General features: G+C 35.5%; 3 protein-coding genes and 1 long non-coding RNA gene across 9 annotated transcripts; 3 read left to right on the plus strand and 1 right to left on the minus strand.

The window, feature by feature from the left end:
• Positions 1-523: 523 nt before the first annotated feature.
• LOC127835946 (uncharacterized) lies at positions 524-2,483 on the minus strand. The gene is made up of 2 exons (XM_052362366.1): positions 1,664-2,483; positions 524-1,461 (listed from the first exon to the last, which is right to left on the minus strand). The coding sequence occupies exons 1-2, from the start codon at positions 2,481-2,483 to the stop codon at positions 524-526; spliced, it is 1,758 nt and encodes a 585-aa protein (XP_052218326.1).
• A 1,981-nt stretch (positions 2,484-4,464) lies between these two features.
• LOC127836082 (uncharacterized) lies at positions 4,465-102,186 on the plus strand. 5 transcript variants are annotated; one of them, XM_052362510.1, is made up of 26 exons: positions 4,465-4,599; positions 39,781-39,989; positions 40,855-40,959; positions 43,493-43,632; positions 46,551-46,651; positions 48,224-48,318; positions 49,666-49,809; positions 52,994-53,077; positions 55,332-55,626; positions 56,874-57,008; positions 59,225-59,442; positions 60,456-60,547; positions 61,440-63,177; positions 64,220-64,327; positions 66,580-66,835; positions 70,345-70,569; positions 71,650-72,423; positions 73,077-74,108; positions 74,531-74,676; positions 82,154-82,355; positions 83,890-84,029; positions 84,345-85,011; positions 85,242-85,374; positions 92,654-92,768; positions 98,551-98,623; positions 101,270-102,186. In XM_052362510.1, coding segments are annotated over exons 2-26 (7,215 nt in total). In that variant the 5' UTR covers positions 4,465-4,599; positions 39,781-39,794; the 3' UTR covers positions 101,272-102,186. The 5 variants fall into 5 exon arrangements, with proteins under 5 accessions (XP_052218470.1, XP_052218466.1, XP_052218469.1 ...); XM_052362506.1 differs by lacking the exons at positions 4,465-4,599; positions 98,551-98,623 and adding exons at positions 18,439-18,959; positions 97,338-97,410; XM_052362509.1 differs by lacking the exons at positions 4,465-4,599; positions 98,551-98,623 and adding exons at positions 18,439-18,959; positions 97,338-97,410 and having other exon boundaries at positions 92,678-92,768.
• Positions 102,187-110,520: 8,334 nt separating this feature from the next.
• On the plus strand, positions 110,521-117,308 carry LOC127836115 (uncharacterized). The gene is made up of 5 exons (XR_008028600.1): positions 110,521-111,980; positions 112,127-112,231; positions 112,701-112,749; positions 115,096-115,133; positions 115,474-117,308. It is a non-coding gene; the product is annotated as an uncharacterized LOC127836115 (long non-coding RNA).
• Positions 117,309-126,468: 9,160 nt separating this feature from the next.
• Positions 126,469-132,670, plus strand: LOC127836093 (uncharacterized). Of its 2 annotated transcripts, none has more exons than XM_052362548.1 (2): positions 126,469-126,546; positions 130,078-132,670. In XM_052362548.1, exon 2 carries the CDS (start codon positions 130,657-130,659, stop codon positions 132,127-132,129), a length of 1,473 nt encoding a protein of 490 aa, XP_052218508.1. In that variant the 5' UTR covers positions 126,469-126,546; positions 130,078-130,656; the 3' UTR covers positions 132,130-132,670. The 2 variants fall into 2 exon arrangements, with proteins under 2 accessions (XP_052218508.1, XP_052218507.1); XM_052362547.1 differs by lacking the exon at positions 126,469-126,546 and adding an exon at positions 129,094-129,359.
• The last annotated feature ends 11,509 nt before the right edge of the window (positions 132,671-144,179 follow it).

Raw genomic sequence — 144,179 nt, forward strand, 5'->3', positions numbered from 1 at the left:
AAATATTGTTGGCTTTATGTCAAAACCATTGAGAACCGCCTATCAACAAGTGTTTCGGCCCTTTAATCACAGGACACTCTCCAGGCGGCGGGCCCGCAGTGTTGATCAGACACTACGTGTTGGTGGTAGGCTTCCAGCTCCTCTCCTCTCTCTTCATCCACAACCAACTGGATGCCCTTTCTGCTGCTATGCTCAGTTTGCCCACTGCTCTCTTCCTGTCTGTACCTTTGATGCCAAAGGCACTGAACATTCTCCACAGCGACTGTGCTGGGAATCCTCTAGTGCCGATTTCAACAGGGTAGAGCCACACTCGCCATCCTTTCTCTCTGCACTGTTCTTGCAGGTATGTATACTTGGCCTTTTTCCGTTCGAAGGCCTCTTCACAACGAGATTCCCAAGGGACTGTCAGTTCAACCATGATCAGACACTTATCTTTAGTGGACCACAACACAATGTCAGGCCTTAATGTTGTCTGGATAATGTTCGGGAACACTAGCTTTTGCTTCAGGTCAACAAACATTTCCTACTGATCAGATTCATCTAATACAGAACTGGTAGGCTGCAGTTTTTTAGGCGCGTTATGTCCTTTCTTCACGAACTGAATCATTTGGGGTTTCTGTCTGGGCCTCTTCTTGGTCCTCTCGCGCTCCAACTTGTCAGCGAGTTCCTGAAGAACACTGTCGTGTCTCCACCTGTAGCGTCCTTGGGTGAGGGCTGTGGTACACGATGACAGAATATGTTCCATGGTTTCTGTCTTGTCACACAATTGGCACTTGGGGTGGTCCTGTAGACCCCATCTGTGCAGGTTTGAGGGTGACGGTAGCAGGTCATAGACTGATCTGAGCAGGAACGCTATTCTCAGTGGTTCGTAGCTCCATATATCAGCCCAGGTCAGTTTTCTTTTTGTCGTTGTCCACTTCGTCCACGCACCTTGGGCACCCAAAGCCACAGCTTTCGCTCTTCTGTCTTCTTCTTCTGCTGCTCTGACTTCATCTTGCACCATTCTCCTCCTTTCCATGTTTCCAGCAGAGCTCCATAATGTTATCTTGGAGCTGCCTAGCCCCTGTCTGCCTACAGCTGTGATGCCGACATTGTCTTTTTGCTGGAGTCTTTTCTCGGCCTGTTCGACTGCTTGGCTTGCTGACCACTTTCTCCCTGTCCTAGTTTCAATCCCAGCATTTCGGATTAAACTGTCCTGCGATTGCTTGAGCGTCACTACCAGTCGTGTCTTTGCAACTTTGAACTCCTCCACTAGTGATGATAGCGGGAGATGTAGCTGTTTCGATCGCCCATACAATCCGATGCTGGTAAAGCTTGGTGGTATTCCCAGCCATCGGCGCAGGTGTCTGCTGATCTTTCTCTCCAAGCATTCGACAGAGGATGTAGGTATTTCATATAGCATAAGGGGCCACATCAGTCTGGGGAGAAGTGCATTCTGGAAGAGCCATGCCTTGAACTTTCCTGGTAAAGCGGATTTGTCAATTTATTTCAGCCCTTCCTGGAGCTGTGATCTGATGCGCTCTACGTTTGCTTTGTCACTAAGGCTCGAATCAAACCACTTGTCCAGGCACTTTATGGGACTGTCCATAATTTGATGGTATGTCTTCCCCTTTGACTTGTAGGGTGAACCGTTTTGTGAATGATCCGCGCTTGATTATCAGACTTCTGGACTTCTTGGGTTTGAAATTCATTCTAGCCCAGGTGGCTGCCTCCTCCAATACCTTCAGTACCCATCTTGCTTGTATGTGTGTCTGTGTTGTCACTGTCAGGTCGTCCATGAAGCCTCTGTTTGTTGGCAGGTGTAACCCTGTAGATGTCTTAGGCCCGCGGGTTTCTTTGTTTGCAGGGTTGATTATGAGGTTCATGCCCATCACAAACAGGACAACTGAGATGGTACACCCGGTCACTATTCCCTTCTCCAGTCTCTGCCAAGCTGTCATCTTCTCGCCAACAATGAAGCGCAGTTTCATTCCACTCAAGTACGCATTGATCATCCCTTGGACGTGTTCAGGGATATGGTAGTACTGGAGGGCTGATTCGATTAGCTTATGTGGAATAGATCCGTAAGCGTTTGCAAGGTCTAGCCATACTACAGTCAGGTCTGATTTGTTCACCTTTGCTTCTCTAATGAGCTGGCTGATTGCACTGGTATGCTCCACACACTCTGAGAAGCCTGGCACTCCACCCTTCTGAACTGTCGTATCAATGTACCCATGTGTGGTAAGGTAGGTTGTCAGTCTTCTGGCTAAGATGGCGAAGAATATCTTGCCTTCCACGTTTAGCAAAGATATTGTTCTGAACTGGATGTTGTGTTTGGAGTTCTTCTCCTTTGGAGTAAATATACCTTCGGCATGTAGCCACTCATCAGGTATTATCCCCTTCCTCCAGATTACCTTAAGTAGGTTCCATAGTCTACGCAGCAGGAGAGGGCACATCTTGTAGACCTTGTATGGTATCTTGTTTGGTCCTGGGGCTGATCCCATTCTCGCTTTCCTCACAACTTCTTTCACCTCTAAGAGCGAGGGCTCTTTACATTCCAGTGGGGATGTTGGGGATGCCACAGGTTCTAGTCTTGGGCAATCCCCGAGTGGTATTAACCTGTCTGGATCTGAGTGAATGTTAAATGTTTTATTGCATTGTTAACTTCCACAATAGATATAGGTCGGTCAAGTTCTGGAAATGCAGAATTTTCTAAGTCAAAATCATTATTTGAACAGAAATCTTCTGTTTCAGTATTGCAAAAATCAGACATATTGTTACTAAGGTTTTCAAAAAACTTTGTAAATTATTCTAAAGATATTTTATTTTCAATTACGTTAGTTTTCGATTTGAAAAATCGCCAGAATTCCCTTGGCTTGTGTTTTCTGAAATTTTCAATCTCCAACATTTTTTTTCTATAACAACAGGCTTTCTTCTTACGAGTTAAATCCTAATAATGCCTTTTACTTGTACATAGGCGTTCTCTATTAGATCTGTTTTACAAGAATTAAAAGTACGTAGAGCTTCGTGATATAAATTTCGTGCAGAAGTGCACTCGTTGTCAAACCATTCTGCATTCTTTATACAACTATTCACATTGAAACTAGGGTTTGTTTTTATAAAAACATGTTTTGGAAAATAACGGATCAGCAATACTGCGAATTGTTTCAGTAAATCTATTCAACACGTTATTAATTGACGTTCTTCATGAAGGATCTATATTTTGTACAATGGTATTAAATACAGGTAACATCGAAATAATTTGTGAGCGAAATTGCCCACGTAATGCATCGTCCCATTAATACTTGACATCGGTGAATGACTGGTAATCGGACGGGACATTATTACATAATATTGAAAAATGTAACGGGGCTTGATAGCTGAATTCGTTAAAATTATGCACAATAAAATCAGATATACTTAAAAAGCTGTATTCGTTTGTTAGCAAATAATCAATTACAGACGAACCATTATTAGAATAAAAAGTATGTTTACAGCTATTTCCAATTCTACCATTAACAATACGTAAACATGTGGATTTGCAAAGGTCTAATAAGTTTACACCGTGGCTATTTAATGTACTACTGAGGCCCTCACAGAGGTGTTATCTGAACAGTAATCAGCGTCATCATATACAGTATTAATTCTATCTTGTATAATATAAACAAACTTATTACCAACTCTGATATTTAGGTCGCCAGTAACAAATATTTTACCAAATTCAGAATAATATGTTTTCTAAAATTTCAAAGAGATCTACATTAAATGTATTATAAACTGGGGAATCATGTCGAATATATCAGACAATCGTAACAACAAACATAATTATTCAATGGGCGTAAATAAATGATAAAATCAGCGCAACATTGAAAGCACATATTATTAACAAGAGGTTTCTTTTCTCTATATATATATTTAATTGACGAAAGCGTTGTTCAAAACGATAACAAATATCAACACGCCATTTGCATTTCCAAGAGCAAAATTCACGTTTAATAAAAAGCATACTTGTTGTGTACGGGTCATGTCAATAAAAAAGTGTATTCAGATTTGAAAAATGTAAGTGAAAACATTTCACATATAACAAAACACAACAACAACACAATTACGCATCGTGAACCATTTTGAATGTATAAATAAGATTTATTTTACAATTTTATTATTGTATTATTACTCAAATCGTTTATATTGCTGAAATAACGTGTCCATGAAGCAACAATAATGTATTAAAAATACTTAAATCGTTTTGAGTTATTTTCTATATTTTCGAGAGGTTCTTTCATCGAGTGGATATGTCAGTACTATAACCATATAATAAGCTGTGACTAAACCGGGAAATGTACTCAGCTCTTTAACTTAATCACTAAACTTCACACCTGTACAATCTACTTTAATTAAGTTAATGTATCAATCAGTTTATTCTCTTTAATATCGTTATTACTTGTGGTCGGTTTGACTTGTCGCCCGATTTACAGTTCGGTACTGCTTTTGAACAAAACCGGAAACAAGACTTCAAATGTTTGTTTATGTCCAAACATGTCAAGTATCGAAGCGGATCAAGCTATTTAAGTAGAAAAATGATCTGACAGCTGTCTGCTTTGATTGCAAACGTTTAAAAAGGTTTGAAAATATTGCACCTTGCAATTCATCATACAAATAAACATACGATTTAGTAACCATCTATTGATTTTTCCATTATTTTCCTTTGCAGATTGCACACAATCACGAATGTAATGTTACAATTTTTACCTTTAAATTACGGAAAGTCAGGGCTCGAATTTAACTATTCTTTCTACTAGCAAAACATTGCGAGCAGCTTAAATACCAGCTCGCAAAATCAAAAACATTCTCGCAAATTTTGCTCGAAACATGAATAAAATCAAGTTTGGACATTAGTTTAGTACTATTAAAACTAAATAAAATATGACATCAACAACAAGTTTTGGTGTAATATATGAAGTTCTTTTTCCCACTTTTTCACTGTTTTTGTGGAAGAATTTAATTTCCGTTTTTTTCTCTCAACTCAACGGTTAACTTTGCTTTATATTTCGTATTGTTATTTCAATCTGTGGGCAAAAAGAAACTAGTTATTTTTCGCTTCGACGACAGGACTGTTCAGGTTTTTTGTCTTTTATAGTGAACATGTGTGGATAATCGACGGTTTCATTATCTTTGTACCAATACCATCCGCATATATATACTATAAGTATGCCAGTCTACATACAATGTGCGAGCTTCCGCATATGGGTATTCGGACGTTCCATTAATTGACATGCGGTTTAGCATTTACAACGTCGAGCGCATTTAGCAATATAACTCTTTTTTTCACTATTTCTACACTCGCAAAAAAAATCTAGTGGCTTAAAACTTAACTCGCAATCTGTATTTTTCACTCGCATTTTGCAAGTGTGCGAGTGTTTATTTCGAGCCCTGAAAGTGACCGATTTCTTTCCTTTTATAATGAAGCATACCATTTTCGAAGTGTGCATGTAATGTTAGTCCTGCTATGACTACTATTACTGACACTGTATAGCAACAAAATGAGTAAGCCATGCAATAGTTGTTAGGGTGTCAGAATTAACTATTTTGAACTTGCATCACAGTTGTTGTGCTTGATTTTTGCTATTTTTATTGCTGCCATTTTCACTTTGTAAGCCTATGGGCAATTTATATGGAAATGACATGAAATGTATTTATACATGCCCGCTCTCATTTGAAAAATGACCGGCTTACAGATCTAAGGATATTTTTTTGATCCCCGGCTTGACCTATTTGCAATAGTTCAACTCTCAGCTTTATAACCCAAAAGGTTGATGAGAGTTTAATGCGCTGTCTATTGTCCAAAGGTGCAACATTTGATCACCAAAGCAAGGGCTAAGGAACACTGAAGCTGCAAAAACGTATACAAATTTTCCTGTCAAAACCACAAACAAATGCAAATGGTACCATTTGAGCAAGAAATAATTGCTTTTTATTTGCTTTGTTTTTCTTTTAATACGCTCTCTATCAACCATATTGAAAAACTACCACAATATTGCAGACTTAAGTGTTGCTATCGCTTATTCTCATCTTGATTTATGATCATAAACCTTTATGATGTAGTAGACAGGGCCCTCAATCTGTCAAATCCACGGCCGAAATTCGGCCGCATTCCCCCCTGAAAAGTATACTTTTTTCCCCTTTGTGGGGGAAAAATTTCCCCTTAAAAAAAACAACAAAACATTATTTTGATAGATGTCTCATGATTATTATATCTCAATTCTTTTTTAAGTTTATCTTGTCAAACATACTTAATTATGAAATAAGCAATGAATATAGTGCAAACATGTACAAATGTAATAATAAGATAGTAAGTAAAATCCCCCAAAAAGGGAAAACACCGCGAAAATTCCCCCTGCTATGGGTCGCGACCTGCTTCCCCTAAAATGGATTGAGGGCCCTGGTAGATAACGATTTTCGAATATTTACACTGTTCCAAATTTCAATATAATATTGTCAACAAGAATATAGTGATGAAACATTTTGTTGTGGTTTTTGAAGGATCATGCAAATGATGACCTTAGGTTGTAATTCAGGTAAATTTAATGTATTTTTGACGTTTATTAATCTCTTTCCTTAATTTGTCACAAAAGATGTCTGATAAGGGATGCGCACTGATCAGATGCGGAGAACTGCGATGGTGCTTGTGCATTAGGCTCCCAGAGCCGTCACAGCTAAAATCAACAAAGGCTGTTGGAGTCCGTTTATAAAGACTTCGTCTTGACCACATAAATTCTGTGGAGTTTGCTCATAGCCATTCTCCCCCTTTTTCTGATTTAAGACGCATAGATGTGAGTTACATCAGGAGTGTGTGCACATAGTTATGGTTCACCAGCTATAACAGGAAAAGTGTGGTTTTACAATATATAATAAAACTAAAATAAATAGAAGATATTTGTTAGCTTTTGCAAAAATTCTCTTAAATATTTTCTCTGTTAAGTGAGAAAATAAATGTGGAAATTGTTCAATTTATATAACAGAGGCAGATTATGAAGGTCTATTCGCGATATTTTTTTTGACAATCATGCAGTTTTCCTTTAAATAAAACTGACACCAGTCAGCTCTTTAATATCCCAAATCAGTTATTTGATAATTCTTCCCCAAAAATCAATAGGCTGATGTCTCTTCCTAAGGAGAAAAGAAAAAACCCTGACTGATGAAATATTTTATGTTATACTAAGAAGGCAAACGCATTTTCTTTTTATGTAATGCTTTTGATTGTTTTTTTCATATTAGTTACTTTTAAGACACTTTATGACCATACTGTTTCCCCATGTTCAAAGTCAATAACCATGGCGTTGATTTCAAACGTAGTTTGTAGGGGCTGCCACTGACCCTTCCACTAGGGTGATGACTAGAATGGTGCGAGCCCTCTTGACCTGAGCAGAATCAAAGCACACATTTATATTTACCAATTTTTTTTGTCCAACCATTTATAGAGAATGGGTCACGCCCTTTGAATTGGGAAAAATCGCACCATTTTTTATCAAAATTGGGACTTTGAGGTTCATCCATAAGAGCCGGATAGGGAATTTAAGTGCTTGTTGCATTTAAACATATTTCTTGAAACCTTCATTTCAGAATTTTAGGCAGTCATTTGTGAATACAAATAAACGAAATGAATGGGGCAAATTTAAATTTATTCTCCAGATCCACTGTTTGCTGTATGAAAATGACTTGGACTGTAACCTTAAAAGTCACGTTGACAAAATTATAAGATGAATTAATTGAAATTTATCCTTAAAATGTAAAACTGTGGCAGATGTTAGATGGAAGAGTGTTTTATCCAGGATTATATAATGATAGTTATCAGGGCTTGACATAAACGTTTAAATCACCATGTCCAGGCTCACTAGAGCCCTTTGCCGCCCTTTATTTCACTTGTTCTGACCAAATAGTTACATGTTGTGACCTTATAATTGAACTTAGTATTCTTTGTAATTTAAAGTAATTTTACAACATGTAGAAGCATAGCATGACTTGAAGAGTTATATGTTGTACGTAAATCTATATCGGTATAATTAACACACCCCAACCATGCAACTTTCAATTAACTTTATCATAGATCACAATAATGATGAATTTGCTATAAGATTATTGATATTGATGATTGATAGTTCAACAGCCAATTTATGCACATATGAACAGCCAATGCATACACATAACAAAGATATTCATTTATTAAAAAACAAAAGTATCAAGAACTTCAAAATAATTGTCAACTGCTTACAATGTATAAAATCAAAGCGCTGAAGGCACTGAAGTTGTACGCTTTTGCATAATCTTAGAAGCAACTCAGTTTACAAAATTATGTTATACCGGTAGCTTTTTGTATCGCAAGTTTGAAATGAACACAACCCATTCAAATTTATAAAGAGTGTGTCTTAAAGCACAGGTCGAGATGTGGGTGCATTGTTTATCCTCATATTTATGTTACAAAGATTTAGACAAAATAACAACAATACATGTATGTCTCTTTTTTTTTCGCAATTGGTTGGTGCACTGGCAACCATCTTTAGAATTTTGGTTGCGTTGCTAAAGAATAACAAGCATAGAATCATTTACATGTTGTGTTATGTGTATCTAATACTTTATTTATTTTCTTTAAATTATTGAGCAACAATTTTGCCAACATAACAGACTTTTAATGCATCATGTCTTGTGAGCCGGAATTGAATCCTAGGCCTAATAGATCCACAGTCGCCACTTTGTATTCTATGTTTAATTGGATTGAGTTGTTTGAAGCTTTGAAAAAGCTAGTTGCCCTGGTTTTTAGCCCGACGTTGCAGACGACAGCAATAATTTCGCGCTGTTTCTTAAAACACGTTTTTTTTTATTGCATACATGTATAGAGAATGGTTATTATCTCGCGGCTGTAAAAAAAGGGTGTAAATCAGTTTAAATACACGATGAAATATACATGCACTGAAATTTAATTGGCTCCGCATCAAATTGTTAACGGGTATTGTTTTTCACAACTTACTCAGTGCTTTCCACGGGAATTTTTTAGACACCCCAGAGCCGTCATCAGTGGATGGGGGAGGGGTAGGGAGATGAGCCCCCTCTGTACGTTATATATGATATTATTAGGGTCAGTTATGACTCTTAAAGAAAAAAACTATAAAGTCATGGATAACGACATTTATTTCATTGCTGAACACTTTTTCTCACACACTAAAGATAAGCATCATCCCAACTCGATTGATTCCCCAATGCATCTCTATCAGTCCAACTCGTATCAATTACTGCATACTTACTGCTTTTCCGGTCGCTTTTCATTGCCAGATTATCCATTGTATTCCATTTTTAAAAGTAAGCTCAAGAATTTCATAAACATAAACATTCGCCTTTTTTGTTAAGTAGCAAATAAAATTTTGGCATATGTGACTTTTTAAAGATGTTATGAAATAATGTCCAATCGGGACGGGCTTTTCCAACTGAACACACGTATGTCGCCTGACTAGCTGTTAAATCAATACACCCACACTTTTCACGTGAAGTTGAACATGTCTGCATAGTTTCTGTGCGCTTTTTACTGAGACAAAGAAAGAGCAGAAATACACAAAGCACTGTTTATTTGAAGCTAGAATTTGTTTATGTCGCGTAAACATTAAAATTCAGAGGTGTGTTTCCAATTACAAATTTATTTATGCCAATTTGAGAATTCGACAAAACATTTTAGTGGTATGTAATGATTTCAAAACTTAAATTTGTTAAAATTCTTAATGAGTCAAATAAATAATTTAACTGTATTTTGCATGCAATGCACAATTTCCATGTGAATTATACCCGGTTGCCATCACCAGTCTTCTTAATAACTTGGCGTGATTTTATTGCTAAAGTGCTAACCTAGGGACCAACTGTGGTAGGTGACAACCACAACAAACTGTCACAAAACCACACACTTATGGCATGTACGTCATTGTTTTTTTTACCACATTTATATAGCGCCCTTTTCATACAGTATGTGTGTTCAGAGTTGCTACACATTTTTCCCCCGATCACTGGGTCATGAGTTGTCCGTTAACATATTGGCAGAGTATGCAGCCACGGCAAATTGGCTTATTTCCCTCACAGGTACCCATTTATACACCTGAGGAGAAAATGTGGGATAAATATCTTGCTCAGGAATATTCCAGTGGTCAGGGCGGGATTTGAACTAAGGACCTTGAGATCGCTTAGCCAGCGTCCTACCATAAAACCAATGTTCCCACTCATTCGTCATCTGCATAATTTTACTGCATGTAATGCAGGCCTACGAGTGCTGTCGCTCATGCAAAGCGTGGGCTCTCATTGGCCAATATCGATTGTACAATACAACGACGCAATGCCTAGCGTAGTTAACAGCAGACTGACTTGCAAAACTTGCTCTTAACATTAGTTGTACGCTAGCGTGTACAACTATAAAACTAATTTGTAAATAAAATGTGAGAATGACATTGTTAAATAAAATATAAAAGGAAACTAACTGCAAAATTTTTATGAATTGAACTATGCAATTGATCTCCCTTGTTAACAAGGCATAACAGTGTTTTAAGTATCGGAATACTTTGTGCTTTATCATTTCAATGCAAAATTCAGCGTTATAGATAATTTTTGACCCATGGGGGTAAATACCTCCACTTTTTAAAGCATGGGGGTTAATGTTAAAATTTTGCCTTGCTTGAAGGGTAATTTGCTAAAAGTAAAACAAGAATATAGCTGCGGTACAGACACACTACTTTAATCATGTTAAACACAATAAACCATTAACTATTTGTATTCCTTCAAAGTAGTAGGTTTCTTAAAGTGTTTTTTTGTTTTTTAACTGCGTTGGTTTATAGGCTTCCACCACCGTGAGCCACGAAAAACTTTTTAGCCAACTTTCAACAGTTGTTTTATTAGCGTTTAAGTGTGTCCTTTTTTATTTGAAAACAGAGAAAATTAAATCATTCAGTATTGGCAGTACAATCTTTTTACGTTATATAACTGTTTCCGTATAAAAAGAATAGATTTTGTTTTGGCTTCGAAGAAGCCATGCTGACCTCTTCATGTAATTTAATAAACACATAAGCACTTGACTGTCTGTTAAAAAAATAAATTCTAAATTTACCAAATTTACCAGGCGTCTAGATGATACATACCGACTGGCTCAGGCTAACTATTTCTTCAATCCAGCGCACAAATCTGCTCTAATTTTTACGATAACCAGTCTCATACATGTATTTAAGCGAAAGACAATCAACTGTTTATATTTTTTGTTCATGTTGTACGCAGAGAATTGACATCTCACATTCTTGGCGCTGGCTACATTCTCCAAAATTTCAATTAAAAACGGCTTTAAAAAACACCCGTTTTGGTCTTAGTGACTGGCTACTTTGAAAATATTACTGGCTACTCAATTTTTACATCTTTTTATGGAGAACACTGCTGTAATGGTACTATTAATAATTAACTACCATTTATCTGCTCTTCTTTTTGATGATTGGATATTGATCAATCATGGTGCAGATTAAAAATAGTTGTATTCATAATATTGAAACAATCCAATAAAAATCAAATCAAATAAAAGTTATAAAATAAGTAGTCCGTAGTGAAGCTAATGAGAAAAAAATTGCGAATTATTTTTCCAACAAGTTTCAACATTTCACCACTAAGTATTGAATAAAAGTACATACAGAGAATCTTTATCTGTTTTATTTTTATTAAAATATTTTGGTATTTTTAGCTTGACTGTTCTTCACTAAATATATAGTCTGAGATATACTTGTCACCCAAATGTTGGCATCCTTGTCCATGTAATGCTTTTGTTTCAGCAATTATTTTGTGTCCAAAATTGGGAAAAGTACAGGCGCCAGCCCAATTGGGAGAAATATGAGCAAAAACGGCAGGCCTTGAAGAATTTTTCCAGAGCCACTCACACTGTTGGGCGAGTAAGCCTGACAATCCACTCGCCCTTAACTTTAAACTACTCGCCCTGCATTAAAAAAAATAAATATAATCTATATTTATAATTATGATCAACCAGAACCTTTTTAACCTACGTAACATAGTGACACTAAACTGCAAACAAATTAACTACATTATCTGATGGATTTTATTTGCTTTCCTTACATTTTCTGCACCTGTTTCCTTTTCTCAATACTTTCCGCTTCTCGTTTGGATGACCTTTCTTTCTGTTCCCTGTCTCCACCACCTTGCAGATATTTTAAAATAGAACCCTTTTTCTTGCTGAGTTTAAATATTTCATACGAACTTTTACTAAAGACACGCTTGATTGACAAATGGTTACAATGTGTTAACTTTTAGCTAAGGCTTCTGATCGCGAATTATTCTGTTTATTAATAATTATTGTTTCTGTTTATTTTAAATTAAATATAAGAAGTATTAAAATTAACCAGTTATGTATTATTTTTTTATTGATATTTACATTAAAATGAAATTTTATTCTTCACGGAATGACCAATATATTAAACTGTTTTTTTTTTTCAATTTTAATCGATAAGCTAAGAGCACTGACACCTAAAAAAAGAGCGCAGCCAATTTCGAGAAATATTTTTACTGTGCCTGTGACGTCATTTTTCATTGTCAAAACAAAGTGCAGTTTCTTTGTGTACTAAACCTAGTTTTTGTTCTTTCGAAAAATTGTTCGCAATTTGTATCGATGTGGCAGGAGTTGTGGAACTGAATTTTTATTTCTCAACTTGAAAAACAGCACTCACCCGGTCGGTAGAGTATTTAACAAACTTTACTCGCCCGACCGTCAACTTCACTCACATATGCGAGCGGTCTAGTGGATTCTTCAAGGCCTGAACGGCTGAAATGAGGAAAATTCGTGTCATGAATTTTGCATATTGGGAAATTGGTGTATTAGATTTTTTGCTGCCAAATACTTTAAAATTGATAACTTGGTGTTGTCAAGTTGTCAATATTATATTAACTTAGGTTCAAACCATAGAGCGTCATAGGGAAACTTACTAAATATAATTTATAATTTTTATGCCTCCCATCAAAGAAGAGGGGGTATATTGTTTTGCACATGTTGGTCAGTCTGTCGGTCCCTCCACTGAATGGTTTCCGGATGATAACTCAAGAATGCTTACGCCTAGGATCATGAAACTTCATAGGAACATTGATCATGACTCGCAGATGACCCTATTGATTTTCAGGTCACTAGGTCAAAGGTCAAGGTCACGGTGATGTGAACCAGTAAAATGGTTTCCGGATGATAACTCAAGAACGCTTACGCCTAGGATCATGAAACTTCATAGGAACATTGATCATGACTCGCAGATGACCCTATTGATTTTCAGGTCACTAGGTCAAAGGTCAAGGTCACGGTGATTTGAACCAGTAAAATGGTTTCCGGATGATAACTCAAGAACGCTTACGCCTAGGATCATGAAACTTCATAGGAACATTGATCATGACTCGCAGATGACCCCTATTGATTTTCAGGTCACAAGGTCAATGGTCAAGGTCAGGGTGACTCCACACAGAAAAATGGTTTTCGGATGATAACTCATGAATGCTTACGCCTAGGATCATGAAACTTCATAGGTACATTGATCATGACTCATAGATGACCCTATTGATTTTCAGGTCACTAGGTCAAAGGTCAAGGTCACGGTGACTCGAACCAGTAAAATGGTTTCTGGATGATAACTCAAGAACGCTTACGCCTAGGATCATGAAACTTCATAGGTACATTGATCATGACTCGCAGATGACCCCTATTGATTTTCAGGTCACTAGGTCAAGGTCAGGGTGATTTGACACAGTAAAATGGTTTCCGTATGATAACTCAAGAAAGCTTATGCCTAGGAACATGAAATTTCATAGGTACATTGATCATGACTCATAGATGACCCCTATAGATTTTCAGGTCACTAGGTCAAAGGTCAAGGTCACGGTGACTCGACACAGTAAAATGGTTTCTGGATGATAACTCAAGAAAGCTTACGCCTAGGATCATGAAACTTCATAGGTACATTGATCATGACTCGCAGATGACCAATATTGATTTTCAGGTCACTAGGTCAAAGGTAAAGGTCACATTGACAAAAACGTATTCACACAATGACTGCCACTACAACTGACAGCCCATATGAGGGGCATGAATGTTTTACAAACACCTCTTGTTTTTTGTTTTTTTTAACCTTCGATTGGGAATTTTTTTTACAGCAATTGGGAAATTTTTAGTTTTTTACTTAATTGGGAAAGTGCTGTTTTCCCGTACTTTACAAAGAAGAAAAAATGCTGGGTTAAGGTAAACATGCAACATCATTTCACTGTTTTTACCCCCTGTATTCAAATGAAATTGAGCACATGTTTTTGGAGTTCATGTGTAAGGTGAGTTAGGTGACTATGATCACTGACCAAGCATCATTATTCTTACCTGCATTATGCATTATGCCCTTTTTATGCCCCTGGATGGAAAGATCGGGGGGTATATTGTTTTTGGCCTGTCTGTCATTGTACATGTATGTGTGTGTGTGTCCCAAAACTTTAACCTTCTTCATAACTTTTGCAATATTGAACGTGGAAACTTGATATTTGGCATGCATGTGTATCTTATAGAGCTGCACATTTGGAATGGTGAAAGGTCAAGGTCATCCTTCAAGGTCAAAGGTAAGAAAAATAAATCAAAAACTTTAACCAAAACTTTAACCTTCTTCATACCTTTTGCAATATTGAACGTAGCAACTTGATATTTGGCATGCATGTGTATCTCATGGAGCTGCACATTTTGAGTGGTGAAAGGTCAAAGTCATCCTTCAAGGTCAAAGGTCAAAAAAATAATCAAAGCGGCGTATTAGGGAGCATTGTGTTTCTGACAAACACATTTCTTGTTTGGGAAAGATCTGGTTAACGCTTGAGTGCAACTACTCAATACCTTATTTACCGGTACTACAGATATTGAAATAATACATAATATATGTGTGTGTAGGGTCTATATGAATATTCACTTACAAAGACCTTTGATGGGAGGTCATGGGTTCGATCCCCACTGTTGGAGCGTTCTTTATAAGATCTCCCCCACATTCTATCATGCAACAAGTACATATCAACATAACTACCGGGTATATACATACAACATAATTCAATTGAAACTTCACATGTGTTTTTATAATCCTCATGTGATCGTAGGTAACATTTTACTTTGCCACTTTCTAATGTTACAAAAACAGTTATAATTATAACACATGAATTGAAAACATCTTATGTCACATAATGCACACAATCCGTGGCGGATATAGCAGAGATTTTCAGAATTAGTCATGAACAGATCAAACTGTCATGGTCTGCAGAATACTATTAACAATATTTATCCAAATCTTCTTAGTGGATTTAAGATTACGTAAAATCTATCGATTACCACACCTCACTGTTATTCTATATTCGTTTGACTTTCCCGAGTCCAAAAACTGATTTTGTTTAATCAGCACTGAGCCTAATGCTGCTCTAATTAAGCGGAATTATCCTGTTGTTATATACTGGTCAACAACCAAAACAAACTGTTGGTTTAAATCATTGAGCCCCTTACCGGATTAACACAAAATAAATAATACAATTCCAAATATTGTGGCCTTTTTGTTGTTCAATGATTACTTGGTACTGGCTTAAAATAAAAAGCAGCTACTTTTTGTGGAGTGATGGAATATATTTATTTTATTTCTTGTTAAACACATGGTTTGGTTGAATTTTCATGCATGATGCTAATTAGCCTCACTTCAAAGTGTCAATTGATTGTGTATATGAAGTTTTTACTGTGAATGGAGTTTTCTTTGGAGAAAATTAACTTTTTAAAAATTATGTTCTTAGAGTGAGAATATATATAAGAAGAATACTTAAAAAATGCATATTAATTTTATTTTATAGAGTTGCTAAATTTTGTGTGAACTGAACAATTGTGGAATATGTTATTCATGAAAATATTTCGGAAATAGAAAATTTAGTTTATCTTTGATACCTGCTAATATGGTTGTGTTGTGTTGATTGTGGCAAGGTTTCTTCATTATGTACGGAAATGTGTTATTCTTTCATTAATAATGTGTCTTGTTGTTAAAACAAATAACAAAGTCTACACTGCAAGTAATTTGGTAATAAATTAAAGATTTTTAGTTTAAATAGTGTACAACATTAACGTAAGGCCATTAATTTAGAACAAAATTTGATGAAGATGACACAAATTTGAGCATCAAAATTTTGCTGAATTGCATGTTCATACATAATCTTCAGTTTCTAGCTTGAAATGTCCTAAACATTGATTTAGGATTTACAGAGGTCTTAACTTATCAAAGACTTTTATAGCCCTCTTCATGTTTGAAGCATTATTCAGCTTTGAACAAAAGTTATTGAAATGTAAACAAAGCTTTTATAGTATCAGGTGTATGGCGATGCACGGAAAATACAAAATGGCTCTTTGTTGGTGTGGTCTGTAACAAACTTGAGTAATCAGTGGAAAGAATGCAAAAAGCGGGCCATTTGATGAACAAAAAATAGTGCCAGGATGTTATTGTAGCACTGGATATGTTTTGGATTTACAACTCTTTTATTGAGTCATGTGTTTTATAAATTATGTTGAACAAAAAATAGTGAATATGTAAATGGTTTGGTAATTGACAGCACATCTGTGTCTGACATTGTTTCCTGATATAAAATAAATGGATTTTTCAAGGAAGACAATCATAGTTATTTCAAATATCAGTGTTTTTTTTCACCATTTATGGAATGGGGCCGGGTACCTTTGAATTGGGAAAATTCGCGGCCATTTGACTAAAATTGGGAAATTAGTGTTGTTGTTTTGCTAACAAATGCTTCAAAATTGAGGATACAAGTATAGCCAGTATAATATTTACTAAGGTTGATCTTGTATGGATGTGAGATGAACAAAATATTGAGATTTAAAAAAAAATCTGTTTTTTGGGGAAACCTTCCATTGGGAATTTTTAGCTCCAATTTGGGAAATATAAGATATTTTTTTCCATTGGGAATAGGTCTGGTTACTGGACCCGAATTTTGAATGAAAAAAAAACATGAATAGCATGAGGTTTTCTGAAGACAGATAAACTTCTTCTATTATTCAAGCAAAAAAAAAGCAACAACATCAACAAAACAAATCAAATTATCAACTTTAGCAGTGTTGAATTTTCTCCAACATTTTTTTTTAAATAATATCAGCACTTTATACAAATACATTAAATTTTGCATTATTTCATTTAAATAGCAAGTAATCAAACTTTTCAGGTATCTTGATTGCAATAATTAATGGTAAAATATCATTGAAAAATTTCATTGAGCCCTACAAATTATTAATCAGTGCAATTTAGTGTGCTGTGCAAACTAATTAGTTACTGAATATTTACATAAAGGAAAATTAAATAGCTCAAAATCTTAATCTTTGCCTAGGTTGAACCTTTCCTTTTGAAAACAAATGTTTGCAGAAGCAGGAAAATGGTCAGCCATTAATAGCCGTTAATGCAGGTTAATTGGTTTTGATATGTTTAGCTAGCTAATTTTGTTGTATTAACAAAACCTGAGGTCCAAATTTTCAGTTTGATGTGGTTTGAAATTGATCAAGGCCTCAAAGCAAAAATTTTGATATTTAGCCGATTTGTTAGGATATTAGTGGCTGCAATGCTGTAAAAGGACCTTTAGATTTGTTTGGCACTTTAAGTAAATGTTTTAAATATGATAACAGTGTAACTAAATACTGAATAGTTGTGATTAAACAATAGCATTCAGTTCACAAGTATGTGAAAACTACTGTTTTATTATCCACGGGAAGGTTTTATACTTAACTATGACATATGATATCAGTTGTACAATGTACAGTGAATATAATGTTTCTAATGCCCTTTCTTAATTAATGTAACAGCGCTTATAACAAGCCATTGTTGCATGCCATTTGTTTTTGATTTTTAATTCGTTATTGATTGTTCACTTCAGTGTTCTTTTAATATATATCAGCTTTTCAGTCCAAGTTTCTATTAACCATATGGCAGTGGGTAAATATTGTTTCATGTGAGATAAATTATCCCAGGGAAAATTAATGATTACGCTCCAATGAACAGGGATGATTTACAAACTGTTATATAATGGTAGTTTGCGGATATGGGTTCAACACAAAGAATTGATATGATAATCATTGGCCTTGTTGTTGTAATGGACTTGGAAACCAATTGTGTGATGTCTTTATGGGGTTTTAGTTCAAGTTTAATGAAAAGCTTTAAAGAAAGGAGGCAGTAATGCATCAGCGATTATGTGTTTAAAAATTCAGGAATCTTCAAATATAAATGTTTCTTTGTAGAAAAAGGTCCAGATGAAAAGATATTTTTGGTTCAGAATGACAAATTATTGTTACATTATATCGTGAACTGCATGTATTGATTTAAAAGGACATGTATTCTACAGGAAATTTTGCTGCTCATTTATTGAGTGAATGATAATAATGGCCGAAATGATCAGCATTTTGAAGGAGATTTAAAGGAAATAGAGACATAATATGTTTTGCAAGAAAAAAAACTAATAATATCCTTTGTTGAAATGATGCACAAAATTCCACTTTATGAATTGTATACATGCTATTTGAATATCATTGAATCTGACAAACTTTTTCTAAAAGTGCTGCAAACGTATATTTTATGTCTGATGTCTACACATTATCTCTGAATAAGAAAGACAACAGCTGAATATAGTGTGTGTAAAACATTATGGTGTTTTGAACTGCAAGAACAAGATCGCATCCATATTTGGATAGCTAGCAATGTCGGAATTCATGGACTTTGATGTCTTGAGCGGCAATGAATTCCTTGCCAAGGAACTTAAAGCATATTCTTCTAATCCTGATTTGCTGTTTTTCACCAGTTTCGGATTGGACGATATGCGAGCTAGGTCTCAACCAGTCGCGGGATTTATCGTCCCGTATAAATGTTACGAGCTTAGAAAATTGGAGAAATGTAAGTATGGCAACACTTTTTTGCAAAGTTCTGCACCTTTTGGGAAAAACTGTCTTTAGAAATGGTATATTGGATAACTTGTGTGATGGGCGGTTATGACATGGAAACCAAATTGAGTGAGAAAATAGGTGTTCAATTGATTTATTTATGACAATTCTGTCACTTAGTATAGCAATTTAGCTTATTTAGCTTTTTTAAAGATAATCCAAGGGCAATAACTCTACAAAACAAAACAAAATTAAAAGGCTTGTGGCTCAGTTATTGCCCGGGTAAAAATATTATGGTTACAATCATTTAAGCTAATGCATACATTGTGTCATCCCTGATTAGCCTGTGTAGTAGGCACAGTCTTATCAGGTACAGCACTTGCTTACACTCGATTTTCGTTTAAAAGAGGCTTCCTTGAAAGGAAAAGTAATCAATAAAAGCGGAAATTGTTGTCCCTATTAGCCTGTGCAACATGCACAGGCTAATCTGGGATGATACTTTACACACAAGCATGAAGTCCAGTTTTCTCAGAATTAGCTCATTTCATGAAGTTTGGTGAAAATCTACAACTGGCTGTCTTTCCCCCATAAGAAGCCAAGTGAGAATGGCCTTTTGCAACCAGCATAAAACCAGAACAGCCTGCAAGTAACTCGCAGTGAGACTGTTCAGGTTTAATGCTGGTTGCTGCTCATCAGAAACTTAAGTTTGAAAACGAAGCCTTTAAAACTTGAATTTAGTAAGAAAGGTATTTAATTAAATTCACTTTCTAAGGGACAACACATGTGTCAAAATAGGTATCTAATTGGTAAAGGGTTAATGAGTGTATATGAACTTATTTTACAGTCTGTCCAGGGGGATTAATATTTAAATATATACCTATTCATTTTTATGTCCCCCACCACTATAGTGGGGGACATATTGTTTGTGCCCTGTCTGTTGGTTTGTGTGTTTGTGTGTTTGTTTGCCCCAACTTTAACATTTGCAATAACTTTTGCAATATTCAAGATAGCAACTTGATATTTGGCATGCATGTGTATCTCATGGAGCTGCACAATTTGAGTGGTGAAAGATCAACTGGTCAAAGGTCAAATATATGGGTCAAAATCACTCATTTAATGAATACTTTTGCAATATTGAAGATAGCAACTTGATATTTGGCATGCATGTGTATCTCATGGAGCTGCACATTTTGAGTGGTGAAAGGTCAAGGTCATCCTTCAAGGTCAAAGGTCAAATATATAGCTTCAAAGCGGCGCAAAAGGGGACATAGTGTTTCTGACAAACACATATCTTGTTTAATGGTGATTTTGTGGTAGGAGGTTAGTGAGTTTTATCGGTAATTGCTATTTTCATCTTATTTTGTCTACCACTATTTTCTTGTTTTTTTACACGATTTTGTTGATGAAGCATTGCAAAGAGTGTCAAATAAAGACTTGGAACCATATTTGTCATATGTCCATGCAGTGTTCATTTTGAAATTGATTTTGAATGCTTTCATGTTAAATGTTTAAATGCTATCATTTTTGTTTTATAAATACATGTGAAAAAGTTATACATTTTATAATAAATATAAGATTTGTATGTGCACACAACTAAACAATTTTTGTGTGAAAATTATTATTTATTTATTAATTTTTGCAAATTGGCGATATTATTACAAATAGCCATTGAAAATAATATTCATCTGCAGTTTAACAATACTTCAATAGTATTAACTAATAATACAACATTTGCTTTTGTGTTTTGTAGGGAACTTGTTAGTGTGTGAAATTGGTAAGGGATAAGAAGGCAGATAGTTCTCTCACTGGTTTTAATTAATAATGTTATTATTTTGTTATTTCTATAACATTGTTTGAATGCAATATACAACGGAGTTGCAGATTTTGTATATCAGGGTTTCATTAATAAACAAGCACTCTTTCTTTATGTATTTGAAATAATTTTATTTTTGCATTTTGATGTAATGTAATACAAATAGTATTATATTAATGACATTCCCAAAAGTATTCTTAGTCCACAGGACATTTGGTCCTGTGGACTTAAAAAACTTGCAGGACTGGACTGGGATTCATAGGACCAAAACATCATGTCACCGAGTCAAATTTATTGAAGATGGTTCGACACTTTTGGGAATGTCTGTATTGTTCTTCTGCTTAAATGCATGGTTTTTTAAAATGCATGAAAATACTGTAAAAAAATTTATTGCAGGTTTGCAAAGTTGGTTTAAATCTTTTAATAAAGTCAAGTTAAACAGTGGAGAATTCTTTTAATTAAAATGATGTTTGATATGTGTATTAATAATTTGTCATAGCTTTAACTTGTTGATTTTATTACAGAAGCCATTTTAGCACATCAAAATAGTAAATCATTTATTATGCCCCCCTTCAAAGAATAGGTGGCACATGTATATTGTTTTGCTGGATGTCGGTCGGTCTGACTCTGTCCATCGGTCTGTCGGTAGACCAGTTCGTTTGTTGAAATTGGGGTCAATAGGTCAAAGGTCAAGGTTACTGTCACAATAAGTGTCAAAATCATTTCCGATCAATAAGTTATCAACCAATTGACCGATTGGCTTGACACTTAACAAATGCATTGACCTTGGACGTTAGATGACGCCGATTGAAATTGGAGTCAGGAGGTCAAAGGTCAAGGTAATTGCCACAATAAGTGTGAAAATAGTTTCCGATCAATAACTCGTCAACAAATAGACTGATTGGTTTGATACTTCTCATGTCTATCAGCCTTGATCAGTAGATGACCTCTATAGAAATTGGGGTCACTAGGTCGAAGGTCATGGTCACTTGTCACAATAAGTGTGAAAATTGTTTCTGATCAATAACTCATCAACGAATCAACCGATTGGCTTGATACTTCCCATGTGCATTGACCTTGGACAGTAGATGACCCCTATTGCAATTGGGGTCACTAGGTTAAAGGTCAAGGTCACTGTCAAAATAAGTGCGAAAATTGTTTCCGATCAATAAATCGTCAACAAATTGACAAATTAACCTGATACTTCACATGTGCATTGGCCTTAAACAGTAGATGACCCCTTTTGAAATTGCGTTCACTATATATAGTTCAAAGCGCTGTTTTGGGGGCATATGTCTCCGGCCGCGGAACTCTTGTTTGTAATTGAATTTGTAAAATTTTGTTACACAATTACAGTGTATATGAGAGTTTGTATCTTGGAAAACTGGGCTTATAATGAATGTGCATAAAGTATATTGTCCCAGATAAGCTTCTGCACAAGCTAATCATGGATGACACTTTCTGTTTTTATAAAATTTTCTGTTTAAAGGAGTTATAAACAAAAAAAAACAACTTCTAGGTGAAAAGTGTCGTACTGCACTGGCTAATGGGTACAATACTTAATGCACATGCATTTTCCTCCGTTGTCCGAGAGACTGACTGATGTATTATTGTGCCCCTGAAGGAGGGCATATAGTGATCGCACTGTTCATCTGTCTGTCCGTCCGTCTGTCCGTCCAGGGTTTTTTCAGCACTGTCTGCACCTCCGGAAAATGGAGGCACTCCCAAAGCAAACGGACACGATCCCAAACCGAAATTATTAAAAAAAAATCCCAATTTCCAAAAAAAAAAAAATTTTTTTTTTTAAAGAATGAAGTGTCTTATAACTTGTGTGACTAACCAGTGTTTTGTTTTGGTAAAAAATATCTGCTATAAGGTTTTGACTGTACAGTTCTTATCTCAGAGTGTTACTGTAACTGAAAAAAAAAAAAACTGCAGGTCTTCAATAAACGTTGAACATGCCCAATATTGCATCTGTTTATATAAAGAAGACAAAATAACAAATAAAAGCAAATTTATTTGTTAAACCACTGAATTCTTTAAGCATGATAAATTCACATTTTTTTCCCAAATGAGCCGTTTCATCGAAGCAAAAATTCCCAAAATGGCCAATTTTGTCGATAAAAATTTCCCAATTTGGTCAGACTCCTTTTCCCAAAATAGGCAGAAAAAACCCTGCTGTCACACTTTGCTTTTAGGTTTTGAAAAATGCTTATAACTTCTATGTCCCTTGAGATATAACCTTCATATTTGGTATGCATGTGTATATGGACAAGGCCTTTCCATACGCACAACAATTTTGACCCCTGTGACCTTGACCTTGAACTTAGGGTCCGCGTTTATGTGTCGCAATCTGTGTTTAGGTTTTGAAAAATGCTCATGACTTCTATCAAAGCGTTTATAGGGGGCATATGTAATCCTATGGTGACAGCTCTTGTTTATTTTAAAATTTCTCTACATTGTCAATAGTTATTTTATGATATCCGTATTTTAGTTTCATTACAGTTTAGCAAGAGGGGACTGTAAGTTTAAACTATCTGTCTGTTTACAGTCTTTTTGTTCCGCATCTTGGCTTCTCTACGATTTCCCAATTTCAAGTAAAAATAATGTATGTAAACAAACTGCAGCTTTTGTTAAGCAATAATACTTGTCTTTATAATTTTATCAAGTATTTGATTTTTAAATAACATGGCACAAATGACCCTCGTTCTCGGAAAACTTGGCTGCACGCAGTGTGTACAGGCTTATCAGGGATGACACTTCCCCATAGACCTGATTTTTGTTTAGAAGAAACTTCTTTGTCCACACAGGCTAGTCTTGTGGGCCACTTATCGCTCATGAATTAAACCCAGAACAAGACTTAAATGGTTAAAAAAATGTTTTGACCAAAAATCATGTTTGCCTCAAAGGTCATACTTATTGAGATCGTAAGTCAAAATGCTGCATTGCATTGATTTCAAAGCTCTTGTGTCTAAGGTAAATGACTATGTGGGGTCGAACAAATCTGTCAGTGATAGCTGTTGTTTACCCAAAGGGAAATGCAATTTTCCTATGAATTTGGGAACAATGTTATAATCATACATTTATATCTAGTAATGATTTTTATTCTGCTTTTGCTAAAGAATCTTACAAAAACCTATTCACTGGAGGCAATAATACTTTTCTTTAAATCCAAGTGTATTCTATTGAACAGGTTATTTAGAGTCTAATAAGGTTTCAATGAGGCTTTTGAGTCCACATTTGTACAAGACGATTGTTCCATGTGGATGTCATTTACCCAAAGACCTTTTATAATGAGGCTTTGAGGACACTTAATTTACCTACAGGACAATGGAAGAATGGAATATATTCAGCCAAGATTTATAAGCTGTAGATACTTACAACAGTTGAGCCGTACACTTTTGGAGCTATTAGATCCATACAAGAGTCTCTTTAACCCTTTGCATGCTGGGATATTTGTCGTCTGCTAAATTAGTGTCTGCTGAATTTCTAAAATTATCATTTTCTTCATTTTTCGAAGACCACTATAAGACTACACTGTAACTCCAATATAACGCGGATGACGGGGTCCAAGCCACGCATCAGCATTATATAAACGGACAGCGTTATAAGTTTGAGCTTATTTATTTAAGGGGCTATAAAAACAGGTAAAGTATAGCCTATAATATAGGTCCTTTGTATCGTCATGCTGTGTTGTCATCCGCAAATATATGCATGTAAACCGAATCGAACGATAACAGTATAACTACCGCTTTTCTAATATGCACATTTATCCGACAATCCAATATAATTACATCACTAACGAAAAAATAATGTTTAACATTTATGACAAGAAATATGTTTACGAACTTCGTAAACAAATTCATATGCCTACGCCATTTTTCAGAAAAATTAGTACAGTGCATTATGGGACACAGCTTTCATTGGACGAGCGAATTTAAATTTAGATTGAATGCAATACGATACATGTACAAAGAAATGTTTAATTGCGTCATACGCAGCATGTAAAAAACGTGCTTTCCATGGACTTTCTGAAAACGGGCAAAAATTTAAGTGCATCTCTGTTAACTATTACACTGCGTTAGCATGTAAATAAATTGTCCGGATTTTAAAATTTACTTTTCGTATACGTACTGAAACATTAAACACACACAAAGATATTTTTATTTATCAAGCATGTGTAGCATATAATAAACAATAACACACTTACACAGCCATAGTTTATACAATGAAATACAATACACGATTAATACAAAACATAAACAGGTAATCGTTTTAAATAACTTTAATTTGATAATTATTCCGCTTGCACTTGCCTTATTGAAATTAGCGCATCGAACCGCTCTGATAGGGAATACAGGGAATAAACACCAACTCGCGAGTTTTCACACCTTTATTGACATTACACAACAGATTAACACCAATTAGCTGTCGAGTGTTGTTTAACCTCTAATCAATTAAAATCAGTTAAACGGACGGATAAAGCAATCATTGCTGTGATCGCCGGCTTCTTTGAATTTATGAAAATACATGAAGTTGCATAACATGGATTTGAATCAGAAATGGAAGGTTGGAGAAAAAACGGGATCCAAGGACCCCCCGCGTTATATTGGACACAGCGTTATAACGGACCGCACTATATTGGAGTTACAGTGTAGTAAACAGTTTGGATCATGATCAGATGCCAAGTTTTGTGGCATCTGATCTTGATCCAAACTGTTTGCAAAGGCCTTTAAAATTCGGTTCCTTCCAGCGCTAAAAGGGTTCACCCTTTACTACTTAGATACGTATTTTGACGCATTTGTGGTCCCTTAGAAAGTAATATTTAATTTTTAGACACTTTTTACTAGATTCAAGTGTTTAAGGCTTCATCTACAAAACTTAGAAACTGATGGACAGCAAACAGTATAAAACCTGAACAGACTGCGAGTTACTCGCAGGCGTCTCTGGTTTTATGCTGTTTGCACATAGCCATTGTCACTTTGCTTCTAAGTGGGAAAGGGTTAAGTCTAATTAAGGGCTTATTTCCTTTAATCAAATTACTAGGAATTTTTATGCGCCCCTTCGAAGAAGAGAGGTTATATTGTTTTGCACATGTCGGTCGGTCGGTCCGTCCGTCCGTCCACCGAATGGTTTCCGGATGATGACTCAAGAACCCTTACGCCTAGGATCATGAAACTTAATTCATAGGTACATTGATCATAACTCGCAGATGACCCCTATTGATTTTCAGGTCACTAGGTCAAAGGTCAAGGTCACGGTGACTCAACACAGAAAAATGGTTTCCGGATGATAACTCAAGAACACTTACGCCTAGGATCATGAAACTTCATAGGTACATTGATCATGACTCGCAGATGACTTAGTGATTTTCAGGTCACTATGTCAAGATCACGGTGACTCGAAACAGTAAAATGGTTTCTGGATGATAACTCAAGAACGCTTACGCCTAGGATCATACAACTTCATAGGTACATTGATCATGACTCGCAGATGACCACTATTGATTTTCAGGTCACTAGGTCAAAGGTCAAGGTCACAGTGACTCAAACCAGTAAAATGGTTTCCGGATGATAACTCAAGAACACTTACACCTGGGTTCATGAAACTTTATAGGTATATTGATCATGACTGGCAGATGACCCCTATTGATTTTCAGGTCACAAGGTCAAGGTCACGGTCACGGTGACTCGAACCACTAAAATGGTTTTCGGATGATAACTTAAGAATGCTTTAATAATGCCTAGGATCATGAAACTTCATCGGTACATTGATCATGACTCGCAGATGACCCCTATTGATTTTCAGGTCACTATGTCAAGGTCACGGTGACTGGAAACAGTAAAATGGTTTCTGGATGATAACTCAAGAATGCTTACGCCTAGGATCATACAACTTCATAGGTATATTGATCATGACTGGCAGATGACCCCTATTGATTTTCAGGTCACTAGGTCAAAGGTCAAGGTCACAGTGACTCGAAACAGTAAAATGCTTTCCTGATGATAACTCAAGAATAATTAGGCCTAGGATCATGAAACTTCATAGGTACATTGTCACAGTGACAAACGTATTCACACAATGGCTGCCATTACAACTGACAGCCCATATGGGGGGCATGTATGTTTTACAAACATCCCTCGTTCATAATTAATCTTCTGAGGTTTAGTTTGAAAAAATAATCAATTTTGACTACATTGTTCAAAATTCATCACTTCTGAATCTCCCTGCTTGTATGTTTTAGCAAAGTTGTCCCAACTAATTGTCAAGCATGACATGCACTAGGTGACTAAACCTTATTATTTTGGTTTGCAAATAATTTATTTTAAAAAAGCTTTCTTTTTCTTATTTTTGAACAAATGAAGAAATCTCCTCACCCCCAGATCCTAATGGTAATGATGATATGCCTGCGCAATATTTATCCCAAATTTTAATATTTACAGGTATCTGCATTTGCACTATGTCATCTATACTCCCCAAATTAATTGTTTTATGCATTTGGGAAAATTACGAATATAAACATTCTAAAAATGAGGGAGTTTGTTTTGTGAATATTAACTTTTATTTATACTGTAGGCATTTGATATCAAATGTTATTGTAGAATTATTAACCAAACATTTTTATTGCCCATGTTCTCATGTTTTTATTGAAGACATAATTTGTTGAATTTAACCATTTAAACTCCATCTGAACTATCTAAGGACATTTGCAATTTAAAAGATTCATCTGGGATTTAATTATTTAAAATCTAAAACTTTAATGAGCAGTAGCTAATTGCGGCTGATTATCTAATACTGCCAGTAAAATATCTTACAATGGATCGTTGGGGGCATGAAAAGACTTGTTAGTGCGGACTTTGTGCAATGAAACAATGGCAGCTTTGAAAGTCTGCCAACCGTGGTCAAAGATTTTGTAAATATATCTAAATTAAACAAATAAATGACAAACTGATTTACAATATCTACTTGAAGTGCTTTACTACGTAAAATATTTACCTACAGATTAGAGGAAAAGGTTTTGAAACCTTTAACGTGAGGAAATATTGTAGTGATTTATTTGTTGCTTATGGTATTTGGAGGATTTCTGTGCTCAACCAACACTTTTGTGAGCTTTCCAATTTATTTTATGTGCAAAGAACACTTTGACATTGTAAATCTTTGCTATTTAGAATGTAGATAAAAATTACTGCAAAAATGCATTTGAAGTTTTTATTAAGAGCATTACATTTTGTTGTTAAGTTAAAAACTTCAAATTAGTTGAACATATTCTTTTTAATATTAATGAATTGGGTATTTAATATTAAACAATTCATTTTTGAATGAGGAAAATCATGATAAAAAAAATAAAGAGAATATTTAGCATTTTTTGTGTACTGTTATTATAATTTTTCTTTGCTCCTTATTAACATGAAAGATTTAATGTTTACCTGAACGTGTATTATTATTTGTTAGATCTCTGGCTTATTGGATTAATTGTTATGTGAATAATAGCATTGAAGTGGTATCATTGAGTCATTTTTATATCTTTAAAATACTCCGTCATGTCTGTAGCTGCAAAACCATAGAAAATATCTGTCAAGACATTTAAACAGCTTTGACGATCAGTTTTGTGAATTTTGTGTGCGGTCTTTTGGATGAAATGAAAATCAATGAAAGACTTATAATGCAACTAGTAGTGTTCTGGTTTGTTTGGCTTACCATCCGACACTGCTGATGGTTATGTGATGTGGAACATAATGCAGCGCAGTATTGGTGTTTGTTTGCCTCGGATGTAAGATACAGTCACTGCAAGGATGTATTTGGTTATGAAAAGTAAGATTTATGTTGTAAACATATGAGTCTCATTTTTGGGATAACTGGATTTAATGCAATTTTTCGAAGCAATTTTGTGTGTGTCTAATTGGGAAATGTACAGGTACCAGCCCAATGGGCAATAATGTACGCGAAAAAAAATGAAATTGGGCAAATTTGTGTTGTTAAGTCTTCATAGTTTAAAATTGGTGTATTTGATTTTTTTTCTCAGCTGTTTTCGGAGAAAACCCGAGGTATTGTCATAGCCAGCTCGTCGTGTCTGCCGTCCTTGTCAAGGTTTGTAAAGGTTTTTAACATTGGCTCTAAAATTAAAGTCCTTCCACCTACAACTTTGAAACTTCATATGTAGATGCACCTCGATGAGTTCTACACGCCACACCCATTTTTGGGTCACTAGGTCAAAGGTCAAGGTCACTGTGACCTCTTAAACAAAAAAGAAAAAAATTCTGACAAGCTTTTGCAGCCGAGCGTGGCAATCATTATGCGGTGCTCTTGCTTTGCTCCCAAATACTTGAAAATTGTTTTTCATATGTCTGTCCGTTATGTCGGTCCATCCACCAAATGGTTTTCGGATGATAACTCAAGAACGCTTAGGCCTAGGATCATGAAACTTCATAGGTACATTGATCATGACTGGCACATGATTTTCAGGTCACTAGGTTAAAGGTCAAGGTCACAGTGACAAAAAACGGATTCACATAATGGCTGCCACTACAACTGACAGCCCATTTGGAGGCATGCGTGTTTTACAAACAGCCCTTGTTAAAAATAGAAAAACTGTTTCTGCTTAATTACTTGTGCTTGGAGTTTAGATTACATGAAGAACTAGGGACTGTGGCCAAACGAGTCAAGGTCAACAGGGGACAAAAATATTTATAAATTGCACTCGTCCTGCAGGACAAGTGCATTAAAATTTTCACTCGTCCTGCAAACACATGCACTTGTCCTTCAAATATGTGTGAAAGAAAGATTGCAAAGGACTGATATGACTAACAATGTTTCCTATATCACTGCTAAAATGCTGCTTACTTAGTTATTCATGCCAGCTGATCACAGAAGAAATGTTAACTTACTTTATTTATGAGGAACACAAAATAAATAAATGAAGACAAATTTGTTTTTTTCCTTTTTCTAATGCTTGCGTGCTTTCCATTTTGGATGGTTGAACATCGCTCCTGCCCCCTTTAAAGAACGCTCGTATGTCAGACATTTTTCAGATGAAATTCAGACTGGTTTAAAACCATACTTCGCAGTAAAATAATTCTTTAAAAAAATCAATACTTACAGTGAATGAAGTCAGATGGTTCCCTGTCAACATGGACGCGCAAAGTTTACACCAAAAAGCCAATATTTACTCGGGACACAGTATCGCATAACAACGCGCACCTGCTGTATGAAATTTACAATAACGATTTCCGGTTCATTCGCGTTCTACTTTCGGAATAGATATGCTTTAAGAAATGATTTTATTTAATGAAAAAGAGTTACTGGTCAGAAAATACATATTTTAACATCAGTTTTTTTTCACTCGTCCTGTAGGACGAGAGCTTTAGGGAAATTCACTCGTCCTTTCAAGATTTAACTCGTCAATACGAGCGGACGAGTGGAATTTTTGTCCCCTGGTCAAGGCCACTGTACTATAAATAGAAAACTGTAAACTGTAAACAATTGCTTTCTAGTCAATTACTTAAGAAAGAAAAGCCCTATCTTGATGAAAATCTGGGTATAGCCAGCTTGCATGGAAAAGTTGCTTGAGATTGCATATGGTGCGTTGTCATGGTAACTGAAACTTAAAAAAGAAACAGCTCTTACTCACTATAACTAATATTTGGATGGAATTATCGCTGTAAATATTTCTGTAGATAGCTTACGTGAAGATCTTGCAAGTGTATTGCATTTTGGGCCTGTAAGGTCAAGGTCAATGTTACTGTTAATACAAATAGAAAAATGTTTTTGGGTGTGGATGGAGGTTTTTCTCTGAAATTTCGTGTGAAGATTTCTTATATGCAGACCCGGCATGGGAATTTATTTGGTGCCAGTCGGTTAAAGTCAAGTCCAAGGTCACAGTTACTTAAAATAGAAAAAAAGTTTCTGCGTAATAAATTGAGTATGGATGGAGATGTTATGCTGAAATTTTGTGTTAATGTAGCTTAGTTTAATAATTAGCTTTGGGATTCCGTATTGGGATTTCCTCTCAATTGTTTGATTTTTCATGGGGTATAATGAATCTCTCTTGTGGAAGTCATATATTGGTGCAGGTTTGAAGGTCACCAACATGAAAACGTGGAAGAAGGACAAAAAGGGTGACAAATGTCATAAGTATCTGTGTAGTCTAGGCCATTGAGTCTAGGTCAGGTTAAGTATCTGTGTAGTCTAGGCCATTGAGTCTAGGTCAGGTTAAGTATCTGTGTAGTCTTGGCCATTGAGTCTAGGTCAGGTTAAGTATCTGTGTAGTCTTGGCCATTGAGTCTAGGTCAGGTTAAGTATCTGTGTAGTCTTGGCCATTGAGTCTAGGTCAGGTTAAGTATCTGTGTAGTCTTGGCCATTAAGTCTAGGTCAGATTAAGTATCTTTGTAGTCTAGGCCATTGAGTGTAGGTCAGGTTAAGTATCTGTGTAGTCTTGGCCATTGAGTCTAGGTAAGTCTAAGTATCTGTGTAGTCTAGGCCATTGAGTCTAGGTCAGGTTAAGTATCTGTGTAGTCTTGGCCATTGAGTCTAGGTCAGGTTAAGTATCTGTGTAGTCTAGGCCATTGAGTCTAGGTCAGGTTAAGTATCTGTGTAGTCTAGGTCATTAAGTCTAGGTCAGGTTAAGTATCTGTGTAGTCTAGGTCATTGAGTCTAGGTCAGGTTAAGTATCTGTGTAGTCTAGGTCATTGAGTCTAGGTAAGGTTAAGTGTCTGTGTAGTCTAGGCCATTGAGTGTAGGTCAGGTTAAGTATCTGTGTAGTCTAGGCCATTGAGTCTAGGTCAGGTTAAGTATCTGTGTAGTCTAGGTCATTGAGTCTAGGTCAGGTTAAGTATCTGTGTAGTCTAGGTCATTGAGTCTAGGTAAGGTTAAGTGTCTGTGTAGTCTAGGCCATTGAGTCTAGGTCAGGTTAAGTATCTGTGTAGTCTAGGTCATTGAGTTTAGGTAAGGTTAAGTACCTGTGTAGTCTAGGCCATTGAGTCTAGGTCAGGTTAAGTATCTGTGCAGTCTAGGTTATTGAGTCTAGGTCTAGGTAAGGTTAAGTATCTGTAGTCTATGCCATTGAGTCTAGGTCAGAGTAAGTATCTGTGTAGTCTAGGCCATTGAGTCTAGGTAAGGTTAAGTATCTGTGTAGTCTTGGCCATTGAGTCTAGGTCAGGTTAAGTATCTGTGTAGTCTAGGCCATTGAGTCTAGGTCAGGTTAAGTATCTGTGTAGTCTAGGCCATTGAGTCTAGGTCAGGTTAAGTATCTGTGTAGTCTTGGCCATTGAGTCTAGGTCACTGTTAAGTAGATGTGTAGTCTAGGTCATTAAGTGTAGGTCAGGTTAAGTATCTGTGTAGTCTAGGCCATTGAGTGTAGGTCAGGTTAAGTATCTGTGTAGTCTTGGCCATTGAGTCTAGGTCAGGTTAAGTATCTGTGTACTCTTGGCCATTGAGTCGAGGTCTAGGCAGGCTAAGTAGCTGTGTAGTCTAGGTCATTGAGTTTAGGTCAGGTAAAGTATCTGTGTAGTCTTGGCCATTGAGTCTAGGTAAGGCTAAGTATCTGTGTAGTCTAGGCCATTGAGTTTAGGTCAGGTTAAGTATCTGTGTAGTCTAGGCCATTAAGTCTAGGTCAGGTTAAGTATCTGTGTAGTCTTGGCCATTGAGTCTAGGTCAGGTTAAGTATCTGTGTAGTCTAGGCCATTGAGTGTAGGTCAGGTTAAGTATCTGTGTAGTCTTGGCCATTGAGTGTAGGTCAGGTTAAGTATCTGTGTAGTCTAGGCCATTGAGTCTAGGTCAGGTTAAGTATCTGTGTAGTCTAGGCCATTGAGTTTAGGTCAGGTTAAGTATCTGTGTAGTCTAGGCCATTGAGTCTAGGTCAGGTTAAGTATCTGTGTAGTCTAGGCCATTGAGTCTAGGCATGTTAAGTATCTGTGTAGTCTAGGCCATTGAGTCTAGGTAAGGCTAAGTATCTGTGTAGTCTAGGCCATTGAGTCTAGGCATGTTAAGTATCTGTGTAGTCTAGGCCATTGAGTCTAGGTAAGGTTAAGTATCTGTGTAGTCTTTGCCATTGAGTCTAGATCAGGTTAAGTATCTGTGTAGTCTTGGCCATTGAGTCTAGGTCAGGTTAAGTATCTGTGTAGTCTTGGCCATTGAGTCTAGGTAAGGCTAAGTATCTGTGTAGTCTAGGCCATTGAGTCTAGGTCAGGTTAAGTATCTGTGTAGTCTAGGCCATTGAGTGTAGGTCAGGTTAAGTATCTGTGTAGTCTTGGCCATTGAGTCTAGGTAAGGCTAAGTATCTGTGTAGTCTTGGCCATTGAGTCTAGGTAAGTCTAAGTATCTTTGTAGTCTTTGCCATTGAGTGTAGGTCAGGTTAAGTATCTGTGTAGTCTTGGCCATTGAGTCTAGGTCAGGTTAAGTATCTGTGTAGTCTAGGCCATTGAGTCTAGGTCAGGTTAAGTATCTGTGTAGTCTAGGCCATTGAGTTTAGGTCAGGTTAAGTATCTGTGTAGTCTAGGCCATTGAGTCTAGGTAAGGCTAAGTATCTGTGTAGTCTAGGCCATTGAGTCTAGGCATGTTAAGTATCTGTGTAGTCTAGTCCATTGAGTCTAGGTAAGGCTAAGTATCTGTGTAGTCTAGGCCATTGAGTCTAGGTCAGGTTAAGTATCTGTGTAGTCTTTGCCATTGAGTCTAGATCAGGTTAAGTATCTGTGTAGTCTTGGCCATTGAGTCTAGGTCAGGTTAAGTATCTGTGTAGTCTAGGCCATTGAGTCTAGGCATGTTAAGTATCTGTGTAGTCTAGGCCATTGAGTCTAGGTAAGGCTAAGTATCTGTGTAGTCTAGGCCATTGAGTCTAGGCATGTTAAGTATCTGTGTAGTCTAGGCCATTGAGTCTAGGTAAGGTTAAGTATCTGTGTAGTCTTTGCCATTGAGTCTAGATCAGGTTAAGTATCTGTGTAGTCTTGGCCATTGAGTCTAGGTCAGGTTAAGTATCTGTGTAGTCTAGGCCATTGAGTCTAGGTCAGGTTAAGTATCTGTGTAGTCTTGGCCATTAAGTCTAGGTCAGGTTAAGTATCTGTGTAGTCTTTGCCATTGAGTCTAGATCAGGTTAAGTATCTGTGTAGTCTTGGCCATTGAGTCTAGGTCAGGTTAAGTATCTGTGTAGTCTAGGTCATTGAGTCTAGGTCTAGGCAGGCTAAGTATCTGTGTAGTCTAGGTCATTGAGTTTAGGTCAGGTTAAATATATGTGTAGTCTTGGCCATTGAGTCTAGGTCAGGTTAAGTATCTGTGTAGTCTAGGCCATTGAATCTAGGCAGGTTAAGTATCTGTGTAGTCTAGGCCATTGAATCTAGGCAGGCTAAGTAGCTGTGTAGTCTAGGCCATTGAATCTAGGCAGGTTAAGTATCTGTGTAGTCTTGACCATTGAGTCTAGGTCAGGTTAAGTATCTGTGTAGTCTATGCCATTGAGTCTAGGTCAGGTTAATTATCTGTGTAATCTATACCATTGAGTGTAGATTAGGTTAAGTACCTGCGTAGTCTAGCTCATTCAGTCTAGGTCAGGTTAAGTGTCTGTGTAGTCTGGGCCATTGAATCTAGGCAGGTTAAGTATCTGTGTAGTCTTGGCCATTGAGTCTAGGTCTAGGCAGGTTACGTATCTGCGTAGTCTAGGTCATTGAGTTTAGGTAAGGTTAAGTATCTGTGTAGTCTTGGCCATTGGGTCTAGGTCAGGTTTAGTATCTGTGTAGTCTAGGTCATTGGGTCTAGGTCTAGGTAACGTAAGTATCTGTGTAGTCTAGGCCATTGAGTCTAGGTAAGGCTAAGTATCTGTGTAGTCTAGGCCATTGAGTCTAGGTCAGGTTAAGTATCTTTGTAGTCTTGGCCATTGAGTCTAGGTCAGGTTAAGTATCTGTGTAGTCTAGGCCATTGAGTCTAGGTCAGGTTAAGTATCTGTGTAGTCTTGGCCATTAAGTCTAGGTCAGGTTTAGTATCTGTGTAGTCTAGGCCATTGAGTCTAGGTCAGGTTAAGTATCTGTGTACTCTTGGCCATTGAGTGTAGGTCAGGTTAAGTATCTGTGTAGTCTTGGCCATTGAGTCTAGGTAAGTCTAAGTATCTGTGTAGTCTAGGCCATTGAGTCTAGGTCAGGTTAAGTATCTGTGTAGTCTAGGCCATTGAGTCTAGGTCAGGTTAAGTATCTGTGTAGTCTTGGCCATTGAGTCTAGGTCAGGTTAAGTATCTGTGTAGTCTAGGCCATTGAGTCTAGGCATGTTAAGTATCTGTGTAGTCTTGGCCATTGAGTCTAGGTAAGGCTAAGTATCTGTGTCGTCTAGGCCATTGAGTCTAGGTCAGGTTAAGTATCTTTGTAGTCTAGGCCATTGAGTGTAGGTCAGGTTAAGTATCTGTGTAGTCTTGGCCATTGAGTCTAGGTCAGGTTAAGTATCTGTGTAGTCTAGGCCATTGAGTCTAGGTCAGGTTAAGTATCTTTGTAGTCTAGGCCATTGAGTCTAGGTCAGGTTAAGTATCTGTGTAGTCTTGGCCATTGAGTCTAGGTCAGGTTAAGTATCTGTGTAGTCTTGGCCATTGAGTGTAGGTCAGATTAAGTATCTGTGTGGTTAAGGTCATTTAATCTAGGTCAGGATGGATATATTTGCAATCCAGGTTAAATTTACGTGTGAATATTCAGGAAGTCTTACTTTATACATCAAATATTCCAAAATTCATCCAGATGTTAATCAGGTTAAATTAGGAAGTAGGTCTGCATAAAGATATTTTTATAAAACATCCATCATGACTTGAATATCAAAAGGCCACCTAGCCAGTCATGGTGTCAATAAAGAAACAATCAACCAGTCTTACATTGTTTGAACACTAACCATTGTTTTAGATCAAATGTTAGAAATCAAAGGTAAAGTGTGGCTGCTGAAAATGGTTGAATAATCAGTTGTACATTCGCCTGGTCTGATGGTCTGACATAGTTTTGTATAGGTTAGTCAAAACATGAAGAAAACAAATCGAAGTTCTTGTGTTTATCAAAAATAGTCTTGGCCATGTATGAAATGTAATGCAGCATTCCACAGCATGTTGAACAACAATTGAGACTGTGCAGCTTTTTTCACCATTTTGAGAATCATTGGGACCAGATCGCTTTGGATTAGGAAAAAGCGCTGCATTTTACTCAATTTGGAAATTTGTGATTTTTATGTTTTGCTAACGCATGCTTCGAAATTCAGAATAAAAGTATAATAAATATTATATTTACTAAGGTTAAACTTATAGAGCTAGATGTTGAGATCTAAAAAAAACACATTTTTTTAAACCTTCAATTGGGAATTTGAGAATTGGGCCAAATAACTGTCAAATACCAAATAGCCAGACTTTGAAAATAACAACACTGCTTTGTTGTGTTAGAAATCTGATGGAATAACCTGTATAGAATTAGTTTGTGTTCGGTCAAAAATCAAACACTGTGTTAGGTCAGAAATCAAACACTGCATTAGGTCAGAAATCAAACACTGTGTCAGGTCAGAAATCAAACACTGTGTTAGGTCAGAAATCAAACACTGTGTTAGGTCAAAAATAAAACACTGTGTCAGGTCAGAAATCAAACACTGTGCTAGGTCAGACATCAAACATGGTGTTAGGTCAGAAATCAAACACGGTGTTAGGTCAGAAATCACACACGGTGTTAGGTCAGAAATTAACACTGTGCTAGAAATCAAACAAATCTGGTTAACTTACCAAGCAATCCAGTCTTAAAGACAATCTTCTCGACCAAATATGGTTTAATAATCAAGAAGTTTAGGAAATTAAGGAATTACACCAGTCTTTTATAATATGTTGAGCAGCAACAAAGTTTGTAGGACATGACAAAAGGTAATGAAGAGTCTAAATAAAGTTGAATTGAAACAGTCAATCAATTTTTTGTCTCTGTCAGATTCAATTTTTACAGCGTCCAAAAATATTGAATAACCAGCATTCTATGAACATGCTTACACAAGAATTATGCTTAAATAATGGCTTAACTCTGTCTATCTTGCGCATTAAAGTAGAATTACATACATGAAGTGATGGCATTACTTGAAGTTTGAAATCATCAGTTTATTGATTTATAATAATAACTTGATCGTGAACATAGGCCAGAATAAAATGGCCTTTTGTTAATTCATTGATAACTGGTTTATGGATATGAAACTTGTTATCTTTGTTATTGTAAATTAACAGTGCATGTAAACACATTGTTGTTTCAAACTGTATTAATCCTTAACTTGTAAATTAACAATGAAATTATCAAAATTGTGTAAATATTTTGTTTTTTCTCCATGCCAAAAGGCTGTAACTAAAAGTCTTTGATAGGTGAAGGATATCAGAAATATTGGTTCAATAGTGGGCTCTTGCATCAAATGTCAGCGGTTTATAGTGTCTCAGTAAAGCATTTTGATATCAAAATGCACAAATAAATAGTTTATGGGTACTTGTGAACAAGAACAATCACTGATCACCTCTTATCAAGTATTTGCTTTATTCATGCCCAAAATGTATTTGGGATTTGTTTTATAACACTCTTTATGTCTTAAAGCAGTTATAAGGCTCTGTGGAAACATGGGTGCAGGCTATACTTGATATAGATCATGTGTGCATATATGTTATAGATATTTCTTATCCTGGGTGGATGTATGAAATATTTGATTTAGGCTGGATATATGGATATTTTAGTAAAAGTTTAAATGAAATTTTTGTCTGGAAGGTGTATATTTCATCTGTGTAAAGGAATTAGTGAGTGAAACAAAAATACATACCTTTAAAGTTACACATACAAATATTTGAAAAATGAAATGAATAATCAGAAAATGAAATTGAAGTTTTACTTCCAGCAAAATGCAAGACTATTAGCTACAACCTTACATTAGGAAAAGACTGTAGTTTATATTATAAACAATGAATACAAAGTGACATATGTAATATTTCTGGTTACAAATGGATCCCAGTGATAACAATTTCGAGAATTTCCTGCCAGATGCTCACTACAAGCGTGGCCTCAGAATGGCGTACGATTTACAGCTGGAAAAGCGTCTGAGTATCGTGTGTCGTCCACATTTTCAGGGCGTACTCATGATATATGGTAATTTCAGTGAAGAGATTGGGCAAAGCATCTATGTTTTTTTTGAAGAGCTTGTGTTTAAATTGTGACACCTTAACAGAGATGGGTGAATTTTCAGTTGTAATTACTCGGTAATTATTTAACGTCATGTCATAGCTGCATGTCCCATATTAGGAAACCCATTCTGATTTTGGAGTAAAGAATTCACTCTGACTCTTGAATTAAATAACTTTTGTTTTTTGAAATTTTGCTAATGTTGGCAAAAGATAATGGTAGGAAAGCACCAAATGGTGTCTGCTTAGCGATCAGAAGGTCTTGGGTTCGATCCTTACTCTGGTAGCTTTTCAAGTTCTGTTGAGGTCACAGTGATGTAGTGGCATCATATATGCTGTCCGCCTTAAGGCGATCGGGAGGTCATGGGCTCGATCCCCACTGAAGGAACGTTCTTTAGATTTCCCCCATAGACACCAAGTACTTGTTTTAATCCAAGGAAACGGACTCAACAGTGTTTGAAATGAAGCCTTTAAAACTTGAATCTTGAAGAAAGGGCTTTTATTAAATTTACTTACTAAGTGACTACAAACATGTCAAAATATGTATCTAAGTTGTAAAGGCTTAAGACCCGTTTTCGTAGATCAAGGCTCATTCATATCAGTTTGAGCGTCTTATCGGTGTTTAACAGAGATCTCTGTGCCCTTTCATGAATGATTGACATTGTAAACTCGATTGTTGAAAACTATTGGATTTCACAGCATGGTTCATTAATAATTGACCTATACCAAAGTTTATTAAACCAATAGATGTTAATATGTTATCTTGCTTTAATGTAGCATTATTATTTCAACTCAGCGATGTTAGGGCAAAGTGTTTATATACTTTGCGTTGTTTAAATATTAAAGTAGTGCTTTGTAACCTTTATCAACCAGCATACAAATTCAGTGTAAATTTATTTGCTCATATATAATTGCCATGATCAGGGTTTGTGTTTTTTCTGTCTGGCAAATGTTATGATTGGTAACCTTGAGAAATGAAGCATAGAAGCCAAACATAACACTCAATTATTAGTCATTGCCTTTTGGGCAGATGTAAGATTTTTTTAGATGCTGGATTTTTTTAATAAAATGTCCATGTTGTAGGTGAGTTTGTGGTGAAGTCTAAAGGCTTCTGATTGCAGATTGCAGAGCCTTTCTAAATGAACCAAACTTTATCATACAACTGCAAGTGAATTTTGAAGGGATTTATTGTAGCCACTCTATTGTTCATTCTGTTATCCACATTTGTCAAGTGATTAGAAATTCAAGCTTCAAAAATGTCATCATCATGAAATGTAGATGTGCAATACTTTGTTCTTCCTCATCCTCCCTCGCATACCTGAGTTTTTTGCCCCTGAACATAGCTGACAAAGCAGTTTTGGGATACCAGTCCAGGGCATTTTTTTATCTTCTTTAGAAAGGGCCTTACATATACCCCTTCCCCATAGAGAATTTTAAGGCTCTTTTCCCAAAGAGAATTTTCTTTAAAATAATGCAACTTTCCCCAAATTTCAAGCTGACTTTGATAGAAATTTTCCCCTTTTTAAGTTTTGTCGATATTTTTTTTGCCAAATTAGAAGGACAGACGCTTCCCCACAAATCAAGAATTAAAGACCTGCAGTCATGTTTGAATCGAAGCTATAGCTGGACACTGACCCACTATTTACTATATATTCATGTACTGTAGAACCATTTATGTTCGTTGGAATTAAATATTGGGGTTTTCAAAACAATGACTTTTTCGTGGACATAAAATTTTAATTCTTGGATTTTTTATTTTCGAATTAAAAATGAGGAATTATCATAGTTAATTTTCCGATGTGTTTGTTTTCAATACGTTGATCGGTTAAACCAGGATCAACAAACATGTCCCACAAATAACAATGATTTTTACAGAAGTTTGTGTCCCATTTTCAGTGGACCGTAACAGGATGCGTATACGCAAGGGTGGCCTGCGGCTGAGTCCCAACGAGGAGGCTCAGATTGTGCGAGAGGAGACTGAGAAGCGGCGCAGGCTGCGCATCCAGCAGGTCCGTGAGCAGAGCAAGGAGAACGCAGCCAAGATACGGCACGCCGTGAAACAGGAGAAACACAAACAGCTCATGAGACTGGCAACAGATATCAAGGTAGGAATATACTCGTAGCTGCTCATGAGACTGGCCACAGATATCAAGGTAGGAATATACTTGTAGCTGTGATATTATTATATATGAACCCTGCTCTGTGAAAAAAGAGGGTTTTATGCATGTGGATAAAGTGTCCTCCCAGACTAGCCTGTGCAATCTGCACATGCTTATCAGGGACGATACTTTCCGCTTCTTTGATATTTTTTCGTTTAAAGAAAGTCTCTTAGCAAAAATGCAGTTAAGGTGCAAAGTGTTGTCCCTGATTAGCAATAGCGGATGGCTCATGCTTATCTGGGATGACCCTTTACACACATGCATTATACCCCCTTTTCACAGAGCACAGCCCCATTTATATATATGTGAGCCTCACATATATATGTGGGAAAACGGGAAAAAATTGCATGCGCATAAGTATAGTCCCAGATAAGCCTGTGCGGTTTTTAAGATGTCTTCTTTGCCCCCCAAACACTTTAAATTTGAGCCTCATTCTGCGAAAAAGGGTTTAATGCATTTTTGTAAATTGTCATCCCAGATTTGCTTTTGCTGTAAAAAAATATTAAAGGGACCTTTTCACGTTTTTGTAAAATGACAAAATTGGAAAAAATGTTTCAGATTTGCAAATTTTTGTTTTAGTTGTGTTTCTTTGCAAGGAAACAGTAACACTTAAAATTAACCATGCTGTAAAATATCCATTATATGCATCTTCTGACGATTAAAAAACTTGAAAAACGATTGTATAATTTTGAAACTTCTGTTTTTATTGTTATATTTTGTGACAGTACAAGGATTGCTTATATGAATAATAAAGTACTTTTACTTTTCACACACTTTTGAATGCTTTCCTCTCATCTTTCTGACATTTCAGGATCAGCTGGAGGCAGAGAAGGCTGAGCGGGTGCGCCATCTAGAGCAGCAGTATGACAACAGCCTGCGCAACATCGGCGTGGGTCACAAGTCTGCTGGTCAGCAGGTAATACAAGAGAAACGTAACTGGCTGTTTTGACAAGATTGGATTCTCAATAAGTAATACAAGGGAAACATAACTGACTGTTTTGACAATATTGGATTCTCAATAAGTAATACAAGGGAAACATAACTGACTGTTTTGACAAGATTGGATTCTCAATAAGTAATACAAGGGAAACATAACTGACTGTTTTGACAAGATTGGATTCTCAATAAGTAATACAAGGGAAACATAACTGACTGTTTTTGACAAGATTGGATTCTCAATAAGTAATACAAGGGAAACATAACTGACTGTTTTGACAAGATTGGATTCTCAATAAGTAATACAAGGGAAACATAACTGACTGTTTTGACAAGATTGGATTCTCAATAAGTAATACAAGGGAAACATAACTGACTGTTTTTGACAAGATTGGATTCTCAATAAGTAATACAAGGGAAACATAACTTACTTTTTTTGACAAGATTTGATTTTCAATAAGTAATACAAGGGAAAGGTAACTGATAGTTTTAAAGATTTGATTTTTAATAAGTAATATAAACAAAATGTACCTGAATGTTTTGACAAGATTGGATTCTGAATAAGTAATACAAGGGAAACTTAACTGACTGTTTGTCAACATTGAAGTTACACTGAGGCTGATTCCTGTATTTGTAACCTAGTTCCTAGACTAAATAGTCAGTGGCGTGATTCCCCCACCTGTTGGCAGTTTTCCTACTTTTAAATGCCAAGATTGCTTCACAGACCAATCTTATCTGTGATTTTTCTGTTACCTCATGTTAACCATGTGTGACACCTTGATTAAAGGTCAACACACTTTTTAGAAAGTTAAATTTTATTAAAGACCTTTCTTACTATATTTAAATTTAAATGGCTTCATTTTCAACCCTTATAACTGATGAGCAGCAAACAGCATATACCTAGCAGAACTGCATAAAAATCTTGCAAATCTGTAAGCACGCATGAACTTTTGCATGAACACTCAGTTTGATATGCACTTTTGATAGAAATCTTTAACCACTAAAAAATTCACAATGGTGGCCATTTTCAAGAGTTATTGACAGGCTGTTCTGGATTAATGCTGTTTGCACAGAGCCATTTTCACTTTGCTTCTGAGTGGGAAAGGGATAAGGCAAAAGGTAAAAAATGTGAATGGTTCAGTTTGTAAAATAATTATGCCCCCCTTCGAAGAAGAGGGGGTATATTGCTTTGCTCATGTCGGTAGGTCGGTCCGTCCGTCCGTCCACCAGGTGGTTGTCAGACGATAACTCAAGAACGCTTGGGCCTAGGATCATGAAACTTCATAGGCACATTGATCATGACTTGCAGATGACCCCTATTGATTTTGAGGTCACTAGGTCAAAGGTCAAGGTCACGGTGACCCGAAATAGTAAAATGGTTTCCGGATGATAACTCAAGAACGCATAAGCCTAGGATCATGAAACTTCATGGGTAGATTGATCATGACTCGCAGATGACCCCTATTGATTTTGAGGTCACTAGGTCAAAGGTCAAGGTCACGGTGACCCGAAATAGTAAAATGATTTTCGGATGATAATTCAAGAACGCATATGCCTAGGATCATGAAACTTTATAGGTAGATTGATCATGACTTGCAGATGACCCCTATTGATTTTTAGGTCACTAGGTCAAAGGTCAAGGTCACGGTGACCCGAAATAGTAAAATGATTTTCGGATGATAACTCAAAAACGCATATGCCTAGGATCATGAAACTTCATAGTTAGATTGATCATGACTCTCATATGACCCCTATTGATTTTGAGGTCACAAGGTCAAAGGTCAAGGTCACGGTGACCCGAAATAGTAAAATGATTTTCGGATGATAACTCAAGAACGCTTTTGCATAGGATCATGACACTTCATAGGTACATTGATCGTGACTTGCAGATGACCCCTATTGATTTTCAGGTCACTAGGTCAAAGGTCAAGGTCACAGTGACAGAAGTCGTATTCACACAATGGCTGCCAGTACAACGGACAGCCCATATGGGGGGCATGCATGTTTTACAATAGCCCTTGTTACAAGCCTTATTTCAAGGCCTCAACATGTTGCTGACCGGCATGTAGTATCATTGGTCTTTACTTTGCAGATTTGTTGTGAAGCCTGTAAGGGGTAGTTGTTTTCTTTCTTTAGGGAAAAGGGCCTTGCCTGCAGTTTTGGGGGAAAATGCATTGAAACAAATGGGAAATGGGTAGAACTTGTCGGAGGTACACTTGAAACTTGGGGAAATCACATCATTTTAAGGACATTCTCTCTTGGAAAGGCACATACACATATAAGGCAACTAGTAAAGAATGAAAAAACCTGCATTTTACAATGGCCTGACTTATGTAGCCTGACTTGGCCAAAAGAAGGCTTTGTTACAGCAGGAATCAGTTGGTTTTCAAGTGACAAGGTTAGTTCAGATGGAAGAGCATCCAACTTCAATAGATATTCTCTCTAGGGATGGGACCTATACATAGAAGGCCACTGCTTAAAAATGGAACTAAAAACTTGCACGGATTTTTCAGCCTGACTATGCTGAAGAAAAGGCTCTGGTACAACAGGAGGAGAACCTGCGGGCGGAGGCTCGAGGTAGGGCTGCGGCAGAGCACCACCGACAGGAGGCCGCGCAGAGGAACTTTGAGGCACAGAAACACGTCATAGCTAGGTAAGTCACACCTCTGTACCTGTGTTTGAATCCCACTCCCTGCGCATGTGAATCGTTTGGCTGTAAAGGTACAGGATAAGCTCAGGTGATAGAGGGCTGGACAACAAATCTGAGGATCACAGGTTTGATTCCTGACCCTTCCATATAACTTTTGTGGGGATTGGTTACGAACTCCTTTCTACGCCAGTATTCCCTTAGCTGTGATCAGAGACATCATGTATGTGTACTGAGTACTGGTAAATCAGCTTATACAGGGAAAGTGTGAGTTGGTTAACTGACCGCAGTGATATGACTGCATTACTTTTGAACGCTGCAAAAAACAGCAAAAGAAACAAACAAACAGTACAGGAGGCGTTTCTTCTTGGTACTTTAAATTTAGGGTTTTTTCTAGCCATTTTGGGAGAAAGAAGTCTGGTCAAATTTTGATTTTTTAAATCAATAAAATGGCAAATTTGGAAACAATTTATGGACAATTATTGACCTATCTGGCCTTTTCCTGGCCTTTTTGGGGAAAAAAACTATAAATTATAGTCATATACATGTACTTTGTTACATGTTTAGGAAATTAAATTGAGATGTCAGATCATAAGAACCTTTTTTATTTGTTTGGAAAATTGTTGTTTTGTTTTTTACAATGTCGGTTTGGGATTGGGTCTGTTTTACGGCCTTTTTTACATAGCTGAAAACCCCTGAAATTCCACCCACGGCACAAGACTACATCAAATTTCAAAATCTTTTTGAGGAAACTAGCATTTCTTAAATTGAAGCTACAATTTAAATTTGTTACAAGCTTTTGTTATCTTGTAAGTGATTTAGAAAAGAGTATTGGAAACCGTCTGAGTTGTAGATTAATGAAGCTTCAGGGGCAGAAGAACCTCATAAACGTCTAAATATACATATAGGTAATTGTAATTACATGTATATAGCAATGTCATGGTAAGGTATTAAAACAAATATAATATGTCAGTGTCCGACAAATCCATTGCCCGGAGGCCAGGGGCTACCAAAATTTTTCATCGGGCTTCTGAAATTTTCCAGCTGACGCCCGCCGGGCTACTATAAATCTATAAGAGCGGTAGCCACGTTTATTGACAGACATACGTAGAATAAACACGCTGACCATGTGTTTGTACACGGTGTACTGCTTATAATCCGATAACAAAGTGCAATCAATTATCTAATCAGTCACCGATCACTTGCGGTAATGTCGATTGTAAACAGTAACAGTGTATTTTAATCATCCAATCAGAATCAACATTTGTCGTCTGCTAATAATATAATGAGAGCCGGTTGGATAGTTGGCGCACATGATGCAACATCATTTCGCAATTTGGAATTCTTTGTTAACCACAACAATGAGTAATAGCGACGTATTTGATGTTGTTAAATATCCAATGACGCTGAACATTAAATAAATTAAAACAATAGCGGATTCTTCAAAAGGGTAACGAAACCGAAAATTAATATTAATTACAACGTTGTGAACGCGGTTAACATCTGCTAAGTTTGCATTGTCAATTAATGATTGGATTAAAGGAGCGACTGTTAATTGATAATCCCATATACCGGTATGCCCGATTTATTATTTAAAACCAAATTATGGGTGGGTAATATAGACGATAAGAGTCATAAACACAAACGTTTGACATTTTCGAAAGTGTTAAATGAATTTCGGCATATGGTTCTATTTTAAGATATGATGAAATAAGCTCCCAATCAGGACCGTTGTATTGCAACATGCGTAAATCACCCGACACGGTTTGAACGCGTCTTACAGCTATTTTAGGGTACAAATTCTACATTAAATAAATGAATTTCTTTGTCCAGATAAAAAGGGCACGAAAATTGGCGTGGGTGTATTTATTTGTAAATACAAATTTCATAGCGGGTACAACATTGAGATCATTTAATTTCCATTAAAAGTTTCGTTGTGAATTTTAACTAAAGTACCGGGGTATCTCACAAATTATTTTGCATTGACATTTCCTCTTAATAAAATACAATTTAAACACGCTATATCGTTACCGTTACGCTGTATCAGTTCCTTCATTATTGAAACAATTATTGTATTGTATACTGACTGCATACAAGTGTCATAACATACGGATGCAATACGTCAATTCGGACAGTACTTCGTGTCGAACACAAGTAAATAAATGATTTAATACTCTAGATTTCTTGAAACTTGGTATTTGTTGTGGAAAAGGGCAATTGCATTGATTGACACCATACGAGTCAATAGTATTGATCATCTAAACGCTTTATTTATGTTTCCGACTTTAGGTACTGTCCGAATTTAAGTACGCATGCATGTGCACATACATGTAATATCAACATGTAGTATATGATTTTCTTTTGTACATTACATTTAAATACACGGTGCCTTTACTGTAACATTAATTTATGATATTGACTGTGTACATCAGACTACTTGCTGTATTATGTATAAGTATATGTATGTATACATATAATGTATATGTAAATGAAGAAATAAAATAAAGATGAAAACTTGCCTCTTATCATTTTGTAGGTAAATTTTATGGGCTACCAACTTTTTTTATTGGTAGCCCAGTGGGCTGCCTGAAAAATGAGAAATTTTTCGAACACTGAATATGTTATGTTAACGAAAAATGATGGTTGCAGAAAAGATGATATTCATGATTAATGAATTTTTAAATCCAGAAAATATTATTGGTATATAACAAAAGGGAAGGAATACCAATGTAAAAATTGTGACACTATTGCTGATAAAAATACTTCTGAGGAAGATGAAATTGATGATTGTGTTGAAGTTGATGAATATATTCATGATGACAATGCTGCTGGTGATGATGATAATGATGTTTATGGGGATTATGATAAGGATTTATAAAAACTACCAGTCATGTACTTAATGAAGTTTATGCTGTGTTTTTCAGGCAGGAGGCCCTGGCAATAGAGAAGGCCCGGGCGTCCCAGATTGCTGCCATGCCTGCCCCTCCCCCTGACCCAGTGGCCAATGTCATCTTGCCCAAACCTAGTGAGTATTTATTAAACAATATATGTATCCTGGAAAAAACCAACTTTTTGGAAAAAACCACTAATCTGCTGGTACCAATAAACATTACCCATAAGAAATCCTTTCAAAATCACACACCGTATCAACAGTTATTATTATACCCCCACAAACTTCTAACAGCATGGTGTCCGCTCTCTAATTCAAGTAGTTTACATCCGATCTTCACCAAATTTGGTCAGAGGTTTTATGGAGATGATCTCAAGGCCAAGTTAGAACATGGGCCTTTCTGGGTCAAAAACTAGGTCAAGGGGTCACTTAGTGCGTTTCAAAAATTGAGCATGGTGTCCGCTGTTTTTTGTGAAGACTACATGCAAAATATTATGTGTCAATGCAGCATGTGGGGGTATTCGTCACGTCTGTGACAAAGTTTAAAGGAAGCTATCATTGATTGATTTAATGGACCAGCTTTGTTTGTACCGGGTGATTAGTGGGATTTTCTAAACTCATGCTTTTCCGGCATCAGTCTATTAAGGGATTACTATTAGATGTTATTGTTTAACCACACAACTTTAGTGAATATGATGAAAAGCATGTATAATGTGTTTTGTTACTAGAACTTGCCCCTGGAGTCAAAATTGGCCTAGCCCTTGGTACACATTTTTTACAATGACGTATATGGGTAAAAACTTGACCTTAATGCCCATGACTTTCATTTTTAGTGTAGCAAAATTTATAAGTCTATTACACTACAAATTAAGTAAAAAATATTCACATCGGGTCAGCAGTGGCCTTGCCCTGGGGCTATCCAGTTTTATATTGACATATAAAGATAATTTTTGCCCCCAGATAGAATGATCAGGGGGTATATTGTTTTTGGCCTGTCTGTCTGTCTGTCATTGTATGTGTTTGTCTGTCCCAAAACTTTAACCTTAAAAATGAAAACTCTTGGGTCTATGTTCTTTAAACTTCTCATGTGCATGCATCTCATTGAGATCTACAATCAAATATGGTTTGAGGCCACTATGTCAAAGGTCAAGGTCACTGTGACCTTAACATTCAAACAGTATGCTTTTATGCAGTGAAAAAGTTAAGTCGGGGGCATTTGTGTTGTGTGGATACATTTCTTGTTTTTAATTTCTAACCAAAAAGTCAATATCTTTGATGTTTGAATGGTAGCATCATCTATTTGTCCTCTACAAAGTTTGTTTAAACCAGGCCCCTGGAATGGAAATTAATTTTTTCCAAATGACTGACTAGAATTCCAAATTGAAAGTTTCCAAAAAAAAGATAAAAAAAATTGGTAAATAAAAATCAACATTTAGTTAATTTCCCTTCCCAGCTATTTAGGTTAAATCTTTATAATTATAATATTGATAACACTTACTATCAATTTTAAAGTATTTGTTAGCAAAACACTTACACAGAAAACACTGACTCACAATTTTGAAGTATTTGTTAGCAAAAAAAAAAAGCACTACACAAATTTCCTAATTTGAGTAAAAACTACATGATTGTTCTCAATTTTTCCCAATTTTTCCCGGTCCCATTCCATAAATGTTAAAAAAAAACCCAACTTCTCTTGTTCTCTTGTAGAGCCAGTTAAGGTGACAGATATGCACACATTTTCCACCAGCCATTACCATCTGCAGAACGAACATGCAGTGGACAGGGCGGAGCCAAATGAACAGGTTTGGGTGATAATTGAACTGCATTCTGTGAAAATGGGGCTTAATGCATGTGCTTAAATTGTTGTCCCAGATTAGCCTGTGCAGTCCACACATGCTAATCAGGGACCACACTTTTGGCCCAAACATATGTTTTGCAAAGAAGAGACTTCATTAAATTGAACAAATACAAGCAGAAAGAGTAGTACCTGAATACCCTGTGCAATGACACGTGCTAATCAGGTATGACACTTTACACACAAGCATAAAGCACAGTTCAGGTATGACACTTTACACACAAGCATAAAGCCCAGTTTTTATTGAGCAAGGCTCAATTAATTGATTGAGAGTTTGTAGTGTTTTTACAGTTCACCAACATTTACCTCATTTGACCTTGATGCATAAATATATTAAATTATTGTAAATATGAATATATATATATTTGTGTACTGGAATAGGTTTTAAAAGATACAATAATATCCCAATATTAAAAGTCCCTGTTGCTGTATTTTATGCTGTGAAACCTGAGCTAAAACATAAGCTGTTTCATAGGACACAATTTAAGTGTGTAATGTATGCTTATAGAGTTCGTAAGTGTCTGGTAAATATTGAGAGATTTCTTACTTTAACCCTTTTCCACTTAGATAATTGTATGCATTTGTAGTCTCTTAGAAAGTGATATTTAATTAAATAACTTTCTTACTAAATTTAAGTTGTAATTGCTTCATTTCAAACCCATAGATACTTATGAGCAGCAAACAGCATATAAAACCTGAACAGACTGTGGGTTACTCGCAGGCTGTTCTGGTTTTATGCTGGTTGCAAAAGCCATTTTCACTTTGCTTCTGATGGGGTAAAGAGTTACAGTGGTATATCAACGGTATTTCCCAAAAGTAGAGACAAAAAATGCGAACAATACATTTTACCTGCTTTAAACACGTATTTAAATCTATGTAGAATAAACCAAATAATGTAAATAAATGGTCATATGAAGCTTAAGTTTTTACGACCTTTGTATTTTCTTATGAAAAATCATTTATTGGTTGGATAAAAAAAAATACATGTTACCTCTTTAAATATGGACATTCATGTAACCTCTTTAAATATTGACATTCATGTAACCTCTTTAAATATGGACATTTATCTAAAGTAAATACTCTTAGTTTTTGTGACTAAAAAAAAATTACCAATAGGTTTTTTGGTCCAAAATTAGTTAATTGTTTGACACTTTAGTTTACAATGCTATTTTACCAGAATTCTGCCCTGTTGCGCTTATTTGGCGACACTTTGATCATGTGTCTTTACAACTGTAAACCTTGGCAAGCAAACGCCTTAGGGCAATGGACCATAACATTGAGTGTACATTTACAGCAGAGCAGTGCCCGCGAAGCCGCTGAGATGGAACAAGAACGGATCCGAGAGCGAGCGCTGGAACTAAAGAGACTGCGGCAGGATCAACTGGAGCGCGCCAGACTGCGCCACAATGCAGCGTTGGAGAAAGAGCTACTGAAACATGTAAGACCAACTGCAACTGGTTGACCCCCACTCTGTGAAAATGGGGCTTAATGCTTTTGTGTTAAGTGTCGTCCCAGATTTACCTTAAAAATAGGCCTAGGAAGTTTATATATGGAAATAAGGAGCATTATTATGTTATGTTTAATTATCAGGGACAGCACTTTCCACCTAAACTGGATTTTCACTGAAAAGAGATTTCCTGTAAACACAAACATACCATGGAAGCGGAAAGTGTTGACCATGATTTGCATATGCAGACTGCACAGGCTAGTCTGGGACTGCACAGGCTAGTCTGGGACTGCACAGGCTAGTATTGGTTGACACTTTACGTAAGTGCATTAAGTCAAGTTGTCCGGGAAAGGGGCTCAAATAAGAAATAGTTAAACGCACAGAGGGCCTTATTTCATTATAGTGACCAATCTTTGAGCCCGGAAATATTGAACTAATCCATAGCCACATCCACTTTATCTGGTCTTGATAGTATTTTATAGTATTTTATCACTCCACTAAAAGATTCTTCAGAAATTAAGCATTCTAATAGACCTTGGAAGTTTATATCCCAAATATAGGAGCATAGTTATTTGACGTATAATATAACATAGTGCAGTCATTGTTATGAGCTGTTTGGTCAAACAGCCCCTGAATCATTCTTCACCAAAATTGTCAATCAATTACTGGACATGAGGTATTGTAATCTCTAAATTATAACTGGCCTGAATGCAATTTTACAGACCAGACAAAAGTATTTACTGAGCCATAATTTTTCACTTGCCAGTTTTCTGGATTTTTTTCTGAACCTTTTGATGTTTTACCGTAATTTTGCTTTTTCCAAGGTCTGGCTGGCTTCTGGGCTTGAGTTGTCTGCTATCACTTGGCAGAAATAAAATATTAGAATAACTGAAAATTTAAGCAAGCTTTGTTAAATTTAAAAAAACTTACCAGTGCTGGGTTTACTGTTTTGTACTAATTTTGACCACATAATAAATATTCCTGCAAGTTATTCGTCCTTGTTTGAAATTGAATTATGTAAGCTCTTTTTAAAGCATGTTTAGCCTAAGTCAAAGATGTAAACTTATACTGTATCATGCAAGCCTGAATTCAAACATGTAAGCCCAAATTGTAACTTACAAGCTCAATGGTTACATGCAATCCCAAATTGTAACATGCAATTCCAAATTGTAACATGCAATTCCAAATTGTAACATGCAGTCCTAAATTGTAACATGCAAGCTCGATTGAAACATTTAGGCACAATTTGAAACATGTAAGCCCTAGTTAACACATGAAAGATGGCACAGACAAATTATAGGTATAATCTGTTAAGTAAGACCTTTTTACAACTTATTCCAATACAAAAATAACTGAACCTTGCTACATCTTAAGACATGCAGAGTTGGGGTTTGTTTGTAACTGTAACACTTGGTTTAGATTGAGAGCCAGTTGAATAACTGTCAAACAAAAAAGATCATTAAATATAAAAGCAACAGAACCTAAAATGTTATAAATATCATAAATAATGCAGAATCATTATGTGATCCCACGGAAAAAATACCAAGGACATTAAAATGCATGTGAATGTACTAACTTTTTTAATTGGAGCAAAACCATCTTAATTTCAGGGCAATCATCAAACATTTACTTAGTTTTTGCTCTTAAGGTCTTATATGCCCTTACTTAACCTATAAACGGTTCTTTGCCAAATTACTGCATGGAAACTTGCCAGGAAGTAAATTAGGGTGACAGAACTTTTTGTAACGTGATCTTGTCAGCAGGTGTTTTCAAGTGTGCTGTTTGCTGTTATTTTTGTTCAGAGTCATTTTAGGGTCATGGCTTTTTTATGATACCGATTGTTTAATCTGCGAAAAATAACAGATATGTTTTGGCAAACAGCTGGTTGAAAGAAGTTGTGAAATAGTATTACACTGATTATACCCCCTGCTAAGAATAGAAAAGGGGTAACTCTATTTACCATGGACATCGGTCTGTTATATAGTCTGTATACTTACAAATAAACTTGTCAGACTTTTCAACAAACAACATTCAAACAAATATTTGTACTTTCATGTGTTAAAAATTGCTGATATTATGCCATTGCTTGAATTGATAATTTCTTTAGCATGCTTTTTACAACTACAACATATAACTACATGAGAGAAAACAATGTTTATTGAGTAAAGCATAAGGAAACACAAATGCATATTAAATGTTTTTCCTCTTTATGCCAATGATTTGTTTGAACATATATGAGGAACATGTTTTCAAACAGCGTGAATATTTTGGCCTTGTGATAATCACCACTGTGTATTATTAGGTTATAGTATTGAGATAGATGTTCCCAGAGATTAGTTGGCATTCAGCATATAAAATGTGTAAGACAAAAATTATTTTAATATGAGAGTACTAAAGATGTCAATGTTGTTGTTTTTTAGAATTATTAAGTGTGCTTTATCCATGGAATTTATGTGCACTTTCATAAAATATAATTTGCATGGTATGAAATTATTATGTTTGGTTGAACAATAAATGATGTACAGTATATATGGTTAGTGTTGAACAAGAGAGACATTAATCTTGCAAATGTTACTTTGGTAAGCTCATCTGAATGTTCAAACAGAAAGACATAAATAGCTTTGTATTCAATGAATATCTATATTATTGATAATATCCCACCATTTTAATATTTTTATCACTTTCTACCTTTAATAAAAGGGCAAACAAGCAGTTAGCACAGTGCATGCTTATAATTCAATGAAGAAGTAAACTTGAACAATATTGAACAATATGTGCAATTGAAGTGTGTGAATACATGTATATTTATTTGTTACTTTTAGTGCGAATTTCTTCAATTGTTATGGAATTTAAGAGATTTCACAACAAAATTAACAAATAAAACTACCTCTGTAGTTACAAATGTATAGACAAAAGAGTTAAGGCACTGTACTGTGTATTTCATCTCTAAGGTGATACAAAAAGAATGATAATAGTGTTTTAGGGTAGTTTTGCTGTTTGCTGCTCATGTATTTAGGATTTGGAAATGAATCCTTTAAAATATGATTCTATTCAGAAAGATCTTCAATTTTATATGATTTTGTAATGGACTACACATGTGTCAAAGTGCATATCTAAGTGGTAAATGGTCAAGAAGGAACACACTTTAATAGCCGTGTTTTTTCTCTGTTTCCAGGACTATGACAATATCCTCCATGATCTGAGTGACCTTCAGCGTTCAGACAGAGAGCGAAGACTGAAAATTGTGCACAATATACCAGTAAGTGACGCAATATGCCTGTAAGTACGGCAGTATACCAGTAAGTAGCTCAATATACCAGTCAGTAGCTCAATATACCAGTCAGTAGCTCAATATACCAGTCAGTAGCTCAATATACCAGTCAGTAGCTCAATATACCAGTAAGTAGCTCAATATACCAGTAAGTAAGGCAATATACCAGTAAGTAGCTCAATATACCAGTAAGTAGCTCAATATACCAGTAAGTAAGGCAATATACCAGTAAGTAGGGCAATATACCAGTAAGTAGCTCAATATACCAGTAAGAAGCTCAATATACCAGTAAGTAAGGCAATATACCAGTAAGTAGCTCAATATACCAGTTAGTAGCTCAATATACCAGTAAGTAGATCAATATACCAGTGAGTAGCTCAATATACCAGTAAGTAGCTCAATATACCAGTAAGTAACTCAATATACCAGTAAGTAGCTCAATATACCAGTAAGTAGCTCAATATACCAGTAAGTAGCTCAATATACCAGTTAGTAACTCAATATACCAGTAAGTAGCTCAAGATACCAGTAAGTAGCTCAAGATACCAGTCAGTAGCTCAATATACCAGTAAGTAGCTCAATATACCAGTAAGTAGCTCAATATACCAGTAAGTAGCTCAATATACCAGTTAGTAACTCAATATTCCAGTAAGTAGCTCAAGATACCAGTAAGTAACTCAATATACCAGTAAGTAGCTCAATATACCAGTAAGTAACTCAATATACCAGTAAGTAGCTCAATATACCAGTAAGTAACTCAATATACCAGTAAGTAGCTCAATATACCAGTAAGTAGCTCAAGATACCAGTCAGTAGCTCAATATACCAGTAAGTAGCTCAAAATACCAGTAAGTAACTCAATATACCAGTAAGTAACTCAATATACCAGTAAGTAACTCAATATACCAGTAAGTAGCTCAATATACCAGTAAGTAGCTCAATATACCAGTAAGTAGCTCAATATACCAGTAAGTAGCTCAATATACCAGTTAGTAACTCAATATACCAGTAAGTAGCTCAAGATACCAGTAAGTAGCTCAAGATACCAGTAATTAGCTCAATATACCAGTAAGTAGCTCAATATACCAGTAAGTAGCTCAATATACCAGTAAGTAGCTCAATATACCAGTAAGTAGCTCAATATACCAGTCAGTAGCTCAATATACCAGTAAGTAGCTCAATATACCAGTAAGTAACTCAATATACCAGTAAGTAGCTCAATATACCAGTAAGTAGCTCAATATACCAGTAAGTAGCTCAATATACCAGTTAGTAACTCAATATACCAGTAAGTAGCTCAAGATACCAGTAAGTAGCTCAATATACCAGTAAGTAGCTCAATATACAAGTCAGTAGCTCAATATACCAGTAAGTAGCTCAATATACCAATAAGTAACTCAATATACCAGTAAGTTGCTCAATATACCAGTAAGTAACTCAATATACCAGTAAGTAGCTCAATATACCAGTAAGTAGCTCAAGATACAGGTAAGTAGCTCAAGATACCAGTAAGTAGCTCAAGATACCAGTAAGTAACTCAATATACCAGTAAGTAACTCAATATACCAGTAAGTAACTCAATATACCAGTAAGTAGCTCAATATACCAGTAAGTTGCTCAATATACCAGTAAGTAGCTCAATATACCAGTAAGTAGCTCAATATAACAGTAAGTAGCTCAGTATACCAGTAAGTAGCTCAATATACCAGTAAGTAGCTCAATATACCAGTAAGTAGCTCAATATACCAGTAAGTAGCTCAATATACCAGTAGGTAGCTCAATATACCAGTAAGTAGGGCAATATACCAGTAAGTAGACCAGTAAGTAACCCAATATACCAGTAAGTAAGGCAATATACCAGTAAGTAGTATAATATACCAGTAAGTAGGGCAATATACCAGTAAGTACATGTAGCTGTATTATGGGCCTTTGACTTAACAATTTACTCTAAAATAGCTGCTGTGCAGCTTCGAAGTGCAGTAGGCGATATTGTGTTTCGCAAACACAGTTCTTGTTTGTATATATTTTACAGCCTGTACATTGTGGATTGGAAAATTGCATGATAAACCATAAAAATGGGAAATAGTAAAGAGTTTTGGAAAAAAAAGAGTACTTTTTGCAATAGAGAAACAGACTGAAAGAAGACTGTAATTTTTGGGCATACAATTCATTGTTATGAATCAATAAATACAAAATCCATAAAACTCAAGGATATCAACAATGTTTATTTATTGCACTGTAGAAACAAGTGTTTGAGCCGCCCCACATACGTATGGAGGACCGGGAGGAGAGGCAGCGCAACCTGGAGGAGCAGTTTGAAGACATGTACATGGCCGGTACCCGGCGCCTAGGAGACGTGAGCATGGCTCTCGAGTCAGGACCTTTGATTCCAAGTCAGGAGAACTCACTGGATGTAACGGGCCAGGACGGGATGGGAAACGGCGAGACTAGGACGCCGATAAGGGAGCCGACTCTGCCTGGAATGCCCTCTGTGCTGCAGGACATGACCAATGTGCCAAAACAACGGAAACAGCCAGGTAAGGGAGAATGTTACATTTTAATATTCCATTATTTTCAAGTCGGTCATTTTGAATATTATGCTTTTTCCAAAATACATTTTTATCTTCAGTATTTTTATGCCCCTAATTGGGCAGTAAAATGGCTTATTTGTGACATAAGCAGAAGTTTTAGACAAAAAGGAAATTTGGTTCATTTGTGCCTTATGGACACTTGCCTTGTTATAGAAGACTGTTACTTGGAAAATATCACCATTTTCAAGTAATTTATATGTTTTGAAGTGCTTTTTGCAACATTTAAGGGTAAGTTTTTTTTTAGTTTTGAAATATGTGTATTTATTTAGCCTAACATATATGCCCCTGGATCGAATGATCGGGGGTATATTCTTTCTGGCCTGTCTGTCTGTCTGTCATTCTGTGAAAAACTTTAACCTTGGTTAAAGTTTTTGAATATTTAATAACTTTTGCAATATTGAAGATAGCAACTGGATATAAGTCATGCATGTGTATCTCATGGAGCTGCACATTTTGAGTGGTGAAAGGTCAAGGTCATTCTTCAAGGTCAAAGGTCAAATATATGGCTTCAAAGCGGCGTCAAAACTTTAACCTTGGTCATAACTTTTGACATATTGAAGATAGCAACTTTATATTTGGCATGTATGTGTATGTCATGGAGCTGCACATTTTGAGTGGTGAAAGGTCAAGGTCATCCTTCAAGGTCAAATGTCAAATTTATGGCTTCAATGCAGCGCAATAGCGGGCATTGTGTTTCTGACAAACACATCTCTTGTTAAAATTGAAATTAAAATAGTTTTTGCATTACAATTATTTATCTTCAAAAAGTCAACTATTGAACATTATGTTCCAATGATTTAAACAATTACAAATAATGAATTTTATTTCTTAACTAAGATGTTGTACTCTTATCCTATGATATGCTTATTTTTATTATTAACATTATTTCCAAATAACATGTTGTATTCTTCTCCTATGAAATACTCATAACATATCCTTGTACATATGTCTTCTTTTTTGTTCACAGAGAAGGTGCTTCGTAGCTTAGTCTTATTGAAAAGCTCTTGTGTCTCTTGGTAAGAATCAGTACATGGCGTCTTTTTGAATATCTAAAGAACGCTCCTGGGGGAGGTGGGAGAGAGCCCAGCATACCTGACCTTGACCCTAAGCATTATTTCCAAATAACATGTTGTATTCTTCTTGGAAATACTCATAACATATCCTTTAACATATTTTTTCTTTTTTGTTCACAGAGAAGGTGCTGCGTAGCCTCATGGATCGTATCAAGTCGCAGCGGGAGGAGTGGGTGAACACCCGCGCCCTGGGTGAGGTGGGAGAGAGTCCGGTGTACCCGACCTTGAACCAGGCTGGGGACAATCAGTCACCTGGTGAGTGGTGCTCTACTTCAATTAGTTTAAACCTTCTTATTTTAGCTGATTACATTGTAAGCCTAAGTCTTATTGAACCACCCTCAAGTCTGTTTTCTTGGTTAGAATCAGTACTTGGTTGTATTTAAGGAGATTTAAAGCTTTCCCCACAAGAAGCAAATACAAAATGGCTTTTGCAACCAGCACAGAACCAGAACAGCATGTAAGTAACTTGCAGTCTGGTCAGGTTAAATGCTGTTTGCTGCTCATCAATAACGAAGGGTTGGAAATGAAGCCTTTGAAACTTAAATTTAGTGAGAAAGGTATTTAATTAAATGTAACTTTTTAAGGGACTACAAATGCATGAAAATACATATCTAAGTGGTAAAGGGGTAAAGAATGCTTCCACGGTGCATTCAGGGCAACAGATAATATTTTGGGTCAATTCGTTTTCACTGCTAGCTTTTTGTAACAATTTGTTTTTTCCCCTCAAAACTATTTGTCAATTAGTTTTTTTACAATTTGATCAAAACGTTTATGTATTTCTGGAACAGATTAGCCCTTCATATTTGGATATTAATAATTCTCAGCATTTCTTATTCAAATAAAGTCATTATATATTCACACAGACAATGGTTGTTTGTAAATATTAGTACTAATTGTATATTGACAAATGAATGATGGAGTCATTTTGTTTAAACCAGTTTCAACACTCCTGCCTTGCAGTCTCAGATCATACTCACATTGCCAAACCCTCTCAATCGATGACAAGCCAGTGGAAATCATGATGTTTTTAGTTTTTGAGACACGGAATCGCAGCGGTGTTTTGAGCCGAATATTTCAGAATAAGTCACTTGCGCTATTAAACGCGATTGTATACTCTTAATGTCTTTTTCCGACGGTTTGGGTCTCGTAACGAATTGTAAAATATTGGGCGCGCATGCCGTTTATGAAAGTTTCTTAACCCGACCGCGTTTAACAGAGAACCTTTTCCCGAACTTATTTTGGAAGAAGTAACTTTTTACATTGACACCGGCCCAAAACGGTGTTTATATGAACTAACTGAAAATATTACGGCTGCACTAAAGGTTATAATACACTAATTATAATTAAACGCGGTATGGCGGAAATCGGAACAAATAAAACAACGAAGAATCAATATCAATTCGTTTTCCATTTTCATGATCGTTTTCTGTACGATTGATTTTTAATTTCAATTCGTTTTCTGTCAAAAACAAATCGTAAAAACGATAAAACAAACCTTATCTGTCGCCCTGGCATTGAGTCCTTGACTTCCCAGTCATGAGGTGGACACCATATTTTCTAGGCATTTCATTGGTGTATGAACTGTTGGGGAAATGATGCCTTATAGTTAATCTGCCTTAACATCCATAGCTGATATATTTCATCACCTTCAACATTTTATCATTGACATTGATCCAACTAGGACAGCATTTAGCAATTGAAAAAGTAAAGGCTATGATGTGAATTTTTGCACAAAACAATGAAGTCATTGGCAAATTGTTCCGACATGAACATTTAGCATGGTCATGGATTTATACAAATAAATTTGCATACATAGTGGATTCAATAGGAAATTGAAAGTCGGTCATGTGAGCAGATTATCCAATCAGAGTGGTTTTTTACCTTTAAATGAAAGAAGATGTAATTTAGGAGTGTGAAGTCCACTGCTTCCAGCCAATTTCTTCCCTTCAAGTGTAAAGATAAATTGCAAATAGTTCTTAACATAGTTCTTAAATTTGTTAAATAGAGCGCTATATTGTTAAATATTTTTTAAACTAAAGACTTCAGGTAAACCCTGTATGGTATTTTTTACCTGTTGTGTTATCAAAATCACACACTTGTTATGACTTTGACTTCTGTATGATGCCATATATTCTCTAATAAGTGCTTTACATGTTTAACAAATTATGGATTTTTCAGATCCTATAATCTATGCTACAAAAGAAAATTAATACAAACACAAAAAATATAAAACAGTTGATTGATAAATATAAAACTTGTTTCTGAAGTTCCTTTTTTTAAAGCAAGTGACCAATCCCCAATAGACCACAGCTGACTACTAAAATCCCACTGTATTTAAACAGGAGAATGTTTTGAGGCTGTCATTTAAAACCCAGAATCTTTGCAAACCGGGTTTAATGTTTAATAGTTCACGGCTTGTTTTGAGCTGATTTCTAAAATGGAAACAATGACAACTTTCCTGTATGTTGCAGCTATTAATGGGGATGGTGACTTTCACCCCTTGTTGCCTGAAGAGTCCCCAGAGAAGCAGCGAAGAGTTCATTCCCCTGTTGCTACAGACAACGGAGGCAGTAGGAAAATTGCACCTTCAAAAGGAGAGCAGACAAGGGAGAGAATCACAGCCATGCGTCCAGATGGATTCTCAGACACACTCTGGGCTACCAATCAGCGACAGCAAACAAATGTGCAGGTAGAAATATCGTAAATGTACATTAATGCAACGTACAGCTAGCTATTGCTTTGATACTGCTTGGTCAATCTTCATCAAGCTCACCTTAAGCTTTTAATCCTTAATTCACTCAATTCTTCAACTGTCATATAAAATGAGCCTTGCTATGTGAAAACAGGGGTTAATGCATGCTGGGCAATTTGTCGTCTGCTAAAATGTCGTCTGCTGAATTTGTAAAATAAGCATTTTCTTCATTTTTTTTTCAAAGAATACTATCAGAATAGCAAACAGTTTGGATCCAGATGAGACGCCACATTTTGTGGCGTCTCATCTGGATCCAAACTGTTTGGAAAGGCCTTCACAATTCAGTTCCAGCACTGAAATGGTTAATGCATGTGGGCAGAATGTTGTTTCAGATAAGTCTGTGCAGTCGGCACAGGCTAATCAGGGTCAATACTTTCCATCTAGACTAGATTTTTCATCTTTTAGAAAGCAAATGCTTTTAATAAAAAAAAGAGAAAGCAGAAAGTGTCGACCCTAATTAGCCTGTTTTTCCAGAGTAAGGCCTGAATAATTCTCCAGGAACAATTTACTAGTGTGATATTCTATGTGATTTACTAGTGTGATATTCTCTGTGATTTACTGTGTGATATTCTGTGTGATTCTCATTGTGATCGTTTGGGTGATATGCTGTCAGATATTGTGTGTGATATTCTTTAAGTTATTTTGTGTAATATTCTGTGTGAAATTTGTAAGTTATTCGGTAAGATATTCTTTATGATATTTTGTGTGATTGTCATTAGGATATTTTGTATGATAGTCTGTGAGATATTTTGTGCGAAATTCTGTGTTATATTCTCTCAGTTATTCTGTAAGTCATTCTATTTGATATCCTTTATGATATTTTGTGTAATTCTCATTGTGATATTTTGGATGATAGTCTGTGCGATTTTTTGTGTGAAATTCTGTGGGATATTCTCTCAGTCATTCTGTGTGATATTCTGTGATATTCTGTGTAACGTATTGTATTTCAGTTTTATCCTGAGCCCACTCAGATGCCCAGCATGCCCTCTCAGCTGCAGCAGATAGAGTATGCAGAGATATGCAAGCAGCAGGAGATTATCTTGTTGGTGGATTTGTTGCCTTCATTCAGATGAAAATACTTACTCAGTCACTCACTCACTGACTCACTCACTCAAAAACTGAAGATACTTGGATGAATATTCGTATTATACTGATGATGTGTGATCTTCCGTTCTTCACCATCAGGCTACTTAGTATTATAAATTTTCACAAAGTAAATAAGATGGGATCATGAAACTTTGTATACACCTTGTTATATCACTTGGTATACACCTTGTTATATCACTTGGTATTCACCTTGTTATGTCACTTGGTATTCACCTTGTTATATCACTTGGTATACACCTTATTTTATCACTTGGTATTCACCTTGTTATATCACTTGGTATTCACCTTGTTAAATCACTTGGAATACACATTGTTATCTCACTTGGTATACACCTTGTTATATCACTTGGTATTCACCATGTTATATCACTTGGTATACACCTTGTTATATCACTTGGTATTCACCTTGTTATATCACTTCGTATTCACCTTGTTATATCACTGTTCTTTATACCCATCCTCTCCATCCTTTCAACTGTCTGTCTGTTGAAAAATTTGAAGACGAAATGTTTGGTTTGTTAAGATTGCCAGAATAAAATACACCAGCCTGGTTGTGCTCAAATGGGTCTTAATCCAGATGCTGCCAGCATCTGCAGTCTGGTAAAAAGAAACAGTGTCTGCCCATGAGAAAACCATAAAACCTTTATAGTGATTTGGGTAGCTCCTTTTGGCTCCGTGTCTGCATACGGCATAAGAACCATTTTTGCATGATGCGATTGTAAATGTTTATTGTTATATTTATTTCTCAGAGAAAAAGATCAAGTTGGAACTTCACAAGACCCGTTTTCGTATGAAGTTACTCATATATATTATTATGCTTTTTTCAGAGAGCAGAAGCGCCAGTTGGAACTTCAGCTCCAGAAGTTGACCTATGAGCAGCAGAAGCTGCAGCTTGCCAACCAGGCAGGTACCCAGCAGACACCACCACCACCATCATCATACGCTGTATCGGCACCAGGGTCCGTTGCCATGACGATGCCAACATTGTCGTCTGCTGCTATGCAAATGCCTGCACCAGGGTCTTACGCTACATCAATGCCAACAACTGCACCAGTTTCCATGGCTGCACCTGTCTCTGAGACTCGCATGCCCACAGCTCCCGCATTTGAACCCCAGACTTCACAACCGTATGTTCAGACTTTTCAGCCCTGGCAAGGTGCTCAGCCGATTGGTTTTGAATCGTTGCAGAATGGACACATGCCAGTGTCCGGATATTTTCCCATGATGTCTATGCCCCAGCCACACTCTTTCCCGCAGCAGGCGTCACAATTTCAGGGTCACCATGGTGTTGCCATGCAACCTGGCCTGCATCAGAACTTGAATGGGAGTTTGTCATCCTCTGGTATGTCACAGAATCCGATGCACTCCATACCTCCCACTGCCACTACAGGCAGTGCTCCAATAAACACTTCTCAAGGTCAAGGGGTCAATTCTTATCTGGGTCAAGGTCAAATACGGTCTGCATACCAACCACCATCAGCGGTACTGACAACTGACCAGCTTGCCACTTCTTCCAGTCAGATGTACCCTGTCTCTGCTCAAAATGGCTACCACTATGGGGCACCAGTTGCCACAACAACGAGTTCATTTGCCCCAGTTTCCACGGCAACTTCTCTTCAAGGTCACACTGCAGTGTCACCAGGTCACATTCCACCGAGTTCTCTAACAAATGCGGGGATGAGTGAGCAGATGAGAAAAGTGAAGGAATACCAAGAGTACTTGCTAGCTAGACACGAGCAAAGTAAAAAGGTCCTTGATGAAACGAAAGCAGAAATTAAACGCAGACGCGATAACTTGCTCGAGAGGTATCCAAACTTGGATTTGACAAGACTGGAAGGCCTAGGAGCAAAGTACTTGGAGAACGGAGACATTCCACAACAAACATCAGTGGCTCATACAAAAGGGCAAACAGGAAAAGATCCAGCAGTCCCAGTTCCTGTACCAAGGGGCTTTGGCCAAGGTCAAGGTCAAACATCGGTTGCCTCCCTCTTGGCTTCATTGGCCGCACATCCATACTATGCTGCAACACTATCACAACCTGATCACGATACTTCTGGCAGACCCTCTTCTATGATGACGGCAACTGTTGGCACTGTCCAGATAAAGGGAGGAATTCCGGCTGGTCTGGATCTCAATTCGGAAACAAACCTCAGGAAAAACAAGTTTGAGTCCATCCGAAAGTCATTGCCTTTCGAAGGTGACGAGTCGTTGGTTCAAAATGAATCGTTCCCTGATAGAGTTTATGATGCTTACACCCAGAGGAATCTTGACATGACTGACACTACGGACAGCACAGAGAGTGACGTATCATCATTGACGGAAAAGGGAAGCCCAGCGCTGAAACTGGCCCCTAAACCGGCCCCGCGGAATACGGAAGCGAGTCGGAAACGTTCCCACGACAAAGCTGAGCGATCAAGTGCGACTACTGAAGAGTCGGATATTAACACTTCAACTAGTTTCACGTCTGGGAGTGAGGGGGACGTGTCGATGTTGCGACAGGACGAACTTCATAAACAACTGGAAGATATACAGCGCCAGAAAGAGGAAATCATTCGGAGACATCAGGTAGGGATTTTGCTGTGTTTGCTAAAATATAAAAATCGGTTCTGGTTTTCGGCCCCATTCCGAATGGAAAAAAGTATATATTTTTCCCCAAAAAAGTATATATTTTTTACCAAATAGGACCTTAAAATTTTCAAAAAAAAAAACAAATGTTTTTTTAGATTTCAACACATTTTATTCATTACCCATCCAGCCATATAAGTTCAACCTTAGTACAAATAATACTGAAAACACTTCTATTCTCAATTTAAAGCATTTTTTAGCAAAACAGCAACAACATTAATTTCCCAATTTTAGTAAAAACGCCTCTAATTTTCCCAATTAAAATGGACCCGGCCCCATTCCCAAAATGGTGAAAAAAATCACTGATATATATTATCATAAAATCTATTTTGGATTCTGTTGTATAGATAATAAAAACAGCAATAATTGTTTCATTAAAAGGAAAACCACAAGTTCTTACGATATTAAATATTTACAAAAATAGTTAATCAATAGAAAAAATACTTGCATTCTTGTTAATGGTACCATTGTTTTCATTTTTGACGAGCGTTATTTAAATAGTGAACTGCAGATTCAGTTTACTGTACCCTTTCCCACTGCGATGTTCAATGTGAAAGTGGCTATATGCAACCTGCATAAAACCAGACCCGCCTGGGGTACTTGCAGTCTGGTCAGGTTATATGCCGATCAAAATCATATGATTGGATATGAAGGTTATAAAACTTGAATCCAGTAAGAAAGGTCTTAAATTTATTTGATTTTCTAATGGACTGCAAGTTCGTCAAAGCGCATATTATAGCAGTAAAGGGTTAAGCAATTTGTGTATGGATTTTGTAACCAGTCCAGGGGTGGTATTCCAGAAGCATCTTAAGTTAAATTTTATTTTGTAACCAGTCCAGTGCATGTCATGAAGACTTGTTCACTGTTTGGTTGATTTTGTAACCAGTCCAGTGCATGTCATGAAGACTTGTTCACTGTTTGGTTGATTTTGTAACCAGTCCAGTGCATGTCATGAAGACTTGTTCACTGTTTTGTTTTACAGCAAGGACAGCAGAGTCTACGGAGTAAGGAAGAAGACTTGAAGGCTAAGCTGGCCTCCCTTGCTCCCGAGGAGTTGGCAAGGCAGTTGAGAGATACTGCCAAACAACAGGTACGGAGCCTGAGTTGGGCCTCATTCTGGGAGAACCGGGCTTAATGCATGTGTGTAAAGTGTCATCCCAGATTAGCCTGTGCAGTCCGTGCAGGCTTATCAGGGATGTCACTTTCCGCTTTTATGTTTTTTTCATTTAAAGGAAGTATCTCCTTAGAGAAAATCCATTTAAAGTGAAACGTGTGGTCCCTCATTAGCCTGTGCACACTGCACAGAATAAACTGAGACTACTCTTTAGGAACATGCATTAAGCCCGGTTTTCCCAGAACATGAATAAATTATTATCATCCCTACTAAACTCCCTATGTTCAGTATTTCCAATGACTATAAACTGAACCCTTGAGGTTGATTTAATTAGCTTGCATTCCTGGTTTCTGAAGGAATGTCAAGACAGGTGAGGGACACTGCAAAAACACAGCAGGCTCTGTGAAACCTGTCTGACATATACTTGAACCGCGTTTTGGGAAAACAGGGTGTAATGCATGTGTTGTACAAGATTAGCATGTGCAGTCCAGTGGAATTTCGTTGTTATTGAAAAGCCTGTGTGGACTGCATGAATGAAACATGCATGAAACACTTTTTGTTCCAGAGCTAAGAACAATCAAAAAGGCTGACAAAAATGTGGGCTCTGTAAGACTCTGCCTAGGACATAATAGGAAAGGTTCAGAGGGAGCAAGCTTGCTCTACAATGGGCACATGTTGCAATAGTTGTTACTTGGCATTTCATATGTATAAATGTAATCTATTATACTTTATAGAGAGGACCTTCAGTGACATTAATTTTGTTTTGTTGTCCCCTACAGGTGAAACCAGAGGTGACCTATGGTTTGTGCTCTGTGTCTGTCTGTCTGTCAGTTTGTCTGTCTGTCAGCCTGTCTGTAATGCCGTCACACTTTTCTGGATCCTGCGATAACTTTAAAAGTTCGTCATATTTTTTCATGAAACATGGACAGATGGCAATATGAAGATTATGCACAACAATACATATTGTTCGTATGTCAAGAATTCTGGTTGCTATGGCAACAATTTTTTTTACTGACAATGGGGAAACCAGTAGGGGACCATATTGCTTGGTAATCTCTTGTTATTTATTTAATACTATTTATAACTGTAACTCTTTCCCACTCAGAAGCAAAGCAAAAATAGCCATGTGCAAAACAGCATAAAACCAGAACAGCCTGCAAGTAACTCGCCGTCTTGTCATGTTTTATGCTGTTTGCTGCTCAACAGTATCTTAGGGTTCGAAATGAGGCCTTAAAAACTTGAATCTGGTTAAAAAGGTCTTTACTAAGTGGTAAAAGGTTAATTGTTCAAGCGTGCATCTAGCTTATTATATTAATTTTCTGCTTTACTTATGTTTGCAAAATACCATGTACATCAATAGGACTATGATTTTCTTTTTGTAAGATATTGCCAGTATGTACCAGACAGACCTATTAAAGCTATGGCTCCTTTTAATATGATTTACATGCTAATTTAAAAAAAAAACTATAATATATCAGTATATGTAGTAACATTTTTTTGTTTTGCTAGCTCATTTGGTTTATTGTTCGACTATAAATCCAAGTGTGCTGGTAACATTGCCTTTGTGGGATTATTCATGAAAATAACTAATATATTTTTTCAAAGGCTAATTTGTCCACACATCTGCTTTAAGAAGGGCAGTTGTCAGTTACTGGTACTAAGAATTGGTAAACCATCTTACACAGGATATCAGTGAGAAGGTCAACAGGCCACCATGATACAACCAAAATAACTGTCGAATCTTATAAAAAACTTACAAAATAAACAAATATGAGTCGGCCTTTGATAAACAGGCTTAATGCATGTGTGTAAAGTGTCATCCCATTTTAGCCTGTGATGTCTGCACAGGCTTATCAGGGACAACACTTTACGCCTAAACTGGATTTTTGTAAAGCAGTGACTGCCTTGAAATAGAAACAACAAAAAATAACAGCAGAAATTGTTGTCCCTGATTAGCCTGTGGGGCCTGCACCGCTTATCTGGGACAACACTTCATGCTTATGCATTAAGCCCCGTTTTCCCAGAAAAAGGCTCATATCTTTTTACTGGGCAACTGCAAGACATGTACCGAACCAGTCTATGCCAGCCATTTTACCTTAATACTGGCACTAAGTACTGTAAATCCAGCTCACCCAGGAAAAGTGTGAGGCGGTTAACGGACCACCATGATAGACCAACATAAAATACTGCACAATATTCCTAATAAGCAAATACTATCTTTTCCCCAGCAATTGCAAGACATGTACCCAACCAATCTACGCCAGCCGTTCAACCTGTCTACGATCATGGAGGTGGAGACCCCATCTTCCAGCGCCCGACCATCAGACGGCCATTCCAGTGACCCCAACGACCTCTCCCAGTACTCAATGCAATCCCAGAAGTCACAGCGCTCGCTGGATTACTCGCAGTCGAAGAGTTCCGAGAGGATTCCAGAGGAGCCTGACATGGAGAATGTTCACACACAGATGGAGGCTCTGAGGAAAGGTTGGGATTTTTGAATGCCCCGGATCAAATGTGTCGTGTTCTGAGAAAACTGGGTTTAATTCATGTGTGTAAAGTGTCGTTCTATATCAGCCTGTGCAGTCCGCACAGGCTAATAAGGGACGACACTTTCTGCTTTAATGGTATTTTTAGTTTCAAGGAAGTCCCTCCTTACCGATAATCAAGTTTAGGCGGAAAGTGTCATCCCTGATTAGCCTGTGCGGACTTCACATGCTAATCTGGGACTTTACGCACATGAATTAAGCCCAGTTTTATTAGAACAAGACACACATGATCAGGGGTATATTGTTTTTTGCCTGTCTATCTGTCTGTCTGTCATTGTATGTGTCTGTCTGTCTGTCATTGTACGTTTCTCAAAACATTAACCTTGGTCATAACTTTTGCAATATGATGATAGCAACTTGATATTTGATATGCATGTGTATCTCATGGAGTTGCACATTTTGAGTGGTGAATGGTCAAGATCAACCTTTAAGGTCAAAGGTAAAAAAAAAATGTGTCTGACAAACACATCTCTTGTTATTTTTTTATTTTATTAAATGTGAAATTAAATACAATTGTAAATGAAGAAGCCATATTTTAAGTGCTACTTAGAAAAAAAGCAAGTTTAAATGTATTAATGTGAGCATTGTTCTGAGAAATTGGGGCTAAATGCAAGTGAGTATAGTGTTTCCTAGATTAGCCTGTGCAGTGTGCACAGGCTAATTAGGGACAACACTTCATGCCTTAACTGGATATTTGCTAAGAAGAGACTTCCCTCAAAGGAAATAGTCCATAAAGCAGAAATTTATGTCCCTGATTAGCCCGTGCAGACTGCACAGGCTAATCTGGGACAACACTTTTAGGCACATGCAGTTTTTCCAGTTTGCAGCACATATTGAAAGTATAAATAAATAAGGGAGCCATATACAATGAGCTCTTTGGGAAAAAACTTAGTGTAAATGCATTAATATAAGAATCTTTGGCCTAAAAAATAAGTTTAAATGTTTAAGTTAAAGGAATACAGTTTCATTGAGGAATTTCTGAGTGTTTTTCCAATCCCTGTATTTACTTACTTATTTGTTTACTTCATTCTAAAAAGGAAGGATTATAGGTGTTACAAATATAAGTATTTGCTATTGATTATTATTTCCATTCTAAACTTAAGTTTCACTTTATTTGACAAAATTGCAAGTAAATATTGCATTTTACTGAAAAGAGTTGAATGATGCAATGTTTTAATAATATTAATAATATTTATTATAACATTTTCCAAAATTTCCGGGTTTACAATTCAATTTTTCCAAATTAAAAAGCCATAGACTTTAAATTAAGAATGAAAAAAAAAGTCACTGGTATATGAATAAATTTGGCAGTAAAATAGGCAGTACATTTATCATAGCAACAATATTGATAAGTGTTTTAGCTTTAACTGGTCTCAGGTCTTGCAAGAAGGCTTAATTAATTTGCAATTAGAGAGCATATAAATAAAATTGTATGTACCTATAATCAAGAAATCTATTGTAATCTGAATCGATGGAATTTTATTGTCAATTTTCAAGCCTTATTTAATCTGTGTTTTAAGGGTTTAAAAGCAAATATTAAAAAAATTGTTGCTCTCTGCTACGTTTATATATTTTTTAATATAAATAATTATAGTTGTTTTCACTATACATGTGCCAAATTCATATAATTGCTAACTATTATACATTTATCGTGTAATATTATTACAAGTTGGAAGAGTAATGTCTTTTTGATAATAAATCATTCAACATCAGTTGCTTATGAATGAAATGGATCTCCAATAAATGTTTACAGTCACTTGAAGACATTAATATTGATCAACCTGAACAATAGTGTATTGGTTGGGAGTTATATTCCATTGAAAACAGACATCATTTAAGCCATTGTTTGGGTGTAATCTCATCGCTTTGCCCTAGCATGTTGTAAACTGTGACAGTATATTGCAAGTTATGATTTGTTTGCCAAGTTGGGGTCAGTATGAATTATGCAACAATAGGCCATTGATATTTGATAATGAAACTGTCAGTTGATCAATGAAAGATAATATGTTCAATTATAAATAACCAGTACACCAAATAAAAATTATCATTTATTGAAAAGGCTTACTTGTGGTTGTTATGGAATTTAGAGGATATGCATTATTTGGTACCAAACTAATTTTCAGGCATTTTCATGTAAACAAAAAAATCAGTATGCAAGTTTTGTGATTAAATAATTTGTGACTTAATTGGGTTAACATTAATGACTGAGTAAGTTTATTGAGGATTGGTAAAGAAGTTAAAAGAGCCTGATATTAATTTACAGGAAATGTTTTTTTACTATTGTAAAAGTAATTGAATATCAATAAGTGTGAATGAGCTCTTTATGAGCCTCTTCAGGAATGGTCAAATCAGAATTTTTTCCTTACTTGTCAGTTTGTATAAATGAAGTTTGCCATTTTGTTAGTACATTAATTGTATAGAAAATTATAGCACAAATTTCACGTGCCCATACAATAGCATTGAGACAAGACAGACTTCAACTGTAGTTGCTACACATGTCCTGGATAATTTATTGAGTTTACATTTTTAGTGTTTTGTAAAGTGTGTCACCATATTTTTGCATACTCATAAGTGAAGCTGTTTGAAGTAATATCTGTGCCATGAAGAAGTCTTTATTCAAACATTCATCATTGTCTTTATGACTGCATACTGTTGTAATGTTTGACGTGTTGACCTAAATTGTAAAAAACAAATTTTTGCCTCCCGCTGTGAAACTGGGCTAAATGTATGTGCGTATTGTTTCATCTCAGATTAGCCTGCCCAGACTGCACATGCTGATATGACACAACGCTTTACTCACAGGCTTAACTCTTTCAGTGCGGGAACCGAATTTTGAAGGCCTTTGCAAACAGTTTGGATCCAGATGAGACGCCACAGAACGTGGCGTCTTATCAGGATCCAAACTGTTTGCTATTCTGATAATATTCTTTGAAAAAAAATCGAAGAAAATGCTAATTTAAAAAAATTCAGGAGACAACATTTTAGCAGACGACAAATTTCCCAGCATGCAAAGGGTTAAGCCTGTGAGTAAAGCGTTGTTTCATATCAGCCTGTGCAATTAATTTTTGCCTCCCTCTGTGAAACTGGGCTAAATGTATGTGCGTATCATTTCATCTCAGACTAGCCTACGCAGACTGCACATGCTCATATGACATAACGCTTTACTCACAGGCTTAAGCCCGGTTTTGCCAGAGCGCTGCTCATTAATAAATTTAATTTCTTGTGAATTAATTCTACGTTAGTCAGAGAATGATAAGGATTACTGGGACAAAAATATTGAGTATTGACTAAAAATGTTATAAACATGATTTATTTAATATAATTCTCTTAATCCCTTTGAATTAATTCTAGGAAAGTCAGAGAAAGTAACAAATAGCTGTTTTAATGTTTGATGTATCGAACACAAATCTTAAAAAAAAGATTTATTTACTTTTGAATTAATTCCAGGGAAGTCAGAGCACGTTGCAGATTACAGTGGTCGAAATATCGAGGACGTGTTGGAGCGTGCCAAGCGCTTTGAGAGTGAAGTCTTGGAGAAGTTACGTAAGCAGACGAACGCAGTCCTGTTTGACAACGGATTTGACGACTCTTTGGAGTTCAGTGTGAGCAAGAAAGAGACGTCAAACCAGTCTCTGTCCACTGGAACCCTGACGGATGATTCTCTGTCTACTGGTAGGTGAACTGAACAAGGGCTTATTCTAGTTTAATACAAAAATTATATAAGTTCAATTGTGTCAAAAGCCTTATTATTATTGAAACATATTAAGTCCGTTTCCTGGGTAGAACCAGAACTTGGTGTCTTTGGTTGAGATCTAAATAACGTTCCCACTTACAGTGAGGTTCGAACCAGTGATCTCTTGATTGCTAGGCGGACACCATATCCACTATGACACTTGAAATGATATTAAGGGCGTATTCTTGTCAATGGAGGAATTGGGCTGTGTTTTAATTGCTTTTATATGTTTGATTTAATGAAATTATTTCAATTATTTAGATCAAATTGTTTACACATCAATTTTTAAGCATCCAGCATCTAGAAAAAGAGAAAAGCCCTTTTACAGTTTCCTGGTGTTTCACAAAACATTTTTTTTATTTAAATTGAAAAATCTTGTATTAATTTTAGACAGCTTGAAATTGATTGTACGAAAGACCGATCTTTTTAAAATACTTGTACACTTAACATTGTTTTACGGAGCTTCATGTAGGTTATACTTTCCATAGTGTTTTGTTCAGACAAACTTGTATTCTTTATAAACTCTTTTTTTATGTTAAATTGAATATAAACTATTTTTAAACTTTTCAAAATATTTAAAATGAGCAAGTAAGTTTGCAATTAAATCATTTATATAGCAATAAATGATCTTTTAAGAGCAAATGTACATTTAAATTATTATCTTATATTTCAAAAAAAATAGATAAAACCAGGAACAACATTATCTTATATTTCAGAACCATTAGATGAAGCCAGTCAGAGCATTACATTATGTTTCAGGACTATTAGATAAAACCAGTCAGAGCATTCTCTTATATTTTGCGACCATTAGATGAAACCAGTCAGAACAGTATCTCATATTTCAAGACAATGACATTAAACCAGTCAGAGTATTATCTTATATTTCAGGACCATCAGATGAAACCAGTCAGAGCATTATCTTGTATTTAAGGACCATTAGATGAAACCAGTCAGAACATTATCCTATGTTTCAGGATCATTAGATGAAACCAGTCAGAGTATATATACTTATATTTCAGGACCATTAGATGAAACCAGTCTGAGTAGGCAGACAGACACCAAATCAGCCAACGGGAGTTTCCAGAATTCTAAATCCTGGGCAGCTGAACTCTCCCAGTTCAAAATACCAGCATCCGACCAATCAGAATTACCCTTCAAAGTCATTCCTTCAAAAGTGCCCCAAGCCTCTACGGATGACCAAAACACGATGTTCACAACCAACCGGTTCAAGATTTACTCCGCCATCAATCAATCCGGTTCAGGAGCCTCGCTTTCAGAGTCGAGCTTAATGGACGAGTCGGGGAGCATGAATGCCAACGACATGATGGTCCACTTAAAGACGCTGCAAGACCAGATTCGACGGAGCGAGGAGGAACGCGTGATGCTCACTCGAAAATTGGCAGAACAGCAGAAGAACTCAGAAAATCAGTCAAAAAGTTTGTCACAGTACTCTGGGGAAAGTAGCCACGAGGTGTCGCGGCCATTTATGAATGGGCCCAGCAAGAATGATGGCAACAAGAGTGATTTGTCCCAGTATTCTTTAACAGATAAATCAGCTGACGTTTCCTTTTCCGGTAACTACCAATCAGAAACAAGCAAAGACAGGTTTGAATCACCCGTCCAATCTGGAACAACCTGTAGGGAGCTCCCAGTAAGGCGTTCTCCGATTGGTCACACTGCTACGGAGGCTCCCAAAGTTTTGACCAATCAGAGGGGGGTTCAGGACCAGACTGGGACAGAGTTCTCATTCATGATGTCCAGCAGTAAGCAGCAGCGATCTACATCCACTCCTGGTGAGTTTTGACTGAACAAAAAAAAGCGATTGTGAGATTTAGGGAAAGTTTCAAACAAAGAAACAATCTACCGTAATGCTATTCACGGAGGAATTTTCTGTTTATTTTTTTCTTGATTTAGGATTTTTATTCTATATAAGTCAAGATAGCAAGTTTTTGTTGATCCATTTACATATGACACATGCCAATAAATATTGATATTCTGATGTAGATGATTTGTGAAATATTTATTAAGTGATAAAACTATAATTATTAAATGTACGTCTTAAGTGATGTTCCAGATTAGCCTCTGCAGTCTGCACAGGCTTATCAGGGACAATACTTTCTGCTTTTATGATATATTTTTGTTTTATAAAAGTCTTTTATTAGAAAAAATCTAGTTTAGGCAGAAAGTGTCATCCCTGATTAGCCTGTGCGGACTAAACAGGCTTATCTAGGACAACACTTTTTCCACATGCATTAAACCCCCCTTTTCTCAGAGTACAGCCCAAATGTTTCCTCACTTTTTGTGTTGACTGGTCCTGAAGGAAGCGAAAAGCAATAAGGTGGAGCAGTATTCTAATATGCTCTTTCCCTTTTTCATGTACTGAACATTGCAAAGACTTCCAGCATTGTTACATTTGAGACAGTTATTGTCTTTTTTTATTCTTCAGGTGACGACAGGAGGAAATCTGCAATGAATGGAACAAATCGATCAGAACTTCCATCAGAAATCACCGTAGGAGACAAGACAGACGGATCTTCTGTTAATCCGCAAAGCAGAAACTTTGATACCAATTCGGCAACAGGTTCCCGCTCTTTCCACATGATTGGCGAGGACTCTTTTTCGAATCGTAGAAGTTTTGAGACCATGCTGCCCGATGGCCATGACAATAGTGCTAACGGAGAACTGTCCCAGCATTCATTGAGTGCCGAGGAAAACATACGGGAGATCAAAAAGGAATTCGATAGACTCGACAAAGCTTCTCAGAAAATTAAGACATTCGCAGTTTCCAAGGATGGGGAATTGATATCAGAAAACAGCGATTCAGACAAGTCTCACTCCGTTGAACATTTGCAAGAGACTGACCTGACCAACTATACGCTTTCCACTCAGGATAACACTGATAAGTTCACCAAAAGTGAAGACTTTCAAAGTAAACTGAGTGTCTATACTCTTCCGGAAAGTTCTGCGGAATCACGTCTTTCTCAGGTGTCTGATTTTTCGCATAAAAGTTCAGGGAAAAGCGACTCCTGGGGTTCGAACCCAAAGTCTTCCTCCTTCACAACGGTCACTTCAGATACTTCTCTGAATGGGACTGGGTTGTCGACTCTTAGCCAGTATACTTTGGGCGACTCAAAAGCAGGTGACACACAGAAACCGGGTGTGGAGAATGAAAACTATATGCAGGAAAAGTTTGCTAGTTTAGACAATCTCATTAGTGAGTCCAAAAACCTCATAGCGCGTCATAAACAGATTATTGACAAGGGTAAAAGCCTAGAGGAGGTGAAGCCCAAATTTCCTGTTTCTGCACCACCGCCGTTACCAAAACAACCAGCCCCCTGGGAGAGCCTTGGAAAACCCCTTACTGGTGGAGAAAGTGGGTCAAAACAGATTCAGAATAAAGAAACTACTCTACCTACAATAAAAGAGTCAAAGCCGGAAAAGAAGACTTCATCTGCGCCAACCAAGTTTGATCTTCATGGTAATGTTCATCATGGTGTTTCTGTTTGTTATCAATTCTGTTAGTTTATTATAATGTTTTTTTAATGATTTATTTCTCATTTGAAAATCATATGTTTTGTTACTATTAGGCAATTGATTCCCAATTTATACTTATAAAAATAAATATATTCTGTTTTCATATTTTCTAGTGAAAATCTTCAAGAAAAACATGAATAATGCAAATAAGTGCTCTGTTTAATTTTAATACCATTCTAATATTGGTTTTAAGGGGATAATCTTTAGTTACATATAAACAATTCGCTTTTACCGGTACATGTTAACTTTTGCTTTATAAGAATACATATGATTAAATCATGTATTGTGTGGTATATTTTTATTTTCTTAAGGGTCTTTAACAAACTGCTATCTAGGCAATCATTTTAAAATGAAATAAATTTCTAGGTCCAAAACCATTTTACAAGAGTGCCAAATCTGCAGAGGAAAGTTCAAGGTCGTTGTCCATGTATACCAGTCAGGCTGGTTCCATTTCAACTCCGGAAACAAGCAAAAACCAGTCTAACAATGTTGATGTGAACAGCCTTGAATATGTAAGTAACGTGTGTTTGTTGATGATCTTGATGTAAATTTAAACCAGTTTACGGTTTTTAGTTTTACTGCATCAAAAGATTTTGGCTTATTAAGACACTCTAGCATCCACGTCTGAGCAGAACAAGTATTTTAAGTCTTTGGCATTTTTTTTTTCAACAAATTTTCATTTGAAATTTGCCCCATTCCTATTTACAAAAAGTATTTGTCCCAAATGACTGCCTTACATTTGATTTTTTATTCCCCCGGATCGAATGATTGGGGGCATATTGTTTTTGGCCTGTCTTTCTGTCATTCTGTCCCAAAACTTTAACCTTGGTTGAAGTTTTCAATAACTTTGCAATGTTGAAGATAGCAACTTGATATTTGGCATGCATGTGTATCTCATGAAGCTGCACATTTTGAGTGGTGAAAGGTCAAGGTCATACTTCAAGGTCAAAAGTTAAAAAAAATACAATCCAAGGGAAGTAATAAGCTTTAAAGGGAGATCATTTCTAAACCTGCCAAATGATATATTGAAATTATATTTCAAAGCGGCGCAATAGGTGGCATTGTGTTTCTGACAAACACATCTCTTGTTTAATTATATAAATCCAAATGATGATTAAGTTTATCTCCATATGAAGCTCATAATAAATGCATATATTTGTATTTCCGAAAATGTTGAGGAAAAAATGCTTTTGGAAAGATCATTTGAAAACTTCCTCAGTGGGGATTGAACACAGAAAATATGGGCAGTGATCTGTGAAAAGGGCTTTAATGCATGTGCGTAAACTGTCATCCCAGATTAGCCCGTACAGTCCGCACAGGCTAATCAGGGACCACACTTTCTGCTTTTTATGCCCCCCTTCGAAGTAGAGGGGGTATATTGCTTTGCTCATGTCGGTATGTCGGTCGGTCTGTCTGTCCGTCCACCAGGTGGTTGTCAGATGATAACTCAAGAACGCTTGGGCCTAGGATCATGAAACTTCATAGGTACATTGATCATGACTCGCAGATGACCCCTATTGATTTTGAAGTCACTAGATCAAAGGTCAAGGTCACGGTGACTCGAAATAGTAAAATGGTTTTTGAATGATAACTCAAGAATGCATACAGGGCAAACTCTGAACAATATTACTGAAGCAACTGGTCTGTAATCCTAAATCTATAATTATCATTCCAATGAAACATCATCCTTTAAGTAAAATACAGTGGATCAGTAAAAATATTATCAGAATATGAGATTTTTTGTATATTTTGTATATTAAATATTGTGTTAATGTTTAATTTTGTTGATTAATATAAATATAAGCAGGACAGGGGAGGTAATACACTATTATATCTTTCTTATATACAGGGGAAACAAATGCAATAAGTTTAAATTTCATGTTTTATAAATAGAGGAAATTTGTTCATGTCAGTGTGAGATCATTTGTTTTGTTTTTTTTAAACATCATGTAATAAATTTCCACACCCCACATTGAACCCCCTCTCACCCCCACAGCCCTACCCCCCCCACCCCCACCTCCTCTACCCCCAGCCCCCCCCCCCCCATTTTTTTTTAACATCTTATAAATAACCCCACCCCTCATTATACCCCCCCCTCTCACTCCCCGCCTACCCCCCCTACCCTCCACCCCCCCAATTTTTTTTTAAACATCTAATAAATTACCCCACCCCATATTTTTACCACCCTCTCACCCCTACCCCCCCCCCCACCCCCACCTCCCAATTTTTTTAAAAACATCTTATAAATTACCACACCCCACATTATATCCCCTCTACACCCCCCTACCCCCCCCAACCCCCTAACCACCCCCACCCCCCACCCCCCTACCCCCCCCCACCCCCACACCCACCCCACCCCCACCCCCCTCAATTTTTTTTTATAAACATCTAATAAATTACCCACCCCCACATTATTACCCCCCTCTCACCCCCCTTTATTTTTATTTTTAAACATCTAATAATAACCACACACCCCACATTATTACCCCCTCTCACCCCCCACCCCCCCCTACCCCCCCCCATTTTTTTTTTAAACATCTTATAAATTACCACACCCCACATTATACCCCCCTCTCACTCCCCCTTGATCATGACTGGCAGATGACCCCTATTGATTTTCAGGTCACTAGGTCAAAGGTCAAGGTCACAGTGACTCGAAATAGTACAATGGTTTCCGGATGATAACTTACATTAGGTCAAAGGTCAAGGTCACAGTGACAAAAAACGTATTCACACAGTGGCTGCCACTACAACTGACAGCCCATATGGGGGGCATGCATGTTTTATTGAAATTTGAGCTAAATTCAGTTTTCTGAATAGTAATATTAATTGACCCATACCTAGCAGAAGGATACAAAATTACATTGCTTTATTAAAATCGTTTGGAAAGCTATCAAATAAAGACAAATTAAAGCATTTTTAACCAGGTTTTCCGAAGGAAAAAACTGGTTATTAGATTGGCGAATGCGGGCGGGCTGGCTGGCGGGCGGGCGGAACAAGCTTGTTCGGGCCATGACTATGTCGTTCATTGTCAGATTTTAAAATCATTTGGCACCTTTGTTCACCATCATTGGACGGTGTGTCGCGCGAAATAATTACGTCGATATCTCCAAGGTCAAGGTCACACTTTGAGTTCAAAGGTCAAAAATGGCCATAAATGAGCTTGTCCTGGCCATAACTATGTCATTCATTGTGAGATTTTAAAATCATTTGGCACATTTGTTCACCATCATGGGACGGTGTGTCGCACGAAAGAATCACGTCAATATCTCCAATGTCAAGGTCGCCACGACTAAAAATAGATTTTTTTAAAAATAAACTTACAAAGGGGGTTAATTTTGTTTGTTCATTTCAAAAGTTCAGTTTGAGTTTTCTCCCTTTATCAGATTTTTTTTCACAATGAAAACCTGGTTTTGTGACAATTTTGTCCCTTGTTGTACATGTATACAGGCCTGGAGGTACAATATCCTCTTTAAATTTATTACAGGAACATTACAAATTTTGTTCATCCCATTTACATGTCAATTCAAAAATGTGTACAGCTGAATGAATGATTTGTTATTTAAAGTTGCCAGTTGATGGTAATATTGTTTGTAGCATTTTCAAGACATTGTACAGTAGACTCTGCCATTATACCGGAACTCTCCCGATTCCCAACAGTCGGGCCAGTCCCGTATTTTCTCCTTCTATTTTTTTGTTAAAAATGTTGAATAAACCGAACTCTATTAAAACCGGAAACGGAACGGATATCTCCGTGCTCCGTGAATTTGGTCATTTTCAATGTAAAATACATTGAGTACACCGGACGGTCCAAATTCTCAAGATGCCCGAGGCGTGAAAATTAAAATACCTAGCAGCACAGCGCGTTGCTTTGTCACACATTTTGCTCGCTCAATTATCGATAATCAGATTAAACATACCATAAAGGTGTCAAGTCGTTACCGCGCTAAAGAAGTCTGATTAAATAATTTAAAACAAACTGTGAATGTCTATAATAGACGTGCGGTAACACCAAAAAGTGATTGACTCAATCGTTTTATTAAGCTTAAGTTTTATTAAGATGATAAACAATTTAATTACAAAATTAATGCATGCCGTTGCGACGATCACTTTCTTGTGATCTTTTCGGGTAGTTTTAAAGATCCTATAGCCATGTTTTTAAAGCTTAAATGGTTTTTTGTTTGTCAGATAAAACTGTGAGAAATATGACCGTTAAATATCCATCCATCTGTCTACATATTCATTCATTCAGTGAACTCGAACACGACTCACACGCCTATATGACAAATGTCACGTACATACATGTATAAAGCACCACGCTCACTTTGGGATTAATCAAAACAAGTCGGTATGGAATGTTTTTTGCTTTTAATCGAATAAAAACACATTTTTTTAAGAATGCTTTAAAAATAAACATTACATGAGTACAGTTATCACATGGTACATGTAAATGTATATGGTTTGTTTTATTCTTATATGATTTTGTACACAATGCATACAATGTATATTTCGGCAATATGCATACTCTTGGTAAACCGGAACTCTCTGAAAACCGGACGATCAGGCCGGTCCCAAGACCGTCCGGTTTACAGAGAGGCTACTGTTATGGTAAGATAAAGAAGCCTAAATGCTGGTCTGACAGTAATGAGCCGGAAAGATAAGACAACTTGGAGTTGAATCTGATTCCTCACAGTTGTTTCCATCTCATGTCTTACATCTCCAATGCTATGTTAGTTAGAGCCTTACAACTATGAAACACGGAAACAAGTCCAACCCAAGTAAACTGACAAGATGAGTTTAAAATAATTTGAATGTACCGGTACTATTTCAGAAAGAAAAAAAGCTTTTTGAAAAATATGGCAGGTTACGAAACAAGAATGAGTGTTCTGAACAAGTAATTACCGAAAGTCATATTATAAAACATTTTCACAGATTTTGGTTTGAATTTGTTTACTTAACACAAAACTTAAAATGGGACTTGAACACAAAACTGTAGAAAGCTATTATTGAACGGAAGTGCAGTGTATATGAACCATATCTCTTGCTTCCATATTTTAAGAGTCATTGCCCATTGTTTTAAAACTGAACTTAAATAAGCAATGCTCTGGAGGTGGGTATTTAAGGCAGAACAAGAACAGTTCTTGTCTAATCTTTGGAATTTGCTCTTCAACCAATTGCTGTTGGTTTTAAAATAAATTTGCATTATGTTGAAGTGATCATTTGCTTTTCAAATTATTGTTGGTGTTAAAAAACAGCAAATACCAAAGTATTGAAACAAAAATAAATTGTCCCAAAAAATAACTGAGCAGTGAAAGTGTACAAGAATGTGTATGTCTCATTGGATTTCTTGATTTGATTTTGTTAAGTAAGTGTTGAGTGTGAAACTGTGCTATCTGCTCAACAGTTCTGTACGAGATGCATAGTTTGTACACTGACTTCTTATCATGTATTGTTTAAGGTAGCCGGCTGTGACTATTGTGTCATATGTGATGAAATTGATACATTTTATCCCCCATATCCTCCTTTATCTTTTGTTTGAAGTTCAGATAATTATCAAAGAAAGGCAATTTGAAAGCCATTTTAAAAGCTACTTTGTTCAGTGATTTGAAACAACGTGCTTTTTATAAGCCTATTCAGACTCTGATGTTGTTTTATGATCAATGTGTCCTTAAAATGTGGTTGAACAATAACACAAGTTTTTATTGACTACTAGAATGTATTCCTTTTTTTGAGACAATCAATCAATTCTCAAAATGAAACTTTTACTTAAGACTACTTTTGGTAAAATGCACACACCTTGAAACATGCATTAACTTAATACTGAAAGTAAACAAAACCAAAATAAAAAGGTTTTGTGACTGTAAAGGAGGTTGAACAAATAACAGAAGAGAAATAACAAATTGGCCTTTCTCTATCACAAACAGCTTTAGTCGTGCATGTGAGCATGAAATTGCAGATGAAGTTAGTTTTATAGATAAAATCTGTAAACCTGTTAATAATAGGGATTTCTTTGAGGTCCGCAGAAGTGTCATACCATTGTAATAATATACTGGCTTTCTTCTGGGCTTGTGGGCATAGTCTGATAATTAAATTACTGGTGTAATGGAAACGCCAACAACACTATTATTACTATGCTACATGCCCAGTTAATGTGGTGACTATTTTCTTAAGTGTCTACAGAGTGATTTTCTTTAAGGATAAATTGTATTTGATCACTGGTTTTTAAGGGCAAATGAAACATCACTGAAGTTATTTATTTATGAAACGCTAGATGCCCATAGCACTGTTTGGTTTGACACATTTTCACAGGGGTCAGACAGGGTACAGATAGGGGGCATTAACAACTTGTAACAGCATCTATTTATTATGCCCCCCCCCCCCCCCTTTGAAGAAGAGGGGGTATATTGCTTTGCACATGTCGGTCTGTCGGTTGGTTTGTTGGTCGGTCCGTCCACCAGGTGGTTTCCGGATGATAACTCAAGAACGCTTGGGCCTAGGATCATGAAACTTCATAGGTACATTGATCATGACTTTCAGATGACCCCTATTGATTTTGAGGTCAAAGGTCAAGGTCACGGTGACCCGAAATAGTAAAACGGTTTCCGGATGATAACTCGAGAACGCTAAGGCCTAGGATCATGAAACTTGATAGGTAGATTGATCATGGCTCACAGATGACCCCTATTGATTTTCAGGTCACTAGGTCAAAGGTCAAGGTCACAGTTACCCGAAATAGTAAAATGGTTTCCGGATGATTATTCAAAAACGCTTAGGCCTAGGATCATGAAACTTGATAGGTAGATTGATCATGACTCACAGATGACCTCTATTGATTTTCAGGTCACTAGGTCAAAGGTCAAGGTCACAGTGACCCGAAATAGTAAAATGGTTTCTGGACGATAACTCAAGAAAGCTTATGCCTAGGATCATGAAACTTCGTAGTTAGATTGATAATGGCTGGCAGATGACCCCTATTGATTTTCAGGTCACTAGGTCAAAGGTCAAGGTCATGGTGACCCAAAATAGTAAAATGGTTTCCGGATGAGAACTCAAGAACGCTTATGCCTAGGATCATGAAACTTCATAGGTTCATTGATCATGACTCGCAGATGACCCCTATTGATTTTCAGGTCACTAGGTCAAAGGCCAAGGTCACGGTGACCCGAAATAGTAAAATGGTTTCCGGATGATAACTCAAGAACGCATATGCCTAGGATCATGAAACTTTATAGGTAGATTGATCATGACTTGCAGTTGACCCCTATTGATTTTCAGGTCACTATATCAAAGGTCAAGGTCGTGGTGACCTGAAATAGTAAAATGGTTTCCGGATGATAACTCAAGAACGCTAATGGCTACGATCATGAAACTTCATAGGTACATTGGTCATGACTTGCAGATGACCCTTATTGATTTTGAGGTCACTAGGTCAAAGGTCAAGGTCATGGTGACCAGAAATAGTAAAATGGTTTCCGGATGATAACTCAAGAACGCTTATGCCTCGGATCATGAAACTTCATAGGTACATTGATCATGACTCGCAGATGACTCCTATCAATTTTGAGGTCACTAGGTGAAAGGTCAAGTTCACGGTGACCCGAAATAGTTAAATGGTTTCCGGATGATAACTCAAGAACGCTTATGGCTAGGATCATGAAACTTCATAGGTACATTGATCATGACTGGCAGATGACCCCTATTGATTTTCAGGTCACTAGGTCAAAGGTCAAGGTTACAGTGACAAAAAACATATTCACACAATGGCTGTCACTACAACGGAGAGCCCATATGGGGGGCATGCATGTTTTACAAACAGCCCTTGTTTGTTATATTTTTCATTTCAAGGAAGTCTTCTTAGCAAAAATCCAGTTTAAGGGGAAAGCATCGTCCCTGATTAGCTTGTGCTGTATCACAAATTTTTAACAGCACTAGGCAATATGTAATTTAAAAATGATGTTGAATATTCTCTTTGTTGGGGATGATTTACAGCTGGTTGAAAACAGTGCAGGGATTACGGACGAGACAATTCCAGACTTGAGTACGATGACCTTGGGCTCGGAACTGTCAATCACCGAGGCGTTCAGTAAGACGGGGGATATGAACGAGAGCAGTGACTCCCTCAACTCTTTCGAGAAACACGAGATGTCGGAGGCAGAGTCATCCCATAATTATGATGACGATGGCCTCAGAGGTAGATGATATCTTGTTTTCTTTTTAAAATCGTGAGTGCATAGCATTTGAATAACCGTTGCCCAAGTTTGTTCTTTCAATAATGATTGTATAAAGGACATTGGAGTTTTCATAGAATAGCTAGGGGCCAAGCAGAAATGTGAGAGTCTGTATGGTCGTGTGAGTCTGCTTTTTCATATCCCTGCAAAATAATGCTATAATAGCATGGCAATTGGTTTGTAATGGGCCAAATATTTATCTTGCAAAACTGTTCATATTCTAGCAAAAGTTTGTTTGACCAGCATTTTTATTGGTTTTTCACTACACAATTTTTTATTTAATTCAAGACAATGAACCCAATCAAAGCTGACTTAACCAAACATTTACCAGTATTTTGTTAAGTGGACTTGGACTTGAAATGTACAGACAACAATACTGAAACATGGTGTCATATAAATGCATGATGCATTTTTTCTCACTTGATAATTATAAAAGTACATGTATGTATTACATAGAAGCGTAAATGTGCGGCACTTTATGAAAACAGGGTTTAATGCATAAATTATGTGTGTAAAGTGTCCTTGATTTGGTTGTGCAGTCTAAACAGGCTAATCTGGGACAACACTTTCCACTAAGTTTGGATTTTGGATTAGAAGATACTTAAAACAAAAAAAATCCATACAAGCAGGGAATAATCTAGAATTTACTATCTATGGGTCCCTAAATTCGCAGATTTGAGACCAATGAGTCCCAGGCCAAAATTAATGAGTCCACCTTGAAAAAGAATGGGTCCCAAATTTTGCAAGATACCAAGTAGTGAAGAAAATATGTCTAAATCACACTAGCTCAATAACTATACTTGCATTAAACTTTTAATTATCTCAAAAACTTGTTGAAACCAAAAAAACAAATTCAGAGTTATTACTATCTTGTTTGCCTTCACATAGGCTATAACATTATCTGTTACATGAATGTAACCTGTTATAACATTTCAACTTGATTCAAATCGATGATAATATTATTGTTAACATCCGAATTGCGAGCTTGATAATATTATTGTTTACGTCCGAATTGCGAGCCGCTGTCCTACCGTTATTAAAGTTTAGATTTGTTTGTTTTGGATTTAGCTTCAACACCTTATTTCGGAGGCATTTTTTTCTGTAATATTTATGACTAAGTTACACAAAGTTAAAGCAGGTTTTCATCCAGGTACTCTAGAAAATATCATGACACATTCTATTTAAAAGGTCGATTCTAATTAGTTCGTATTATACAGCAGCGGCTTGACTAGAGCCAATCAAAAGACATGTTGTAGTCTTCAAGCCTCATTCGGTTAAACTCAGCGTTCATTGCTACACTCTTGACTCGTACACAAGATGGTTCGTACTTATCGTGATTCGCATAAACGTTAACGGATACAGTTCAGCAGTGCGTCCGAGTGGACGCGGATATTTTAAAACGATGTGCCTATTTCCATATTTGTGCGTCATAGATACAAGCAAATGTATTTTTTTCTTAAAGAAGATATTACATCAGCATGCATCATATTTTTTTAGTGGATTCTTCGAGAGCAGACAACCTTCAACAGATTATAGAGGCCAGGAAACACAACTTTATGGTTCAAAGTGAACGGAGAGCAGCGGCTGCTAAAGAACGTGCACTGGGACAGCGTGTATCCAAGGACAACGACCACCAGGTATTCTCTTTGCCCAAAATTACAGCCTTTTTCCCAAAAATCTTATCAAAATTTCCCCCCAAAAGATGCCAAACTTTGCCAATAAACTAAATGAATGGTTTATTGAGTTTATTATACAGTGATATATGTCCATAGCACTTAATAAGTTCAAATATGTAATTCAACATGAACTTATAAATCATTAGAGTACTGCAATTTATAATGTTATATTATTATAATTCATGTTTCATTTTCCCTGATTTGATTGTTCATCTATTTTTCCAAATCCAAAAGACACTGGCAGTAAGATATAAAGCACAAATAAAATCACTTCAGCTGTTCCGAGCTGTTCCTGTGAGCATTGTCGCCGAGCCTACCCTGTCGATGGCAGTCAGCTCCAGCAAGGCGGAAAGAGGGAGATCTCCAACAAAGAGTCCCAGACGAGAAAAGCCGGCTGGTTCTAGTGACCGCAAAAGTATATTGGAGGCTAAAGAAAAAGAAGAAAAAGATCATAAACTGGCAACCACAGCTACGGCAGCGACATCAGTGTCTTCAAAGTCGCTGAATAGAGCTCTGCAGCCAAGAGGTTCTGAAAGTCCCCGACCAAAAGACAGCGGGACAGATCCCAGCGAGTCAGGCTCTCGGGCCAAGGATCATGGGAAATTCGGATTCGGAAGTTCGTCGAAACTTTCCCTCCGAGAGTCATCACCATCTCCGAACTCATCATCAGAGGAACGAGCCCATCATGGGAGACTTTTTGGTGAGATTCAGCAGTTTGGCGGGTCTGCTGGCCTTGCTGCAAGGCAGTCACCCTCGCCCTCACCACCGACAGCTAGAAAAACTCCGCCTAAAGTCATGCCTAAACCAGTGCGGAAGAAGTCAGACGAAGCTCCACCAGTTTCGAAACCCATTTCCCAATCCAGCGCAGGTGCCTCGGGCCTTTCTAAGACTTTGTCATCATGGAAGAAGAGTAGAGCTGTGTCAGCTCCTCCTGTTTCCAGATGTGAGTTTGCTGGCCTGGCCTGTTGGTATTCGTTATCTTTTTGGGCCAACTATCATTTCCGTGTGACGTCTCCCAAACCCCAATCTTAAAAATGTTTAAAAATAAATAAAATATTTAGTGCTTTTTTAAACTTTCATTTCATGTTTCATCAGCTAAGTATTAGTGAAATTAAAACTACTTTTGTATGACAACTTGGACATATCTAAAAGAATTTTTATCTTTCATCGTAGTGCTTGACTCCAGTCAACAGCACGAAACCCTCAAAAACTCAATCAAAGTACTCCCAGAGGAGGCTCCAGTACCCCTGACTGAAGAGGAACGCAGGAAGAAAGCTGAGGACGAACTCTACGAGAAGAACATCAGGTAGGTGAAAGAGACGTGGCTTGATTGGCTGATTGGTATATGACGCTGGCTACGCTGTTGGCTTGATTGGCTGATTGGTTTATAAAGCTCCCTACACAGGTAACGGCATGTTCGCACCAGTTTGCGGTGATTTGTATGTGTAAGTGAATTGTCGAAACCCATATACTTATTCAGCTTTGCTATGCTTTATCAACAACCGTGGGCTCTTGTCTAGAATGACTACTATCCCATAATTCATTGTAAAATAATTTATATATGTCTGCATTAAAGTTTCATGTTTTTGAAAAAAAGACTTTCATAGGCACATACATTCTTGGATTTCTTATTTAGAAAAAAAATGTGTTTGTCATTTTCCAAAGTGTTTTTTTTTTAATTAAATTCAGGAATCACAAAATCACCAAAAGTTAACCCATTTATGCCTAGTGGACTCTCCCATCCTTTTAAATTGGATCAATTTATTTCTAAAATTAGGGATGTCAAGTATATTTAGTTCTATATTTAGAATATTTCTTACAGAAATTCCTTTAAGCAAACAGCGCAGACTCTGATGAGATGCCGCATCATGCAGCGTCTCGTCTGGGTCTAGGCTCTTTGCCAAGGCCTTTCTTCTAGAAGTTAGGCATTGATGGGTTAAATTTACATCAAATGATAGGGATTTTACAGTATTTCTCAGGCATTTAAATGTCCATGTTTCAATATAATATCAGGAGGGAAATTTAAGAAATGAGACAGTATTTAAGGTTTAGGTGAGGTCAGTGTTAGCTGTTTTGTATTAATACTGTCAACAGGGCAATTAAAGTTTTATTAACTTCTGTTTATTCTCTCACCCTGTTTATGGAAGGGACATTATAAAATACTATTATGTACAATGGGTTTTGACAAAGTTTTTACCATTGCTTGCATGGCGCTATTTTTTTTAAATTCCAATGACAGATTGCCTACCAGTAATACAATTCTTCTGTTGAGCACTAAAAAGGCCATAGTTAATAGCTTATACATTTTGCAGAGAGTGGTCAATAAGCCTCATTGGCTTTTAATGGAATTATTATTGATTAGTTTTTGTCTTTTTTTTTTATATTCCATTTGATAAAAGCCAGAAAATAATACTTTTTTTGTTTCATTAAAAAATTGTTTATACTCTGTGTAGCAAGTACAAACATTGTATACATATATTATATATTTTTCAATGTAATTTGTAAAAAACACACAATTATTTCTATAACGAAATGTTTTTCTTGATAATGTTATTATTCATAAGTTCGGGAAACGTAAAAAATTGATTACTGATAAAGAGTTTTTGAATGAGCAAATTGCATTACTTTTAATGATTAACATGGTAATGGTGTTTGGTGTTAATTGTCAACACCTGATAATTGTGTGTTTGAAAAATGGAAAAAAATATTTTGTTCATGTATTTTTTAATATACAAATAGTTATGTCACAAATAAAATGTTCAAAATTATCTTGCAACAAAAATATGTTTTAATATACACACATGATTTACTGATATGTATTTAAAGTATAATTACTTTTTAATAATGAAATAAGTTATGCTCACATAAAATGTATAAGGCTTCCACCAATAGTTTATTTCTATTTGTGACAAAACTCATTTATTGTTAGCAACTCATCAAAAGCATAAAAAATTCATTTTAACTGGTTGAATTTCTTTTAAAAATTGTATTAAATAATACATGTATGTTAACGTATAACTAGTTTATTTAAGTTACAAATACGGTTAATCTAATGTATTTGAATGCTTTTGTTGAGTTGCTGTGTTGTTTTCCTGCATATTCATTCATGGCCAATAAGGTACTCGGGAAAAGTGTAGCATGTACGCAAGTGGAGTGTAACCCATTAAACTGTCTCACACAATCTCACACGTGGCTGCATGTGCTGTTTGTTTTGTACTCTCACCCTTTCTCACACCAATCACACGCTGCTTTAACCAAGTAAAAAGGTGGTACGCCTGATGTTGTTGTTGTTATACATGTTGTTTTGTGATGTATACCTATGAAAAGAAGTAAACAATTAATGACAATTCAAAAAAATTTGTTTGGAAAATGATAATTCTTTGGAATTGTATTTAATAATGGTTTCGAAGTCAGTCTGAAATTAAAATTCAATATTTAATTTTTTGTATTCTTTAAAATGCCATTTTAGTACTAAATCAATTATAATTTATGTTTACATTCTTTAAAAGTATCAATGTTTGTTCTTATTTTAAATGTTAAAGAATTTGCAAAGCATTTACCTAGACATGTAATACGTTTCGAACACCATTTTTATAACTTTCATTGTTTGTTTGTGAACTTAATTGATCAAAGTGCATTAAGATATAAAATACCAATTCCTTTATATTATGTTATAGGTTAAAATGTTGATATAATTGTGGATATTATTATATAAAGTATTATAATATATTTTATAACAAATTTTACATTTAACAGGGCTTACCCCATCAGAAGCAAAGTAAAAATGTCTATGTGCAAACAGCATAAAACCAGAACAGCCTGCAAGTAACTCGTAGTCTGTTGAGGTTTTTATGCTGTTTGCTACTCATCAGTATCTAAGGGTTGGACATGAGGCCTTTATATCTTGAATATAATAAGAAATGTTGTTAAATATGTTTTTACTTTCTAAGGGACTACATTTGGGTCAAAATACATATCTAAGTGGTAAAGGGTTTAATGAAATGCATGAGAAAAATGTGTGAAAAATATGATATTTCACAATAGAGACTGGTGTGCCTAAGATATTGTAATCAACCCTTTCCCATTTAGATACGTATGTTGACACATTTGTAGTCCCTTGGGAAGTTAAATTTAAATAAAGAACTTTCTTTCTACATTCAAGTTTAAAGGCGTTGTTTCCATACCTTAGGTACTGATGAGCAGCAAACAGCATAAAACCTGAACAGAACTGTGAGTTACTCGCAGGCTGTTTTGGTTTTATGCTGTTTTTACATTTTAACTTAGCTTCTAAGTGGGAAAGGGTTAATTAAGGTGTGGGCCTGCATAAAACTGGGTGTCTAACCAGGAATATACTTGTGCATTAATAATGACTATTCTCAATATACAATTACACTAAAGCACTTCATGATATTCTTCCCATCTAAAATATGTACAATTATATTGTGAATATATTCTTCTCATAATTGGTTTTATTACTACGTTATCTTTAGAAATATATAATATGTACATGGTAGTGAATATTGCTGTCATAACAAAAGCACACACGCTATTGTTATCACCATATGTCCAGCTGCCATGCAGTGTCATGAGTTGTGTCGTCATATTTGAGCTGGTTATCACACTAGAGGCCCCATTTTTCATCAAATTTTTATTAAACTTTGTCAGATTGTTTATAGTTACAATATTCCAAACATAACAAATGAATTCCTGCAACCAAAAAGTAGGTCACCATGTCAAAGTTAGAAAACCTTGTTACCAAAAATGTATGACCCAATTTTTATGAAACTTGATAAGAATGTTCATATTGACAATATGTAGACAGAGTTGAAATCCTGATAACGTTTGGCCAATAACAAGGACAAGAGGTCAAATCTTTGAAGAATCTTGTTATTGCACTAAAGGCTACATAAATTAATCCCCTTCAATGAATTTTTTTCTGAATGTTTATTTTGACAATATCTAGGACAAGTATAAATCTGGATAATGTTCATTGAAAAACTAGCTCACTTGGTCAAATTTTAGATAAACATTGTTCCTTCTCCAAAAGCCAAATTTATTACTCAATACTGATGAAACTTTGTCACAATGTTCAAATGGCCAATATCAAGGCCAAGGTTGAATCTGGGTCAAGGGTCAAACACCAGGTCCCTTGGTCACTAGGTCACTTTGGCACCAGGTCTCTTTGGCACCAGGTCACTTGGTCACCAAGTCTCTTGGTCAACTCTTGAACATTGGTGTACCTTAAACTCAGACGCATGCATTAGGGCCATGACGGCTCTTTTAACCTTTCCCACAAAGAAACTTTTTTTGACACATTTTTAGTCCCTTAAAAAGTCGCAATTAATTAAATACTGTTCTTACTGAATTCAAGTTTTAAACGCTTCATTTCCAACCCTTATTTACTGATAAGCAGCAAACAGCATACAACCTGAACAGACTGCGAGTTACTCAATATACAATTATCAACTAATAACAACATATTAGAAATATAACCAAATGATAACATCATGAACAGATAAATATTACTCCGACTTCATCTGGAAAAATTTATATATTTTATAACAGACCTAAACAAGTCACAGAATCATTTATATATATGTTCCTTAGATTGAATAATTGCCTTCTGGTTTGTTCCAGTAAGAATATAGAAATTGTTAGAGCCACACAAATCCTATCATCATCTTGCATCTGTTATAAGAGAAATAGCAATAGGCATTTTGCAATTTAGATAGCCTCTGCTACCAAAGTGGATATAGTGAATTATTATGCCCCTTTTCGAAGAAGAGGGGGTATATTGCTTTGCTCATGTTGGTTGGTCCGTCCGTCCGTCCACCAGGTGGTTTCCGGATGATAACTCAAGAACGCTTGGGGCTAGGATCATGAAACTTCATAGGTACATTGATCATGACTCCCAGATGACCCCTATTGATTTTTAGGTCACTAGGTCAAAGGTCAAGGTCACAGGTGAAGGTCACAGTTACTGGAAATAGGCATTTTAAGGATTTAGCATGGTTCAAACAAGGGAAACAACTACCGTTTATGCATGTTCTTTTTATTACAGCATTGCCTCCCTTTAATTCATTTAAAATCTCATTTTACAGCAGAGATTCCAAATTTGACCTGTAAATGAGCCCCATATTTACTGCCAGTGCTAGGTTACCTTTTCCCATTTGATCATTCTTAAGTATTGGTATTGTAATGCTGCTGCTACTGCTGCTGCTACTGCTGCTGCTACAACTACTACTACAACTACTTCTACTACATTACTACTACTACTACTACTACTACTACTACTACTACTACTACGTACCACCACCACCACCACCAGCACCACCACCACAGTGACAAAAAACGTATTCACACAATGGCTGCTACTACAACTTATAGCCCATATAGGGGGGCATGCATGTTTTACAAACAGCCCTTGTTTTGAATTCTGATGCTAGTCAAAATGTGTTAGTTAGCTTTAAAGCAGAGCCTATGCAGTATTAATGCCTGTCTGTGATTTATTGTTTAGAGTATATCACAACTACTTTTGGTTGATAACACTTGAATAAATCAGATTGCATTATTTTAAGAAATTCCAAATCGCATATCATTTATGAAATTGCTAGTTGCAATGTTCATGAATAACACTCTCAAATCTGTTCCATCTGTTATTATTTAAAGAGTTCCTTCTGTAAAGATTAATTGGTACAAAACACTGTTTTTTAATAAAAGAAACCGGTCATATTAAAATTTCTTTTCAAAACAGGGTACTGTTTTGTAAAGATTTAGGTTTAGTTATTTCTTCATGCACATTTAATATAATTTTTTTATAATAAATCATTATGAAAACATTTTTATAAAAAACACTCCTGAAATGCAAGTTTGCATATACTTTGATATATGCATAAATTAAATTTCCTCACATAAACATGTACAATATAATATAAACAAATTAATATATAATGCATACAAATTTTAAATGGAAAATGTGATATCCAAAGCTGTATGATTTCATGTTCATGGCTTTCAGGGGTGCAATTATTTAGTTTTAAGGCAAATATATGCATCCAACTGGACAACAGCATTTTGTAGTGTTGTTTAAGTTGAAAAATCCTTGCATTTATTGATTTAGATAACAATTTTTAGTAAAATTGGGCCACTGGCTATATAATTCTAAGCGTTCATAAATTTCTTATTAATATTTGAGGGATATGTTACCTTGATCATTTTGTAAAAGAATCTTCCTATACAATGATGTGAAACCTCAAAAAATCTGAAAATGCATATACCCGTTTTGAAGGAAAATGAGTTTTTTTGCCTTGCGCCTGTTCTTTTGATTTTTTGTTCAGCAAGGCAAAAGTAAAGGTCAGAAGAGCTTGTAACATGAAATTTGTCTTAGCGCAAGGTATCTTAATAAGGCTTTGATCTACAATCATCTAAATGGGAATGCTCATTATGTCATACAAAATTGGCGACATGAAAAATGTTTCCACACAATATGTACAGTTTACTTTGAACTATTATTATCCAACATAGTATGCGGGTAACTTTAGGTGAACTTTAGAAAGATAAATTAATCCTTTTTGATGTTAATCTGACAGAGGTCAAGGTTACAGAGGCCTGTATCAGTAAATAGCTTAAACACAAGATTTATAGACTACTTAAACCTAGGTTCATTTAAATAAGTATGCTGATTAGCAAAGTTTACCCTTTGCATGCTGGGAAATTTGTCGTCTGCTAAAATGTTGTCTGCTGAATTTCTAAAATTAGCATTTTCTTCGATTTTTTTTTCAAAGAATACTATCAGAATAGCAAACAGTTTGGATCCTGATGAGACGCCACGTTCTGTGGCGTCTCATCTGGATCCAAACTGTTTGCAAAGGCCTTTAAAATTCGGTTCCCGCACTGAAAGGGTTAAAATGCCTATGTGTAAACAGCATAAAACAAGAACAGCCTGCGAGTATCTCATAGTCTGTTCAGGTTTTACTCTGTTGGGTGCTCATCAGTATCTAAGATTTGCAGATGAAGCCTTTAAAACTTGAATGTAGTAAGGAAGGTCAAATTTTTTTTTTTAAAGAACGATATACATATGCGTGAAAATAGGTATCTAAGTGGTAAATGGTTCACCTAGGTTCATTTAAGTAAGTATGCTGGTTAGGAAGGAAAATGCCTATAGATTTGCCAAACAAAATATAAAAGGTCAACGTCACTAGGCATGCAATATAAAAGTAATCTCTGTAGAACTGCACAGTTTGATGACTTTACAGCAAGTCTGTGGGCATACATGTTTCACAAACACCTTGTTAAGTCTATATGATTAAAACATAATAATGTCTGACCAATTACAGACTTCTTAACATTCATTTTGCCACCCATGTATTGCTGCTGTGTATCCCATGTTTATGTTTTCGACATATCAGCCTATAATTATTATGAGGATGCAGCATGGAAATATTGTCTGACTTAAAAACTTTCAAACATATAATATGGTTCCATCCTCAAGCCTCAAAATGTATAGTGATATATAACCTCCACTTGCTGGTATTTTCCACATGCTCGACACTTATCCTGTTTTGTTGGCTTTGTTTGAATTGTAGGAATTACAATCCGCGCTTGTTTAGGTTGCAACACAAGCTCGACACAACTGACGAACAAGACACGTCAAACAACTCTGTCACATCATCATCTGACAGGACAAGGGATTCAAAGAAGGTATCTCTTGCTTGATTGAGTCTTTGTTTGGCTTGACCTTGTAATTACTCTGTGAGCCTAAGTAGAATGTGTTATTATTATTATGTCCTGGCATGCTGTAAAAAATACAGTAGTATATTACTATTATAATAATTATTATTAAGGGTATTATTAAGTAAATAATTTAATTGATTCCATCTTCAAACAAATGTTTAAAAAAATGTGTTTTTGTTTTCATAAGTTAAACATATCATGTATTGAAATATACAATTAATTTATTGAAATCATACAGAAAGAGAAATGCCATGGGTTTCTTTGCTCTTTTAATTGATTGTTAATTAATTTTTTGTTATACATAGGGGCGTCTTTCTTCAAGTCTGCCCTCAATCTCTGAAGACTCAATGTTCGAATAATACAACTGTAAATAGCATGGTTTTCTGTGCATGCTTTTTTGTTGCCATTTAATGCTCGAAGTTCATTATTTAGGATATCTTGAAGACAACTCTTTCTGCATAATTTTATTTTGAATTGTTGGCCAAATGATGGACAGTGGTGTGGTAGAGAGGTGATAAAATCTTGCTAGTCTGTTGTCTGGTTTTGTATTTACTTGAAATACTGTTTAATAATGTTACATATAGTAAATACATACAGAAATGTATTTAATACATCAAAATATTGTCCACAACTGAGGCTGGAAATGTTCATGGTATTTGCATAAAAATGCAGTGTTTAGAATACAATATTTTTGTCTTCATGTTCCTGCCTTACTTTCTGTTAACAATTTGCAAGCATGCTAAGCACAATAATTTTGTACCAGATTGTTATGTCCCCCTTTGAAGAAGAGGGGGTATATTGTTTTGCACATGTCGGTCGGTCCGTCCACCAGATGGTTTCCGGATGATTTCTCAAGAACGCTTAGGCCTAGGATCATGAAACTTCATAGGTACATTGATCATGACTGGCAGATGATCCCTATCGATTTTCATGTCACTAGGTCAAAGGTCAAGGTCACAGTGACTCGAAACAGTAAAATGGTTTCAGGATGGTACCTCAAGAATGCTTACGCCTAGGATCATGAAACTTCATAGGTACATTGATCATGACTCGCAGATGACCCCTATTGATGTTCAGGTCACTAGGTCAAAGGTGAAGGTCACAGTGACTAGAAATAGTAAAATGGTTTCCAGATGATAACTCAAGAATGCTTAGGCATAGGACCACGAAACTTCATAGGTACATTGATCATGACTGGCAGATGACCCCTATCGATTTTCATGACACTAGGTCAAAGGTCAAGGTCACAGTGACTCCAAACAGTAAAATGGTTTCAGGATGATAACTCAAGAATGCTTACGCCTAGGATCATGAAACTTCATAGGTACATTGATAATGACTGGCAGATGACCCCTATTGATTTCTTGGTCACTAGGTCAAAGGTCAAGGTCACAGTGACTAGAAATAGTAAAATGATTTTCGGATGATGACTCAAGAATGCTTAAGCCTAGGATCATAAAACTTCATAAGTACATTGATCATGACTGGCAGATGAACCCTATCGATTTTCAGGTCACTAGGTCAAAGGTCAAGGTCACAGTAACAAAAAACGTATTCACTCAATGGCTTCCACTACAACTGACAGCCCATAAGGGGGGCATGCATGTTTTACAAGCAGCCCTTGTTTTTAGCTTGAATATCCACCGAATAGTCTGAACTAAACTACTCACCCAAATGTTGGCATGAAAATAATGCTCAGGTTAAGTTACAACATCGCCATTTCATCTCCATCTCAATTCCACTGTTTCTTCTTCAGGTATAGATTTGATGCTTTATACATGTGTTTTTATGCTCCCCCAAAATTTATTTTGGGGGGAGCATATAGTTGCCGCTTTGTCCGTCCGATGTCCTTCCGTCCGTCTGTCCATGCAAAATTTTTGTCCGGGCTATTTCTCAGCAACTTATGACAGGAATTCAATGAAACTTTATGGAAAGCTTCACTACAAAGAGGAGATGTGCATGTAATCAGCGGGTTCTAGTCGGATGATTTTTCACAGAGTTATGGCCCTTTGAAATTTTCTATATACTGTACATTTAGTGCAATGCTTGTCCGGGCTATTTCTCAGCAGCTAATGACTGAAATTCAATGAAACTTTATGGGAAGCTTCACGACCAACAGGAGATGTGCATATTATCAGCGGGTTCTGATCGGATGATTTTTTACAGAGTTATGGCCCTTTGAAATTTTCTATATAATTTTTTGTCCCCCCCAACAACTGAGCCCTCAAGACGTTTCCTTTTATCTGAATATATAGTGCAATATTTTGACAAAACAAAAACATTGGGGAGCATCACCCGTCTCCGACTGTTTCTTGTTGGTCATTGTGTGTGGTCACTGACCAAGTTCCATAACTCTGACATGCAATTTGGCAGAACTATGCTTACATTTTGTACTGAGGATTTTGGTAAAGATAACTGCAACATCTTCATAGCACTCTTTGGCAGGTTTTCAATATAAACTTTATGCATGTGATGTGGTCATTGTTTGAAGACATTGACAAGTTTGATGACGATGACTCTTTTTTGTGATGAAGCATAATTTTTACCCTTTTTAGTACTTGCAAATTTGGTTATGGTAAACGTGCAACATCTCCATACCCCTGTTTCTACTAAAACTATGTGGTTGAGCTTATTGTTAGGTCCCTGACCAAATTCCTTATATCTGACCTGCAATTTAGCAGAATTATGCTCCTTTTTAGCTCGGCTGTTTTCGGAGAAAACCCGAGGTATTGTCATAGCCAGCTCGTCTCTGACGTCCGCCGTCCGCGTCGTGCTAAAACCTTAACATTTTGTTAAGGTTTTGAACATTGGCTATGAAATCAAAATGCTTCAACCTACAACTTTGAAACTTCATATGTAGCTGAACCTTGATGAGTTCTACATGCCACACCCATTTTTGGGTCACTATGTCAAAGGTCAAGGTCACTGTGACCTCTTAAAAAAACAAAAACAATCTTACAAGCTTTCATTTAACCAAAACTGCACCCGCAGCCGAGCGTGTACCCGTTATGCGGTCTCTTGTTATAACATTCTGGTTACATTTTGCTCCTAAATTCCTTTTATCTCTATATTTACTACACATTATCGAAAAAAAAAAAAGAGACCAAAACCATTGTCTACCTCATGCTCCTTTTTGTACACAAAAAATTACGGTAGGTTAAGGTTTGCTTGCAAGATGAAATTAATTTTATGTATAATAAAGTGTGAATGCAACAAGTAAATATCTTCATTAAGACTTCAGATATTCAATTGAAACTAAGCACATGTTTGGGATCATTGTACTATCAACAACTAAGGCCCATAACTGGGAGATGCAATAGCAGAATTACGCCCCTTATTGTAATGTTTGTAGTTTAAAAATTCAGGTAAGCTTTTGCTTGCAACAACTGTTGTCATGGCTGACATGCACACCTACCATGGGGTCGCATTTGTGATCTGTCAGGTCAAGGTGAAGGTCACTGTTACTTAAAATAGTTAAAAAGTTCGTGCTCAATATTTTCAGTAAGGTTGGAGATATTTTGGTGAAATGGTTTGAAGGTAGCTTTCATGCAGACCTAGGCTTGGACTGCATTTTGGGCCAGTTGTGTCAAAGTTGTTCCACTTAAAATAGAATAGGTTTTCCACTAAAAAAACTAAAGTTTTGGGGTTTTGATGGAGGTATTGTGCTTTTTTGGGGGGGGAGGGGGTTTCGGTAGCTAAAATGCAGACATTTCCAAATTTAACTGAACTAATTTGTTAAGTGCTTAATAGTTGAAAATCATGTTTCTTGCTCGCTATGATTATATTCTTGTTTTTAATCATAAATGTCAAGCTTTAAGCTTGTATACCCTAAATAACTACTGTAACAGTTATTAATCTTTAAATATCGGTATGAATTTATGATTTACGGATTTCAGGACAGAACATCCCTATTACTATCAAAGCTTAAGAATAGTCAAGTGTGCTGTCATGGGACAACGCTTGTTATTATGCAATGTTTCTGTATAAGTAACTGCATGTGGACACTAATTTTCATGTTTCATTGTTGATTTTCAACAGGTTAATTGATGCACAAATATTGATGGTTAATTGTGAAGCTTTTCTAAATATATGCCAAATGCCAGTAATAAGAATATATGGTGCCACCAAGCCATGTTAAAAAGCACAAGTAATACTGGTAATAAGTAAAGGTACTAATTTGTTGACAGTTGAGAGCATTATTTGCTGTTCAAGTGATTTAGATTATGATCCAACGCTTGTCTAAAAAAAACATTTAGGTGACATAATACTCTATTCCTAACATGCAATAAACCAGATAACAAGCATAAATGTCATGTTGAATTTACCATATGTCTGACAAGATTTTAGCTTAAAAGGATAATATGTTGGATGTTTCACAGAGTCTGCAAGATGATTTTCAAAATGTTGACATTTTCTGGTCTTCATTCTGAGTATCATGTGTTTTGTCCAACAATATGTTGAACTTAAGATATTTACATTTTCAGAGGTATGTGTTTTGTTTAGCAGACAGTTAACATGAAATGTTGCCATTTTCAGCCGAGTCTAATACCAGTGAAGAAAAAGTAGTATGCTCAGTTTGCGTATGCAGACTAAGATCTGTAAACAGATGGTTCCTATGTTTGACCTGTTAACAATGTTGTCAATGTCAGTGTAATTTTGATGTTTTGTTGTCAGTGAATCACCTTTTACAAATACTTGGGCCTTGCTCAGTGAAAAAGGGGTTTGATGCATGTGCGTAAAGTGCCATCCCAGATTAGCCTGTGCAGTTTGCACAGGCTTATTAGGGATGACACTTTCCGCTTTTATGATATTTTTTGTTTCAAGAAAGTCTCTTATTAGCAAAAATCCTGTCTAAAATATTTACAGTCTGCATAGGATTATCAGGGCTACACTTTCCGACATGCATTCAAACGCCTTTTCACAAAGAGCGGCTCATTTGTATCTTAGCTATGGGAATTTGCAGGCAATTTGATTAAAGCCAGTTTCAAATCAAAGTGAAAACCGCTCAGGAAAATTGCTTAGATACAGTGTTTGTGAAAGGCAGCTCTCTCTGAACTTCCTGTGTCTGTTTCCTTCGTCTGTTATGACTGCCTCCCAGAAATCACCTGGTCTGTGTACTTCTCATTGGTCCTTCTCCTTTGTCTTGTGTCCTGTCACGTAAGATAATGCAAAGACTAACATCATGTCTTGAAGTGATACAAGGTGTTCACATCCTCGCTTCATGTGACTGATAGTGTGTCATGTTGTTTCATATAATCTAATACTTGACATTATATCACTTCAGATAATCAAAACGTTTGACACCCTCTACTTCATATTTTACAAAATGTGCCATAAGTGGTCATATTCTGTTGATAAGTCATGGGTTGGATTTGATCAGCTTAGGTCCAAATATTATAAGATTGATTGAAATAACTTTTGCCAAAAATAGCTTTTGATTTATTGAAATAACTTTTGCCTGAAAAAGCAATGGATTGGTTGGAATAACTTGTGCCAAAATTATAATTGGGGTGATAAGCATTATTGTGCGCAGTTGTGATTGGTTTGATTTGAATAACAAGTGCCCCAATATGAGGGTTTATTGATGTGTTCTGTTGTAAATGGCCATGGATAAAATTTAATCTGAAGATCATGGATGAAAGCTTGTTTAATTGCAGAGCTTTTCATGTCCTCTTCTATGTTAAAGTACAGTTCTTTAAAAACAATTGCAAATTTTGTTTCTATGGCAATATGGTTGAACATTTCATAGGAGACAGATGGAGAGCATCATATAAGAATGTCCCAATTTTCATCTCAAAATAAACGCCTCATGGCCTTAATATGTAAGTATGCTCACGTGGTTTTCCAAATGTACTACATATTGGTCAAGGGGTGTGTTCCGAAATATATTTATCTGTAAGATTTGCAAAATATGGTTCAGCTTTCACTTTATTCTAGATCCCATGGTAAAATCACATTTTTGCAGTCATTTTTCATCTTTTAAGCACCATAATGGTGTTTTCATGTATCACATATTTGTCATTTTCTAACCTGTAAATTGTTTCTTACTGTATGATGTGAATAATTGTCAGCCTTTATTGTTGCAAACATCATTAACCTTTCATATATGACCATTTTGTACCTTTGGTGCAAAAATTTTTAACACTGTAAATTCAATGGACATGCATAATTTATTTTATGGTTTATTTGCTGAAATATGTGCCCTTAGATTTGGTTTTGATTTTTATGAAATGAGGTACAAACTATTTTGAGATGATAAATTCACTGCTATAACTTTTTTTAAATCTATCATTCTATCAATTTAACGGACACTTCATCACATGAGGTCCCATTAAAATAATGTAAAATCATTTTCATTGTTTTGTGCATGTGGCCTGAATCAAGTTTGTGATGTTTGTTATACAATACTGTGTATATATACCAGTTTGCAGTGCAGTGTTGGTGGTTGTATGTGAATATTTTCTCTGGATAACGTGTGCTTGCCCTTATATAGTGAACATCCTGCCAGGGGACCGTTTCAATTAGCAACTTACTTTTAATGCCATGACTCCAAGTGTGACAGACTGTTAACAGACTGTTAGTACACTATCATAATTATTTAAATTAAAATGTCAAAATACATAATGTTTCTTGTTGTTAATGTTATCTCATTTATATATGTATAGTAGCAGCAGTGCCTGTAAAATTGGCTTACATTATAAAAAGAAATAATATACTGCCTTTCTAGCAATTTTCAAATGTAAATATATTTTGATTTTAAGAAAGTGTTTCAATTTCATAACAGATACTAGCCTCTTTTGATAACAAATTACATATTTTTGAATATTTCTAATTTTGTCATTATAATTATCAACCTAATTTTTACATAAATTATTCAAACTTGAAGTTTATTTCTATGCCATATATTTGTTTGTGCATAGATTAAGGTATTCATTCAAAAAAGTATTCATAAGTAAATTTGTATAGAAACAAAATGAAGTTGTATTTCAATATGACTTTAGAAACGAAGGAAATTGCATAGAAAACGGGTGAGAATTTTAAAGTGGTATTTGTACATTAGTCTCTCATTAAGTGTTATATTTTCTTTGCTTTAAATCATGTATAAAAAGATTCAACTCTCATTCTTTCATTCACTGCCTTCACCAAATCATGAACTGTAATATGTTTCATTTATTTAAAAAAATGTTACAATTTTGTCAGTGTGTTTGCTTATAACATATATAGGATAAATCATATCTAATATATTTGTAGAAATTATAGAATTTATAGTATCATTTGATCTGTTGATTTTTATGCCCCCGATAGGGTGGCATATAGCAGTTGAACTGTCCGTCAGTGTGTCAGTATGTGTGTATGTCAGTCTGTCCGTCCGTCCGAAAAAAACTTTAACGTTGGCCATAACTTTGTCAAAATTTAACATAGCAACTTGATATTTGGCATGCATGTGCATCTCATGGAGCTGCACATTTTGAGTGGTGAAGGTCAAGGTCATCCTTCAAGGTATCCTTCAAGGTCAAATGTCAAATATATGGCGTCTGTCTGTCCAAAAACTTTAACATTGGCCATAACTTTTTCAATATTGAAAATAGCAACTTGATATTTGGCATGCATGTGTATCTCTCGAAGCTGCACATTTTGAGTGGTGGGAGTTTAAGGTCATCCTTCAAGGTCAAAGGTAAAAAAAAAAAGAATTCAAAGCGGCGTTCTCATAAAGCTGCAAATTTTTAGTGGTGGAAGTTCAAGTATAAGGTCATCCTTGAAGGTCAAAGGTAAAAAAATAAATAAAAAATATTTATTTTTTTCAAAGCGGCGTTCTCATGAAGCTGCACATTTTGAGTGGTGGAAGTTCAAGGTCAAGGTCATCCTTCAAGGTCAAAGGTCAAAAAATAAATAAAATATAAGAATTATATTTCAAAGGGGCGCAATAGGGGGAATTGTGTTTCTGGCGAACACATCTCTTGTTTTAAATATATTAAACGTAACTGCTACTTTTAAGAACATAATATAATTAAGCAAGTTACTTACTCATAAATTTATTGAACTATTATTACTGTAGCTTAAAGGACATATTTTTGTTTTAATGGAATTAACAGTTTTAAAGTTTTCCCTTTCATAGTATATATAGGTTTTTTTAGCTGATTTTTCAATGACTTTCAAATAAATAAAACGAAGAAACCTGTTTTGTAAGATAAATAATGCTATTTCTAAATATTTTTTTCTTTTGCTGCTTAACAATTACCAACAGCAATTGCAACTTTATCTTGAAAAAATATTATCTATCAGTGTTGAATGAATTAAATAGTTTTCTTGGTCCTTGTACATTTTGTTTGCTCAAAAAACCTTGTTATCAGTAATTTTCACAGTGATGTAAATATGATAAACATTGATTGCTTGAACATTGACTATAGTAAGAAAACATTTATATTCAATTTTTGCATTTATTAATTATGTTGTTGTTTTGTTTCCAGGAATCCCCAGATAACCTGAGAAAGCAACGACGCTAAACTTTCAGGGCGACCTTGTGGGTGAAAAAAATGTCAGCCTGCAAATGAAACAAGTTTCGGCCTGCACATGAAACAAGTTTTGGCCTGCAAATAGAATGTTTGAGCCTGTGACTACAACAAGTTTCTCCAGATTACTTATACCTATATTGCTACTGTTAGTTTTGATATTATTTAGTTTGAGGATTTTCACTATGGGTAGATTCTGCAATGGAATTAGGCTTAATACAAAGTAGATAGCAAACTTAAGTTATTTCACTAAAGAAATGCAAACACATGTTTACATATTAAAAAGAATGTTAACTGGTGTTAAAACTTTGAAATGGTGATGGTTCTAAAAGCATCTAATAACTGTCATTCAAAACATATAAATGCAGAATATGGTGTGAAATAAGCCAATCGAATTTGCGAGGAATTGGTTAATTTAAGATGTTTATACAGCTCTGTATATATGTTTTTTATTTAAAAAATGTTTCACAAAGCCTAAACATGTACCTTACTTTTATTTTATTTCATACTTCACATAGTACATTATTATTTGTACTGGAAATTGATGTATAAGGTAATTTTAATGTTTAGTTACATACATATTCTTAACGTTATGGAATGGTTTATATTATATAGATTTAAGTTTTGTTGTCATTTTATATGATACATTCTTCACTAAAACTATTTTGTTTTTCACAATAATTATACACTATAAATATTTGTTTGTAAAATACATGGTTGCCAGAGCTCCAGATAAGGGTCGTATTTTCGTAATTACGAATTATTTTCAAGTCCGTTACGTATTTATTTTAAAATCTTGTTGTACCATTAAGAATTACAAAATCAAGTTACGAATATTATTTTTACATCAGTTCATATCGATTTTTATTGAGATCTTTTCGGTGCTTATATAGAATGGTTATCGGGTTTGTTTAACAAAGCGCATTTTTTCCAATAAAAGCGGCGTGTACAGTCTATATGTCAAAAAACAATTGCGGCGCCCAGAGAGCATTCTAAAAAAATGCAAAGCGTTCAAAAACACGCTTTTAACATATTGTACGCAAAGTGAGCCGAAGTTGAATGTTAAGAAAGACATTATAGAAAAGATCTTATACGATGTTGTATCTTTAATAGCCAACACAGTTGGAAAAGCTAAAAAAACGCGACAAGACGGGTCCAAATTTAAACAAAAAAAAACATTGAATGAGTGGAAGGGACATTTCCCGTGGCTAATCGTTAAAAAGATTGAAGGGAAGACCCGTTTAATTGTGAAATATGTAAAATTTCATCGAAGTTATGCAATCTAAGCACAATTTGGGCATATGAAGGAATTTGAAAAATAAAATTGTATAATACTGAATAGACACTGTTGAACTCGTATAAATAAAATTGCTAGTATGTTTATTTTGATTTTTTTGCATGAAAATAACCATTATTATTTATTTTTAGGTCATTTAGAAAAGTTAAGAATTATTTTCCAAACCTTAGTAGTAACGTTAAGAATAAAATTTCAGAGTTAAGAATTCTTTTTGAAAATCTGGTAGTAACGTAAAGAATTTCACAAAACCTTATCTGGAGCTCTGGTTGCTTTGAAATGCAAACACCTTGTACAAAAGATGTCATTGTTTAAAGATGTTTTCAAGCCTTCTTGATTGTTTGGAAGATAATATTTATGTTTTGATTGTGATGTAGGAAAACCATGTATCTGATGCTCAAATTGTGTATGTGTATTCTAATATCAACTGCTTTGATATGTGGAGTGTTTAATACTTCTCATATTTCAAATCCGTCCAACATATTTGGGATTCTCTGATATTGTTGTAATTACAATATATTATTTATTTGTTTAAATGTAAATTGTCAGAGAATTATTCTATAAGGATAGTGTTAGGATGACATATTTGTATATCTTATATTGGTGCACATGTGGTTTCAACTTGTTATGTTGAAATTATTTACTCACATAAATATAAATGAGGAAAAAATTATTTAAAATAAAGTGAAATATCCATCCATTATTTGTTTTAAGATTCATTATTCTTTTCGAGATTTATAGAAAAAACAGAATATTAATTTCTAAATGGGGAATCAAAAGTTCTTGGTGTTTTAGGGTATGGCGATTAGACTTAAAAAATGTTGTTCTTTTGTCTTGCTAGACAGCTATGATTTATTAATTATTAGGGATGTATTCTTTATCTTTCTATAAAAAAAATCCATAGTTTTTGTAATAGAGTGATTACCTTTGTTTGTTTTGACAGTTCTGTATATTTTGTCCATTGTGTAATCGCCCAAAAGGGACATTTTTTAAATTATGCATAAATATATTTAAACGGAAGTAATCAATGAATTATATGATAATGAAAAAAAATCAACATTTTTACAAATGAAATAAGCAATATTAATGTACTCTTTCATTATAAATAGCAATTCTTCTTCATGCAAACCATTTGAACAATCATTTTAAGAACATGCAGATTTTGTTCAATATTGTTCAGTTTTTCAGTGCTGCACTTTTCATTGTGTTGAAGGCAATATTGTTGGCTAGGTAGGAGACCTGCACCATACCAAGTTTACGCAGCCTTCAAAGCAATTATATAAACAAGTCTAATTCAAAGGTTTGAATCCAATTATATTGTAAGATATATGTATTTACGATGTACGTATTTACAAATGTAAATTTATTATTTGTAAAAGAAACAGTTGATCACACCTTCCAAAAGGTGTGTCAACCAAGTTCTTATATTTCACTTAGTTTTTATTGAAGGGATGTCTAAATTAGATGTTAGAAAGTTTTGGTTATATTGTCTTGTGCTATAGCTGACTTACGAATTGTTTATTCTTCATATATTTATTGTAGTGTACATAGTCTAGAATATGTGTGAGTTTCTTGTGGATATAAGCACTATTTATAACAAGAAATAAAACATGTTTCAACCATACCTGGGAGCTTCCTTTTAATATTTTCATTTCATTTCCACCATGGTCAACATACTGAGTGATACATGTAAAACTATCGTATCTAATATGTGCATAACTTTATTCAATGTTTTTAATGGTTTATTATATGGAAATATATATGATTTACATAATTCGCCGTTTAAAACAATGAACAATAACAATGCAAATTATCTACAATGTTTTATTGTGAAATGACGGCGTTTTTGTGTATATCTAACTACCTTTTTTCAGTTAAAACCTTTAAAATGAAAATAAACGGCGGAAAAATCATGGAAAAAGAGGTATTCTTTGTTGTTGTTTTTTTTAATTTATTCATTTGGGATGATAGAAAATATTTTAACTCTAGGCAGCGCCACTTGAAAAAAGAGTAATTTATTCGTGATTGACTTTATCGATAATTTACTAAAACATGTGACAAGTGCATGTTTTTATTTATTTCGTACCCACGACTTAGTCATTGTTTCCACTACCTCAAAAATCGCAAGAAGGAGTAAGGAAGTAATGGTCACGATTAAGTAAGTCGTGGGAACAAGTAAGTAAGTCTGGGTTCGACAAAGGTAAGTTGTTGGAACGACAAAGGTAAGTTGTGGGAACGACAAAGGTAAGTTGTGGGAAAGACTAGTGAACTCGTGGGAACTTCAATACTTACTCGTAGAAACGATTAAATAACTTGATGGAACGAGATAACGAACTCGTTGTAACGACATAATGTACTAATCAAAATATATGTTACAAAAAGCGTGCATACAAACGACAGGCACAAGGAAGCAAACATAATTATGGACAATATAAATCAGACATATTCGCGTTTTAATGCTTCTCAGTCTTAGCGTATTCTGATTAATTGATTGTGTACTTACCACGAGGGTAAGTAATCATCCCACGAGAAACTTAGTTGTTCACGAGAGTAAGTTTTGTCGTTACCAAGAGTAACCTATGTTGTTACCACGAGTTTCTAAGTAGTTTCCACGACTTCCTTATCCTTTTAATAAGTAGATGATCTCATTATCGTTATCAAAAACGTCTATGAAACGAGTTAATGGGAAGCGTACTACATTGTTGTGGGAACGAGTTAACAAAAGCATGCACATGCAACATCTTTGCAGCCGTACTTGGTTTATACATGATCATGTGTTATATAGACGCTTAAACACTATTTAACGTTGACATTGGGTATGTAACACCAGACAGTAGTCTGCTGCTAAGTTTGATAAAATCATGCCCCTTGAGAATAAATCTTGCCACACCGCAGGGTCACATTTTACGTACTGTATTTATATTAAAATAACTTGTACAAGATGACCTCTGCAATGACAAGGTTCAGATATGAAATATTTGTTAGTGGTCCTCTACGAAGTAATACATGTCCCTGGGATCAACACTGGTCACATCAAAATGGCAGTGTTTTTTTTTTTAAACTTTCTGAGCCACATGTTATATATTTAGTATGTAACATCGCGATGAAGTCATCTAAAACGGGCAAATCATGCTTTTTGGTTCCAAACTTGCTGAAATCGGAAGCACATGATTAATAATTAAACACGCAAACGCGTGTTTTTAATTAATTAATATTACGCATGTGAGTTATTTAGACCCATCTTTGTTACCCTCTTGTTTAGAATTGTTTCTCTAAAAGTTGCAGGATACAAATGTATATACTATGATGATTACGTAAATGGCATTATCCTTACTTACCAAGAGGGAAAAGGGTACTGGTAGTACGCAGTTTTGAATTAAACACATTTTGGTTCCACACTAAGTGAATATTTGCCTGTACACAATAGATGTTTTTGGGATAAATGTTACAATCGCATAAGACATTGAGATTCTGCCAACTGTCTAAATCGTTATTGAAATATTCCTCGTAAGCGAAATGAATGAAATCACGGATTTCACATAATAATGGATGTTACCTTTATATGTATGCAATATTTCGTTAAATGTGAGCGTTAAATAAAAAAAAAACTAAGAAATAAATGTAGGATGAACTAAAGTGACATTTGAGGAGATGTGAAATCTCTTGCTACTGAAACTGGGATTATCAGAGAGCGTGTCGGCAACATATCAAGGTTTGTCTTGAATAATGCCCATATTTTAATTGTCTGACATTGACCTTTGCACCGGGACACTGATATCAAATACGACTCATCGTCCCATGAACTTGTTAGGTTTAAACATTTTTTATTCAAACAAATGAACCAAAAATCATCGAAAAATAGCGCAAAAGATGGACACATTCTTTACATGTATAAATAGCCGAAAAGATGCCGAAATATTGTCATCGTATACATTTGACAGTATTTAGATGGTAGCTTATGGATTATATGGCACAATCTTCCGTGAATAGTCAATCAGCAGTTAATTTAATGCGCTCATACCGTGTGAATAATATCGACTCTAAATACCAGCATATAATTAAACTTGCTGTATTAAGTTCAATAGACGGTTTCTAATAATTGAAACGGTTATCGTAGAATAATGATAACATTTATAAACATAATTTAGCTCAGTAGGGTATTGCACTTATCCAGCTCAAGCTTTGTCGTGTTTTTAACATAGTTTAGTAGTAGAGATGGAGAAAGAATAGTAGAAGTTATTTATGGCATGCTTTTTTCTTGAAGAATTATAAATTTACAGTCCGAACGATAATTTTTATGATCAGCCTTGACCTTTTATTGTGATGTTGACCTTATTGTTTCAATTTCAATATTGATAATGTGTCTTATAAAAGTTGTATTACATAAACATACGTCCCCATGACAGTAGTTTCTGACGTTTATGTTTGAAATGAATGTGTGTGATTCGATAAAATAAAAAATAAAAACAAAACCAGAAGGTAGTCATTTCGGCGTCATAAAGAGCTATTAATAAATCTAATGAATACTTTTCTTCATGAAACAGCCCGCACAATTAACCTAGGTGTGTAAATCAAGTCTGAGAACGATAGACCTGTAACTAACTTCCGTGTTATAAAAACAACTTGAAACATATAGACTGAATACATGCACTCGCTACTTCCTGATTATTTGAACTGACCTTTGTCGATGTTTATGATGATGATAATATTAACAATAATACTGATACTACTACTACTACTACTACTACTACTACTACTACTACTACTACTACTACTACTACTACTACTACTACTACTACTACTACTGCTGCTACTGCTACTGCTACTGCTACTACTACAACTACTACTACTACTACTACTACTACTACTACTACTACTACTACTATTACTACTACTACTACTAGTCTACTACTTCTACTACTACTACTGCTACTACTACTACCACAACTACTACTTCTACTAATACTTCTTTTCCTACTACTACTACTTCTACTACTACTACTACTACTACTACTACTACTACTACTACTACTACTACTACTACTACTGCGGCTGCTGCTGCTGCTGCTGCTACTACTACTACTACTACTACTACTACTACTACTACTACTACTACTACTACTACTACTACTACTACTACTACTACTACTACTACTACACTACTACTACTACTACTACTACTACTACTACTACTACTACTACTACTACTACTACTACTTCTAATACTACTACTACTACTTCTACTACTACTACTACTACTACTACTACTACTACTACTACTACTACTACTACTACTACTACTACTACTACTACTACTATTACTACTACTACTACAACTACTTCTACTACTACTACTGGATATTATTAGTATACACTTTTAGCGTCGATATGCCCCTTTTAGATAGAAATCTTTGAAACAAACGTTTTGAACGCCTACGTAGAAACCAACTATGTATATATATATATATTATATTTTCTTCCTATAAGGTATTTAGTGATCAACAAGACCAACATAATACTGTCTGTCAAATCCGATAATGGCGTATGCGAGATTTGTTTTGCAAGGAATCATCGAATTGCTGATCATTACTGCACTCTATCCAAACGATGGTAGTATTTAGAACTATTAATACAATTATAAATGGGGATGTTTTGAAATTTGATTTAATGAAGCGCTCTATTATTCGATTACATATTATGTGTTAAAAATCACACACGTGATACAAAACTAATTTATTGATGTATGGGTAATTTATTAACAATATTGGGGTTTCTTATAAATTTAATTACAGGAATTTGCTACGAGGAAATAGCAAGTATTTACGGCACAAATGTGGATCTCGTCTTTGAATTCAACATGACTAGACGTCTTAATATTAATTTTACAAATACGATATACATTGGATATTGTATGGTATTCTATGAAGTTCCTCGTTGCTCATCTGCCGATCCTGCAGTATTTCGGCTCTCTGTGAATATTAGCAGCATTATTGTGCTGACTCTCAGAATACTATTTTTCAATGAGTCGATGACAGGAAATTACAGCTGTTACGATCGTTACAATGCTCAAGAACAAACTATCATCATGAGCACTCCTGGTACGTATTGTTTTGTTTACATAGTATTTGGTAGATTAATTACGAATAATGATGTCATACAGGTAACAGGCAGTTGGCAACAAGCTGTTTGTTTACATTTTTGCTTAAAATAAAAATTAATCGAACAATTGTCCGGAATAGAGATATAAAAATACCTCAAACATATGTAAAGCAATTATCCGGACAAACTGCATTTATACAATTAAATCATTTTTGTCAATGCTTTCATATGTATGAATAAATCCCAAATATCACGTATTAAATCAATGCAAATAATTGCATAAATGGCTGCTACATTAATTGCTTACATTAAAACCAATGTTTTTTGCATAGCCATTGATCTATCATTTGGCATTTAGATCTGGGTAACCTAGTCATGTAGATCACAAATAAGCCACCACAAACTGAAAGAACATCAAACGAAAATCATAGAGTTCCTATGCCATTTGCTTTTGTTTTTATCTGTTATTTTGTTGTTGAATATTATTTGATCACTTTATATTTATTTATATTGTGTTTCTCTTCATTTAAGTGATCGATGATAACATGTTAAGTATACGAGTTGGCATACTGTTACCAAAAATAAAATGCTACCAATATATGCCGTAAAATGAATCATTCATGTAAAACTGTTTCAAAAATGTATAATCTGTTGTTACTTATATATTAGTGTCAGACTTAGTCTTACTCATATGAGGTATAAACATGGTAATTAAATCGTGTGTATTTACGTAGGTGCAAGATATATTTACGATCGCATATTTTGAAATATAAAACGCGAATGTATGCGTACGTAATCAGGAAGTGTTCCTGGTTTTGAATCGATCGATTGCGTTGTGCAGTGTAATGCTGTTGTCGTTGCATTGGTTTTTAAAACAAACCTTCCGCCTTTCAAATACATAACAGCAAGCGCAATATTCCCTAGTCAAATGCACATCGATGTCTTCATTTTCAAATAATATATAGCAGTTTATCATAAATGTATTTTAGTGAACCTGACATCAGTGTTAATGACTCCAAACGCCCAAACGTTTTAAAAAAACAACGAACACTCCATTTACACGTGCATCACATCGACCACCAAACCAGGTGCAGCGATACATTGGTTTGAGGAAGTACGCAACATCAGCGACATGTCGATTTCTACATATGACTCTTATATTTCGACAAGTGTCCTTTGATACCTACCAATGGTCAAACGTGAAGCGAACGTTTGCTGCGTTACAATTTACAAGTACCGAGAACACGACATATCTATTACGAAGTCAACAAAAGTCTTTGTACAATGTAGGTCACCTTTAATTGGTTTAACCGGTATTTATTAAGATAACTAGGGCATGATACATAAATTACATATGAAAACGTGTATGAATTCTTCTCCATCGATGCAGTACGTTAGCACTTTAAACCAGTAAAAGCGATTACCAATTGGTAGTGAATCATACAGCGTGTGCACATTAAAGTGTGAATGGAGTGATAACACATTTAGAAATATGATAGGTAGAGCAGGAAGAGGGTAAGACTTTAATTGGATAGACTGAATGTGCCCCGAAAATTATTATTTTTATTTTTAAATGGGTATTGCTGTTTGTTTTATTACAGTTTGGAGTATATTGTATATGAAGTATTTGTTATATTGAATTTAACACATGTTGTTCTCTTTTGCGTATACACTTAGAATGAATTTATACATGTTATTCAGGAAGATAATAGAACCTTTAACTTACATTTTTTTTATATTTTTTATTTATTTTCGAGCATTTGCTATGGTTTCATCAAAGGATGTGACGAACCATGGTAACTACATTTCTGTTCCCGTTTCCACTCCAACTGTGTCTATTAACGACGTAAATGTATCCGGTACAATCACAGTGCTAGAGGGGGAAATGGTGCGATTTATATGCTTCTCTGATGGGTTTCCTACGCCTTCGTATAACTGGAATTTTAAAGGGCACATTACAGACGGTCAGATACTGGAATTAAAAATCAAACGAACAGAAAATGGAAATGCACTGAGGTGCTCAGTATCTAATGTATTGTTGACGATAAATGGAAGCAGAACTGCCACGTCATATACGCATTGGGTGGAACTAATTCTACAAGTATTGTGTAAGGCAGTGTAAAGTTATGCGTACACATATTATCGATAAGAATCTTTTTTTTGTTTTTGTTTTAAGACATATGTCTTACGACTTGACAAAAATGGAAAGGAAAACACTACGTGTCAATGATACATGGTTTGTTAATATAATTTATCATTCCGTTTATATTAATAGAAAATATACTTTTAATAATGCACTGCTATCAAACACCATTCAAATTATACTTAGAATGAATAATACAGCATTGAAGTACATGTGTCTCAACAGTTCTGGTTGTGTTTACAGATAAACCCGACAAATCCGCAGTTCTCATCAAAACCTGCAACAATACCAGTGTTCCTCTGAATGGGTCTCTGACATTGAGTGACGGAGAAAGCTTTGAATTGTCATGTACTGCACATGGGTATCCTACGCCTTCTGTTCGTTGGATTCCGCGATTTGACGGCTTTGAACATTTGAACATATACTCAGATCGTATCATGTTTCCTACAAACAAAGAGGGACCTATGCCTGTGTTGCCGATAACGCCATGAACATTACTGCTACTGGTAAAATAGTTGGGCGGAATAATGTAACGGTCCTCTTGGATATTAGAGGTATACGTAACTCCACAACTCTGACATAAGACACATTTCTCAAACGGCTTATACGATTTGTGCAAAGTGATTTTAATATTAATATTAATGAGACAACACAATTATATTACGAATAGAAGCATTACTTAAAAAGTTTAGCAGCAATGATGTATCGTCACTACGTTTATATGTAAAGTAGAGTTTTGTTTTATACAAACATCCAAAATAGTTGGAGGGGAATTTTTCTAAGACCAAATGAATCCGCATCATTCAAGTATTATACAGTAAGATTGTACTATTCAATAGCTCCTCCGAATCCTCCTGAACAGGCTCATGTTATAGCTGACTCATTGACCGAAAATTTCGTAACAATCGAGTGGGTACCAAGTGAAAACGGTGATGTCTCTGAGACATTCACTCTGCTTTGGAAAGAGGACAATATACCTTACTGGAATGCAATTACAATCCATTCGCTTACAACGCGTTTTAATTTGCAAGGCTTGGCACCAGGAAAGAAGTACAAAGTAAAATTAACGGCTGAAAATATTGCTGGAAAATCAAACGGAACCGACATAGTCAGCTTTCAAACGGACACTTCTGGTGCGTGCTTTTATCATGAAATATGTTTATTAGATAACTGTGACTTATTTGCTATATTGCTTTTTACAGTAAGTTCATGGTTCTTTAAACCGCTTGAGTCTAGTATTTTTGTCTGATATATCAATTATTATTTTTTGTCATTCAAGCGCAAGTTGCTTCTATTGTTGGAGGAGCCGTTGGCGGTTGTTCCGGACTTGTGATTGTGTGTGCGCTGACTTTCGTTATCTACCGAAAATACCTTATGTGGAGAAGTAAATAAACCAAATATGTATTTTCATAGGAAATATATAGTTACCAAAAATATTTATGCTAGTTCAAAGTTGCCTTAATTCGATAAGATTGATTGTTGTAAGAGAAGGGAAGAACGTTGGTGAACTTTCTTCAAGAATGGTTTTGTCATACTAACGATTACTGTAGCTTGAATCTGGACATTATTTATATACAGCATAACACTATATCTAAGATGATACATGCCCATACTACTACAGACAACTAACAAAATAAGAGTTATTAAACTATTAAACAACATCGCAAAAAGTAGTTTCGAATCTTAGCACACTATAGTAAAATACAGTTATCATTTCAATTGAAATGTAAAATATTTCCATTAATTATGCGTCAAATATCTAAGTTAACCTTCCGAGTCGATACTTATGACCTCGTGTATTTGATGCGTTTTTCTCTTTGAATTTTGAAATATAGTGTTGATATTTTTTACAGAGAAAAGGCCTTTGCAAAGTAATGAATACGAGGATATAATTAAAACAAGGTAGGCAGGCACATATATTGCCATTTACATTTATTAGTATTTATTGCAATATGATGAACTATATTACAAGCGGCAATTCTTTCGACATCTTAAAGCTCTCGGCTACAGATTTGCGTACATTAAGACATCGTAATTTTATGTTTTAATTTAAACAATAAAGTGTTTTGAAAAAGTTAACAAATGCAAATATAAAGGAACAAATCATTTCGAATTGCATTCGTCGGGATTTAAATCCGTATTCTGTGTGAGAGAAATCGTCCACACTAAACAATCGTATTCTATCGCTATGTTATAGGGGTATTCCATTACGACCCGATTTCCCACGATTTGTCCCGATTTCCAATATTTTGAGGTCGGGGACATTCGTAACTCAATCGGCGAAGGTCTTAACTCATTCGTAACTAGTCGCGTGCGAGTCGTGAGCTCCCAAAAAATCGCGGCCAGTTTTTAAACGTGTTTAAAATTTGACCAAGACCTCCAAGACTGAATTTAATCGCAGTTGACTCGTAACAGTGTCGTAGTGCGTTCTTGGGCGTCGTAATGGAATCTTAGATAATTCGTGACTCAATCGTGGAATCGGTGATCACGTGATCTGTCTACGAATCATTTACGACTTTGTCAAGACTCTCAAGAGTTCACCCTGATTGAGTTGCGAGCCCGCTAAGATTCTCGCGATTTAGTTACGAAACAGTTACTATTTTGAAAAGAATGATAAAGAAATAATATTTTCCATCATGTTTTGTTGTCGAATAACCCACAGTAAGGAGTATAGATGCGTATGAATTAAATCACGAATGCGGAGCACGAGTGCTTTGATAACACGAATCTATACTCCTTACTGTGGGTTATTCGACAACAAGCCATCATAGAAAAATATTATTTCTATTCTTACAAGATTCTGATTGATTTGCTTCAAGCTTTTGGACGTGAACTATATTTTCAATACTCCGCCCTTCTTAGTAGATCTACATGGTTCACTATTTAGTGACGTCATTGAATTGTACAAACATTTGACGTCGTTTTCATTCATAAATATTTTGCATATTACGTCACTTTCATTGAGAACAACACACATAGAAACTAAATGACGTCACATGTGTTAATTCTTTTGAAAAGCTGACATGCTATAAATGTTTTCTTAATTACGTTTCTTAACAAACAAATTCTTAGCAGGCGTGGTCATGCCACTTATCACCAAATATACAATTTGTTGTTTCATAACCTTTATATACGTGCTACATTTTTTTACATATCTTTAAGAGCGGGATTTAAGCACGTGCATTTTACTGCAATATTTTCTTTATTTATTCGGAACTATTTTCGAAACATTAAGCTCCGCCAATTATTTATTGCAGAATAACCCACACTTTATTTCCTTCTTTGTCTATAGAAAACAAGTCGCGTGCCATGTTAGAATTAATATCAGTAGATATTGGCGCCGAATTCATGGGTGCGTTCGGTGAGGTCCTAGCTTAGTCGTGACCGATCTGCATCGTTCGTAGTACAGTCGCAGTAGATTCTTACACATCGTAGTGAAGTCGCGACCCTATTCGCAAGACTTCAACCGAACCCCACGATTCGTCGTAACTCAATCGTACCACTGTCGTAACTAAATCGCAGACTGTCACGAGTCTTCCCGATTCAATAAACGTGAGAAATCGTAGCGAATCGTGGGCTTGTTTTCGTAGTGGAACAGGGCCATTAATGATACATGCAAAATTTAGCGCTTAAAACCGGTACTGTTCGAAAAAATACTGATCTTGTCCAAACCTTTTATGCAAAAGTATTCATACGGTAAATACATGGTAAAAGTTATGTTCGACATCTGAACGTGCAAATTTGTGGATGTTTGTGTAACTTCATTTAGATTTGATTTACATGCAGTTAAATGAATTTATTCGGTAATAAAATTTCGCGATGTGAAATCGAAAGTACATCGCGAAAATAGGTGACATAACGATATACACACTATAAATGACGCAAGTAGATTGATCATTTTATATATTAAATATATACAATTCACTACGCATGCACAATTTGCATTCCTGGGTTTACCACGTGACGATGATGATCAATCTACTTGCGTTATTTATAGTTAACTGGTAGTTACCTGGTAGACATACTCAGTACAATTTTATTACCGAATATACTGAAAATATGAAACCTTTACTACTTTTTTCAAGTAATGCAATATACCAGTTGTGATATTTTAATCAATATAAAATAATAATTGTAAAAACTACGGTATTTTAAAACTTTTCTTTTTTTCGTCAATCTGGTTGACGGCCCCTTTAAAGTTAAGTGTACATCATTATCCTATTCCATTGTTTTATTTGTATGTTTTAGATCATCAACAAAGGACCTCGAAAGCTATTGTACATCAGGTACTGTGATATTACCACCAATCACTTATCTTAAGACGCCTGAATAAATGCTGAACCGTTTCGAAGAACCGAATTATTGCTTGATTACCAAATAATTTAAACTTTTTTTTACTTCGACATTTCACATGGACAATAATTGTAATTATTAAGAAAAAAAATCATATTTTTTGGTAAAGTGGCTTGTATGAAAGTTTTACGCCAGTTTGGAAATAAAACAAAAACATCAATATATAAACAAAATACCCGCTTAAAAACAAACAATTCTTAGCGAATCTTAAACATCAAAAATGAATATTATACTTAGCATCGTTGATAAGTCTTTTGTGTTTTGTAAGTATAGCTGGTTCGGTGGGCGAATGCTATAAGGAAACCGGTTTCCATGGACGAAACAACCCCACTTACCTAAAAGATGTGCCACAAGAACATGAGGAAAGCTACGAGTATGTAGCGAACCCCAAGTCGAAGAAGAGGGACGTGACATTAACGCAATACGACAGCCGCATCTATTCGAATTAGCCGGGCCAGAGGAGAAATTGTATCGTTATCCATTTTATAAATGTTGCATATTGGAAATAACGGAACCAAAACTTATGTCATGTAGATAAATTAGCGATGGCAATACATGTGTATGTACATATACACTTTATGACACCTTTACGGATATATTTTTAATATTGGGATAAATAGCTTTATGAAATCTAGACCTATTTATTTGTGGGAAGTGTCATGTCCGATCACTAAACACATAACTCTCTGTTTCTGGTTTGAACGCATTGAGATTTAAATGTGGTAATATAAATTCAAAGTGTTGTTTTAATTAATGAGTTTTGGTGTACAAAGTTGGTTTGCCACTTGTGCTCTTTGTCCGGTAGAGAACGACGATGAATGTCAATTTGTTATTTCGGTCCGGTCTCACCGCAATAATATACAGAAGATGCCGTTATAGTTATAATTCCGTTATGTGTTAAACTTCCGTAACCACTTTATGCTGTAGAAACTCTTTATTTTCTGTGCCAGCTTTCACAAAATCATGTATTAAGATGCCGTATTGTTGTTTTGTTTATTATATTTTTCTTTTAATGTGTACTGCAGTATATGTTTGATTTAATTCCAAGTAACTGAACTTTACAAATAACGGTACATAATTAACTTCGGCGTTTCTGAAAATACTTATGAATATTAAAGGTCAGCGTTTTTTCATATGGCCTATAATTACCAAAATGTGTATGTTTGGAAGATTGGACTTAGTCTATCGATTTAAAAGTCAACCAGTCAGAGCTAAAATTGCCTGGCTTCAATAATGACTTCGTGTCCACACACTATCTTCAACGCTTTAATTTGTATCTAGTAAATTATTACCATTTTTAGTTTTACTGGTTGGATAAATCAGTTATTGAGATTAGTATTGAGAGTCAATGTTAACAGAATTATCTTAACAATTGCCATTATTGGCAACAAGGCACCACGTCGGGGATGGGTCATTGGCGTCGCACTGAAGTGCGGCGACTCGTATGTAATACGTTTTTTGTTTCGCTTATGGGAGGAGAAGTTATTTTACGGATCAATGCATATATTTTTGTTGTCAGAATATCTTGCAAAGTGGTGATTTTTTTGTGTAAATTAGTGTAAATAACTTATGCATTTGTGCCTATTAAATTTACTACAACATTTATTGCCAATAATGCAAAGCTAATTCTTTTAATTAATAACAGATCACAGGGAGCGGGCAATGATAAAAGATCACAGGGACTGGGCAAATACGCGAACCGGTGAAACTTTCTGGTTTTGTATAAAAACAAAACTTCTTTGTTCCACTATCCTAGCAACCACATAGTTACTAATAAAGGCGCTATAGAGCTCGAAGCGCAACATGTATTATTAATTGTAATATTGAGTCTTGATAAAGGAAGCAGCCGCTTATCAATGAGGAACAACATCACAGCACCCCAGTCTCTTTACTATCAAGTCCTACTACAGTTTTAGTTTTAAGAACCAAATATAGAAGGCCGCAGGCCTGACCCTTATCTTGCCAGTGGAATGGACCATTTGGTATGGACCTTTAACCCCGCTCACTATCCAGCGTTTAAACTTCCGGGTTTACATTTAAACCGAATATTAATAGCTTATTAGTTAGAAGGTGATTTTTCAAGCGGTTCCGTAGTGTAGTGGTTAAACGCTGGCCCAAGGTTCGAGCCCCAGTAGAATCACATTATTTTATTTATGTTCTATGTTAACTTTTTGTTTTGATGTAGACATTTTAGTTTAAATAAATATGCTGTTTTATTGTAACCATTTTTTGTTTTTATTATGCCCATGAAATATATGTATGAGAGGTGGGGGGGGGGGGTCGTAAACACATTAAAACTTTTACAGTGTTTTCATATCAATGAGTACTCAACCCGTATCGTAAATGAGCAACGTAAGAATAGGTTCAGAATCATCTCCCCTTGAAGTTGAGAAAGATATGAAATTACGCTTACAAGATGAAGCAGATTTTTTTTAAACCTACACGGTTCTGTTCCATAAATGAAAACTGCACACGGATGCCAGTAAAAAAAAGAAAACCAATGTAAATAAAATGAACTATGAAATAGTTGGTAGTTACAACACATAATCATAGATAATGGTTATTTGGGGGTTATAACACAACATCATAGATAATGGTTTTTCGGGGGTTATAACACAAAATCATAGATAATGGTTATACCAGTTTCTTTTTCTATTTTGTTTAAAATAATATATATTATATATTAATATTTACAGAAGAAAAATAAATCGTTCCATGTAACTTCATTGAGTGCCTTTTACACTGAAATTCCCGACGCCCTTTGATGCTTTGCATCAATACTTATCTTGAATATGTAACATGTATGTGTAACATATTCATTCGTGAATACTTGTCTGTTGAATAACTTGGCCATTTAAGTATAAAACTATTCAAAGATTAGAAGCGTACTGATATTTAATATATATTCAAAGTTGTCCCTCATATCCCCCCAACGGCAACACCGGTCAAGGGAATGGATGATTAACTAGAGCGGATGTGTTAATATTTGCACAATAATAGCACAGGCGTGTAATGCAATGCGATGCATTTATACCACATGGCTTGACTGCTCAACTTACACTGAGCTGCACTCACTGGCTGTGAACGTTTTCGTGTTTACGTTGTAATAACTGCTGCGTTAAAGGCACATATTACATGTACCTTAATACATGCTTTAAATATAATAATATTAAAAAATGTTCAGTAATGAGGAATTATAAAATATGATTGTCATTTCACCCGGTTGGTAAAAAATCAAACATATTTTACTAGTAATTCCCAAGTGATCCACTCATTTTTTCTCTGAAACAAGAATAGTAGCCATTTGTTTTTTGTTGTTGTTTTTTTCATCAAATGTGTATGCATTCCTTTTACAGATTGAGAACTTATCATTGATAATATTCTTCAGTATTCAACAATTGAAATGTGTGTTTTTGAAGAATTAATATTAATCAAATTACATTTTTCGGAAAAGATCTGACACAAGTATTTCATTAATCCAATTTATTGGTTTAAAAAAATCTACACAATGTATTTAAAGATAATCTCAGAAGAAAAACATATAGTTTTTTCATATTGTCATCTGATTTCAAAAATGTAGTACACCTTTTATTCGAATGAACACAACAATACAAAACAATGAAGAATGCGCGTAGACCTATATTAAGAATTGATATTTTGCTGGTTTGTCGGTATTGATTGTTGAAAAAAACCCACATATGTTCGTTCTTCAGAAAATGTATAAAATAATTTAGATACGTTTAGTATGTATTTAAAACATTTGAGATTGTTCATCAACTACCCGGTAAAATACATTGTATATACAGAGTGAAAATAATATACCGTTTTCCTTTTTGTCGCAGGTAGATGATGTGGGTGTAAGTAACATGTAAGTAACTGTTTGTTTAAACAAGTGTGCCATTTATATGATACGTATGAACATTTATTCTATGGTTTGTTTTATTTTGTTAAAATGTACATCTGATTAGCTACGTAGTTTAAGTTATAGGACATGTATGCATGTATTTTTTAGCTTAATATGGGAAACAAATAGAACCTCATCGACATATCCTGATATTAACTGTCGGAAATTTCCGATTAAATAATGTATTATCTTCTTAACGAGCTCGGTTGATAGTCGAATACGTCTGCTTGTGTCTGAACAAGAAGGAATCTGTCCACATAGTGATCTTACTGATCGACATGAATTTATTGGATGAGTTTATCCTCGCCTTCTTTAGCAAGAAACATGCGTAATTTACTGAGGCAATCCCGTGTTTAACTGGCATTGTGCTTATCGTCTTGTTTAGCTATGAATATGTTGACATGTTCTGTTAAAATATCTTAAAATTCATGTCCCTACCGAATGTTCATTCGTTTTACCAGCTCTTCGTTTAGCGCTTTTTGCATCCATCACCATTACTCTTAGGATGCAAGAGCGTGCTTCAAATGATTAAATACATATTTTAAAATGAAAACTATCATTATTTTCGCACATGTATCCTTATTCGAAAACAATATGCACGAGTAATTATTTAATGTAAATAACTGTTTATTATTGTTTACGGAATGTAAGCTCCGATCATTGGATGAAATAATGCATCAGAATGTGTGTATAGTCGATTGCTTGAATCGATTTTGAAATGAACATGAACAAAACAAGTTCACAACTACAACGCTATAACAATTTAATAAAAACACAATATTACAAAAGACAACGTTTTCACTGTGTAGTCTGTGCATGTGCAAGAAAGCTTTATAACGAATAGTCTGTTTTCCTAATGGCGTTCAAATTATATCGAATTAGTATAATTAAATATTGCCATTACGTCAGCTCATCAAATGTATATCTTTCGAAAATCACATAGTGATCAACTCATTAAAACAGCTAAAACGGTTTCATATATATTCATATTCGATTACATACATACATACAAACATACCGTATGACAGTACCTGTAATTTCAATCTTTCCATTTGAGCTCTAAATAATTCACTTATTAAATATTAAATCTTCTATGGACAGCCTATTTGCAGGAGAAACAAGCAGGTCCTTGCTAACTGAGTAAACTTAGTCTAATCGTCTATAAATTAATCTAAGGTTTCAATATGTACATATACATCCTGTAGTGGACATATTTTTAAGTATCAAACGTTTGTCATAATAACATAATAAAATACGTATGTTCCATAAACAATTATTATCCATATAAATTCCACCTTCTCAGAATAGTTTATTTCCTTCGGGTCTCATGTAAGCGTCCAATGGCCGTTAGCCCCTCTTGCTTTAAATTGAAACATATGTACTTTTATCGTAAGTACTTAGGAATGTTTTTATTATTATACTTTATAAGCAAATGTTGAATACTCTTTATGATTGAATAAAACATTGAATAATATATACTTCATTAAACATATAAATGTTGTATGTTTGTTCCAGGCGTATTATCGTAGTACGAGCCGGGTACCAGGTTATTAAGTTGTGTAACCTATTGTCACTTCGTCGGGTTAAACACGACTATTGAAATCTATCCAACTACTGCGCATTCAATCATTAGGCAATCGACAGCGGAATGCACATGTCAGCTTGCTGTTCGTTTTGAATGCAACTATTTTCAAGTAAGTTGTAGTTTATTATTAATTTATTAGACGTGTATTAACAAATGCCACGCATATTGATTAAATAAACACTATTTATATGCCGCGGCTACTTCAATGCTGCTTATAAAGTTATATTGGCCAACTATCCATTTGACATTTGTTTTCATCAAAGACCTATAAATAACACAGCTTGGAAACTCGTCTTCGCGATAGCGATATGCGATAATATCTTACGGCGGACGCGGATCACCACTCTGGATCAGCAGACGATTTATTTCATAAATCAATCTCTGGGTTAATAGTCGCCATCTTTCGAACTACTTTCAAAAGTACAACAACAACAATAACAGTAGAAGACAATTTTAATTGCGAAAAGTTGAAAATTGAGTACATGTGTCACGGTTGTTGAGTGGAATAGTGTTATTTTCAACTGTGTGCGAAGCATGTGAACTGGCAGTGGAATAACCGAATTGTTGGTGGAAATGGAATTTAGAAATATATCTAATAATTCATCATTTTTCATGTCATGATCGTGTAGAATTACCATCAGCATCATTTCTGTGGAACATTGAAATATTCAAAATACAAGTGTTTCATAGCTATGGTGCTTTTGACATAGTTCACTAACCATCAAGACTGAAATTATTCATGCACACAGGTAAAGTAAATAATTGAATCTGTGCAGAATGTTTACTTTTTACAAATTATTATTTAATTTAACCAATTTATTTTAGATAGATTGCACTGAAACTCAAAGTCTAAAGCTTAGTAAGACACTTAAGCCAGTTTTCTGAGAAGACACAATACTTGTTCAGAGCATAGCAGGCTCATGCGGCCTCTGATTTATTTATTTGGCCTCGGCCTTTAACCTGGGTCGCTTTGATTTCAGGTGTTTAGCCCCCATATCAACAAGGCTTTCTCAACCCTATATGTACTTATTCATATTGTTTAAAGATTTTGAGAACCCTCGCTCAGTGCCAGTGGGGATAAAACAGGGACCTTCTTATAGCTAGATGAATGCATCAAATATGCCAGCAACACTTTATAATCAATAACTTTATAATTGATGATTCTGTTCTTTTAACTACATTACTAATTTACCAAAACAATGTGAAACACATTTTTATGCTCCCAAAGGAGGGCATTATAGTGATCGCACTGTCCGTCTGTCTATCCGTCAACCTTTGCATTTAGGTTTCGAAAAAATGCTCATAACTTCTATGTCGCTTCAGATGTAACATTCATATTTGGTATGCATGTGTATATGGACAAGGCCTTCCCATACACACACACATTTTGACCCCTTTGACCTTGAACTTAGGGTCGGCGTTTAGGTTTTTAAAAATGCTCATAACTTCTATCAAAGCGTTTATCGGGGCGTAGGTCATCCTACGGAGACAGCTCTTGTTTTTGCTACTGTCCTCTGCACAAACCATGATATATCTGCATATATGCATCCAACCAAATCAGTAAAACTATTTGTCACTTAATTACAGTAAACTTATTGCATGTTAACTTTTCAACAATATATATATATATATATATACATGTATATACATGTATATATATATATATATATATATATATATATATATATATATATATATATATATATATATATATATATATATATATATAATTATATATAACAGATCTTGAAAAAAACACACATCAAACTTCAAATTGTTTTAGTAAATTATAGGCTTTAATTGGTATTGTGACATTGACAACACTCATGCATGCGACTATACAATTATACAACTATGGAACACATTATTTATGAGAAATTCCAATACATCAACATAACGTCTCAGATTTAAGGCAGATAATCTAGTGCTTTTTTGCTGCCATTTTTACTATTACACATTTTTTCATTTTATGTTATGATGCATTGATCTTGTTTCTAAATTAACCAAGCAATCATGTTAAACTTTTGAAGAAAGATGTTGTCTAATAAATATTGAAAATAATTATAAAATCACTACAACGTGAACAAAATTCAGTTGAATACTGTGACCAACGAAGATTTGCCAAAGAGCAATTCATATCATGATTTAAATTAAATACAAGTAATATGAAAGTCTGCCTATTGGATCCCAGTTATGACTTATTTGTCAAATCTGCACATTAATTTGCCCTTGGCCATGTAGAATTGGGGACTAAATACCATCAAGTCATGTAAAAAGGAGCAGGGTTACGGTATAGCACGCTGCTATTGATCTCTTGAGCTTTCACATGAATTTTACGGGTAATTTTCATACAACAAATGATATTATATAGTGTAATGATAAAGCATTATGAGCACAAATTATATCTCTTACTAGTGGTGCAAAAATCAATTAAGTGTCACATTTCAAAAGAAAATTTATATAAAAAGGTACACTTAAAAATGCAGACCAGACACACTTCTAACAGAAACAAATGTATTTTTTTCTGAATTTTTCCAGCATTAATACTCTTCAAGTGTATTTTTTATCATCCCAAATACACTTTACCAGGAAAAAGGTATGTTAAAATGCATTTTTAGTTTGTTTTAAGTATATTTTCAAATGCATTAAGACACTCTTTTGCAAAAAATGTTGAACAAAAACTTGAAAACATTTAATATACTAACGTGAAGTAATAATTAAAGTTTTGTATGAGCATCAAAAACAGTGTCAAATCCATACCAGTGCCTATTTAGTAGCAGTAGGCCTTATATGGTCTACTTGTGGTAGAAATAATGCATTTTGTATAATACAACATACATAAATTAAAAAATATAGCTGCCCATACAGTTCAATACAATGTTCAATTAACTACACTATGCAAAGTTGAAATATGACATCAAGCTTGGAATAATCTTTTCAATAATGTATAATATGCTGTTTTAATTTATAAGTGAAATAGACACTTGCATATAAAAACTGATTTTACATCAAAACTAAATGTTTAATTTGATTTTTAGCTCCAATGGCCAAATGTCCTGTGTTCATCGTGTGTCCGTGCATTAACTTTTCCTTTAAACATCTTCTTCTAAACTACTGGTCCAATTCTAATGAAATTTCTTAGGAATGTTCCTGGGGTAAACCTCTTTCAAATTTGTTCAAATTATGCCCCTGGGGTCAAATTTGACTCTGCCCCGGGGTCACAAAATTGAAAATTTGCTTATACAAGGCCTATTTTGTGAAAACTATCAAAATCTCCTGTCCATAACCATTGGGCCTAGGGCTATCAAATTTGGTATGTAGAGACATCTAATAGTCCTCTACCAAATTTGTTCAAATTATGCCCCTGGGGTCAAATTTGACCCTGCCCCGGGGGTCACAAAATTGAACATATGCTTATATAGGGTATATTTTGTGAAAACTTTACAAATCTTCTCGTCCATAACCATTGGGCCTAGGGCTACCAAATTTGGTATGTAGTGGCATCTTATAGTCCTCTACCAAGTTTTTTCAAATTATGCCCCTGGGATCAAGTTTGACCCTGCCCCGAGGGTCACAAAATTGAACATATGCTTATATATGGCCTATTTTGTGAAAACTTCAAAAATCTTCTTGTCCATAACCATCCGGCCTAGGGCTATCAAATTTGGTATATAGTGACATCTAATAGTCCTCTACCAAATTTGTTCAAATTTAATCCCTAGGGTCAAATTTGACCCTGCCCCGGGGGTCACAAAATTGAACATATGCTTATATAATGCCTATTTTGTGAAAACTTTAAAAAAAAAATCTTGTCCATAACCATTAGGCCTAGGGCTACACAATTTGGTTTGTAGTGACATTGTATAGTCCTCTACTTAGTTTGTTCAAATTATGCCCAAGGGGTCAAATTTGACCCTGCCCCGGGGGCCACAAAATCAATTATATGCTTATATAGTGCCTATTTTGTGAAAATTTTAAAACTCTTCTTGTCCTTAACCATAAGGCATAGGGCTACCAAATTTGGTATGTAGTGACATGTAATAGTTTTCTACCAAGTTTGTTCAAATTATGCTCCTTGGGTCAAATTTGACCCTGCCAGGGGTCACAAAACTGAACATACGCTTATATGGGGCCTATTTTGTGAAAACTTTAAAAATCTTGTTAAACTTAAATTGATTGACCATCGATAAAAAGATATAATAATATATGTATATATATATATACTTGTAAAACTAAAAATTAAATATGTATGTTTCTATTACATCATTTAGGACTTTTATTTTCAGACAAAGTAGAGTGAAGCTTAAAACAGTATCCAATTGTAACAGTCAATTTTGGGAAAATCAACCTTATAATTATTTTCTGTGTTGGTCAATGTCATAATTGGTATAAAATGTATATTGAACTGGAAGTTTTCTTTATTTTAAATGATAACATTTGCTTGGTCAGCCATAATTGTCACAATCAAGTGGTCTTTTTACACTGTAGTTTTCTCACTGACTATGGGTTTGTTCTGAGAATGAGCCACACAAAGTATCGTTGGGGAGATGAGTTGTCAATTTTATGTTTATCAGTCTTTCATAATCCAGTATACCTGTAAAAAAGTGAATATGTAACTAATAATCACACAATATACACAATTAAAATTGTATGCATTTAGATTTATTTAGTACTGAACATTAATCATTTTCCAAAAATATGTAGCAACATTATATTATATAATGCTGCAATACTAAAGTAATTTACTAATTAAAGGTCGCTGATGTGTAATGGATGTGGTGTCCACCTAATGATCTGGAGGTCACTGGTTTGATCCCCAGTGTGGGAGCATTCTTAAGAAATCTCCAAGAGACACCCAAGTACTGGTTCTAGGCCCAGGAAACGAACTCAAGAGCATTTCACATACATGTGTGTAGTTAGTACTTTAAATTTAATCGAACTGAAAATTGGATAAAAATAAAAAATTGAAACCCTTATTAATACATTTTATTTTGAATCAAGCAAATGTGGAAATTCATTAAAAATAATGAGACAAATTAAAAAATTCTACTTTAAAGTAATCATGATAATTTAGATTATTTTCAGAATATTTAATGATGATAATGATACAATTATATATTACCTTAATTATAAAAATAAAACATGTAATGTTAATTTATGAAAAAAACGTTTTAATTTTATCAATATCATGGTAATTACAACTAGATACAGGCAATTAGATCAGAAACGTGCATTTATTATATTAATGATCAACGTTCTATACATGACCTGTCATAAAAGGTATTTTTTAGCCAGTACTACAATCGGCAATGATAGTCTGTATTGCATACATATTCCACCGTCTATTATCGATTCGCTTCCTCAAACTGAACAAATATTTAATGTTTACATCGCGAAACGTAATGCATCTAGTTTCACTTTCGGTTTGGTTGGTTTTGTAAACACCGTAATTTCATCATAAAAATTGGATGATAGGGTGATTAAATAATAATGGAAAAGTAAATCACTTGGATAATAGGTCAAAATGCAACACAAATGAACGTTAATAGTGCTCTTAATATCAAAGTTTAGGTAAAAAGTTTGGCGCTAGTTCAACGCGCATCGTATACAGCCTCATAACAATAGACTGACAACCTTTTGGGTAGTAGAGTAGTAATACAAGGCAATATGGCGACCGTTAGCCACGAGGCCTATCTTACGGAGGAATCCGAGATAGCCGATGTATCACGATTGGCGGATCACATGACATCGATTTTGGAGATGCCGGTGTACCTGTAGATTCTTCCCTGTTCCAGCTACTGTCGGCCATTTTGTTTTAAAGAAATCAATAATGGGCAAAGTCGGTCGCCGCAAACAGGTATATTGAATATTTTTTTGTGTAAATAAAAATAAGTTTTTCTTTGTTGATAATGCTTCAGGTTTTGGTAGTTAATATGATTATAGGTGCTACCTAATTTACGGGCAAAAGCTTTTTAAGTTTTTTTGATAACCATGTATAATTAATAATGGATTTGTTCATTTTCGATAATTAATAAATTATTGAAAAATTGAAAGGCCCAAACGATTTTTTTTTAAAACTTCTTCATTTCTCATCACAGATTGATTAAGTAAGATGGTTATGCTATGTGAGATGTTAATCTAGATATGATTTATAAAATGTAGACGAAAATAAGGCATTTTAAAGGATTTTGCCTTTGTATGGTGGACGAACCAGTTATCGAACACCTAAGAAATTACGTTAAATTACCTTAAAATTGAAACACTTAAAATGACAAAAACATTTTGTTTTAACAAATGACTAACAGTTCAATCATTGCATGATTTATCTGTAAAGTTTTCCAGCAAACTACCTTCAAAAATTCATAACTATGTTTCCCTGATTATACACCGATAAACCATTAAAGGGATCTTTTCACGCTTTGGTAAATTGACAAAATTGAAAAAAGTTGTTTAAGATCCGTAAGTTTTCGTTTTAGTTATGATATTTGTGAGGAAACAGTAATACTGACCATTAACCATGCTCTAATATAGCCATTATATGCATCTTTTGACGATTTTAAAACCTAAAAATTATAAAGCGTTGCAACGCGAAACGATTGAATAATTTGGAGAGTTCTGTTTTTGTCGTTAAATTTTGTGAAACTACGAAGATTGCTTATATAAGGTATAAAATATGTCACGAATGCAGTGCTCACGCTGCTGCCAGACATTATCGCCAATGGCGATTATTTTATCCAACTGGCTATTATTTCTTAAAATTGTCTAGAAAAAATGGCGATTATTTTATCCGCCTACATAAAAAAAACAAATTGCCACTAAATGTTGTCCCGCGATTGCGAAACGCCTGCAAATCGGGCCATCAAGCAGGAAAAATCGATAACGAGATTACCTGTGTACACAAACGACCCTGTGTATTGTCATACACGCGTCAATAACTTCTGCGACATTGTGGCCTAGAGCATTTTTCTCAATCAGTGTCCGACAGCAGTGATATATTTCGGAAAAAACGTCTTTAATCTCCCTGTGCTTTACCAATTATCGGTAACTGTTAGATCTTTGTTAATTTTTCGCCAATTATTATTTAATCGTCATTATTGAAAATCGCCGCTAATATTGTTGGCTGGTTTTGTTTTGCACGCCGTTTTTTCTGCAATTAGATTACGTTGAACATTGCTTGATGAAATAATTATTTAATTGCCATCAACAAATTATCCCCGTAATTACCGCTGTTTGTCGTCTGCTTTAACATAATGATTCCAATGTTTAACCAGGTAACCTGGTTTTCCCAATTCAAAGGGACCCGGCATATGCCATGGTCAGCTAATTTTAACGAAACACGTGTTTGGAATTACACTAAGGTGGTGTATTTTAACTCACGCGCTGTGACGTTAATTGATGTAAACATGATCGGCATTGCGAAAGTGTTATTTTTGGAATAAATCATTTACAATTGATATTGGCCTCTGCCTACAATATTGCGGCCGATGGCAAACGCCGTATTAAGAGATAAAGTAATCGAACGATATGCACATTTTAGATTATGCATATTAATATTTTATATTATGCATATTTCATGTGCAAAACGCGTACAATTTTTCGGATTACCGTTTTCGGATACTGTATTTTTTTTCGTCCATTATGATTTATTTTCGAAGTTCATAACAGCAAAAATAGAATGACGAATACACATGCGGTGATACGGAAGGTGTGGTTTATAATATTTCGAGTATTCACCAAAAATTGCAATTGGAAAAACTATAAAAAAAATAGTATAATTAGTGCTCTGGGTGGGTTGGGGCCTCTGCCCTTAATTTTTATGTGTATATAACTGTAGCTGAGATCTGGTTTGTTAAGTCACACCCACAACATTGATTGTATTCTTTATTGTAAAGCCATGATAATATTTTATAAGAAAATGACACACTGATATTATGCTTGTTTTTGAGTATATATATATATATATATATATATATATATATATATATATATATTATAACTTAAATCAATAGATATACATTTAATAAAACATAGATAAAATGAGATTCATGGTTTTTTCTTTCTTTTTGCCTTCAGTACCGTTTGCGGAAAAGTCCGCATATGTTTTGGCTATTATTTTTTTAAGGAAAAAAAATATGGCTATTATTTTCTGAAGGCCAGAGTGAGCACTGCGAATGTGTGCTCGGCGGAATAGCTCAGTAGGCTAAAGCGTTTTTACTTCAGGACTCTGGCAGGACTCCAGGGGTCACTGGTTCGAAACCTGCTCCGAGCAATGTTCTGTTCCTTTTTTTAAATTTTTATCTTGATTTTTTACTGGAGCTTTTATGATCCAATGTTTACATTTATCAATATATAGCATTTAATGAATAAGTTAAAAAAATGCCAAAATCTGTGGAAAGGCCCCTTTAAAATGCGTTGTTGTTGTTCCAATCGCAAGTACCCGGATGTTCGAGTAAAAATAAACGAGTCCGCCATTACTGCTGTAACTGATGTGTGACGATTGTTTTGTATTCAGTAAATAGACCTTGTCCAGTTATCAAACAAATGGAAAATGGAAGCCTTAGGGGAAATGACTCTGTCAAAGTTCAAAATGTGGTCATTACAGGCCTTAAAAGTGTTTCTGTCACTGAGAAAACGATCGGTGAACGGCGATATTGACGAACTAGCAGCTAGGTAATTATAAATGGTTTTATCATTTCTATGTTTTTTGCTGGCTTCTGTTTGCATTTTTTGTAAAACAAATTCATAAGTAAATTGACATAAAATAAACAAAAACGTATTTTAAAAATATCAGGATTTTAATTGATACTAAATGATACAGTTTGATGCATACAAATAGCTGTTTGCGTTTGTTGTTTTCTTTTCCATTTAGAATTTAACTAAATGAATTACGCTATTAATTCATGCTTTATTTGTAAAATCACCCAATTAATGAATTTTATCATATATTTCAACAGAAATAAGAATGCTATTTCTCAATCAATAATAAGATGAAATCTAAAAATCTAAAGGAAAAAAGGAGGGAGCTGACCCTGCTCCTTTTAGTTTCACCCTCCTTCCCCCACTGGGATACTGAACATAAACTCTGAATATCTTTCAATATTTAATTAATTTTGCCTGACTGATGAAGCCAATGTGTTTTGAATCATAAATTACATACAATTGACTAATGGATATACTGGAGAAAGCAAAGTATAAGAAAATAGTGTTGTCCTGTCAAAAGTTCAAACCCTGCTCCTTTTTCGCAGAACACTGTACCTTTTTGGATCATTGTTCTTTCCATACAGACAAGTTATCAGTATTTTGACAGACAACTGTTCAGTTAAACCAGAGAGAATTGATTATTAATAATCATTTATCTGGTTATAATGTTTTTGTTTTGTATTTACAGAGCATTTTGTGTTTGGGAGGAGAACCTTCCAGTTGATGAATCTGCTGAGCTGGCAGAAAAGAGACTACTGCATGAGTACAAAGAGAAACTACTCGTTGAAGGCGACATTGTGCCGGATCCGTTTTCATTGACTTCAGGATGGAAAGGCGAGAAGACAGGTCTTCAAACATGGCCACCAACCTACATGGCAGACATCTAGACGTTCCTACAGAAAACAACGCCATATGACATGACAATACAACTACTGAATGAATACAAACTAGGGAAGGCATACAGATATTTCCAAAGTGGTTGGGTGAAGGAGGTTTATATTCATGACATAAGGGAAACAAGTGATAAATGCATTCTAAAGACCAAAGTAACACCATCACAAGCTATCAACAGCAAGTGCTATGATGTGTGGGCTGTCATAGAAAAGGACCAGACAGATAGACCAGGTGGAAAAATTCTGTCTGCCTACTGTACTTGTACAGCTGGTATGTCGGGGTCTTGTAACCATGTGGCAGGAATGTTGTTCAGAGTAGAACATGCTGTCAAAACCGGGGAGACATCACTGTCAACAACAGACAAACTCTCGACATGGAATGTTCCCAAGGGAAAACCAGTCATGAAAACTTTGAATGCGTGCGAAGTGGATCCGATTGGTCAAAAGGACGTTATGGAAGAGCGTCAGGTACAAGTGATAACCGAAAACGCAAGAGAGCAACAAAACAAGCCTTTACTCCGTTAACTAAGTCACAACAGGACCAGTTGAAAAGTCCGGATGCAATGAGAAAAATGTTGTATGAACATTTGAAAGATGACTTACCACAGACTTGTTTTGTACTGAATATTGAAAAACGTAGATTCCAAGAAGCACAACATAGTCTGCCACCTAGTGTACATGAGGTTGTTCGAGGAATGAAAGGATCCAATAGTATAAACATGGACATCTTGCTTTCTAAGCTCAAATTAAATGAAGAGCAGCAGGGAGTATTGAAGGCTGCTACAACCGACCAGTCTTCTTCACAGGCATGGTTAGAACAGAGGAAAGGCAGGATTACATCATCCATCTTCCAACGTGTTGCCAGCAGAGTTGCAACCTTACGTAAGAATGAAGTGGCTGAACCATCTGCTCTTGTATGTACAATTCTTGGTGAGAAAGCAGTGAAACCTTCAAAAGCAATGAAGCATGGACTTTCATTGGAACCAATTGCCAAAAAAGCCTATGAACAAATCATGAAAAAAACACACAAGCTCTTTCAGTCGAAGAATTCTGGTTTGACTGTGTGTCTTGAAAGACCTTACTTGGCTGCCAGTGCAGATTTAGAAGTGCTTTGTAAATGTTGTGGTAGTGGTTTGTGTGAAGTCAAATGTCCTGAAAGCATCAAAGCCACAGTACCCACAGTAGACAATTTAGATTATCTGTTTACTGATGAAGATGGAAATACAACCTTGAAAAAGAATCATACATATTATTTCCAAATTCAGGGGCAAATGGCAATCTTGAAACAGAACTATTGTGACCTTTTTGTTTTCACACACCATGGACATATAATTACCCGTGTAATGTTTGATAAATGTTTCTGGGAACAAACTGTTGAATGCCTGTCATGGTTTTGGATGAATCATGTTTATCCTGCCCTCATCAAAGATAAAAAGGAAAGCGAAAACGAGGCATGTAAACCAAGAAGCGAAAATGAAACCCCATGTAAGCCAGTTGGAGCAACACCATGTAAGTTGGACTACGAAAATCCACTGAAAACGTCCAATGACGTGCCATCACAAACAGTCCAAAATGTCAGAAGGGTCTTAATGGCAGTTCAGCTGCCTACACAATCAAAGCAAAAGAATCAAACAAGGAAAAGGCCAATTAAGATAAAGGAAAAAGAAACAGTGTTCCTTTGCGGAGTTTGTGGAACTGACTGTTTGGACGAACCCACCTGTGCAGCAGATGAGTCAGTGGGTTGTGACCGCTGTGGTGTTTGGGTTCACTATATATGTGCAGGTGTAACTAGTGAAAAGCTCGCTTTGACTGATGAATGGTTTTGTTCGAAATGCAGTGACAAATAAAATGAGGTGCATTCTGAGAAAACTGGGCATAATGCAACATGCGCTTAAAGTGCTGTCCCAGATTAGTCTGTGCAGTCCGCACAGGCTAATCAGGGACGACACTTGCCGCCTTTATGACATTTTTCATTCAAATGATGTCTCTTCTTAGCAAAAATCCAATTTAGGCGGAAAGTGTCTTCCATGATTAGCCTGTGCGGACTGCACAGGCTAACCTAGGACGACACTTAATACACATGCATTATGCCCAGTTTTCTCAGAACACGACTCCAATGGATTTTGTTTTTGAAACAGCGCATCTGAGTCAGTCAAGACACACAGACATGTAGTGTTTTTTTGTTGCTTTGTGTGTAAATGTCGGTAAACTATTTCATACAAGACAAACACATGCTGTGGTTTTAGGTTGTTGTATCAATATAATCAGTTATTTCTTGTTTTATGTGATTTGAGTCTTTCGATGACAATTCTGCGATATTAAAAATGTATGTTTTTTATTGCTTGTTTACAATTGAAATTTATATACCGAATAAAATCAGAAAATTAACAGTTTTATTGTAATAATAATTCAACCTACTGATTTTAAGCCGCATTATTCTTAGGCATGTAAATGGTGTTAATTCCACTGAAAATTGTTGAGTATTAAACTTCGAGATGATTGAAATTATTAAATGTGCTAAAATACATGTAAAGCTTTATGATTTGAATAACATTTAGTACAAATGCTATTGTGTGATTTTAGTCATTAATGTTATGAAATATATTCAATTTCAATATTCCAGGCATTCCAGAAACGAATATCTTTCCAAGTTAAGTTAAAATACGGAATGAAAACGAAGATACATCAGTGCATACAGTTTAATTTGGTTTTCCATCAAAGGCATTATACACAAATGAATCGTGTTCTGAGAAAACTCAGCATAATGCCTGGGCGTTAAATGTATCAGGGACGACACTTTCCGCTTTTATGACATTTTTCATTTAAATGAAGTCTCTTCTTAGCAAAAATCCAATTTAGGCGGAAAGTGTTGTTTGCTAAGAGACTTCATTTAAATTAAAAATGTCATTAACGCGGAAAGTGTCGTTCCTGATAGCCTGTGCGGACTGCACAGGCTAATCTGGGGTGACACTTTACGCAAATGCATTATGCCCAGTTTAATCAGAACGCGACTCAAATATTTTAGCTAATAATATAAGCAATATAATTTATATGCAAGTGAAACATCATCAATTGATTTAAATAAAAAGTTACAAAAACTGTTTTCGAAGCCATAATAAATAGAAACTTAACAAATACACATACATGTATATACAGAACAGTAAATTGCAACAACACATAACTGAAAAGTTGGAAAACTCATGTAAACTTCGACACTGAAGACACTTTACGCACTGAAGATTCAAACTTGCAACTAAACATACTAAAGTTTGTCTTTTAACTTTTGTAGATGAGCCGTCTCATGTTACATAATGCTGAGCACACCATGACAATGTCATCAATGTGTCCAATCATTTGCACCGGCACCTCGTTGGCTAAAATGCGAAATGTTTTCAGTCTTCTGATTACTTGTTCGATAAGTATACGCAGATTGGCAATGTTCTTTGTCTTCTGCACGCTGGCAATGGGCATCTGAGATTGACCACGTTTTCCAGGTGGTACATACAGACTTAAATTACGTTCAGCACATTCACGTGCAATTCTGAATCCTTTGTCCGCCATAACCATGCTTCCAGGTGGCATTTTGTCCAGGTAGCCACATTCCAATGTCAATGTTGTGTCGGTTGTCCTACCCATAACCGCTTGGCTAACAAATGATATTGAACTGTTTGGGGTACATGCAACTAAAATTTTCAATGTATTATGGTGCTTATAGTCGCTCCATGTGTTGCTCTGATAGTGAGGGTCTTTCGGTGTTTCAATAACAATCTCGGTGCAGTCGATAATGGAGTGCAGATCAGACATTTTCCTAAAGCGCTGGGGTTTAGGTAGTTGCGATTAAAGTTTCTTCATCAGGAATGTATACCATGTTTTCCAACACAAGTCTCAATGTTCTCAACCATGTAAAAAAAATTCTAGAACACAGAGTTTCTGAAATGTTAAATCGTATCGCCAAGTCCTTATTTAGAAGTCCTAATCGTAATTTCATCAGAGTCATTAGAAGTTGGCTTTTCGAACTTAGTTTTGAGTCATTTCTTGCTGATTTTAATGTTCTCAATTTCTTTGGCACTGAAACAAATCCCCGCCACTTGTCACGTATGGGGCAACTATCGAATGGAGTTTGTTAAACACACTTTTTGTCTTTAGTCCAGTTAAAAAGCTTGTATCATTGTCGGTCCTCAGCAGCCTGTCAGTGTAAACTGCTCTTCAATGAAGACACTCGATTCTTCAGTGCACTTATCTCCCCTTTCAGTTTCTGTATCTCCTTAGACTGCTCTTGCACTTTTTTCATCAGTCCAAGCAGAACCGCAAGAAACACCAAAACGGCTGGGAGGAACGCCTTACATTTTGGGAGGGTTTCAACCACTGGATCTTCAACGATTGGAGTGGCAGTCAGAAGTTCCTCAGGTACTTGGACAACCTTCCTTCTGGGTTTTGATGTCATTGGTTCTTGAGATGTAGCTTGAAATAATGACATTCTCCTTACACGTTTTGGTGCCTCTGTGTAGCCTAAATGTTCTGTTGGCAATGGGTTATCCTTGGTTGGCCTTCTGTCAATGAAATGCCTACAGCATACCCGACTGTCTTTAGAGGGAGACCACGGCTTGTTGCCAACACCACTTCTCCTTTCAACTGCTTCCACTTGTCTCGCGTGGCAGGGTCTCTCATCTTTGTGGGGAATGCGAACAACCTGCAACAAAAGAATACAAAATTGCTATATATGAATACACAATCATTACAACATGGATAAAATGTCTACAAATATGACGCAGAAGCCAACTAAAATTTTCACATGCAATGTTTTTTCACAGTGTTTAACTTTTTTCGTCACACTTAAAAAACATAAATATTTTTATTTATTTAAAATAAATATAATGAGACTAATCTCCAAACTTGCAATTTTCAAAACTGTGTGGGCCATTGTTATTATTACTTTATCGTGTGAACTGCTGAACAACTTTTATTTTATATGTTAATAATTTTTCCCCGATGTAAAAACAAACTACATTTGCAGGCACGATTTCTAGCTGATGAATATTCAATTCAGGTTTAAAATACATGTATAGAGGCAATACAATTCATGTAAACAGCTGTTAAAAACACGCCATACATGTATATATTCGGAAGCATTCCTTTTTTCTCGTAAAAGTGGCTGCCTAGCCCTAAGATGCTCTAATTTATAAAAATATACATTAAACATACGTAAAAGGTGGGTCACATTTGCACAACTTGCTCTTGTGCAAACATCCACATGTCTCACAAAGCTGAGACTTCCATTTATTAAGCCAGTATCCGCCATTGGAACAATCCTTTGCAGCGCAGGTGTAAGCCATCTTGTATATTTTTACTCGAAATCGACTTAATCCGGGCGTTTGGCTTCGCGCAGACGCTTAAGGTGTATCGGTGTATTGTCACCTCTAGCAGACAAAACAAAATGGCGGCCGATGTAAACATGACCTATTACCCAACACTTCATAAATACTACTCCAGTATATACAAAGTCAAATGACTATCACGTAAGCCGTACTCAGCGAAAAAATCTGCGTCTGCTGCAATCAAAATTGAAAACGGAAATATGCTTTTTGGTGTGTAAATGCACGTTTTGATAAATGCATTAAAAAAGTAATAGCAAAAAACACACAAAACGGTGTAAATAACAATAAATGCATTCCTTTAACCTGTTTTCGGCGCATTTGTTACAAGCTAATTTGGCAAGTAGGTCATGGACTTCATGTGTGACCATTTGTTTATCAATGTGACATCATGTGCACTTTTGCGCATGTGCATACAGAACCAAAACAAAACATCCGATAATAGGTGCTGTTCGATAACAGGTACTTACACGATACAATTTTATACTGTTATTTCATTCAATCATTTCACACCTGTCGCCAAAGTGGTTTGTTTCTTTTTTAAAAACTTTTCTATTTCTCATCCCAAATCGTTGACGTATGATTTTTATGCTAGGAGAGATGTAAATATAAGTATAAATTACAAAAACGTAGAAGAAAATGTTCAATTAAAGGATTTTGCCTTATACAATGTTGGTACAATTTTAGGCTCTTTTCCTCTGTTGTACACGATTGCTGTCAAACGTGTTTTTGTTCTTTTTGATAAACTTTTTCATTTTTCATCCCAAATAGATAAAGTCAGATTTTTATGCTTGGTGATATGTTTATCTAGGTTTCAATTAAACAAACTGGAGGAAAATGTTCATTTTAAAGGATTTTGGCCTTGTACAAAGTTGGTACAATTTTTAGCTCTTATACGCTATTGTACACACCTGTCGTCAACGTGCTTTGGTTCATTGTGTAAACCTTTGTCATTTTTCATACAAACATAACATCTCCTTCAGTTAGCTAATTGATCCGACAATTAACACGCGCGTGAAATTTTTTTTTTTCTTCTCGCAAAATCCTAGTCCATGACACTTATAGCTTTTATTAATTACCAATAGAAAAAAAACTTGGTTACAAACAAAACTTACATAATAACTCAAGAATAAGATCTAAATAAAAAATAGAGAATTAAAAAATTGAAAAAATCCACAGAATCAATTTTGAAATAAGACTACAGTACAGGCAATGTGTACTTTGACAAAAACGCGTGTCCGCGGTGTTCAATTTTCCCGATGGGTGACATTTCCCGGCGGCGGACACGCTACTGACCGCGGTGTTCGGCGAACACCTGAAATTTCCGTGATTGCACGCTATCGTTAACGGGAACACCCGTGATCACCGCGATGCTGCGCAGCCATCGTAAACACCTGTCTGCAAGGGTCATTCACACGTTTTAAATGTACATGTACATGTACATAATAAAATCATATACTTCATGTACATGTAGATATTATGTGCACATTTTTTAATGTGTACTTAAACTCGGGCAGTACGTTAAGTCGGAAACTAAAACTAAGCGTTTAGATGATCAATACGATTAACTTTTATGGTGTTAATCAATGCAATTGCCCTTTTTGTTTTCACAAAATTGGGTTTCATTTTTCCTGATTTCCAGAAAATGACTTGTACATGTTGCATGAAATCTAAATATAGCGTGTTACAGCGTGTTTGATTTTTATTTTATTCAGATGAAATGTCAATTCCAAATCGTTCGCGAGCTACCCCGGTACTTGAGAAGAAATTCACTACGAAACTTTAAATCTAAATTAAAAGATCCCAATGTTGTCTGCGCTACGAAGATTTTGTGTCAAAAATAAATACACCCACGCCAATTTTCGCGCGCTTTTTATGGTTCAGAACAAAAAAATGAAAGTATCACGGGCATATATACATGTATTTATTTGTGGCTACAATTTGTAACAGAACATGTACTCTACACAACGCGCACACTAGGCGTCAGGTGATTTACGAATGTTGGAATACACCTGTTCTGATTGGGCGCTTATTTCATCAAATCTTTAAATACAAACATATGCAGAAATTCATTTGATAGTTTAGAGATATGGCGAACGTTTGTGATTTTTGCATTTCTATCACACTTTTATTTTATGGTACCCAGAATTTGCATGAAATGGGAAATCTCGGGATTATCTGGTAATGGACAGAGACAGGAATTTTTGCATGTATGCGGTAATCGATTGTGATTGTTTGTAATCGTTGTTAATTTTTTAGACACCAAATGACACCTATAACATTTAAACGCACAGTAGATTCTTTCTGAAAATTGCTACCGACCTATGTTTATGTTCAATTATTTTATTTCTAGCGAACACGATGAACACTGCTGTTGATATTATGGGTCCGCGGTGATTCGCGGTGTCCACCTTATGGAAAACGGCCCCCGCGAATATTTGATCTGAACACCCATCGCGGGGGTCGTTTGGTAAGCGAACACCATAAAATGAACACCGCAACGAGTGGCGTTTGTCAAAGTACACGTTGCTTGTACTGTATCTGAAACCGTTTTTGGATCGAACGATCATAGCATTTATTATGTAATGTTGTTTTTATCAGAGACCTAGATCTATGTGTCCACATATATCTATCCGTTTTGAAATAATAATATTTTTTATAAGGTTTTAAATGTTTGAATTAAAAATGTATACAAGAAAATTTTATCAGCAAAAGCCTTTCAAATAAATTATTCAATGGCATTCTCGCCGCGATTTGGAAATTCTTATAGCGCTATTACTTCAATGATCGCGGCATTATAAATTCTTATTTTAGGTTAATTGAATCTAGACTTTGTAAAAGCATAATTACTCATGTTTATATGAAACTTTATTTTATAAAAATCAGATCATTATTGACCAAGTTACAGCCGCCTTTCTATAGCACCGTAACATTTTCGCATAACTTTGCTCGATAATCGTAGCCGTTGCTACTGGACACGTCGCTATCTTATCTTAATCGTGATACATCGGCTATCTTCGGACTCCTCCGATTGATTTATGGAATAAATCGTCTGCTGATCCGAAGTGTTCTTATCAGTTTCTCGACCACGTGACCCTGCAGCGAGATAGACCGATAAGGCGTGAAGTTTCCAATCTGTGTATTCTATAGGTCTTTGTTTTCATGAATGTTAAAACTGTTAAAGGGACACGTTAATACATTTCAGTATTTTAAAATAGTCATTAAATGTTTTTACTAGTAAATCGTATCTTAATCATGTTTTTACTAGTAAATCATATCTTAATCATGTTTTTACTAGTAAATCATATCTTAATCATGTTTTTACTCGTCTTAACTTATCATATTAGCAAGTAAAAAGTTAAAACAATATTGCATTCCCCGAGACCTCTGGAATAAAAAGCAAGCGCGCTACGACTGTGCAAAGCCCGCTTTAAAATTTTATATCGCAACTTTCAGGCTATGCTAAAACTCTAATCATTTTCAAAATTATCGAGGATAGGCGTTTTAAACGCGTTATTATTAATATTTTTTAACACTTGTCTTAGTTATGAGTGTTATTTGATTGTTTTAACATAATATGCACTTTTCTTTTTACTATATGACTAATATTTGAAAATTGTCATTTGACCACTTTAACTTTTGAAATGTCCCATTTAAGCATGTGTGATCGCATTTGTCTGACGTTGAAGTTAGTAAATGTGTTATGTAGAAATAGCAAGAACGTATATTTAGTTAGTGGAGGCTTCTAGATTAGCCATAAGCGTTGCTGTAAAGCAAAGCAAATAAGGTTTGATGTGGATTGACTGTCTTTTTTTTCAATATTGGTGTCATTATATTCCGACATACATCATATAGAGTACTTAATTTACAATCATGACACTAAAATAGCATGGTTAGAGTTTGCATGTAAGAGATCTTAGCGGTGTGATATATATGGTTTACGTCTTGCGACCGTTAGGTACTAATTTCGACCCAATTCGGGGAATGATCACAAGATCTTGGACACCAAGTACTGGCTTTACCCAGGAAACTGATAAAGACCGCAGCTAAAGTAGTTCTATGCAATCGAGCTAAACTATAAAGATGTATATCACAGTCACACGTTGTGATTAGCACATTGTCTGTTTACATTTGTTTGCATTACTGATGTTGAAAGTCAGTCGTTTGAAAACAGTCTAAAACACATCAACAAAAATAGTTCTTGTTTTCTTGAGAATACGGTGTTGTTATGATATCTTGATTTTATTTCATTTTACGCATGCACTGTCAGTATTTTGCTCATGCTACATGCTTAAACTCGGGCGTCAAAGTTCTAAAGTTCTGTACATGTATATTGAAATAGTTAATCTTGTGCCAACCCACATTTACCCTCTGGATAATAGCTTTAATGCACCGCTGGTCGATAGGATACGCACTATTTTCAAATATATTAACAACTGTCGCATAATGGTGTACATGGTTTACTTAAACTACCTGTCTATATTGGTTTCGGTTTCGGTCATTTTATTGCATTTGTCGAAACTAACACTTAATTCCTGGTTTCCCATTAGCTTGGTGAATGTATCGTCATTTGTTTTGTTAAGATTTATCTGCAGTTTACAAAAAACCATCGGATTGCAATTGCTTTGAATAACGAACGTAAAATATAAGGCCACATCTGGTTTGTTTGCTGTTCGGTTCAACGTATCGATTGTTTTAAAAAGTTTAAAACAAACAGGATATGCAATGCCACACAAGTCTAAATAGTATTCACCAAATATTGAAATAACTCGAATATATCAACTAATTGTATTTACATTTTATCAAGTTAAAGCCTGCATTTTAACAGAAACAAACACATAAAGATACAATAATTTGACTTTAAGAGGTTGTGTTTATAACAATAACAATTTTCAATATATTGCTTTATTCTAAACCGTCCGAATGTTTAATTTTCTTAAACCGTCCGAAATACCACTCAACAAGTATTGTCTGGTCTTACGAGGCCTTTTTGGCAACGCAATATTTTGCTATTGTATAGCTTGCATTGACAAAACCTTTCACACAAAGCGTCGCGATATTTTTTACCAAAACAAAAGCCAGTTTGAGATGGTATCTATCAATGAATGATGGACATATAATTACGTGTTGATGAAATCATAAGATTAAGTCGATGGTTTTGCTTCAAAGCGACGCTTGAATTTATACATACATTCATATTATGTCATACAACTGGCGCTGAAATAAAGTTATGATGCATAGACTAACAAAGGCACTTCGTAACAATTTCAATGGACTGTATAGTGTAAATTTGGTTATGTCGCCTGGACAAGTTTATCTGCAATATAGTCCCGTTGCTGCGTGTCTCTGCATACGCCCTCAATCTCCACGCAGAGTTGTCGTTCCTTGCTCTCACCTACAACTCTGCGAAAGGCTCAGCCTGCCATATTGCCCAGAAACTGGGCAAAACCGAACAGACGCATTCAAAGTATATTTGATTTGGACTTTTTAGGATCAGAGGCGTAAAATAACGAAATAGGAATGTTAAATTTACGATACATCGTGCAAAAACGTACGAGTTTTAATGCAACTTTTTGGAACTATTGTATTGCCCATTTACGCAGATGGAATCATTCCACGCACTTAACAAATGTAAACAATTGGACATAATTTTTATTGAGTGACGTTAGGCATTGCTTCGACGTATGTATGTATGTAGGTTTGTTAACATAAAAAAAACACATCAATTTTATAATAATGAATTAATACTTATATAAGATATTATGGTATGAGATGGTTTTCTTTAATGCAGTGAATGTAATGTAACCTTCGTGCAAGATATTGTTTAGTATACTGTAACCTCCATGATGAACGCTTGGAATGATCATTACATGAATGAGACGCTTTCATAAAAATAGTCCGTTCTGAGCCCATCACAGAGGTGAATGTAATGTAAACGTCGTGCAAGAGATTGATACGCCCTCTGTTTACGGCATACCGATCCATATCTTGAAAAGATCTGAAAACCAAGCATTACAGTGCATGCACAAAAACAAAGCCCTTTGCCGTAAAAAAAAATGTACATCGTATTGAAAAATAAATTTGATTTAATTTTAAAGTCAATTAGCCGGAAGATAAAAACCCATTCAATTTTTTGTATTACATGTAGTTCAAAGGTCGGCTTTACACTGGATTCCTGAGGTTACTAATAACCATGTGACACGAAAGAACGATTTGTTTGGCGATAAACAACTGAGGGACATACGGGGTTTTCAGAGATTTACACATGGGCTGGACATAATGTTAAGATACCGTTAATAACTTTGCTTTTGCAATTATCTCAAGTTATTGAAAAACATTTGGACTAATCTTTAATGCATAAAGGGCAGTTTTTCTTGCAGTTTGCGCCGATATTTTAGAGTATAAGAATAAATCCTTGAATAAATCTGAAAATGGTGACAAAAGTTCCCGTTGCGTGAAGCATAATCATGCAGTATACATGGATTTTTTTTACAATAACACATGCTTATTAAAGTAATTATAATGTATTTCATATTCCATAAGCAGCTTAAATAGTAATCTTTATGTTTTGTTCAGTTCAGTGCCATCAATATTAACAAAGTAAGACTCCATATTTTCTATGGGAACTTATCATTACTCATGGGCTATAACATATTTGCGAGATAACATGAAGGCATCGCATTACCAAAAATAATGACATAGAAGATTGAATCTTCTTCCAAACAATAATGAGATTTTAAAAGTTTGTTGCTAAAAGCTCTAGTCATTATTGAGGGGAAAGGAGAAATTGCTCAAAATGATCAATTTTTCAATATTGCACAATGTTTCCATCCTACCAAAGCATTAACTCAAAATACTATTTCAACCTATTGTCTGCAACCTCTTTCAATTTGGGATAGTCTGACACGTGTCATTTTCTTAAGAGTTAAATATTTACCAAACAATAATGAACTTTCACAGTGACAGGTTTGTTGCAGACGACTCTAGAAAAATAGTGGGAAAAGGAGAAATGGCTCGTGATGAGCAGTTTCTCCTTTTACCATAATAATTTCTACCCTAACAAAGTTTCTTCTATATTCAATATAGTAGAATAGAATTTTTTCCTGTAATTTGAAAATGTGTATTACATGTATATCCCATTTACACTTATAAAATGTTAATAAATTGGCTAAAAGTTTAGTAAAACTTTTCATTCTTTATTGCCTTCATGCATTACCTAACAATCTATTGATTGTATTTCTTTGTTGCAAACTGTGCAACTTTAAAATCAAAGTTACCAAAAAAGGATGAAATGTTTGAAACAAGCAGTATCTCCTTTTCACACATCTTTTTTAAAATCCTATCATCTTTATAGCTTCTGAATTCATTGAACATTAAACTGTCGCCTGAAACCTCTTTGAATTTGTAATGTTTTAACAAAATTATTGAACAATTTTGCAACAAATGGTATATTTGCTCAGAATCCGCTTCAATTTATTTCATATATAACACATTTTTTACTTTAAATACGTAATACAGTGTGTATCCTTTAACAAATTATGAATATGGAACAATTCCACATTGAAAGAGTTTGCTGATGACAATCTAATTTGTGGATGTTAGAAAATCCGACACTGACATGACCAATGGAAAAATTATGGAATTTTGCAAAACAATATTTTTTAACATGCTCAATTCTATGGTACCTGCAGGAGCATTTTTGTGTCTTGCAGCTGCCAACATTCTAACACTAAATGACTAAAGGAGATATTTCTCATCATAAGCAATTTATCCTTTTGTTTCTAGCTTAACAAGGGCTACATATGTATTAAATCACGGATCCAAAGGGCTTCCTGCTATTTCATAAAACTGACTTAAAGTCTGCTGCACATTGTTTCAGTTAATTCCATAACATCAACAGAGACAATTCATGTCTAATCTTCAGCTATTATACTATTTTTTCATTGCAGTCTTTCCATGATGTGACTCTGAGTATGAATAGTGGTTAGTGTCAGTGTCCCTGAGCAAGACACTTTCATAACCAAAGTACTGGTTTATTACCAAATTAACCATGAATAAGTTAATTTACATTGTTCAATAAAAATCTTTTGACAAGTGGGGTTAAGCTCAAACCTTTTAAACGTTACAAATTAAAAAAAACAACAAAGATTACTTGAAAATGATATCTTCTTCATTGGCACAATCTTGTTTAGAGATGGAAAAGACACAGTTGGTCCTGTTTCATCGACACTCACAAAAACACCTCTGAGACCATTCATCAGACTGTCAGACAAATTACGGAGAAGAATCAAAGGGCATCCCTTTTTAATCCAAAGAGTTTTTGGTGCAATAATCTTCGAGAGAAGCTGCTGTTTCCCAGAATCAATCGCTTTCAATCCATATGTCACCAGGCCAATTCAAAATGGATGTCCTGTTAAAATCGTCAACAAGTGTATTTGTTGCGAATAACTTAACACTGTTTTGATCAATCAATGGCCGATTCAAACTTTTAATAAATGTTTGTCACTTAAAATGGTCATAACATT

This window comes from Dreissena polymorpha, chromosome 6, assembly GCF_020536995.1.
Source record: "Dreissena polymorpha isolate Duluth1 chromosome 6, UMN_Dpol_1.0, whole genome shotgun sequence".
NCBI lineage: Eukaryota > Metazoa > Mollusca > Bivalvia > Myida > Dreissenidae > Dreissena > Dreissena polymorpha.

Excerpts from the sequence above, each read along its gene's own strand:
- LOC127836082 (XM_052362505.1), top strand. The coding sequence starts at position 18,767 with ATGTCGGAATTCATGGACTTTGATGTCTTGAGCGGCAATGAATTCCTT. Across the intron at positions 39,990-40,854 it reads GACTGGCAACAGATATCAAG|GATCAGCTGGAGGCAGAGAA; the intron begins GTAGGAATATAC and ends CTGACATTTCAG. Across the intron at positions 92,769-101,269 it reads GGACAAGGGATTCAAAGAAG|GAATCCCCAGATAACCTGAG; the intron begins GTATCTCTTGCT and ends TTTTGTTTCCAG.
- LOC127836093 (XM_052362548.1), top strand. The coding sequence starts at position 130,657 with ATGGAATGTTCCCAAGGGAAAACCAGTCATGAAAACTTTGAATGCGTG.
- LOC127835946 (XM_052362366.1), bottom strand. The coding sequence starts at position 2,483 with ATGGGATCAGCCCCAGGACCAAACAAGATACCATACAAGGTCTACAAG. Across the intron at positions 1,462-1,663 it reads CAAACCCAAGAAGTCCAGAA|GAAAGTTCAAGGCATGGCTC; the intron begins GTCTGATAATCA and ends CCGCTTTACCAG.